General features: G+C 35.8%; 1 protein-coding gene and 1 pseudogene across 5 annotated transcripts; one reads left to right on the top strand and one right to left on the bottom strand.

Annotated features, from left to right (window-relative positions):
• Nucleotides 1-61,770: 61,770 nt before the first annotated feature.
• Nucleotides 61,771-63,396, bottom strand: LOC140522874 (ornithine decarboxylase pseudogene; annotated as a pseudogene).
• Nucleotides 63,397-65,299: 1,903 nt separating this feature from the next.
• Nucleotides 65,300-136,328, top strand: MAP3K7 (mitogen-activated protein kinase kinase kinase 7). Of its 5 annotated transcripts, none has more exons than XM_072642839.1 (17): nucleotides 65,300-65,599; nucleotides 86,169-86,279; nucleotides 87,048-87,113; nucleotides 88,530-88,575; nucleotides 89,561-89,699; nucleotides 95,059-95,183; nucleotides 95,987-96,115; nucleotides 100,089-100,219; nucleotides 102,416-102,497; nucleotides 103,235-103,365; nucleotides 104,023-104,152; nucleotides 105,761-105,841; nucleotides 117,085-117,149; nucleotides 124,990-125,095; nucleotides 132,007-132,068; nucleotides 132,787-132,902; nucleotides 135,434-136,328. In XM_072642839.1, the coding sequence occupies exons 1-17, from the start codon at nucleotides 65,480-65,482 to the stop codon at nucleotides 135,612-135,614; spliced, it is 1,821 nt and encodes a 606-aa protein (XP_072498940.1). In that variant the 5' UTR covers nucleotides 65,300-65,479; the 3' UTR covers nucleotides 135,615-136,328. The 5 variants fall into 5 exon arrangements, with proteins under 5 accessions (XP_072498940.1, XP_072498939.1, XP_072498942.1 ...); XM_072642838.1 differs by having other exon boundaries at nucleotides 117,082-117,149; XM_072642841.1 differs by lacking the exon at nucleotides 105,761-105,841.
• The last annotated feature ends 7,851 nt before the right edge of the window (nucleotides 136,329-144,179 follow it).

Raw genomic sequence — 144,179 nt, 5'->3', positions numbered from 1 at the left:
TAGCATGACAAAATAACTTCAGCCACTTTGCAGAATATAATGAAGGTGTAGATCACTGTGCTCTGGCTTTCAAAAACCCAAAGCATAAGACTTCCAAAGACAAGAAATAACACACATTAAATGGTGCTTTCTCTCTATTATACATCTGGAAACATCATAAAAGACACTCACATTTGCTCCTTCCCTTATAGACCTTTTGAAACAATCAGAAATTTGTAGGCTACTTAAAGGAGTTTTTAAAAAATTCTTCCAACCTCAGGACGGTGGTAGAATAATGATAATGCCTGAAATTTGTATATCGCTTTAATGTTTTCCAAGCACTTTATATACGTTGTCTCACTGACTCTTTACAGTAATCCTGTTGCTTTTAGCCCTTTATGCTCAAAGAGGTCCAAAACAACACCATGATGCCAATGTACAATGTCCTGTGTGTCCAGCTGTGGGTGATCATATCAATACATGCTCAGAAAGCTCTCCCACAGGTCAGGCACAAATGGTTCATGTGAGCATTTGGGAGGGAGATGTCTCTAAATTTGTGTTTCTCATGTTTCTTTTGAGCTAATCCAATTCTGCTTTGCTCATAGAACACAGTGCCTTTTTTGATGAGGGCACATCATGCTAGACCATCCTCTACTAGTGTCTTCTCTATCTCACAATCTATTCCAAAGTTCTTTAGAGAGACCTTAAAAATATCCTTGTATTGCTTCTTCTGACAACCATGTAAGCATCTGCCTTGTGTTAGTTCCCCATAAAATAATATTTTAGGCAAATGTATGTTTGGCATTTGAACAACAGGGTCATCGCATCAGAGTTGCGCTCTGCAACAGAGTTTGAAAGTTTGGCAGCTCAACTCAAAAAAGGGCATATACAGCTGTCTGTTATATTATCTTGCCAGGTGATCTTCAGAATCTTCCTAAGACAATTTAAATGGAAGTGGTTCAATTTTCTAGCATGGTAGTACTAGACTCTCCAAGTTTCACAGGCACAGAACAATGAGGTCAGCACAGTGGCTCTGTGGACCTTCAGTTTGGTTGTCAGTCGAATACCTCTTCTCTCCAGCTTGGAGTCTCCTGAATGTTGAGCTAGCTCTGGCAATATGTGTATCCACCTCATCATCTATGTATATATCCCTGGAAAATATATTGCCAAAGTAAGTGAACTTATCCACAACATTCACAATTTCTCCATTTGCTGTATCCAATGGTTCCACAGACAAATGGTGTGGTGTGGCTGGTGGAGAACCTGTTTTATTGCTGTTAATTGTGAAGCCAAAATTAGCACAAACAGCAGAAAATCAGCCTATACTTTGCTGCATCTCAGCCTCAGAAGTTGGACGGAGTGCACAATCATCTGCAAATAGAAAGTCACACACCAACTCTCCCTCTACTTTAATCTCAGTTTGCAGCCATTTCAAGATAAATAATTTAACTGTTAGAGCAGTAGTTGACCTTGATGCCATTTTCATCCTCCTTTGAAGGTATCTGAAAATATAACTGAAAACAACATGCTAAAAAGTATGGGAGCAAACAAGCAGCTCTGTTTTATTTCATTGGTGACTGGGAAATGTGACAGCATTGTCCATTATCCAGAATCCATGCAAGCATTCCATCATAAAACTAGCATACAATACTGGTGAACTTACCTGGGCAACCAAATTTTGGGCATGATTTTTCACAGTTCCTCATGACTGACAGTGTCAAAGGTCAGATCAACAAATGTGTACAGACCTCTGTTATGCTTCTGGCCTTTCTCCTGGAGTTGTCAAGAATCAAACACCATATCAACCACTCCTTGGCCCTTTATGAAGCCATACTTGCTCTTCAATAGATGGCTATCTTCCAGGTGAAGGATCAATGAATTAAGGAGAACTCTGGTAAGTGTCTTGTTAGCAAAGAGTAAGACAGAGATGACACTATGGTTGTCACAGAACAAACTATTTCCTTTTCTGTATTATATAGATGGACAATAGAGGCATCCCTCATCTCCTGGGGAGATCTTTTTGACCCTCTCTTGCCATATAAGCCAGAAGATTTCCATCAGCTTTTGTATGATCAGTAGACCCCCCTGCCTTTGTAGATCTCCATTGTAATGGAATCAGCATCAGATGCTTTGGTACATAAGAGGAGCCTGTCATTCAAAACTTCTTCTTCAGTTTGAAATTCAACTAGAGAAGGATTGACTTCAACCTAAAATAAAAAGTCAATGACTTCATTATTGGTTGATGATGGTCTGTTGAAAACAATATGGAAATGTTCAGGCCATCTCTCCAGGATAATGTCTTTATCACTGGTCAGCGTGGCTCCGTCAGTGCTGAGTAGTTGAGATGTAGCAAAGATCTTTGGGCCATAAAGAGCCTTCAAAGCATCATAAAAACACTTTGGATTGTTACTATCAATGTAAAACTGAATTTCATCTGTCTTGTTATTGAGCCAAGATTCTTTCATCTCTCTAAGGTTAGTTTGCTGTGTGTTCATCCTTCATTGCCGAAGAAGACCATGCCATCAGAGAAATAATGGCATGACTTGCACTTGACTTTGTTTTCTGAGTGAGGGAGGATTGTGCAGGTCACCAGCCTCACTTCTCCTCCAGATCCATCTGAATCCAGTGACAAGATATTCATCAGGATGACTGGTGATGACCCAGGATGAGGCAATTGGGGTTAAGTGACTTGCCCAAGGTCACCCAGCTAGTGAGTGTCAAGTGTATGAGGTGAGATTTGGGTAGATGATTCTTGCTTTTCATCCTAGATCCACTGACTTCTGGAATATGATATTCCAAGCCCTTTGATCCCTTAATGTAGAAGCTGCTAGACTTGTGTTATCCTGATTGTATTTCCACAATACTCAAATTGTTTCTTTCTAGCTGCTTGCAATATTTTCTCCTTGACCTGGGAACTCTGGAATTTGGCTACAATATTCCTAGAAGTTTCTCTTTTTGGATCTCTTTCAGGAGGTGATCAGTTGATTCTTTCAATATTTATTTTGCACTCTGGTACTAGAATATCAGAGCAGTTTTTCCTGATAATTTCATGAAAGATGATGTCTAGGCTCTTTCTTTGATCATGGCTTTCAGGTAGTCCCATAATTTTTAAATTGTCTCTCCTGGATCTATTTTCCAGATCAGTTCTTTTTCCAACGAGATATTTCACATTATCTTCCATTTTTTCATTCTTTTGGTTTTATTTTGCAATTTCTTGGTTTCTCATAAAGTCATTAGCTTCCATCTGTTCCATTCTAATTTTTAAAGAACTATTTTCTTCAGTGAGCTTTTGAACCTCCTTTTCCATTTGGCTAATTCTGCTTTTTAAAGCATTCTTCTCCTCATTGGCTTTTTGGCCCTCTTTTGCCAATTGAGTTAAGCTGTTTTTAAAGGTGTTATTTTCTACAGCATTGTTTTGAGTCTCCTTTAGCAAGCTGTTGACTCACTTTTCATTATTTTCATTCTCATTTCTATTCCCAATTTTTCCTCCACCTCTCTTATTTGATTTTCAAAATCATTTTTGAGTTCTTCCATGGCCTAGGACCATTGCATATTTATTTTAGATGCAGAAGCCTTGACTTTAATGTCTTCCACTGATGGTAAACATTGTTCTTCCTCATCTGAAAGGATGGGAGAGACTACCTGTTCACCAAGAAAGTAACCTTCTGTAGTCTTACTTTTTTTCCCTTTTTGGGCATTTTTCCAACCAGTTACTTGACTTTTGGGTCCTTTGTCACGAATAGGGTATATTCTGGGGACCTGTCAGATCTCAACTCCTCCAAGGTAGCACAATCAAGGGAGAGGAGTTTACTCCCTGGCCTGGCTTGCAGTTGAGATTCAACAATAGAAGCTGGCTGCTGCCTTCCACATCCACCTCCACTGCAACCACTGCTTGCTGCTGCTGCTGCTGCTGCCACCACCGCCACTTGGGGCCAGAGCTAACAGAGGACCCTGCCCCCTTGTCACGGAGGTGAAAAAGCTCTCTCATTGACCTTTGAAATGTCTTTGTCACCTGTGGGTTGAGGGATCTTTGAACCTATGCTGCTGCTGGGGATTCCACCCCCGAGGTCTACTCTGGTCTTGCTCCTCCCTGGTGCCACACAGCCAAGGCTGGGCTATGCTCTGCTCTGCATGCAGTGCAACAGACCTTTCCTGTCAGCCTTCCAGGTCACCCTGGGCTGGAAATCTCCTCCACTCCGTCATTCTGTGACTTCTGCTGCTCTAGGATTTGTTGAGAGTTTTTCTTTACAGGTGTTTTATGGGCTGTGGGGGAAGAGCTAGAGTATGTGTGTCTTTCTACTCCACCATCTTGGCTCCACCCCTTCCCTATCACTTCCATCAAATCAGTCTTGATGTTTGTAAGTGTTCTGGACCAGATGAGTAAATGTGATGTTGTTCACCAAATCTCTGAAAGATGCTCACTCCTTTTCTGCTCCACTGCTATCAACAGTGCGTTGGTTCAGCTTTCCCTCCAAATCACTAACAAACTGTTCACACATGGTAAAGAGCTCTAATCTGTTGACATTTAGCCTACTGGAGTGACTGCTTTTCTTGAATGGAATACTTAACTTGGAAAGGATAAATGTATGATTGGTCCAGCATTCTGTGCCACATATCACCTTTGTCACTCTCACATCCTGTCTGTCTCTTCTTCTTACAATGGCATATTCCATTAAATGCCAATGTTTGCTGCAAGTGTATGTCCATGAAATTCTACTGCTGTTTCCAACACCATTCCTCCCATAGACTCCTGCCGTGTCTGATAATCTGCACCTACTCTGGCATTAGTCACCCAGAATCACAAGCTTATCTCTTTTTCACATTGATGATGAAGGTCTCCATGTCTTCTAAAATTTTTCTTGAACCCCATCAGTATTTGTCATGGTGGGAACATATACCCTGATGATGGCAGAATGGCAGTTTCCTGAAAGTGGCAATCACCTGTTATTTACTCCTTTTGGGAGGCATACATAGATTGGAAAACCTATGCCAGATTCTTGGTGCTCCTCATCTCTATTGCCACTCCAGAAAAATGTGTATTCACCTCTAACTTCAGTAATCTGGCCTTCATTTGCCAGCTTTGTTTCATTCAGGGTTGATGTTTGGATTCAGTACTCACTGAATTCTTTCACAACAAGAAGTCTGTCTTTCAGGTCTACTTGATTTCTTATTGTCCATGAGCACATGTACTCAGTTGTTAGTGGATACATCTTCACAAAAGTTTTTGTAAATGTTTTTGTGATTTTGACTGCAGGGTAGGATGCTTACCTGCCCCAGTAAGCAGGCCAGAATTAGATAAATCAAACATTTGGGGGGATACCTTTTCTAGCCCCTTCCTTATACCAGGAGGTGAACAGTGCGATGCTCAGACAGCTCAGACAGGGCTACCAAATCCCACTGCTGCTTAAGTCCAGAAATGAGACAGTCCTGTGGTCTGGGCTGCATTTGTGCACTGTTGTGACTACAGTTCTCAGTGCATCCACACCTGCTATTTCATCAATAGTCCATCACCGTAGGACTTGGAAGTATATAAAATAGTAACACAGAAAAATAATAAAATAGTAAAATAACTGAATAGTAAAATAATAAAGTTTTAAAAATTATTGAATGGTAAAATAACAAAATAATGAATTAGCAAAATGGTATGGATGCTGCCTTTTGAATCTCACGTAAATTGGATTTCAGTGAGGCAGAGTTGTGTGAAGTCGTCAGCCTCATTCTCTCTTCCAAAGTCATCAGAAGCCAGTGGTAAGACAAAACTCAATACAACTAGAGATAGTTTTGGATGCAGTGGTTGATGTCTAATCAAGCTCTAAGTGCTCCACAGTGCCTCCTTCCACCACCTTCATGGTCCATTGAAATAAAACATTCACATCCTCCTTAACCACTAGGGAATTCTTCCTGTGCTTGAGGTAGAGAGCTCTCAGCTCCTGACAGGTTTGAGGCCCGTTGGTTACTCTCAACCTGGTTTAGCCTGTCTGCTGAGAAGATTTACCAAGGTGTGGACACTGCACATGCTACAGCTTCTTGGAGCCACAGGTGAGAGCTGGGTCACAGGTAGATACTGACAGAATTCAAGCAGAGCTGCCCCCAGCCCCAGTGTTCTAACTTCCTTATAGGCCCTACTGAATAGCAGGCATGTCCTGATTTGACCACACAATCTGGCTTTAACCACATCACAGACCTCCAAACTCTAAACCACTGCTCCCAGATTCAGTATAGCCACTGGCTCTAGCTAGCCACTGTCCCTAGACAGCCATTGTCCCCAGACTCAATCTTCTAGTTAGCCCCTGCACCCAGATACAATTCACATATTTCCCACAAAAACAGGTATAGCCATGCACTCAACCACAATCACATCATCCATTCTGACCAGACAGAACCACAACAGCTAGTCAATCAGAAGGCAGCACCACTTGGATACAGAGCGGAATGCTTGACCACCAAACCATAGAGGGGGCCCACCCTAATAGTAGTGTATATGCAGTCCTAATAAAGAACTAACCTTGAGCAAACTTATGATGTAGAAAGGCTTGTTATCATATCATTATCATACATGCATACCCCCTCAAATGGATTTTTCCGTATGCGGTGTGGGTAACCACATGCACAGTTCCCCTGAGGCTGGGACCCCTTACCCCATAACCTAATTCCTTAACAAACCCCTCCTGCCTTTTTAATATTAACCAAATTCCTATATTCTGTGTAAATTTTGATTGTGTAATCAGCATCATATACTCCATGAAGTTGTCTGTCTTACCTTATTGAAGTTGCTAATTCCTCTTAGGATCTTAGCTACTCACTACAGTGTGAAACCTCAAAACTATAATAAATCTTTCTCACTGACTTGGAGTTGGTCTGAGTTTTTGAAATTCTTTAGAGACGTCCTGCCACAACTCAACCTGACCCTCATCAAATACCAAAGGTGGATGAGCAGCCATGAAAAATGCTCAAGAGCACTCCCACTAGAGATACTAGCTCTTCCTTGAACACTCCACACACCTTAAGTAACCCTTTATGATAAGAACCATTATTACAACCATGTAACAGATGAGAAATCTAAGACTGAAAGAAGATTAAATTATTTGCCTAGGGTTACACAGCTTAGAACCTGAGGCATAAATTAACCCAGAACTTCCTCACTCCAGACTCAGAATTCTATCCACTACAGCCTCCTCCAATCCAAAGATCACTAAAGTTTGAACTACCATCCCCTGGGAGTCCATGGAATGACTACAATGGGGCCAGAGCATGACTCCAATAGGTATATGATCAACCAATCGGGGGTGGAAAGATGAGTTGCAGATTGCACACTCTCCAATTGCCAATTGGGACCTTCTCTCCAAGAAAACTATCCCACCCTCTTCAATACTCCCTAACTCTGACCCCTCTCAACATTGACCTTTACTGTGGCCCCTAATAGGCCCTTAAAGGACATTATAAGCAAAGCAAGCCCAAGCACATGCAGTAGCTGCATGAAAAATTCACACCCAGCCACCATTCCATTCCACATTGTCTCCACATACCATCCAGATCACCACAGTTGCAGGAGCTCTCCAGGGCAGTGGTGGTGAATACACTACAATATCAACTCTCTTCCCCTACACACACACACACACACACACACACACACACACACACACACACACACACACACACACACATACACTTAACTTTTGGTGGGAAAGAATAATTAGGATAAAATGACCATACACAAGTCTAACAAGAATACCAAGAACAGATAAAGAAAGAGTTAGGGTTTTTACAGAGCTAAAAATGATAGAAAAAATATAGGAAAAATGATAACTAGGGAAAATGATATGAAAAGAGAATTAACAATTTAGGACAAGTGGTACAAAACCTTTCTAGAGAAAATTACTGCTTGAAAATTAGAATTGATCAAATAGAAGTCAATTACTTTGTGAGATACTAGGAAATAATAAAAATAAAGTCAAAATACTGAAAAAAAGGAGAAAACCTGACCTAGAAAAAAAGATCAAGGGGAGATCATTTTAGAATTACCAAACCATCTGAAAGCCATGAACAAAAAGAGCCTAGGCATCCTATTTCAAGAATCAAAAAAGAAAACTGTCCCAAATCTCTTAGAATGAAGGGCAAAGTAGAAATAGAAAGAATCCACTGACCACTTCCTGAAAGAAATTCTCAAATGAAAATTCCCTGGAACATTAAAATTAAAATCCCAAATTTCCAGATCGAAGAAAAAAATAAACTAACCAAAAAAAAAATGAATTCAAGTACCAATGAGCCACAGTCAGGATCACACATGAGTTAAAAGTTACCAATATAAAAGAAAAGAGAGCTTGGAATGTTTTCCAAAAGATAAGCTATAGACCATTATCCCTAATGGATGAATATTGATCTAAATAAAATATAAGCAAAAAGACTACAGCAATGTATCATAAAGATCATATTCTATGACCAAACCAGGTTCATAACAGAAACATGGGGCTGGTTCAATATTAGGAAAATTATCAACATCATAGACCATATTATTAATAACAAAAAAAAAACACAAAAAATCATGCGATTATTTCAAATAGATGAAGAAAGGGCTTTCAACAAAATACAACAACCATTCCTGTTTAAAAATACATAAGAAAGCATAGAAATAAATGGAACTTTTCTTAAAATGACAAGTCATATCTATCTAAAACCAAGAGTCAGCATTATCTCTAATAGGGATACACTAAAAGCCTTTCCAAAGACATTACAGATAAAGCATTGTCACTACTATTTTTCAATATTGTATTAGAGATGCTAGCTATAGAGATAAGACAAGAAAAAGAAATTAAAGGAATAAGCATAGGCTAAGAGGAAACAAAACTCTTTTGTAGATGATATAATAGTTGCCTTAGAGAGTGAAATAAAAAACTAAAATAATTAATGACTTCAGTAAAGTTTCAGGATAAAAAAAATCCACACAAATGATCAACATTTCTGAATATCACCAAAAAAATGCAGCAAGAAGAGGCAAAAAGAAAAATTCCATTTAAAATAACTACAGACAGTATAAAATGCTTGGAAGTCTACCTGCTAAAACACATATTGTGACCACACAAAGATAGTTATAAAATAATCTTCACAAATAAAGATAGATCTAAGCAATTTGAGAAATATTCATTGTTCATATATGGGCCAACACAATACAACGAAAATGACAATACCACTTAAATTAATTTACCTCTTGAGTGCCATACCAATCAAACCACTAAAGAACTACTTTAGAAAACTAGAAAAAATAATAAAATTGTTCTAAAAGAAGACAAGGTCAAGGGAATTAATGGGGGAGGAGGGAAGTGGTAAGGAAAGGGTACTCGCAGCACTAACTCTCGAACTATACATCACAGCCGTAGCCATCAAAATAATTTGGTACTAGGTAAGAAATAGAGAGTTTAATTGGTGGAACAGATCAGATATACAACATATGAAAGCAAATGAGCATAATAAACTAGTATTTAATAAATCCAAAAATCTTAGCTTTTGGGCTAAGAACTCCTTACTCATCAAAAATAGTTAAGAAAACTGAAAAGTAGCCTGTCAAAACTAGGTATGATCAACATCTCATAATGTATACCAAGATAAGCATCAAATAGGCACATGATTCAGAAATATAGAGTGACATCTAAGCAAATTAGACGACCATGGAAGAAATTATCTGTCAGATCTGGGGGGAGGGGCAGTGAGAGTTCATGATCAAATTAAAGATAGTCAAGTTCACAGTAGGAAAAGCTGAATATTTGGTTAAACAAAATCTAAAAATTTTTGTACAAATACAGCCCAATGCAACTAAAATTAGAAGAGAAGCAGGAAAAAAACAATCTTTGCAACAAGTTTCTCTTTTAAAAAAAAGTTTTATTTCTAAGATGTATAGGAAACTGAGTCAAGTCTATATAAGCCATTCTCCAATTGATAAATGACTAGAGGATATCAATAAACAGCATTCAGAAGAAATCTAATCTATCAAAAATTATGTGGAAGAAATGCTATAAATCACTAATAATTAGAAAAATGCAAATTATACTCTGAGGTACCATCTCACACCCATAAGATTGGAAAAATTAACAAAAAGAAAGAAAGAAAATAGCAAATGTTAGAGGATCTATGAGAAACAGGTAATTTTATGGTACTATTGGTGGAGCTTTGGACTGGTCCAGTTATTCTGGAAATCAGTTCAGGACTATGCCCCAAAAGGTATTAAACTGTATATAACCTTTGACACAGTGTTACTGGTACTAGATCTAACTCCCAAAGGAAAAGTATACTTTGCCCACCATTTGGGGAATAGCTGAATAATTTATGGTATATGAAGTAGATGTTATAGTATTGTAATCGATGAGGAAGAAAGTGATTTCAGATTAAAAGATATATGAGAAGACTTGTATAAACTGATACAAAGTAAAATGAGCAGAACCCAGAAAACAATTTATACAGTAACAATAATATTATAAAAATGATACCAGTTTTGAAAGAAAAGGAACTTTGTTCAAATTAATGACCAATCACAATTCCAAAGTATTTATGTATGATGAAACATGCCATCCACCTCCAGATAAAGAGATGATGAATTCAGTATGCAGATTGAAGTGTATTTTCTTTTCTTTCTTTTATTTTTTGGACATGGCTATTGTGGGAATTTGTTTTGCTTGACTACACATATTGCCAATAAGTTTTGTTTCCATGGGTGGAGGATGGGAGATAAAAAGGAAAATTCAGAAAATGTTTTAAAAATTGAATTTAGTAAATAAATGAATGAAAACTAGGGGATGCGGCTCAGAGTATGAAGGACTTTAAATGCCAAAGAGTAGACTTCATATTTTGTCTTGAAGGTGATATGTAGCCACTGGAGTTTATTGAATGAGAATGTGAAGTGTGACATGTTTGGACCTGTGCTTCAGGAAAATTATCTTGACAGCAAAGTGGAAGAGGTACCAGAGTTAAGAAAGATTTGTGGCAGACAAAACAACCAGCAGACTTGCAATAGTCCAAAAAATTAGGATCTGCACCAGGGCGAACATATTGAGAAGTTGCAAAGATGAAATCAATAAGGTTTAGCAAAAAGCAGAATATAGGGGGTAAGAAAAAAATTAAGATTCAATAACACTGGATTGCAATTCTGAGAGATGGGGAGGATGATGGTGCCCTCAACAATAATAAAGAAATTTGAAAAGAGAAAGAGTTTAAAGGGAGAGATAGTGAGTTTAGTTTTGGACATACTGGGTTTAAGATGTCTACAGGACATCCAGTTTGATATATCTAATAAATAGTTGGAGATGTAAGACTGGAAATCAGCAAAGACGTTGGGAATCAATGGGAGTGGATAAAATAGTGAGATCACTAAATAAAATAGTGTGGAAGGAAAGGATAAGAGAGCCCAGGACAAAGTTCTGGGAGACACTCATGGTAAGTGGGAATGACCTGAGTAAAGATTCATCAAAGGAGACTGAGAAGGAACAATAAGTTAGATAGGAAGAGAATCAGGAGAGACTGAGGGAGGGGGGAGTCTGAAGGAGAAAAGGGTGACCAACAGCATCAAAAGGTGAAGAGGTCAAGCAGAATAAACACTGAGAAAAAGCCATTGGATTTGTCTATTAAGAAATCATTAGTAACTTTGGAGGGAGAAGTTTCTGTTGAATGACAGTCAGAAGTCAGAATGTAGAGAATTAAGAAGGAGTGAGAGAAGAGGAAATGGAGGTACTTATTGTAGACCAGCTTCTCAAGAAGTCTAGCCACTGAAGGCAGGAGAGATAGGGAACAATTGTTAGTTGGGATGACTTGATTAAATAAAGATTTTTTGAGATTGAGGGAAACACAGAATGTTTGTAGACCATGGCAAAGCAGCCAATAGACCGGAGAGATCAAAGATATGCAGAAGTGCCAATAATAGAATGATAATCTGATGGAAAAGATGAGATGGAATGAGATCTCTTCATGTGAGAAAGGAGCAGATAGTGGCAGAAGGCATCTATCTGAGTGATATGAAATGACGGAAAAATAGAAAGCTCTTAGTGATGTCCACAATTTTTTTTCAGGAAAATATGAAGTAAGGTTTTCAGCTGAGAGGGTTTGGAGGAGAATGATGAGAAGCTTGAGGAAGGCTGAAAAAGGTTAGAAGAGCCACTGTGGTGAGTGGAATAGTAAAAGAACTGCCCAGCAGGAGTGTAGATCCAGTCAGAATGATTTTTTCCCCACCTTTGTTTGGCACACGTTTGGAAGCTAAAGTAATGGATGATGGGAATGATTCAAGGCTCACTCTTAAAATGTGAAAGACCCAGTGAAAGACCAAATGCCTTTTTTTCTGAGAACCAGCCTAGCTTACTTAGTACAAGAAAATTCATCACCAATAAGATAGTCAATGAAACAGAAAAATAGAAACTGTCTCTCAGTGTTAAATGGCCACCTTCTACTTCTGTAGTAATGGTGTGCAGGAAAAGGGAAAAAGGATGCAAAGAAAATGATTTTTAGTTGTTTTACAAACTTTACAAACTTAGGCAGATAAAGGAAACTTTTATCATGTACCCAAGAACAAAAAATACAATTTCATGAAGCATTTGATCATCTAATGTTGCAGTACTCATAACTATTTACAAAAAGACCACCACAAAAATAATTTCAACTTGTTCTGGCTCTTCTTCCCTTTTCTACATTTTATTCCCACCGATATTATCCCTCTTTCTCTTCTCATGGCCCTTTGCCTCACCAAAACCAACTCCTCCTCTACATGTACCTTTTCCTCCAGCTGACTGCTCCCCTCACTCACCTTCCCAATTTTCAGTCTCTCCTTTTCTACTGACTCCTTCTTTCCTGCCTAAAAACAGGCTTAGATTGCCCAAACCAAAAATATCTTCACTAAACTCTACCATCTCCTCAAGTTATAATCCTATACTTTTCTTCCCTTTCTCTGCTAAACTCCACTTTTTTTGCCTTTATTTCTTCTCTTTTCACTCCGCAACCCTTTGTAATTTTGCTTCAAACTTCATGACTCAACTGAAACTACTCTCTCCAAAGCTATTAATTTTTCTTAATTGCCAAATCTCATAGTCTTCTCTCAGCTTTCTTTTTTCTTGACCTCTCTCCTACATTTAATACTATTGACTATACTCTCCTCCTGCATACCCTCTCCTACCTGGAGTTTCATGGCATTGCTCTCTCTTGGTTCTCCTAATTGGGTCATCATTCCTCAATCTACTTTGCTGAACTACCATCCATATCACACCCCCTAACTGTGAGTATACTCTAAGGTTTTATCACAGTTCCTCTTTTCTTTTTATATTCTCAGTAACCTCATTGCTTTGCATGAATTTAATTACCATCTCTGTACTAATGACTTTTAGATCCATACATCCAACCCTAGTCTCTATCCTAAGCTCCAGTCTCACATCATCAAATCCCTATTGGGTAGTTCAAAGTGGATGTCCCAAAACATGAAATCTCAAATGCAATATGACTAAAACAGAACTCATAATCTTTCCCCCAAAAAATTTTTCCCTCTTTCAAACTTCCCTACTTCTATTGACATCCTTCTAGTCATACAAGATCATTGCCATGGTGGCATCCTCAATTTCTCATTCTTTTTCACCTATGTATACAAACAGGGCAGCTAGATGGTGCAGTGGATAGAGCACCAGTGCAGGAATCAAGAGGACCTGAGTTCAAATCTCACCTCAGATACTTGACACATACTAGCTGTGTGACCTAGGGCAAGTCACTTAACCCCAATTGCCTCATCCTGGGTCATCTCCAATCATCCTGATGAATACCTGGTCACTAGATTCAGATGACTTTGGAGGAGAAGTGAGATTGGTGACTTGCACAGCCCTTCCTCACTCAAAATAAAGTCAAGTGTAAGTCACGTCATTATTTCTCTGATGGCATGGTATTCTTTGGCAATGAAGGATGAACACACACATGTATACAAACAATTGCCAAGTATTGTTTTTACTGTCTCTACAATATCTCTGATATTTATCACTGTCTCTCAGTTCATACAACCACTACTTCAATTCAGATCTTCATCACTTCTTACCATCCTAGATTATTAAAAGTCTTCTAATTAGCCTCCTTCCTCAAATCTCCATACACCATTCAATTGCCAAAGTGGTTTTCCTAAGACACAAGACTGAGCAAGTCACTCCCCTACTCAAATAACTTTCCAATCATCTTTATTCCCCTTCCTATGTATTACAATACAGTCGAACTGGCCTTTATAAAAATTCTCATACATAACACTCCATCCCATCTCTGTGCTTTTATATTGACTGCCCCTTATCTCTGGAAGGTGGTCCCTCCTTATCTCCAGAATTTAGAATCCTTAGTTCCTTCAAAGTTCAACTAGAATGCCATCAAATACATGAAGTCTTTCCCAATCCCCCCAGTTGTTAACACCCCCCTAAAAAACTACCATGTATCTATTTTGTACATATTTTTATAAGTATATGTTATTACCTGGACCAGATTCCATGCTCTTTAAGCACAGGGACCTTGTCATTTTTGTCTTTGTATCCCCAGAATCTAGCACATAATATACATAATACACAAACATAATTGAGGTTTAATAAATGCTGGTTGATTGGTTTACTTACACAATAGTATTTGATGCAGAAGATGAAGAGGTAAAGAAAGTCTATCTTAAAAATTTAAGACCTTTGAAATCAAATCAACATAATACTTTGACATTCAGTGATTTCAAAGCACAAGTGAAAATAAGTAAAGATCAATTAACTGATCAATAAGAACTGACTATATACCAAATATGTACCATTCAGTTTTCTCCAAAAATACACCAGCTTCATGTGCTCTGTTTTTTTCCCTTAAGCATCTTGACTACAGTAAATCCAAGGTAAAAGCAAATCAGCTTGTATCTCACCTAGCCATATTCTCCAAACTCTGTATGGGCAGAAACATCCTAGTCAATCCCTTGTTCATAGTCTTAAGCCTAAGCACTTTTGTCTCTAAAAAACTAACCCCTACCTTTCTCCACGTCCTCCCAACCACAGTAACAATATCTTTAATGCTTTAACTTTTCTTAGCACTTCATATGTGTTTATATGTGCATATGTGTTTAGCATGGCAGACTTTAAAATGACGGAAAGATCATATACTTTAAGTACTCCTTTCCTATTCAGTGCTGGGCCAAGCATCTTTTGTGGACTATGAGATACAGATATAAAGGTAGCAGCAGACCATGTAGCAACAAGTATGGCTTTGTGTGGAGAAAGGAAGAGATATTCCTACATGCTCCAATGAAAATTAGCTCTTCTTATATTCAGGGGAGAGTTTGTAAAATCTGGGCTCTGAATTTTAACTTACTTTCCTAATTTCAATTTTTGACAGCTGGAGAATGGTGATAGCTTTCTGGGTGATTATTTTTCTCACCATAGGTGACAGTTATATATACTCTATTCATATCCATAAAAACCTATGATAAAAATAATATAGCAAAACTTGAACACTATGCTTTCTCCATATAAATGCATTTTATAGTGAATAAAAATAATACTGAAAAGTCCAAATTTCATGTTTTCTCTATGTAAACATATTTTTATGATGAATTGAAAGCCTAAAAATATCTTGAATCTCCTATTCATTTTATCTCCTTGTTTTTCTGAATTCAATATTTGAAAATATCTGTGATTTCATTAGTGTGATACTCCCTGAACCACTGTAGATCTGGTCCCCATCTTCTCCATTATGCCTCAAAAAAAAATCCCTTCTTAAAGTTCAATGTTGTTTCAAGTATAAATACTTAATTCTTAATTCCTGTGTCTTATCCCATTATAGCTCCAGGGTTCAACTCTGTTGCCTTTGGGAACTGTATATATGCTAATATAATTCTCTTCAATTTGGCTTGAATTGTCCATTCCGATAAGCTTTTATTTTTTATAAAGACAAGTTGAAGACTTGAGAAGTAATATATTCTATTTTTCTAACCAGGCTCAATTTGGGACCTATTAAAGTTGATAATGGGTCCTTTAGATGAGGGAAGGAATCAATTCTGAGCAGGATGGTTGAGATAAACAATATTTATATGAAATTGAAACTAAACAAGAGTCTATTTTGTCAGTTTTAATAAACTTAGAGATTCTTTAATATTCTATTAAAATAACTTTTATCACATTGCATCTATTGAATATTCTTTATATTGATGAATAAGCTATGGCTGAATATTTGAAGACTACGAAGACTTATTCTCATTTGGATTGATCAAGAGCTTTTTAATATAACTTTAAAATGGGATTTTCCTTTGGGCATTTCCTTAGTTGAGCTGTCTATTCCATTCTGAATGATGGAGATATGACTTTATATCTGGGAAATAGGGACAAGTAGCTTTAGGAAGCTGGAATTTTATCAAGAGAATCAGAAGAGAGGTTTTATGGAAATGTGGAGAAATCTGTGCTGAAATTCTAAAAGTAAGCTGACAGATAAAGATAACCATAACCAAAGATTACTGCCACCCTCTACAATGTTGGTCATTCCTTCCCTAGGTTTCCTAAACAGAGCCAGGAGGAAGAGTCAACATTACCCTGGTTTCCTACTTCCACTTCTAGACCTTCTCTCTACCTGTACTTTTCAACAACTGCTCCTTTAAGTTCACAGTATCCAGCTTTATCACCTCATCCTTATTGCTGTCATCTTTAACTTTCAGGTCACTTTTCTTCCTTTCCCAATGAATTGATTTCATTGCTCACAGTCTCTGGCTCCACCTCAACCCTTGCATTTACCCTTGGTGACTCTAATATTCACAGTTGATTCTTTGAATTGCTTACTTCCCCAATTAATCAATCTTGATTCTTGTTTTCCAGAAATTCTGTTTTGACACTATCTTGACCACCAATACGAATGATAAGAGCATAGACTTCACCAACGCAAAACTGTTCTACAGTCAAGATCTTGAAATCTGAAATTCCCCATATTGATCACAATCATCTGTTCTTCCATTTATCCTACTTCATCACAACTTTTATACCTATTCTTTATCTTCATTGAGACTGCAGTCTCTCAATTATTTCTTGTACTCCCAGTCTACCAGCTATGCTTGGGCCTCTCTTTCCTTCAGTCTTCAAGTCTCAGCTAATCAGTTTGACAAGGTATTGCCTCCTACCCTTTTCCCTTCACACACTAATCCTCAAACTTGTATCAGCCTCACTGTTTTCCTTTTCCTCTCCTATTCCTGAGCTGGAGAACAATGTTTGAGGAAATCAAAAAATTATATAAACTCAGTCCACTACAAATTCATATTAGCTCATGTCATTAGGACCTTCATAGCTATCTGGCAATCCTTTTAAATATCTTTAATTCTGCTGCCTTCTCTCAGTAGAAAATCTCTCCTTCTAATGAGGCCATCCCTCATGACTTCCCTTATCATTCTTTCATTCCTAAACATATTTACCCATTCTCTCTTTTTATTCAAGTTTAGAGGACTAGGTGAGGCTTCTCCATGCCAAGGCTAAACTTTCTACTTATATCCTAAATCTTATCCTATAATCTCCTTCCAGAAATACCCAATCAAACATTCACTCAATCCCCTTTTAATCATTATCTATTCTTTCCTGCTGCCTACAAATATGCTTAGGTCTTCCTTAGCTTAAAAACAAAATGAAACAAGAACTTTCTCCTTAATTTAGCAAACCTTTTAAAGCTGCTGTCATATATAGCAACAGACCTTTGCTGAGGAGTGGAGATGCTAACTCTCACTAAGGGACCATGACAGTGGAGTCATAATGGTACTCAGTTCATATCTAAGAGTGATTGGCTTCTGAAGAAAGCAGTTAGACTCTTTCTTGTTATCTCTTGCTCTTCATACCCCAGATCCAGAACCCCAAGAAAGTTTACTTAAAGGATCTATTTTGCTTGTTGTCTACAACTTCCTTTAAGGGAACTACAAAGTACTCAATGTACAATGTAAATCAGGCATAGGGAAGCTATTTATTATGTCCACACACAAAAAAAATGCTTAAAACTCAAAAATCTCATAGGAATGGATTGACAAAGATTTAAGTGATGCATAAATCCTGTGGTACTCTCCTGGGAGATTGATACTTAAAACATCAAAACATGAAAAAAATTTATGGAATTGCTAAACGATCACTACACCTTCACCTTGACTCTACTACTATCAAGTCAGGCCTTAACTTGTACCCCTCTGCCTTTCAGTGGTCATCCCTTCTGAGAAGGATGTTGTTACAGAAAATTTCCCTATAGCCACTTGGCTCCAAATGACACCTCTAAAATTCATGAAGTTGCCTCTAAGGCTGGAAATGTCTGTGTCAGTGATACTGTTTGGTTCTTTATACTCAGGGAAAGAAACACAAAGAGGAAACTGCCAAGTTCTTAAGATCTTGTCTCAGGATCATTTAGCTGTCACATATTCAGACTGCTGGGGTAGAAGTGGAGGAAAAGTACACTTTCCTTCCTCCAAGTCCCAGAGAGAGCTCCAAGTTGTATGTGTGTGTGTGTGTGTGTGTGTGTGTGTGTATCTACATATAGATATAGATATAGATAGATAGATAGATAGATAGATAGATAGATAGATAGATATACATAGAGAGAGAATAAAAATAAAAGCTATCTGCACCCTTAAAGTCTATTGATTAACCTAGATATAAAGAGAGATTTTACAAGAAAATTAGAACATGGAACATATTACTTATCAGACTTATAGATAGGTGAACAATTTATGAATAAACAAGAGATAACAAAATTAGGTGCAAAGTGGACAGTTTTGGTTACATTAAATTAAAAAGGTTTTGTACAAATAAAACAAATGTAGCCAAGATGAGAATGAAAGCAGAAAATGGGGGGGGGGTGGCATTTTATACATAGTTTATCAGATAAAGTTCTCGTAACTATAGTATATAAAGAACTTTGCCAAATCTGTAAAAATATGAGTCATTCCCCAATTAATAAATGGCCCAAAGCACATGAACAGGTGGTTTTCCAATGAAATCAAAGCAATTTATAGTCATATAAAAATGTTCTAAATCATTATTGATAAGAGAGATGCAAATTAAAACAACCTTGACATATCATTTTACATCTACTAGATTGTCTAAAATGATAGGATGGGAAAATGACAAATGTTGAAAAGATGTGGAAAAATTGGAACATTAATTCATTGTTGGTAGAACTGTAAAATGATCCAAATCATTTTGGAGAGCAATCTGGAATTATGGTCAAAGAGTAATTAAACTACCTATATCCTTTGACCCATCAATACTACTATTTGGTTGATTTTCAAAGATGATTTAGGGAAAAAGGAAAAGGATCCATATGTTCTAAAATGTTTATAGTAGCTCTCCTTGTGGTGGCAAATAACTGGAAATTGCAGGGATGTCCATCAATCAGGAAATGGCTGAACAACTTGTGGTATGTGATTGTGATGGAGTACTACTGTGCTATAAGAAATGATGAGTTCAATTGTTTTAGAAAACATGGAAAAATTTTCATGAAATAAAGAGCAAAATGAGCAGAACCAAGAGAACGTTATATAGAGTAAGAGCAGTATTGCTTTAAGAAGAACTTTTGAGCAAATAACTTATTTTTATTATTATAAATACCAAATCAACTATAAAAATATATGAAGAAAGACACTATCTTCATCCAGAGAAAGAATTCATAAATGGAAGTAAATATAGAATAATTTTACAAACACACATACACACATATACACATGCACATATATATCTATTTGTGTCTAATGTTAGCTATGTCTAGGATGAGATGGGGAGGAAAAAAAGAAATTTACATCATAATTTTGTTGTATAGTTAAAAAGAACAACAAATTGAGAATAGCAGATTTGCAGTTTGTGTACAGTCATCTTTTTATTGTACCAGATTATGGAAATACTTGCTTTATTCCATAAATTTAAAATAAAATTTAAAAAATAAATTTAAAAATGTCTATTGATTGGGTAGCTCTTCTGGACTCAGTTTCAATCCTCTTTGATATAGCCCTTCTTCCTGATATTATTACAGGATCCAAGACATTACTGCATCATTCCAAAGTACTTCAACACTGAGCACCTATGTCCCAAGAAGTAGGTCAGAAAACTCAGGTCAAATCCACAAATGCCAGATATACAAGTCTACACAGGCTCATCCCCAAATATGCTCATCCCAACACAGCTTCCTCATAACTCATAGTAGTTGATAATTTGATAAGTACCTCCTCCTGGGTATTCTCTTCCCTTGGCTTCTGTGACACTGCTCTCTTCTGGTGCTTTTCCTGTTTGTCTGACTACTCCTTCTCAGCATCCTCCATTGGTCAGTAGCCTTCAGTCTTCCATGTGGATGTCCTACTACACTCTATCTCATTTTCTCCCTATACTTGGTGATCTCCCTTGTTGATCTTATCTACATCATTTCTTTAAGTGGCACCAGCAATATCCATCTAGTAACCCAAGATCCTCATTCCCACAAGTTTTATTGTTTCTATTTCAACAATATTTCTCACAGTTCTCCCCTATTCATACCACCCTAATTGAGGTCCTCATCACTTCTCATCTAAACTATCATAATAAGCTACCTAACTGGTATCTTTGACTCCAATCACTACCATCTCCAATCCATCCTTCAAACAGCTGTCCCCATCCCCAAACTAACAACACTTGATATTTATATAGCACTTAACAAGATTTACAAAGTATTTTGCATATATTACTAAATTCAATAAACATTTAATAAGTGACTGCCTGTTCAAGGCACTGTTACACATATTATCTAATTTGAGTCTAACAAAAATTCATGAGATAGATCCTACAAGTTTCCTTGCTTTGCAAACAAGGAAGTGAAGGCTTCTTAAATTAGTTAGATAACTTTCATTATGATATCCAATGCTTATCATTTACATTCTGTTCTTTGTTATTGTTCAGTGATTTCAGTCATTTCTGACTCTTTATGACTCCATTGGGGTTTTCTTAGCAAAGATACTGGAGTAGTTTGTCCTTTGAGGAAACTGAGACAAAGAGAGGTGACTTGCCCAGGGTTACACAACAAGTATCTGAGGCTGGATGTGAACACGGATTTTACTGACTCCATGCTCAACATTTTGTGTACTGTATCATCTAGCTATACCATTTTGCTATGACTGTTCTATAATATTCAAATATTAGATTTTCTAGTAGAAGAATCCCATATAGGCATTTTATCCTTTGTCTAGGATCTAACCATCAGTAGTTCATTTAGCTTACTAAGCAGAGCTGCTCTAAGTGAATTTTCCATGAGCAAAGCAAAACTATGGCAATGGAAAGGTAAAGTACAACATTTGAAAAGACCAATCAGATGTTACAACAGCCTCCAAGAAGCTAGTTTTACAACAGGCTGTTGGAGTCATGCAGAGATCACTGGCCTGTATGATGCCCAGCCTAGAAATCCAATTCAAAGCTGTACCTACAGAAATTAGAACACTTGGTCAGCCAGAAAGGAACTGAAGTTGAAAATCACACAAAAGACCATCAGCTAGGGCTCAAGAGAGGACCTAACCTTAAAATGCTTGGTAAATACAATTCTTGTCACATTACTATAGCTTTTCAGTATCTCATGGGAAGACTTCAGTATTATGTAATTCCTTTTTTGTGAAAACAGACCGTCTCAGAGAGGTTAATTGAATTGCCTGTAGTCACATAAGTAATAAAGGTGAGCAGAAGTTTTGAAACCTTGGTATCTAAATGCTGTTAGTTCAACATGCTTTCTGACATCTCTCTCTAAAACAAAGGTCTGACCATATTGCTTCCCTGTCCAAAATCATCCTCCATATAAAACATAAACCCTTAGCCTGGGTTTTAAGGTCTTCCACAATCAAACTCTAATCTTTCACATTATACCACTTTATATATTCTGTTTCAGGCAACTTTACTACTGGTTGTTCCCTGATCTCAAAAGAATAATTTAGTGCACCTCAGTATTTTTATAAACGATGACCCTTAGCCAGAAGACACTCCTTCCTCATTCGCTGCATTCAGAATCCTTATCTTCCTTCGGATTTCAATCTAGTTGCTACCTCTTCCACGAAATCTTCCCTAATCCCTGAAACTGAAAATGTTCTTTTCCTCCTCAAATTTCCTTTCAGAATTTTGCCTGGATTCTCACCTTTTCCCTATCACAAACTATATTATATTATACTTACCCACATGCATGTCATATCACTTTACTTCAGTAGAAAAATTACAGGAATTATTTCATTTTGTGTCTTCTCTCCATCATATAGTAGAAGGCTTTGTTGCATAGCCAAAGTTGCCAAGAATACACCTCTTCTATAAAAAAGACTCACTTATAATTTACTTTTAAAGTGTTTAGCAAGCATTTGTTAAATCACATTTTTAAGCAATAGGGAAATAATCACCATTCCTTTATGGATAGTGAGAGCGCATTCATCTTTGTACATTTGATAGCTGTATCTCTGAATATGAAGCACAGAAAATATGACCTAAGAATTAAAAATACTCAAAAGCACCTGTGATCTCATCAGTGTGGATGCTCCCTCCAACTATGCAGGTTGTGACCCGTCCATGCCTGCCTAGTCATTGTCATACTTTTTCATTCCTCCCCTAAGTTCTTCATAGAGGCAACTCAACACTCTGTAGTCTTTCATTTTCTTCTGAAATCAAAAAGGAACCAATGAAGATCATAGGTTGACTTGTACAGTCTTGGTTTTTAATGATATATTTCCTCAATAGTCTCCCTTGCTCTAGATCTTTTTGGTATTTCTTACTTACTAAGGGATGTAACCTGTTCACATGCACTTTACATATTTCCATTGTCCTCTGAGTGATATTCATTTTTTATACTTTGGAAACAATAGTGTTCCATGACTTATAACCATACAATAACACCAGTAGAAATATTGTTAACAAAAATGGTGGGTCTGTGTTTTTCAGAAAAGCACTGGGTCATTGTAGAGTATTAAATCCCTTAAAAATATACTACAGTTGAATCTTACTTTACTGAGAAGATGAATTCCTGAAAAGTTTACATATTGGTAAATCACATTTTATTTTTCCATTAGCTTCCATTAAAGAATAGGAAGTCCACTAATACAACAAAATAGAAATAAGATATTTTTAAATCATTTAGTAATACAGCAAAGTTATAAGTTATTTAAAGAAAACCTAATTTTCCAATAAAATATTAATAGTTCAAAATATCAAGTATCTCTAATTTCATTAGTGATTTCATCCTGCTGCCAAACTAATTGTTGTGAAAGACAGATTAGACCATGTGACCCCTCTCCCTCAATTAACTCCAATGGTTTTCTATTACTTCTGGGATCAAGTATAAACTCCTATGTTTAACTTTTAAAGCCCTTCACAACCTGGCCCCAATCTATCATTTTAGCTTCTTTAGACCTTCCTCGCCTCTGTCATTTTTTGATATAACCAAACAAACCTTCTCTTTCTTCCTTATATAATATGCTCCATCTCTCCATTTATTGTCTTTGTACAAATAATTGTATTGCTCTCTTATCCCCAAAAATTGATTGGGGATTTATTTATTAAGAATCTGCTTCAACTCAGAAATTATGCTAGGCCCTGGAGGTACAAGTACAAAGAAATTAAACTAAATAAATAAATAAAAACCTATCTGTGAGAGGTTTAAAGTCCAATTGGGAAGGCAACAAATACATATTAAGTACAGCAAAAATCTAAAATGAATAAATGCAAATAATTAGAAATTAATTAAAAATGAGGTAGTTTGGGAGGGAAGTCACTTGTAGTTAGAAGAATCAGGAAAGGCTTCCTACCAGGATAAGCTGCTCAAGTTGCATCTTAAAGAAATAGAGAGATTCTATGAAGTGGAGGTAAGAAGAGGGTAAATTCTATAAATTCTAGACAAAGGTACACAGAGTGTAGCTGGAAAACAGTGTCTAAGGAAATTAAGTCAAGTCAACAAGCATTTATTAAGCACTTAACATGTACCAGGAATTGAGTTAAGCACTGAAACAATGAAAAGCAAAAAGTAGCCCCTCCTCTCACAGTTTAATGGGAAGATACTATGCAAACAACTGTGAACAAACAAGATATATGCAAGGTAAAGTGGAGATAATCACAAAGGTAAGGCACTAGCATTAAGGAAGATAGGGAAAAGCCTCTTAGACAAGGTAGGATTTTACCTGAGATTTGAAGGAAGCCAAGAAAGGCAGGAGAGGGAGTTAAGGAGGGAGAGAATTCCAGGCAGGGGGAATAGCTAGTAAAAAATGCAGTCAAGAGAGGGAGTTTCTCATTTGAGAAAGTGCCAGGAGGCCAGTGTCGTGGATCCCAGAATATTTTGGGGTGATTAAAATATAGGAATACTGGAAAAGAAGAAAGGTATTCTATTTAATAGCTATTAAAGCTGAAAGCAAGACTGTCAGCCAAGAAAGGGGGCAGGAGGAGGTGTAGAGGGACTTAAAAAGGGAAGGTGCAAACCTTAGTTTTTGTGGAAACAAAGATAGGCAATCAATAAAGAAGAAATAAAAAGATTTGCTTGTTGCAATGAGGATCCAATAGAAATCAGATAGCAAGCATTTGTTATGTACTTAGCACATCTTTTTTCTTTAGTTTTTGAAGGAAGGAAAGAAATAAACATTTATTTAACAATCTCTACATGCCAGGTACTATGCTATGTGCTTTACAAATATTATCTCAATTTATTTATTTTTATATGTACTTACAATCTTTCCTTCCCACTGCAGGCCCTATTGAACAAAAACAAAACAAAAAACTTCATCATAAACACGTATAGGCTAGCAAAACAAATTTCCCACATTGTCCATGCCTGAAAATGTCTCTGTCTCCATCTCTGTCTCCTTCTTTCTCTGTCTCTGTCTGTCTCTATCTCTGTCTCTCTGTCTTTCTCTGTCTCTTTTCCCCACCTCTTCCTTACTAAAGCACATGGAATGTTTTATTTTTACTCATCTAAACTTGTGCAATACCATTCATTGATAAGAATTCTAAAGTCTTTCAAAAGTTTTCTCTCTTTTGTTGATAAATTATTTTCTGCTTACTTTATTCTGCATCAGTTTGAAATCTTCTCAATTTCCTCAACAATTGTACCTTTCACTATTTCTTATAGCACAATAATATTTCATTGCATTCATATACCATAATTTGTTTAGTCATTCCTCAACAGGAAGATGTCTATTTAAGTTTCAAATTTTGAGATGCCATGAAAAGAACTGTAATAAATAGTTGTGTACATATAGGTCCTTTTTCTTTTCCTTTGATGTCATGGGGGTCTACTTATAGTAGTGGCATAGCTAAGTTGAAGGGTATGCACAGTTTAGTAACTTTGGACATAGTTCCAAATTGCTTTTCAGAATGACTGGACTAATTCACAAATCCACCACAGTACACTAGTGTCCATGTTTTTCTAGAGTCTCTCTAACATTTGTCATTTTCCTCTTCTTATAATCTTTGCCAGTCTGGTGGTTTTGAGGCAGAATCTTAGAGTTCCTTTACTTTGCATTTCTCTAACTTATTAATGACTGTGTGCTCTTTTTTCCCCTTAGGGATTTCTTCTTTTGAAAATCATCTACTAATATCCTTTAATATATCTATCCATTTAGCTACATCTTAGTTTATAAATTTAAATCAATTATGTATATATCCTGGATGAGATTTTTATCAGAGAAACTTGCTAAAATTTTCCCCCTTTTTGCCTGTTTCCCTTTTAATTTAGCTGCCATTGGTTTGTTTGTGCAAAACTTTTAAAATTTTATATAATTCAAAATTGTCCATTTAATCTTGTTTGTTGCTCTCTATTTAATCACAAACTGTTCCTCTATCCTTAAGTCTGAAAGATAAGTTCTTTCTTGATTCTCTAATTTGTTTATATTTGGGTTGTGTATCCACTTACAGCTCATCTGGGTACATGATATGATGTACTTGTCTAAAACTAATTCCTGACAGACTTCTGTTCAATAATCTCAGTAATTTTTATCAAATAGTGAGTCCTTCTCCCAGTAACTGGATTTTGGGTTTAGCATATACTACTCGGCTGTGTTTATTTACTTCCATATATTATATAAATAATTTGTTCCACCAATTGACCTTTCTACTTTTTTTAACCAGTATCAAATTATTTTAATGATTGTTAACTGATTTTCTGATATCAATAGATCCCTTTTCTTCCCACTTTTTAAAAATTAACATACTTGAAATTCTTAACCTTTTGTTTTAGATTTATAAAATATTCCTTTGGGAGTTTTATTGATACAGTACTATATGAGTAAATTAATTTAGGTGGTAGTGTCATTTTTGTTTTATTGCATCAATTAATCCATGAGCAATTAATGTTTCCCTAGTTATTTAGATCTCTTTATTTCTACAAAAATTATTTTGTAGATTCACATAATTCTTGCTGCATCTTGAGAGATATACTTCCAAATATTTTTAAGTTTCTATAATTGTTTATAATAGGATTTCTCTTTCTAGATCTTCTTATTGGGTATTGTTGATAACATATGATTTATGTAGATATAAATCATAGCTTGCTAATTTGCTGAACTTATTGTTTCGATTGATTTTTAGTTTACTTTTTAAAGTTTTTTATGTAAATCATATCATTTGCAAGAACCAATAGTTCTAGTTCTTCTTTACATGTTTTTACTCCTTCAATTTCTACTTCTTGTTTTACTTCACTATAACTGGTGATTCTAGCACTATGTTAAATAGTAATAGTGATAATGAGCATATTTGTTTTAACCCCTGGTTTTATTAGTAAGGTTATGAACTTTGTCTATTACATATAATCTTTGCTTTTAGATTTAAATATGGCATTTACTATACCAAAGAAAAATCTATATGTTCCTGTACTTTCTAGAGGTTTTAATAAAAAGGCACTGATTTTGTCAAATTATTAGAAATAACTTAGATAATATTAAAAACTAATTTTTCTTTGAATATTTGATATAATTCACTTGCAGACCCTCCTCGGTTTTCTTCTTTTAAAAAAAATTGTATGGATAACTATTTTATTTTATTAGCTGTTTATTTTTTTTAAATGCAGCCCCTAGTTTTTTTTAGAAATTCAATGGATGTTTTGGTTTCAATTTTATCAATCTTTCTTCATTTTCAAAATTTCTACATTTTTACTCAGTTGAGAACTTGTTATTTGTTATCATTCCAGGTTGCATTTTTATTATATACCCTATTCACTGATTTTTATTTTTTTATTTAACAACAGCTTTCTAGAAATACAAACTTTACCCTAAGAAATGATTTGGTACATTTTGTTATTACCATTTTATTTGATGAAAGTTTCTATTATTTCTATAACTTATTTTTTAACCTACCAGTTCTTCAAAATGTTATTTAGTCTCCAATTACTTTTTGATTCTTTCTTTAAGGGCCTTTTATCAAATACATATTATCCCATGGAGATCAATAAATATGTTTAACATTTCTGTCTTTCTACATTTTTTGGATAAGTCATTATGCCCTAGTACATAATCAGTTCTTGTAACAGTACCATATACAGCTAAGGTGTATGTAATTTCTTCATATTCTCCTTCAGAAATCATGAGAGATGTATTGTTTCTATTTTTTCTAAAGTTCTATTTTTGTTCTTAGCTTCTTTCTTATTTATCTCTTGATTAGATTTGTCTAAGTCTGAAAAGAGTACATTACATTCCCCAATTAATATTGTTGTATTGTTTATTTCTCCTTCTTTCTCTCATTTAACTTTTCCTTTCGGTATTTAGATGATTTGTTATTAAGTATTGATATGTTAAGTATTCATATTGATGCTGGAAAAAATTCATCATCTATGATGCCCTTAAGAATAATATAATTTCCCTGCCTATCTCTTTTAATCATATGTATATAGATATGTATCTATATAGATATAGATATGTATACCACAACCTTATCTAAATCATAATGACTACCTCTCCTTTTTAAAATTCAAGCTGAAGCATACTAGCTTTTGTTCCAGATATTTATTTGAATTCTATATGAATTTTCATATTTCAAACATGTTTCTTGTAAATAATGTATTGCCAAATTATGTTTTCTAATCCATTCTGTTAATCCTGTTCCATCTTGAGAGTGAGTTCATTTCAGTCAGAGTTTTAATTATTAAATGTGCACTTCTCTTCATCTTGTCATCTTGAACCATTTCCCCCAGCCTCCAGTCTTTTACAGAATAAAAGGTGTCAAAAAAGAGAGTTTGACAGTGATATTGAGATTTTTTAATCAAATCGTTTTTTTCTTGTTGCTACAGCTCTTCTCTTTCCCTTAATTTACATATATTCCCAAGTGTTTATTATTTCTTTCTCATTTTTTAAATCCCTTCTTCTCTTTCTCCCTCCAGCATTTGAGGATTTTTTGCTTATGACTATTCCCTTACCTATACTCCATTCCTTTTTAGACCCCTCACTCCCCCTCCTTTGCCTCTTTACTCTCCTTTTTTCCTTTTGAGTTTATTGTATTTTAATGCCAAATATTTGTGGGTAGTTAACTGTGTTTAATCTTCCTTTACCTGTTTCAGGTGAAAGTGAGGTTTATGGAATACCCATACTCCCCACCCCTTTTTCTATGATACTCTTCATCTTGTGTATCTCTATTGTGTTTCATTCCCTTCGTCCTCCTTTTCTCCCCAGTATAGTCCCATTCATGGGATTTTAATTTTCTCAAAATGACTTCAAAACACAAGAAAACACTCCATGGACCATCTGTCATACTTACCTTTATTTACAATTTTAAATATATTAAGGTTCTAATGAGCCATTTCTTATCCCACTGTTAACACATAAATCCCCCATATTCCTTTCAGGGTAAATAAAATATGTATACCTTTCTACGTTTCTCTTGACACCTACATTTTCACTTCAAAATGTCTATTCACTTCAGGTGTTTTCATCAAGAATGTTTAGACATCCTCTATTCCATGAAATGTCCTTTTCCTCTTGGGATTATACTTGGCTTTACTGGATGAGTTATTCTCTTTTGTAAGCCCCACATAGGGTATTTGTGGTGGATATGTTCCTTTACTTATGTCATCTTCCCACTATCCCCCTCTTCTGCTCCTATTTGCAAACTGCTGAAAGTAGCTATAGAACATCTACAATTGTGTTGACTGGGTGCGATGCAAGGTTGAGCTTTAGCAAGAGGAGTAGTGATAAGACAAGGAGTCAAGGGATTCAAGAACAAAAGACAGTGTAGATTTGAAATTGCTACTGAGTTACAAAATATTTTACCAGAAGCTACATTTTTTTGGTGCTAGATACACACAGGATATGGGACTTTTATATTCATTCTGTAGCTCAAAACATATCTCAAGGTTTATATTTAAATTATAACTTGTTCTTTTTACATGCATTCATCTAATGTGACATACTTCAATTTGACCACTATTTATTAAACATCTACTATATGTAAGGCTAAACCCTAAGGACAAAATATTGTGCCTTTAAAAAGTTTACATTCTGCTGAGGCAAGAATACAACTTATACACAAATTAAAATACACAAGGTAATTTGGGGAGGAGGGGACTAACTGTGGCTGAGCCTTGAATGAAGATAACATAAGTCTCAGGAATCTCGAAATTATCACAGTAGTCAAGTCATAACATAATCTATTACATAGATTAAATATATTCATAGATCAAACTATGTCCTCTGAAATATAACTATCTATAGTAAGAACCTTTTATGATTTGTCTATACAGAGATTAGTAGACCTCTCTCCAATCATCAACATTGTAAAAAAATTATTCATTTAACAGTTCTAATAAAGGATAAGTCATTTAATATTCATTTACTGACCTATGCTTAGGCTTAAGCAGATTCTTTGCACATCAGCATAGCAGAAGTTATTAAAATAATCATTTTTGTCATTCAAGAAACTTAGATACAAAACATCCAAAGATTTTCCCAAGTAAGAATGGAAATTCCAAAGGAAGCAGTGTTGCATAGTGGGTAGAGTCTACCTTGGAGTCAGGAATACTTGGATTTAAGTCCTACCTCTTAGACATACCGGTTGTGTGATCCAAAGTAAATCATTTGACCTCTCAATGTACCTGGAAAACTTTAACACTAAAACTTGTAGAATAGTTGTAAGACAGTTATTGCATTGATATAAGGAGTTCCCTGGAATAATGAAATCACAGGACAGAACAAAAACCTAATCATAAAACATTATTTCAGAAGATTTTTTTTCCTATTATTTTCCCTCAAATTTCCTAAAGCCTGTGGAAATAATTTTAAAATCCTGTTACCTTTTCACTACCATGTGGCAAAGTTGAAACGTGACACAATTAAACTAGTTAATAATTTTTGTTAAATTAATTACAATCCCAACAGAAGCTTAGTAGAACTTGTCATTAATATCTTAATCTTTACAGCACCAATTTACCTCCATGGAGTACTTGGTATTTCCAGAAATGGCTTCTAAATACAGAGCTTCTATTTACTTAATGAAGCTTTGCACTTAGCCTAGCTCTGTGGGGTGCTGAAGAATTCAGCGGAAGATGAGAATCAGGTTACTTAGGAATACAGACACTACACATAGTTTATTCTGATTACAACTTCTGCAAAATGGAGTGACTTGTTTACTGAAATAATGAACAGTAGATGGCATCAATTTAGGGGCAACATTTTCATTTGTGTTTCCCTGAGGCTATGTGAAATGAAACACCCTTATTTATTTCCATAAAAGGAGCATTTTAGTTTCAGGTTTTTCCTTTGGATAAGATCATTCAAGAACATCTGATAATTTTATTCTATGTTTGAAGCGAAAACATAGAATCATGTTTAGTAAATGTTTTTTAAACAATGAAGCGTACTGTCTTTTTATATGATTAAATTTATGATTTCAAAAGCTGAAGGACAGGCAAAGCAGTTTAGATTTTCATCTAATTCTCTGGGGAAAATATCCATTTATTTCTACTCTTTTTATACATTACTTGGCTATTCTATTAAAATAGTAGTAACTTCCACAAATCTATCATTTTGTATTACTCTTACCTAATTATATTATTTTTATTGCTTTCTTACATTGTAACCTCCTTGAGGGCTGAGACTATTTCAATCCTTATCTTTGCATCCCCAGACCTGAGCACATTGCTTTGTGTATAATAGATATTGAACTGTCATTGCCATTTGAAAACATCATATATTGTAATGGGAAATAATGTGGGTGACAATATATAAAATATTACCTCAATACTGGAGGAACTGAACCATAACAATCTTTAAATTCCTACTATGAATGAAACCAGAGGAAAGAAGTTGTAGTTAAATAGAAGGATGATCCACAAGTACTCTTTAGAGAAGTAAATCATTTAATTGGCAGTCACCACATTTTCTAAAATAATAAGAAACATCACTTCATGAGACATTTGATAATCTTATACTATACTGATCATGATAAATATCTGAAAAGGACAATGAAAATAATTGTAGTTTATGTGCTATTACCTGTTGAAGAAGATGAGACAGTAATTCTATGGAAAACTCAACAAAAGTCTGCAAATTAAATCAGTATGTTCTTTGATACTTCTTGATTTCAATGCAAATATAAGAATAGGTCAGGATGGCACAAAATAGGTTGGAAATATAAGTCAGGAATAAGGAATAAAAGAGTCCAAAAACTTCTAGAATACATAAAGGTCTCGTGTTAGTCAACAAATACTTCATTAAGCACTTACTATATGTGAGTCATTGTGCTAAATTCCTGGAACATAAATACAAACAGAAAAACAGTCCCTGCCTTCATGGAGCATAAGAAAGGAAGCAAAAGAGGAGGGGGACTAAGATAAAAAGGGCATTCAGCTTGGTAGAGGAAGTCGAGAATATAGCCTACAGAGGAATGAGAAAGGACTGTTCTGGGTGCCCTCCTTAAATGGAGGGTTTGGGGAATAGCCATTCAATCAGATGGAAAGGCTCAAATTCTAATCAAATTAATCAATTTAAATAAACTTAAATAAATTCTAATCAAATTCTAAGTTCAAATTCTAATTTGTGAATTTCAGGGCTAGAGTAAGCTTCCAGGTTTCTGGAGCATCATAGAGAAATTCTGGAGTGCAGCTTATAAAGTAATGTGTCCAAATCATGAATACTTTGAAAAAATCATCCATATGCACTAAGCATAGCAAGAACCAAATTACATCATATAAGATTGTTAATTGTATTTTATTTGGTAAGAAATAGATTATTTGTGATATGGGAGTCACTCCTAAATCAGCTGTTTGTGTCAGACTACAGACTTCTTAGAGCAAATACAAAACTATAAGAAAGACTTTAAAGGGAAGCGGGGGGAAATATGTCATGCAATTAAAACATCTCAATGGCAGCCCAAACTAACACCTTACATCTTCTATCTTACAAACAAATACAAATTCATTCATAAGATCTTATGAAAAAAGATAATAGAAGATTATAAACAATCTTGCCTCATAAAACATAGAGAAGCAGTGAAAGGTGAAGCCAGTTTAAAGAAACCTTGGCAAGAGGACTAAATAAGTAAAGTTATCTTCAGGGCATTTACAGGTGAAAAGTAAAGGATAGAAAAATAACTTAAGATTTTCATAATAAACTGTACCATCAAGAATAATAGAAGCACCACACTTGGACTTGAATATCACAGTCTTATAGGAGAGGTAGAAATGGCACTAAAGGGAACAAAAATGAGGAAAGCTGCCTAATTGGACCAAATGTATATAGCCTTTTCTGGAGGTAACACAATTCTGTGGGTATTGAGACATCAATCCATAAAATATCTGAAGGAAGAAAGTTACTCAAGACATGGGGTGATTAATCGTAATTTTTTGAAGACAATCCAGGTATATTTCCTCTTCTTATTTAATACTGGATTCAATTCATTGCTCCCTTTTACTATCTGTCCCAGATACATTTACTGATGAAAAAGCTCTATAGGTTGTCCATCCAATGCCATGTCATAAAATAAACAATACAAATTCATCATTTATTTGTTGTTTCCTGTGTAAATGGTCCAGGCTAACTCTTGAGATTGTTTATAGAACTCTTCTAATCGACTATGCAATGTTCTGAGGCTTTATTCAACCAATAAGATGTCATCTATAAACAAGATTACTTGTAGGATCTTACCTTTCATGGTGAATACTTCTTCAATTGATATTTTGCACTGGATTTCTTCTATCAGAGTGGTCAACACCTTTAGAAAGCATAGATCTCCTTGTTTTGTGCCTCATCTGACATTTACAATCAGTTGATTATTGAATAACATTATATCTGTTATTATATCATTCAAAATTGAATGATTTTATTTATGAGATACCTTGATGTAAAAAAAAGCCTTTAAAGTATTATTTTGCTACACTGAATCAAAAACTTTTAACACTCAATAAGCATGGTAGAATCTTGTATTCTCTACATGTTTCAGCAAATTATGTAAAGATAAATATGTGATCTATTGTGGAAAATCAATCAGTCAACAGGTATTTATTAAGCTCCTACCAATGGCCAGGCACTGAAGACACAAAATCAAAAATTAAACAGTCTCTTTTCTCATTGAGCTTACAATCCATTGAGAAAGAAAATAAGTACATATATACATATGTGTGAAATACATGTAAAACCTTTTTGTTCTTTACTTATGTCCTCATTTGAAGATTCTATAGATTTACATATAAATGATTCTTACAAAGAATTTATAAAGATGCAAAAGCAAACAGAGTCTGATAATTGTTGATATTTTCTTCTTTTTATATAAATAAAATTTAAAGATTTTGTCTTGAGTCACTGAAAACTGGGGGACGTTCAGATTTTCTTCTTTCTTTTTGTGGTTGTGCTTTGGCACTGCATTTTTGGACTTCTAAACAAAGTAAGTTGAACCAAGAAGACAATTTTTATGATGACTACAATAATGTAAAGGAAAACAACGTTGAAAAATTTCAGAACCCTAACCAATGTAGTGACCAGTCATGACTAGAGAACTAATGATGAAGCATGCTTCCTGCCTCTTATCATATTGGACTATAAATGAAGAGGAAGAAATACATTTCAGATATGGCCAATGTGTTGATTCACTTTGCTTAACTCTACTTGTTACAAGGAAGGGCTCTACAGGAACATAGATAGTCCTTGGAAAATCAAAATGATGTAAATCCTTTATGTATCTATCGCTTTATAGATAAAATTGTCTTGTCTGCTGGATAAGAAATCTATTGTATAGAAAAAAGATTTCTGCAGATCTGAAGAGTAGGGGGAAGATATGGGGAAGGGTTTGTAGGCTGTGAATCAAAGAGTACTAATTAATCATGCACTTAACTCTGTTTTCAGCAAAGTTCCTTCCTTATTATCCCCTAAAGTTCAGTTTATATCCTACCATGTAATCTAAGCAAGTCTGCCACTAACAAATATCTTTCTACTGATTAAACCACTCAGAATAGCTGTAATTCTGTATCCTATTCATTGAGGATTGAGGATTCTCAAAGTCAAGGGCTGAAAGTAAGGGGTCCTTATATTTCATACAGCCATGCTTTTGTCTTCTGCTGCTTAAACCATTTTAAGAAATGATCATCCTTTGTTAGGCAACCACAGAGTGTGAAAAACTACAATGAGGTGTTTCTTGCATTCAAATAGAACTCTCTAAAATATATGGGAGCTAGAGGGGTGATGAGCCAAATGGAAAAATACATGAAAAAGTCATAAATGCACATAATTCAAATAAGACATGTAATGAGCTTTACAAATTATTACATAAAAGTGAATAATTATTAATATTAGATGATTTTGATTTTATTGACAATATCCAAAGGATCCAGATAGTCTGGAGCAAGTCAGATTTAGACCTTCTCTCCATGGTTGGATCAATATGTTGACCTTGACCACATCGATGTCATATAGCTCTTTTAAAACCTTCTTGATCTTGGATCTTTGGTCTTGCTATCCACAGTGTCAAGGGTGTTGCTGTCCTCTATCTTCTCTATAGCTGACTTAGTGGTCAAAGGAAATGATGATCATATATAATCAAGGGAAATCAACAAGTGTTTATTGAATGCCTACTCCTCAGGGCACTTTTCTGAGGATACTTTTGAAGTCAAAGTGTCTTGTGCCACTGGAAACTAGGAAACATAATAATTTTCTTCTTTTTTGTGACCAAGGATACCTTTTGGAACTTCCTTCTAAGTCTTTGATTTGGCTTCTCTCTTAGGAGGTATATCTTCCTTCTTTACTTTTAATATCTTGGGTGGAGTGGGGAGTAAAAAGCTTTATTTTTTTTAAATCTTGTGAGCCCAAGTGTTTATAATGCCACCCTTGGGAAATTTCTATATGCTAATGGCTGAATACAACAAAATAAAGAATTAAGATTACATTTAATGATACCCTAAAATCAAAATATGGCATGAAATAGCATTGAAAAAAATGCATGATCAGAAAAGGAGGTGAGTTGATTATATCAAAGTAATGGATGACTGATAACCATAATGTTCCACTTATATCCATGAAATGGAAAAATTCTTAAAAGAAAGCCTCCAGCATGTTTGGTATAATCTTCTCTAAGGGAATCATAGAAAGATATGGACAATATTTTGGGTTGTATCCTCCACTGATGAATCCTCCCATGTTGACAAGATCATGGATGTGTTAAACATTGACATGAAAAAGAATTTGCAATTAGATCTTTTTGCATATTTTTGTTGCCTTTTAAAACTTCTGTAGCCATATAGAAAATATCACACTCATTGGTTTGAGTAAAATGTAGGTGGTGATGGTTGGGATGCTTTTTAAAACAAAATTACTTTATAAATAAGTCTAGAAAAATGGAGAACTTAAAGCATTTTTTGAAAAATCAGCTGGAATATAGTCCATAGGACATTTTTACAACACATGTAAAATTCAATATATCACATTTTTAGAAGGCAAAAAAGATGTAGGAAAGTTCTAGAGAAAAGCAACTATGTTAACTTGGAAGTGAGGGGTGAAGTTGAAGTAGAGGGTGGGGAGAGAACCAACATGGTGCTCCATTACAACAGCCACCATTGTCTAAGGCCACTACGGGTAATGAAAGTATGTCAAACTGGTAAAAAAAAATAAGAATGAGCATTAATTAGGAAACACTGTCCATGATTTCTACTATATGAATCCTAACCAATCAAATTCCCAAGCCTTTAAAACCAGATAAAAGGTGAGACTTGGTGATAACCACAAAAAGCAAGGGTTTGTTTCCCTTTACAAAAGTATACCAAAAGTTTTAATGTGCAGTTTTAAGCAATTAAAGCTATTGCAGGTATAAAACTGCACTAAGATTTGTGGGATACCCTGTATACACAAGGATAATCCAAATTCAAATTATAACTCCTATCAAAAATCACTGCTGTGAATGATGTATTGGTGCACTATTAGCTCCTCTTTACAAATATGGGAACTAATGGAATATGGAAGACTCATCGTAAACCCAAGAGGAAAAACAGAAACAATCATGTTCTAAACTCTTACTATATCATCTTGAACCCCAAGTATGCATTAGGCAAGACATCAAGCATAACCATCTATTTAGAGAGTATTAGATATTAAGTATTTGGGAATCAAAACAAATCACTTTTCTAAATTCTACAATTATCTCTCCAAACCTGCTATGAAAAGGAAGCTAAAAACATGTGATCAAAGACAGTGAAATAAATCAAGTAGTGTTTCCTTTGTGTGAACAGACTCACTCACAAAATGTCAAAAAAGTAATCACAATCCTAGAGGCATTCTGTGTGTCAACAAACTATCAGCACTCCCAGATATTTTGGCAATAGAAAAAGACCTGTGGGGGTGAAGTCAAGATGGCAAAGTAGAAAGATGCACCTATTCTAGCTCTTCCTCCACTGCCCATAAAATACCTGTAAAAAATGACTCTAAACAAATTCTAGAGCAGCAGAAGCCATAAATGACAGAGTGAAAAATATTTTCAGCCCAAGGTAGCCTGGAAGGTCAACAAGAAAGGTCTATCACCTCCTGAAAGATATTCAAAAAGAGAAACTCCTAGTAATATTGTAGACAAATTCCACAGTTCCCAGGTCAAGGAGAAAATATTGCAAGCAGTTAGAAAGGAATAATTCGAGTATTGTGGAAATACAATCATGGTAACACAAGATCTAGCAGCTTCTACCTTAAGAGATCAATGGGCTTGGAATATGATATTCCAGAAGTCAGTAGGATTAAAACCAAGAATCACCTACCCAGCAAAACTGAGTATAATACTTCAAGGGGAAAATGGTCATTCAATGATATAGAGAGCTTTCAAGCATTCTTGATGAGAAGACCAGAATTGAATGGAAAATATGACTTTCAAACACAAGAATCAAGAGAAGTATGAAAAGGTATACAGGAAAGAAAAATCATAAGGGATTTACTAAAGTTGAACTGTTTACACTCCTATATGGAAAGATAATATTTGTAACTCTTGAAACTTTTCTCAGTATTTGGGTAGTTGGAGGGATTATTACACACACATACACACACACACACACACACAAGTACATACATACATACATATATATGTGTGTGTATGTATATATATATATACATACACACACAGAGAGCACAGAGTGAATTAAATAGGAAGGGATGATATCTAAAAAAATAAAATTAAGGGGTAAGAGAAGAATATATTGGGAGGAGAAAGGGAGAAATGGAATGGAGCAAATTATCTCTCATAAAAGAGGCAGGAAAAAGCTTTTTCAATGGAGGGGAAAAGGGGGGAGGTGAGAGGGAAAAATTGAAGCTTATGCACTTCATATTTGGCTTAAGGAAGAAATAACAACTCAATTTGGTATGAAAATCTATCTTACACTACAGGAAAATAGGAGAGAAGGGAGTAAGTGGGGGTGGGGAGGATGATTGAAGGGAGGGCAAATGGGATGAGGGAGCAATTAGAAGGAAACACTTTTGGGGAGGGACAAGGTCAAAAGGGAGAACAGAATAAATGGGGGGCAGGATAGGATGGAGGGAAATATAGTTAGTCTTACACAATATGACTATTATGGAAGTCGTTTGCAAAACTATACACGTATGGCCTATATTGAATTGCTTGCCTTCTCAGTGGGGATGGGTGGGGAGGGAGGAAGGGAGAGAAGTTGGAACTCAAAGTTTTAGGAACAAATGTTGAGAACTGTTTTTGCATACAACTGGGAAATAAGAAATACAGGTTAATGGGGTGTAGAAATTTATCTTGCCCTACAAGACAAGAAAGAAAATGGGGATAAGGGAAGGAAGGGGTGTGATAAAAGGGAGGGCAGATTGGGGGAAGGGATAATCAGAATGCATGACGTTTTGGGTGGGGGAGGGGAGAGATGGGGAGAAAATTTGTAACTTAAAATTCTGTGGAAATGAATGTCGAAAGCTAAAAATAAATAAATAAACATTAAAAAAAGAAAAGAGAAAAAGACCCACACTACACTCACCATTGTGGAAAAAGGGTTTAAAGTGATAAGTACTTGCTGCTAAGCACTTTCCTGTGCATTATATATACACAAGGTGAATATAATACACCAGAATAAGGAGAAACAGCAATAGCTTAGAGAGAAACTTCACTACAGTACAATAATGAAAAAAATGATGCTTTTCAATAAAATACTGCATCTTGCCAATATAGAAATAACAGTAAATAGGTTATAAGCCTTGCTTAGTCTCACAAATGCTCTTTCTAGCATAACAAAGCATGTTATACTAGAACTTCACTTCAATGATATTCTTACCATACATTTCAGGAATTATTTTAAAAACAAGTTTGTCTTCTAATAAGATCTTTTGGTTTTTTGGTAACTAAATTTTCTGAGGTAGCATCCAATTATACTCTATGATAGTGTCATAATGAAGGTATAGCCCATTTACAAAAATAGTAGCATCAAAGATTTACACCTAAAGGGGAACTTAAAGGATGAGTCTAGCACCTTCATTTTACAGAAGAGGAAACTGAGGCACAGAAAGGTTAAGTGGAGTCAGAGTGGTAGTAAGCATCTGAAATGGAATTTGAACCTGGATCTTTCTGACTCAAGCTCTAGTAACCTAGGCACTACCCTATTCTACTTGTTTGGTATTCAAAAAATAGCCATGTGTTATATGCCAGATCATGAGAATAGCTCTTCTAGTCCCAACAAAGAAAGAAACTTCCCCAGGTGCTCAGCAAAAGCATTTCTCAGGAAAATAATATAGAAGAGGACACTCTCCCACCACCACCATCACTACCGCTTTTGTTTTTACTTTGTAACCCAGGATTCAAACTAATTTCTATAACAAATATGATCAACATTGTTGTCAAATTGCATATAAGTATGTCAATTTTTATGTCTACTGAAAATTACTGCAATGCTGCGTCTAACTCATTATCCATCAGCTTTCTATCCAAGATATACAACTATATATCATAGCCTGAACAACAGATGTTCTATATCCACTCATATTTTCCCTTCTAGATGCTAAAGCTGACCTCATTTAGTGGTAATATCATTAAAGAAGCAGGGGAATAGCCTAGGTGTTTACCAGACTAGAGCATTCTGGTGTCTAGAAGGGATATTGAAATCTTGTGTTATCCCTCAACATAAGAAATTGCCATGTCCTTCCATTTTGTAAATAGGTCATTAGTGTGCTTGCTGGAGTCATTTCTCAGGTTTTTGGCTTCCTCGTTATGTTTACCTTATACTAGTTAAATTTCTGTAGGTTCTATCACTCATGGAATTATAGAATATTATTGCCCCAGAGGAGATAGAATCTAAACTGTACCTGGACAAGGATCCTCTTCATGATGTACTCAGCAAGTGGTCTTCTGGCCCTTCTTTGAAGAACACTTCTGAAAAAGAACAAATTATTTCTAAGGTACTCGTACTATTGGATAGCTCTAATTCTTTAAAAGTTCATCTAAATTTTCCTCTCTACAACTTCCCTTCATTCAAGAAGTACTTATTAAGCATCTACAATGTGCCTACCCTATGCTAGATGCTGGGTATACAAAGAATAAAACAATCCCTACTTTTGAGGTGCTTACATCCTGATTGTGTTCTCTGGAGAACAAGGTCAACACCTCTTTCGTATGTAAACTCTATAAATACTTGAAGGTAGCTATTATTTTTCTCAAGTTCTTTCAGTCAGTCAGTCAGCAAATTTTGATTTAAGCACTTAACTATTGCGAGGTACTGTGCTAAGCTCTGGGAATAGACATAAATTTAAAAAAAAAAAAAAAAAAAAAGGAAGACATTCCTTCCCTCAAGGAGCTTACAAACTAATGGAGGATAGACAATCTAGAGGAGTGTGCCTGAGAAATGAATAGATGGCTGCTCTGGGCACCCTGCTTAAATGGAGACTGTGAAAGAAGTTCTTCACCCTCCACTCAAAAGAAAGGGCTTGATTCCTTGGATCAGTCCTTATATGGCCTGATTTCCAGGCTATTCAATATCCTGCTTGCTTTCCTCTGAACCCTTTCCAGTTTGCCAACATCTTTCCATATATAGCAATTAGTAAATGGACATAGTAATTCAAATGTGGTCTGATGCAGAAGTACCATGAAACTGTTTCCTCCCCTTTTCTGTACACCATGCTTCTATTAATGCAGTTTAAGTTTGTGTTATCTTTTTTTTACTGCTTCTTCATACTGTTGATGTGTATTGACCTTGCCATCTACTCAAACTTCTCATTTTTTTCATATGCCTTGCCACCTAACCATGTCTCCTGAATCTTGTATAGCTCATTTTAATCATCTTATTAATTCATTTTATTAATTTTAATAATTGTATTAATCTTACTTATTTTATTCATCTTATTAAACGTTCTTGTCTATCAAATCTTTGTTTTGATGTCATCTATCCTTAGCTATACCTCCTAACTTTACATCATCAATGGATTTGATAATCATATGAAATAACTGTCTTTAAAAGTAATAGAGAAATATGTTAAATTTTTTAATCTTAGATCACTACATGAACATAGAACTCATAGTCATTCTGGTATTAGGATACAGTGATGACAACCAGTGTCTTTTCCTTTATTCTCATTTTTGGACATCAATGTTTTTTTTTAAACAAGTTCAGTTAGAATTATTTTAAATAGACCACAGATTTATGCTGGAAAGAACCTTAAAGATCATCTAGTCCAAACCTCCATTTTACATTTGAAGACACTGAAAGACTAACTTTCCCAAGGTCACACAAGTAGTGACAGAGCAAAGGTTTAAACGTAGTTATCCTGACTACAAATCTAGCCCTCTTTCCACTATGCTAGGTCTATCCTTGGTATGTTTGTCTCATCTTTATTTTTTCTTCTAGTTTGATGGTGATCTTTTTGCCTTTATCTTAATAAGCTGATAGTGGATCTGTTCCTAGACAACTGGTTTTACCACAATTTGTTGAAAATGGGAAAAAAGAAAGGAAATGTGATTAAATATAGTAGAAATTCTTTAAGATTAAGGATTGGGTGAATGTCTTAATAACATCATAATATTTCCACGTGCCAAATAAAGAATTGAGAAGATTATCCAAGTATTTTTATGACTCACAAAAAAATTTATCTAATTTCCTTAGATAATTCAAGCAAAAAAAAAAACATTTTAAGTTTGTGTATAATTCAAATCAATTTTTTTAATTAGTCACATGAAATACCTTAATTTTCCACTCTGCACATGCAAACACAGCTTAAGTAGGAAAAGTAGGAAAGCAGAACCTATGAATTCTTTCTTCCTGGAGATCCTAAAGAACAAGCAGATTTCATTAGTTTGGAATGACTGAGAAAATCACAAGAAGGCAAGAATAAGCTCTCTAGAGGCACATTCTAGTCTTATTCTTCTTTCAGTCTAATTTAATTATTTGAACTGATTAATTAGAATTTAAGTGAACCAAATTAATATCCCATATACACCATCTTGTATAAAATAATTTCCAAAAAAATACTCTTCCTATTTTCTCCCTTAAGTTGGGAAGGGAGGTGAAAAAGGAATTTTAATTTCTTACTTTTATGTCCCATTAAGTTTTGTTATGTTTTATAATGTACTAAGAATAAATAGCAAATTAAATCATTACTTTTTTTGTAGGTAACATTCAAAATTCACATTTATTTTTACGAAAAAAAAGTAATATGCTTTGTAGAGGGTTTCTTAGCTTTCTTAAATAGTGAAACCATTACCTCCTAGGAAAAACTGATTTGACCAGTCTTTTGAATATTTAATCCCTTATTTATTAAATAAATTAGCTATGTACATTTCTTTCTGCAGAAAACTATAGAATTATTACCAAAATTCATAGGCAGTGTAATAGTATGTAAATAGCTAAGACCATTCCAGAAATTACATGTACTTCACAGCATATAATCTGTATTTTACTTTTTCAATTATATCCTCTATTGTGAATCAGAATGATAGAGCTGGAAAGGACATTCTAGACCACCCTACTCTTATTATGGATTAAAAAGTTGAAGCAACATGACATGGTCAGAAAAGTACTGAACTGAGACTCAGAGGAACTAGTTCTAATCCTGATTCTACCACTTGATAATGTTAGACAAATTACTTAGATTCTCTGAGTCTCAGTTTCTCAAATGTAAAATGTCCAGGGGGTTGGTGGGGTGGAGAGGGTGAGGAGAGAATCAATGACCTCTGAGATTTCTTCCAGCTCTAAATCTATGATCCTATGAAGCTCAAATATGTTGTGACCTTCCAAGGGTCACAAGCTACTTTAGTTAATGGTCAAATCAATATATGTATATTTACTAATTGCTATTACAGTTCTCTTTTCACCATACTACACCATTTATCAATTGTTTCTTATTTATTTGTCTTGATTCATCAAATAAATTATAAATATTACAGAAGAGTCTAACTTCTTTTATGTTCAAGGCCTTTAATACAATACTATCCAGTATGTACAATGCTAGTGCAGTATGTACAATAGGCATTTAATGCTTGAGTGATTTATAGTGACCTGAAAAGCATGGCAGAAGAAATGACATATAGTCATATAGAAATGACAAATAATCATATAGAAATCAAGCATTTGAGTGATGGTGATAAATATTAATGTTAGAGGCTAAAATTCCATTCTCTAATCTCAATCTCTTATCCTTTCATCTCTCTTTCTGCTATATTCCTGAACCAATTCTGTGTTCCCACTTCAATGTAGTAAGGGAGTGTAGTATAGTAGACAGGTCACTGGACCTCAATCAGGATTTCTTGGGTTCAAATCCTGGCTCAGACAATAACTATGTGACTATGATGTAAGTTAGAGTAATATCTTAACTCCTTCCTTCCATGCAAGTTGGGCTTGTTTTTCCTTGAAAGGTATTGAGACTTTCTTTGAGACTTAGTTGGCTCAAGGGACTGATATGATATTGAAATTTTACATATACTACTCTATTTCATTAAGGCTTAATCAAGTACTATTCTCTCTCACTATACAAGTTCAAATTCCTTCAGCCTACAACTTTAGTTCCCTAGCTCACTTTTAGGAGAAGTTTACTGAAGATAAAGGTCAAACATATTCCATGGAGTGCTGAAGTCGGATATTCCAGTTGTTACTATTGTCTTAGGCTATGCAAAATGCCCCTTCTCTGATTCTAGCCAATTGTAATTCAATAACACACATATTGCTACAGATTGTATCACTTTCTTTGCCCTTTCAAGGTTCTTCTTTTATGTCTATAAAAGAATTGCCTTGACTGTAGGGGAAAGGAGAGAGATCTTTTGCAACTGAGGAGCTCTGGGTCCCATTTATTACCAATTTCTAGCTTTGTTAATAAGTGGATTGTTCTTGGAACTTTGTTGCCCCGGTTACTCCTATTCAGTTGGAACTGTTGGCAAGCCACCCAGGAGGCCAAATTATGAGATTCCCAGCCCCAGAATGCCCTCTCCAAAGAACCCTTAAGACACTTGTTACCAAGGAACTTCTTCCCTGAGGTTGGCCTTTTTTATGGCCTCAATCCTAATTCATCCGAGCTAAAGTAAATCCCAAAGGAATAATTTCACCAGTAGGATTCGAGGTTTTTTCACAGGAAAAATAGTATTCTCTGCCACAACAGTGTGAATCTTTTCCTTAGGAATAAACTGGCCACCTGTCCTGGCACTAAAATTGGCAGCAAATTGTCCCAACACTATCCTGAGCATGGTGCTGTGATAGCAGTCCTGATAGCAAGGGCTACTAATAAGAATGCCATGGACTGCCAGGAGGGACTCCCTGTTAGGGTCCCCTGGGCTTCATTTAGACTCATAAGCCAAGGACCATGTCAGTGACTATGCTCCCAAAGGCAGCCATATCTACTTGTCTAGGTTAATTGAGCCATAGCAGAAAGCAAGGGCCAAGGTACTCAGTCAAACCATGTGACTCCTAGGACAGGGACCCCCAGGAAAAAATTAGAGCGGAAAAAGAATTACTTCTCTTACATATAAGAGAAACCCAGTGTGAGTAGACCAATCTCTCCTGCAGGTGGGAAAATCCCTGTGGCACCTTACATAGAGAAGGAAATTGACAGTAAGGTTTTGAAATTCATTCCTTAAAAGAAAAAAAAGTATGCACACCAACTTTTGACTAAATTTTTAAGTAAGAAAATAAATCTTCAAAAGAAGAAGTGAGGTTTGAAGCAAAATTTGTAATAGTAATTTCCTCTTTTGGATTCTAGAGACATAATTCAAGAATGAATTCTGAAAAATTTCAAAAATATTGTTGCTTAGATTCAATTTTATACATCACAGAAGGGGAATCTCCACATTCCTGAAAAGTTCCAGTGGGGGGCAACTTGCCCTGTGGAACAATGGGGTCTGGCAGTGCTCCAAGGGAAATCCCTTGTTAAAATTATTGATATATGTTGGAACTAAGGAAAACTCCCAGTTCAATCAGAAATTACAAATAACAAAACAGCACAGAATTAAACAGTGTGCAATTTGATTTAGGGTTGCCAAAGACCAAAAGTAAGATTAGCTATTGAACTTCATTCATCCTAAATAAACTATTGGGAGTGCTGGGCAGCCCATTGTGCCCACCACTGCTCCTTAAAGGGCCCATCTTTCCATCCCACTTTATTGACTTCTCTTCTATTGACTTTTTCTTACTCTTCTTCTACTAGGGTAGAAGATCAAATTCTTTAAAAAAAAGGGGGGGGGAGGGGACAGCCTACTGGCATCCTTCCTCTTCAGGTAAGATTTAGATATACCAAGATTAGGTCTACTTAATCCTAAGGAAAATCCTAGGCTGAAAACTCAAATAATATTGGTTACTACCTAAATAACTCTGGCTCCTTTTCAAACCTTGCTAGAAATCACAGGGATTTTTTTTTTAATTGTCATACAAAGGGGAAGTAGAGTTCCAGAATTAATCAGTTGGCAATTCAAAATTTATCTGTTGCTTTAAATTGCAAACTGCTTCAGATTTGTGCTTAGCAACCCGCCTATTGTTCATTCTTTTTGACCGTGAAAGAAGAGAAGCTCATCTAATCAGAGGGGTATTTGAAAGTAAATAAGATTTAATTCAGAAGCTTTCCTACAAATTTCCATGTTTTGGTTTAGAGGTTTTTGTAACTGCTAGAAACATTAGCAGGTCTTATAGCTAAAAATTAGGAGCAAACTAAAAGTTAATTTAAATGATTCAAAAAGGGTGTTAAGAAATCTGTAAATAATTCAGTGAAATACTATTCTGTGGTCTGAATGTTTTTATAAATGTTAAAATCTCTTAGTAAGTTTTGAGGTACCACTCTGTTTAACAACAAAGTGAGAATAAAAACTCTGTCAAAAGTACATAGATTTCATATCACTCTTTCGAAGACAGTGACATTTAATACAAGGGAAGTAGGAGAAATTTATTACTCTTATCTGTTACTTAGAAACTTCCTCAAGAAGGTTGCCACAGAGCATCTTAAAGGTAGATAAAATTTAATTTGGAAAAATGTTTATGCTATCTCTTAGTTGGACAAACTAGAGAAAAGTCAAAAGAATCATATATCATAATTATTAGATATCGTGTAATAAAATCTAGTGGAGGAAAATTAGTCTTATAAAAACTTCTGAGATATAATTATTAAGAAATTAAATGGAACAAAGTAAGAGAGATGTTAAATCAGATTGTGAAAGAAGCAAGTCAGGTACAGTTTGAAGGGCTTAGTTCAATGGAAGGATACATTAGAAGTATTCTCTAGTTTGGTACAAATAATTTTGTTAAAGACCTTTATAAAATTTGTAGTTTAATAAAGAGCTCTAAGTTTAATAAATGTTTTCCTGTCCATGTGCCCTACCTTATTTGTTTAGGGTGAGACCAAGTCTGATTGGTTAGAAAATTTTTAAAAAGAATTTAATTTCTCAAGTGATTTAAAAAGAAAAAAGAAGCATTTATAAAAGGTGACAATACTACCACAAATCTTTAAAAATAAGCTAATAGATAACTATGGGCCCTCAAACTTGAAATATGACCCTTGACAAAATTAAAGTTTTTTAGGAAAATCAAGGTTTTGTATTATTGAATTGTTAACATTAGTGACTAATTTCTTTTAGTCACTAAGTTTGAAATTTGAGAACAAATTAAATTATGTGAAGTTGTTTACAGTGAGATGTGCTTTTTATTGAGCAAATTAAAACTTAATAAAGGAATAATAAAAGCACCTATCTCTCAGGGTGGGGGATGGGGATCACATACTTCTAAATTACTTGACATAGTGTGTGGCACATGGTAGGTACTATATAAATGTCAACTATTGTTTCTTCTATCAAATGTAATTACACTGGGTTTTTGAATGAGATTACTGTGTGACATCAAATTGTTAGATTTGGAAATGTATTCAAATGCATTGCTGTTATTTGACTTGGGGGAAAAAGTTTGCTCCAGAATATTTTTATGTTGTTGTTAGACTTTTAAATTTTTCTTGTATTTTTAACATCATTGAATTAGAAATCCTATTGAGTTATGAATGCAGTTGATAAAGATGTGTTTAAAATGTTAGTTTTTTATGTGAGTGTATTTTGCTGAAGGAATCTGTTAAGCCCCTTGGGACTCACTGTTTGGGTGAGATCATAAGATCCTGCCAGCTCTGCTGACTGCATATTGTAAAATTCTGAAAATAATGTAGTTTGAGAAACTAGAACTAACTCCTGGAAAAAAAAACAGGAAACTCACTCTTTATTGTATTTACACATGAAAGACTGTGCATTAGGAACTTGCTAGTTTACTTATAATATTATTATATTAATAATAAATATAACAAATTTCATCTGAATTATTTGGCTATCATTTATGAAAATTATGAAATGTAATGTTAATAATAACAATAAATAATATGTACTAAAATTATATCTTTGAGTCAACTTAGATCTTAGAGTCAAAGATTTCAATTTTGCTTTAGGAGTGAAAAGTCAATACCAATTGACAGCTTCATATAATCAATATCCTTTTAAGAGTTTTGAGTCAACCATCAGGTAATGATGTAGGATAATTGAAATGTTCTTGCTGCTCTTTATTGTAGGCCATTGTCAGATCATGAGAGAAATAATTACAACCAAGCCCTAAGCTGTAATTAGTGAAGCTTTGCTATTTGAGGTAAAAATCTCATGGGACTATAATTTGATATTGGTATCTGAGTTTGATTTCAGGTATGTTTGTCTTGGGTCCCATTAAGCTAAAAATCATTCAAGGGAAATGCTAAATGCTGCCCAAAGGAAGTGCAGTCAAAAAACTGCTATAAATGGATGTCTGTCCCTAGGAAAAGTTGAGGGGACAACCTTTTAAAGATGAAGGTAGGATCCTCTTGACTCAGTTCCCCATTGTGCTGTGTTTTCCTTTTGGACAGGACATTTTTCCCATCTGATTAATTCTGAGACTTGCTTGAATATCCGGTGAATACTGTGGAATTTTACTATTGGCTGTGAACTATGGCTCTTGCCTGTAATCAAACAAAGCTAAGGGAAGTTTTTTTTTCCTCTGTTATAACTACTTCCCTCCTTTTTCCTTCCATATCAATTTTCTATAATCAAGGTAAGTGAACAATAGAAACTTCACAATGCTAAATCTATTGCTTAATAGATTAATATAAAAGATCATAATTGAAGTCAAATAATATTAGGTACCTCATTATTTCAGTGATATAAAAACAATATCCTCTTAAGGGGGGAATTAAACAAGGATTATTAGAAAATATTGTCTTGATTAGTAAAAGTTTGTCAAGAGGCTTTTAAATTTCCCAAGAAAGTTTTCTAATTAAAGAGAATAGCAAATTTTGAGAAAGCAACAGGATAAAACAATTCGGAAAAATTGTTTCTGATTGAGATATACAGGCTTTGAGTATGCTATGTAATAAGTTCTCAAAATTGGATCAAGAATTACATATATTTTATTGTCAAGCAAATTATGGGTTCCTAATTTGATGGTGCTTCTTATAGCCCTGTTTGAGAAAATGTACAAAATTGTCCTTAGCCATGTTACTGTACTATATTGAGTTTTGCTACTACCAGATTTTAGCAAAAGCAAGTGATTGGGGACCAGAAAATAAGATCTACTGGAAGAAGCCCTAAGAATGACATCTACTCCAAGACATTCAAGGGAAGATATATCCAGAGACTAGACTACAACAAAAGTCATCTGAAATTCAAAGTGATGATTAAATGGACATTGAGAGTGGGATATTAAGATGCAAAATAATGATGTCAAATAATGATCATTATTGCATTCCTTCAGGGGTTTTTATGCTTATGCTTATTGAGTTTCTGAAAAATTAATGCTTCTGTCTTTGAAATATCCAATGCTATCTCCTCCATCCAGGCAGAAGTTAATTCTCTAACAGAAACAGTTCTGCAAAACTGTTGGAGATTAGATATTCTTTCTCCTGCTCATGGAGGGACTTATACTCTTAATAATCAATCCTGTTATTCTGACATTAACAAGTCAGGTGAAACTGTTACAAATACTCATGAGCTCCAACAAATCTTGAATGAAACTCACCAAATTGTAACAGAAATCTGTGGTTCAGCCAACTCATGATTGGATCCCTCCTCCTTGTTCTCTTGGATATATTCCTGGCTAGGAGGAGGCATATTAGCTACTCTAGTTAAAAACACTCTCTTTGCTTTAGGTCTCATAATTGTTTTCTGGCTGTGTATTAACTGTTGAACTACTTGCAATACCAAGATTTTCTTAAAATTAATTACTTATGATTACTACTACTAAGTGGCTTTTGTAAATATAGATTTAATTCAACTCTTTTGATTCTGTAATTGTCACTTTACCTTTCAAATGGAATAATACAAAGTTCATTAGACAATGATGATTTTTATCCTCATTTATACCTTGGATGATTACTTATATGTGGTCCTTTGAAAAGGCACACTTCTTCAAAGAATCAAAGCGGGTGGAGGGTTGTGATAATGAAATTTTACATATACTACTCTATTTCATTAAGGCTTAATCAAGTTACTATTTTCCTTAATTATGTGAGTTTAAACTGCTTAAGCCTTCAACTTTAGTTCCTTATTTCACTCTTGTAAGTCATCTACCACTCACTTTTAGGAGAAGTTTACTTAAGATAAAGGTCAAACATATTCCAGCAAGTGCTAATGTAAGATATTCCAAGAAATTTAAGTTGTTGCTGCTGTCCTGGGGTGTGCAAAATCCCCACCTTTTGATTATAGCCAATTATAATTCCATAACACCCACATTGCTACAGACTGTGTCACTTTGCCCTTTTGAGATTCCCATTTTATGACTATAAAAGAACTGCCTTGATAGTCAGGAGATGGGGTCCTTATTGCAGAGCCTTGGACCCTATTTATTATTGCCAATTGATAGCTGTGTTAATAAGTTGATGGTGCTTAGAACTCAGTTTCTCTTATTCACAGATTTCAATTGACACTGAAAGGTCAGACTGTTAATGACACTGTCTCATTACTGGAGTTCAAGGCAGCTAAGAAGAGTTCTAGGGGCTCAGTTGCTTTGTCAGTGGTTGAAAATCATTCGATTGTTATGGTTAAGTCAACTTTTTTTGTTTACCATTGAACAACTTACAAGTATTTCATTTTGTCCCAACACTGAACCTGAATTAACAGGATGCTGGCATGAATCCATCTCTAACCCCTGGGCAAGTCACATAACTTCTCTGTTCTTTACTTTTCCCTACATCTGTGAAAAGATGGTAGGACTTAATGGCCTCTAAGGTCTCTTCTGTCTCTAATTCTATGTTCTATCAATTCTCTATTCTCTCTCTTTCTCTACTCTTCCAAGCTCATCATTTTTGGTGTGATCTATCTACTTTCCCTTCAAAGCCCAGTCCCTCCATGTAACCATTTCACTTGTATACTGAACTCTATCCTTGACTGAAACCACCTGGGGAAGTTTATGATCAAGTTCACATGATATGATAGCATTGCTATGGTAATCAAACATACATAGTTTATGCCCCCTCTAGGCTACTGCACCTCACTGCCACAGCATTCTTCACATCCCTGCTCCCCTTTTTCTATTAAGGTTATGCTTTTGGAAATATTTGGGAAAATCAGCTAATCCAAACCTCAGACTAAAGCAGTAAAGGTTTTTCTTTTCTCCACCATATCTTATGCTTCTGGTTTGTCCTTCTTTTACAAATAAGAAAGGGAAAAAAAGATCTAAGTGTTTTTCCATCACTCTTGTGAAGATGAGAGCAGATGAGAGCACTGTTTCTCTCCCTTTTGCCTCATTCCCCTACTGCTTTCTATCTGAGATTACCTTCCATGTGTAGTGACTATATCTTGTAGGCACATAGGTATTTATATACTGTTTCCCTCATTAGAATATGGGCTCCTTGAGGACAAGAATTGATATATCTTTCTTTGTTTTCCATAATTTAGCACAGAGCTTGGCCCACAGTAAGTGCTTAATAACTTTTTGTTGATTGAATGACTCTGATTCCTACCTCCAGCCCAGTCTTAGTGGAGAAAAATAGTCTTTCATCTCTGACAGGGGGAATCCCTCCTCTTCTTGTTATTACTAACTATGCATTAAGTGATACAAATGATAGCTATAACATATTAAGTAGCCTAGTTCTTTTGTGGGTCAACATCTTTATCACAAGTTAATGTCTAAAGTAGAAAACAAGTAATTGGGAAAAGAACAAAATTTCCAAACCTCAGCTGACTGTCAAAGAGCCTAGTGAGGTCAAATGAAATTAAGGAGTGAATAGTACACAAGGATATTCAGCTTCTCCCTGGAGTGGGAAAAAGTGAGGAGAGGCACCTTCTGTTGTTCCTCCTAGAATCAGTTTTCATAAGCGATGCAGATTCAATCCAGTCACAGTTCATTCTTAGAATGTCTCCCTCATTCCCTGACCCAAATCATCTCTCTGCTCACACTGGCACAATCTCTTACAATTCTGTATTTTGCTATCATCCACAAAAGTACCATCCCTATATTTAAGAATTCTGAAACCCCATTATTCAGTAATAATCTGTTGGGTGTTTACCTCTCCCTCTGCCTTTCCTTACAAAACTCTACTTTGTCTACACCATACCCTCCAAACCCTTTATTTCTCAATTCTCTCCTAGGTCATCTGCCCTGCACTAACCACTCTCTCCCCTTCTCCCATCTTGAGCCCTTTGTGAACCAATTCAACTCTACATGGTCATCCTCTCTTGAATCCCTAGGCCCCTTATCATATCATCAATCATACCCAGCTAAGCCTCACTCTTGGGTCATTCCCACCATTTGCTGCCTTTGTTCTTATACACATATAGTTGAAGGAAAGTGAAGAAAATCACTCAACTATTCTTACTGGCTCCACCACAAATTTATGTTTCACAGCCTCAACTGGGCCCTCACTGCTGCTAGACAATTCTACTGCATTTCCCTTATCACCTCACTATCCCATTATCCACCATGGTTCTTCCAAAACTTTTGATCCCTCCTCAAACCTCCTATACCTAAACCTTCCCATAATCTCTCAACTGAGAACCTTATCTAACATTTTTAAAAAGAAAAAAAAGTCATTTGCTATGAGCTCCCCTTCTCTTCCTCACTTTTTGTCACTCAGATGTTTTCTGTCACTATCTCCTCCTTTACCCCGTCTCACATAATGAAGTGGCCTTATTTGTTACCAAGGTTGATTCCTCTACTTGTTCAAGTGATCATATTCCATCCCATCCCCTGCAAAAGATTGTCCACTTACTTATCCCCACTCTTTCACTTATTTTCAGCCTCTCCTTGTCTACTGGCTCATTCCCTACCTCCTACAAACATTCCCATGTCGTCCTCATCCTGGAAAAGCTCTCAGTTGCTCCTTCCATCCCTGCTATCTTTCTATATTTCTTCTGCCATTTGTAGCTAAACTACTTGAAAAGGGTCAGCAATAGATGCCTCCACTTTCCTCTCACTCTCTTCTTAACCCCTTGCAATCTGACTTCCAACTTTCTAATTCCACCAAGACTGCTTTCTACAAAGTTACTAATGATTTCTTGGTTGCCATATCAGATGGTCTTTTCTCTACTCTCCTTCTTCTTGACCTCCCTAAAGTCATTGATAACTGTTGATCACTCTCTCTTCCTTAATATTCTCTTCCCTCTAAGTTTTCAAGACACCACTCTCTCCTGGTTTTCCTCCTATTTATCTGATCACTTCTCTGTCTCTTTTGCTGGATACTCTTCCAAATTATGCCCTTTAACTTCCAGATCACATCCTCTAAGCAAAGGTGTCCCTCAGGGTTCTGTCTTGGGACCTCTTCTCTTCTCACTCTATACTACTTCACTCGATGACCACATCAACTCCCATGGATTTAATTACCATCCCAGTGCTAATATTTCTCAGATCTATGTATCTTGCCACATTCTCTCTGCTAACCTCCAATCTCACCTCTCCAGCTCTATTTCAGACATCTCAAACTGGATTTTGAGTAGACATCTTGAACTTAAAATGTCCAAGACTGAACGAATTCTTTTTTCCCACTAAATTCTACCCTTAACCCTCTTTTCCTTATTTGTAGAGAGCAACACCACCTTTCCAGTTTCTCAGGCTCACAATGTAGGCATTGTCCTCAAATTCTTACTATCTCTCACCACCACCCCACATATCCAATCTGTGGTCAAGGCCTATCAATGTCACCTTTATAACATCTCCTGAATATACCCCATTCTTTCCTCTGACACTGTCCCTAATCTATTACAGGCTCTCATCACATTATGCCTTGATTACTGCAGTATCCCACTAGCAGGTCAGCCTACCTCAATTCTCTTTTCCTTCTAATCCATCCGCCATTCAACCACAAAAGTGATTTTCTTAAAGTGCAGGAGCATTTGTGAGATGATTTACAAGTAACCATTATGTTTTCTTTACCTATGGGACAGTCTCTAAATGACTTCCAGATTTCCCCATGCAATCTTACTTCCTACTATAATTTTATACTGGCTACTTATAAATTTACTATATTAATTAAAAGAGTATAGAGTGGTGGACCAGAACAAGATACAATTTTAACACAACTTGGAATGTTTTAAGGTGATAAGATCAATGGTACAACCATCTCTGTGTAACTGACATGGAGTGGAAGAGTACATCATGGGAAATAAGAAACTAGAAGAACTGGGAAGTTAGGTTGTTTGAGGGATTATCGATATGTATATTGAAGTAACCTACTATGAAGTATAACTATGTGTGACCATGTCACACACACACACACAAACACACACACACACACACACACACACACACACACACACACACACACACTTGATAACCCCTAGAATCTCCCTTTTGCCTCCAGGATGAAATATAAAATGTTCTATTTGGTATTCAAAGTCCTTCATAACCTAGTCCCCTCCTACTTTTCCAATCTTCTTACATCTCCCCAAAATGTATTCTTTAATCTAGTGACACTAAACTTCTGGCCCTACTAGAAACAAGAAACTCCACCTCTCTGTTCCAGGTATTTTCTCTGTCTCTGTCCCATGTGTGGAATGTTCTCCATCCTCTCCTACACCTCTCTGGCTTCCTTTAAGTACCAACTAAAATCTCTTCTTTTACTAGAAGCCTTCCTTAACCTCTCTTAAATCTAGTGTCTCCCTTTCATTAATTATTTCCTATTTATCCTATATATAGCTTGCTTTATATGTATTTGTTTGCATGTTCTCTCGTTTAGGTAAGCTTCTTGAGGGCAGTGGCTGTCTTTGCCTCCTTTTGTATCCCTAGTACTTAGCAGACTGCCTGGCACATAGTAATCAGGGCAACTAAGTGGTGAAGTGGAAAGATCACAGGACCAGGACAACCTTAGTTCAAATATGACCTCAGATACTTATTGGCTGTGTGACCCTGGGCAAGCCACTTAACCATGTTTATCTCAGTTTTCTCCTCTGTAAAATGAGCTGGAGAAGGAAATGGCAAACTATTTCAGTATCTTTGCCAAGAAAATCCCAAATGGTATCACATCATGGAATACGATTGAAAAATAACATGGGAGCCACTTAATAAATACTTATTCATTTTCTGATTGATTCTAGTGATTCCTTCTACTGTGTCCTAGAAGCCTCCTCCTCTTTTCCTTTGCACAAATATTTTTCCAGTTAAAGGTCTGGTATTGAACTCAGAACCTAGGAATTCTGAGTAAACTTCTGTATCAGCAAGTACCCTAGCACACTCAAGATGGCCTGCCAGCACAGGTTCTTTGATCTGCTTTATAAAGACAGCTTCAAAGGGGTTAACAATCCTTCTTTAATTAAACATATATAAGTCATTCACTGGCTCAAGGGAAAAGTTAACAACCTGAATGTGGAGAAAATACAAGCAGAGAAATTAGCACAAAAATTTAACAGACAAAATTCTTACTCTCTGAACAAAGTAATATAACCACCTACATACACCACCAGAAGGGATAGCACAGACCTCTGAGTAGTCAGTAGTCTTAACAAATGGCTACTCAGAGTCCTGTCCAAGGAATAAAAAGGTGCTTCTCATAAGCAAACCCCCAAAGCAAAATGCCAACTTCCCACTATATATAACAAAGATTTGGCTCCTGATTGACTCAGAGTCAGTAAGCATGAATGATGATGTGACTCATATAGCTGTGAACTATCAGGGTTCAAAGGAGATCAATCCTTCAGATGTTTTCAATAAGCCTGGGAAACTGAACTCCAAAAAGAAAACAACAAAAATCCCACTTTACTTGCTCTTACAACTTCCTAGTCTACAAGTTAGTCCTCTCCTCTAAGTCTTTCAAATCACTTCTCCTTGGGGAGTAGAACCAAAGATATGTTACACTTAAATTCCTTACCCCTTTGTCCTAACACCATTCACCCTGCCAAATCCCACTCATGGGATATCCCTAAGAAAGCGACATTGGAAGTTCTATTTTCACTTTTTTTTTCAATTTCATTTTGTATGTAAAGTGAATTTTAGTGTAAGGTGGATTGTAGTGTGTGTAAAGAGAATTTTTGTTATTATTTCTTAGAGTTCAGTTTCCCAGGATCCATAGGCATAACAATCTCCTGTTCCAAGGTACCAGATATGAGTTCCAGCAGTTATGGTTCAAAACATCTCTATCACTCTTGTGCAGTTATATAATGGTAAATAATGTAAACATCCACTGCGACTACACAGTGAGATACAGGGATAAGGTGATGTAAACTTGTGAGGCTATTGCTGGCAATATGCCTTCTTTGTCTGATGCCCTATAAAGCAGGTGATCACCAGTCGGTGAATGAGCAACCCTTAGGGTTGGATGTACAAATGCTGTGTGTACCTCAACTGGCCCCCATTGAGGGTGGGCTGGGGAGAACTTAACATTGAACACACAAGCTGGAATGCTGTGTGTGCCTTGATAGGCCACCATCAAGGTTTGGGAGTAATCTGTGTTTGCCTCAACTGGCCCCCATTGAAGCTTGAGGGGATATAAGGGAAGCACAAGTCGTGCCTGTCTCAACTGACCCCATCAAGATGTAGGGGTAGTTGCCCCCGCTTCTTGCCAGCCCCTGCAAGAAGGGTGATTAGGGAATGCTGTAAGAGTTTGCACTCTCATTATCAGCAACCTCTATTGAGAAAACTAGACCAGAATAAAGTAAGATTATGTGTCTTTCCTGTCTGACCAAATCAAGAGTGAACATGTGCTAACAGCCCTCCTGTGTGCTGTCTCACACATATATTTATGACTCTAAAAGACACTAGAGGTCCCTAGTCCAATTCTTCATTTTACGTATGTTGAAACTGAGGACCAAAAAAGTTAAGTGACTTGCCCAGTTACCCAGTAAGTAGCTGAACCAGGTTTCAAATCCTGGTACTCTGATCCCCATCTCCAGCACTCTTTCTACTGCTGCATGCTACCACCTGAGAAGAATATAAATGATGAAGGACATCCTAAATTCTTTCCTTAAAGTGATCAGCTCACCAGCACACTATAGTGCCATGTCTAGAAAGCAAAATCTTCAAAAAGGATCAGAAAACTTGATACATGATAGAAATGTTGAACAGAAAACATTTAATTTGGAATATCTTTGTGAATGATTAATTAGACATTTGCAATAGCATCATTGGTCAGCTGGTACCTGTTATCTACCAATCCATAGGACACTGTCTTTTTTCTTCAATGAGTTCAGTGTATGGCTCTGCATTTCAATGTCTTTCTCTCTTCCCCCACTCCTGCCCTCATACTAGCTTATTTCAATATAAATATTGATAATTCCTCAAACAACCTAACTTCGCAGTTCCTCTATTTACTCATTTCCAATGACATACTTTTCTACTTTATATCAGTTACACAGAGATGGGGGGCAGCTAGGTGGTACAGTGGACAGAGCACCAGGGCAGAAGTCAAGAGGACCTGAGTTTAAATCTTACCTCAGACACTTGACACTCACTAGCTGTGTGATCTTGGGCAAGTCACTTAACCCCAACTGCCTCATCCTGGGTCATCTCCAGTCATCCTGATGAATATCTGGTCACTGGATTCAGATGGCTCTGGAGGAGAAGTGAGGCTGGTGACCTGCACAGCCCTCCCTCACTCAGAACAAAGTCAAGTGCAAGTCATGTCATTGTTTCTCTGATGGCATGGTATTCTTCCACAACAAAGGATGAACATAACAACAACACAGAGATGGTTGTACCATTGATCTTGTCATTACCTACATGTGTTCCAAGTTGTGTTACAATTGTATCTTGTTCTGGTCCCCCATCCCATACCCTTCTAGTTGGTATAGTAAATTTGTAAGTAGCCAATATAAAATAACAATAGCAGGAACTAAGATTGCAAGGGGGAACCTGGAAGTCATTTACATACTGTCCCATAGGTAAAGAGAATGTAATGGTTACTTGCAAATTGTCTCACAAATTAAGTAAAAACCACATACTAAGACTATGTACTAAATCAAGGAAAGCCAGCTAGGTCTTTCTGGAAGGACCTGTTGGTCCTACTAACTGCAACATGGTCTGTAAGTCTCAGATAAACTCCAGACATCTGTAGTAAGACAGCAGAACACCAAATGCTGCTGATAACTTTGAGTTTGAGTTAACTTCATATGTTAATGAAGTGCCCAAGGTGGCACAGGTAAGAGTTAGCCTGTCCCCCACCAAAACCCTATAAAAATGAGACCCTAAACTCCTTTCCCTCAACACTCTTCCATCTCTTAAGAGTTTAAGCTGCTCAAATGCTGCCACCCTTTCAGCTGAGAACCTTAGCTCACACTTCACTGAAAAAAAATTATATCATGTTCAAAGTGCTCCCTTTCTCTCATTTCACATTCAAATGCCTTCCCTTACTATCTCCTCCTTTACCCCTATCTCACACAAAAAGGTAGCCCCTACCTTTGACAAAGTTAACTTCTCTGTATGTATCCTTGGTCCTATTCTATCCCTTCTTCTCCAGCAGCTTGCCCCTCTATCAACACCTACATCTCATTTATCTTCAGTCTTTCTAATGGATACTTACCTGCTACCTAACAAACATGATCATGTCTTTACCCCTTCTTAAAAAAAAACATTCTCTTGATTCATTCATCTCTGCTAGCCATTGCCCTTTATCATTGCTAAACTCCTTTAGAAAGCTTTCTACCATTATAACTCCACCTCCTCTCCTCTCACTCCTAAACTCTCTATAGCTTGATTTCTGACCTCATCATTCAGCTGAAATTTCTCTCTCCAAGATACCAATGATCTCATAATAAATAATAAATGAAATAATGAAATTATTTCAATGTACTTTTATTTTAAAACAGGTGACAAGGGGAGGAGCCAAGATGGCAGAGTAGAAAGACACACATATGCTAGCTCCGAAACCCACAGCCCATAAAATACCTGTAAAGAAGAACTCCCAACAAATTTGGGAGCAGCAGAAGCCACAGAACAATGGAGTGGAGGAGATTTCTGTTCCAGAGAGCCCTGAAAACCTGAAGCAAAAGGTCCCTTGCGCACCAGACCCAGAGCAGAGCCCAGCTCTGCCTTGGCTTCGCAGCACCGAGAGGAGCAGATCCGAGCAGGCTTCAGGGACGGAATCTCCAGCATACAGGTCCCTCCACCCACAGGTGCTGAAGGTCGGTGAGAGGGTCTCTTTGGCTGGTCGAGAGGGGAGTGGGGTGTCCCCATAACTCAGGCCCCCTCGGGAGGCAGCAGCAGAGGCAGCAGGGGATAGGGGCTCCCAAAGCAGGCAGGAGCTTGGATCCATTGTTGAAGGTCTCCAAATAAACCCCCTGAGGGAACTGTGGCAGCCCTGCCTCCACCTGAGCACCTGGACTTAATCTCACACTGAATAGCAGCCCTGTCCCTACCCAAAGCCCTGAGGCTGGGAAGCAGCATTTGAATCCCAGACCCCAAGTGCTGGCTGGGCGGATCTGGAGGCAAGGTGGGTGTGGAGAGGACACTCAGAAGTCAAGTGACTGGCTGGGAAAATGCCCAGAAAAGGGAAAAGAAATAAGACCATAGAAGGCTACTTTCCTGGTGAACAGGTATCTTCTCCCTTCCTTTCCGATGAGGAAGAACAATGCTTATCATCAGGGAAAGACACAGAAGTCAAGGCTTCTGTATCCCAAACATCCAGAATAAATATTCCATGGGCTCAGGCCATGGAAGAGCTCAAGAAGGATTTTGAAAATCAAGTTAGAGAGGTGGAGGAAAAACTGGGAAGAGAAATGAGAGAGATTCAAGAAAAGCATGAAAAGGAGGTCAATACCTTGCTAAAGGAAACCCCAAAAATTGCTGAAGAAAATAACACCTTGAAAAATAGGCTAACTCAATTGGAAAAAGAGGTTCAAAAAGCCAATAAGGAGAAGAATGCTTTCAAAAGCAGAATCAGCCAAATGGAAAAGGAGGTTCAAAAGCTCACTGAAGAAAATAGTTCTTTCAAAATTAGAATGGAGCAGATGGAGGCTAATGACTTTATGAGAAACCAAGAAATCACAAAATAAAGCCAAAAGAATGAAAAAATGGAAGGTAATGTGAAATATCTCATTGGAAAAACAACTGACCTGGAAAATAGATCCAGGAGAGACAATTTAAAAATTATGGGACTGCCTGAAAGCCATGATCAAAAAAAGAGCCTAGACATCATCTGTCATGAAATTATCAAGGAAAACTGCCCTGAGATTCTAGAACCAGAGGGCAAAATAAGTATCCAGGGAATCCACCGATCACCGCCTGAAAGAGATCCAAAAAGAGAAACTCCTAGGAACATTGTGGCCAAATTCCAGAGTTCCCTGGTCAAGGAGAAAATATTGCAAGCAGCTAGAAAGAAACAATTCAAGTATTGTGGAAATACAATCAGGATAACACAAGATCTAGCAGCTTCTACATTAAGGGATCGAAGGGCGTGGAATAGGATATTCCAGAAGTCATAGGAACAAGACTAAAACCAAGAATCACCTAGCCAGCAAAACTAAGTATAATACTTCAGGGGAAAAAATGGTCTTTCAATGAAATCAACGACTTTCAAGCATTCTTGATGAAAAGACCAGAGCTGAAAAGAAAATTTGACTTTCAAACACAAGAATGAAGAGAAGCATGAAAAGGTAAACAGCAAAGAGAAGTCATAAGGGACTTATAAAAGTTGAACTGTTTACATTCCTACATGGAAAGACAATATTTGTAACTCTTGAAACTTTTCAGTATCTGGGTAGCTGGTGGGATTACATACACACACACACACACACACACACACACACACACGTGCGCGCACGCACGCACACACAGAGACAGAGAGCACAGAGTGAATGGAATAGGATGGGATCATATCTTTAAAAAATGAAATTAAGTGGTGAGAGAGAAATATATTGGGAGGAGAAAGGGAGAAATGGAATGGGGCAAATTATCTCTCATAAAAGAGGCAGGCAAAAGACTTTTTAGTGGAGGGAAAAAGAGGGGAGGTGAGAGAAAAACATGAAGTTTACTCTCATCACACTTGAATCAAGGAAGGAACAAAATACACACTCATTTTGGTATGAAAACCTATCTTACAATACAGGAAAGTGGGGGAGAAGGGGATAAGCAGGGTGGGGGGGATGATGAAAGGGAGGGCAATGGGAGGAGGGAGCAATCTGAAGTCAACACTTTTGGGGAGGGACAGGATCAAAAGAGAGAATAGAAGCAATGGGGGGCAGGATAGGATGGAGGGAAATATAGTTAGTCTTACACAACACGACTATTATGGAAGTCATTTTCAAAACTACACAGATATGGCCTATATTGAATTGCTTGCCTTCCCAAAGAGAATGGGTGGGGAGGGAGGGATGAAGAGAAGTTGGAACTCAAAGTTATAGGAACAGCTGTCGAGTACTGTTCTTGCTACTAGGAAATAAGAAATACAGGTAATGGGGTACAGAAAGTTATCTGGCCCTACAGGACAAAAGAGAAGATGGGGACAAGGGAAGGGAGGGATGATAGAAGAGAGGGCAAATTGGTGATAGGGGCAATCAGAATGCTTGGTGTTTGGGGGTGGAGGGAGGGGACAAATGGGGAGAAAATTTGGAACTCAAAATTTTGTGAAAATGAATGCTAAAAGTTAAATAAATAAATTTTAAAAAATAAAAAATAAAAATAAAACAGGTGACAACACTAAATTCAATCCCATCCTGACATTGTACAAGCTACAAATGCTTGCTTAGCAGCTGAGAGGCAATCTTTAAAAGCATATTTGAAAAGTGAATAAAAATCCATATAAAACAAATATTCAAATAGTTTCCATAGGAGCACAGATAAGTATGATCCCATCTGTTAGTCTTCCATATTGTTGCATTCGTGCCTACCTCATTCTTAAAAAACATTTAAAAACTCAAGCAGGAATTAAGTTAATGATTACCCCCAAATGCTCTAATTCAAGCTAAACTTGCAATTAATGGCTACAAAGAACATCTATACAATAACACTATCTGAAGTGGAGGTTATTGAGTGATGTTCCATTCTACCTTCCCAAGCACAAGACACTATCAAAGTGTTGATGTCCTGGTCCTCTACTTCTGTTAGAAACCTTGGTTCTTGGAGAACAGAATGAAGCAGACTGTTTTCTCTTGTGTTATGTTTTGTTTTGATTTTTCTCATGGTTTCTCCCATTCGTTTTGTGTGTTTGTCCTTCATCACTGAAGAAGACCATGCCATCAGAGAAATAATGACATGACTTGCACTTGACTTTGTTTTGAGTGAGAGAGGGCTGTGTACGTCACCAGCCTCACTTTTCCTCCAGAGCCATCTGAATCCAGTGACCAGATATTCATCAGGATGACTGGAGACCCAGGATGAGGTAGTTGGGGTAAGTGACTTGCCCAAGGTCACACAGCTAGTGAGTGTCAAGTATCTGAGGTAAGATTTGAACTCAGGTCCTCCTGACTCCTGCACTGGTGCTCTATCCACTGCACCACCTAGCTGCCCTCCCATTCATTTTAATTCTTCTATGGAACATCACCAATGTGAAAATGTATTTAATAGGAATGTATGTGTATTGCATGCCGTCTTGGGGAGGGAGAGGGGAGGAAATCTAAGATGTGGTGATTGTAGAAAACTGAAAACAAATAAATTTTTTTAAAAAAGAAAAAAAGAAACCTTGGTTCTTCCTTCATTGTATGTATTGCCATGCTGTCCCAGATATCAGATAACAGATAGTGCATCACTGGAATCCATTTAAGCAGCATCGACAGTATAGGAGCCCATGTTTTCAAACAGCATCTAGTCTCCTACATGCATTTCTGGTAAATTGCCACATTCAGCAATTCGATCAAGGCCATCACATGTTGGTCCCCATATGCTAGAAGAGTAATACTTCTCATCTAGTTTGGGTCTCTTCTGTAGAATAGGTTTAACATCAAACAGGATGCAATTAAATGGTCCATAGAATCCATCACTGGCATAGTACGTAAAGGTTTGATCATTTGCCTCATCTTCATCATCAGAACCTGTTTCTTTAATACAAGTTTTTTTGGCAATGCGGTTAACTCCAAGAATGAAAGCTAATGCAACACAGTATCTGCCTGGTTCAACTATGATTCTCACTCAAGAGTCAGAAAGAAAATACTTGTCCAATGCTGGACTGGTTATATTTGAGATCTCTTCACACTTAAGCTTTACATCCTCAGAACCAGGAAAACCACCACCAATAACAAGAAGAAACATGTTGAAACCAAATTCTACCCCCATGTCTAAGATCATCAGTGATCAGAAACTGGTTGGACAAAGGTTTCTGGATCAGTACAACCACTTCCCGTGTGAAAACTAACTACAATAACATCAATATTCAGTTCCTTTGCCCAAGTATAGTGACCCTATATTTTCTAAGGACTAAACAAGTATAACACAAGCCCCTAGCTGATCCTATCAAAATGGGAAGGCTTTGAATAAGAATTGAGTAAGGTCTGTGTTTGTCCAAGGACTGCCTTAGCTAAATGTGTTATGAAAGCACCTAGTATACCAATGTTATACAGTATGATCAAATGTATCAGATTAAACATCGTAATATACCAAGTATTCAAATTTTTGTGATTTTAGATCTTAGCAGGAACCCAAGACAGTATCTAGTCCAACTCTTTAAACTTCCTTTTACATAGGATGAACCTGAAACAGAAGTTAAGTGACTTGTCCAAGGTTACATGAGAAATGTCACAGTTTACATTTAAACCCAAATCATCTGACACAAAATCCAAAACTCTTTCCAGTACCCAAAGCTATTTCCAGTTCTAACGCAGATATTTGCAGGCTGTGTGACCCTGGGCAAGTTATTTAAGCCTCTCTGTGCCCCAGTTTTCTTAATTGTGAAATTTAAGGAAATAACTACTTGTTGTACCTGCCTCATATATAGGACAGTAAGGCAAGGGTTTGATTATGCCTGGGGAAGTAGGTCAGATCTCAATTGCTTTCCCAGCAAATATGCAAAGGAATTAAGATCCTCTAATTTGTACGGCGCAGAGAACAATCTGTGACTTCTTTACTGATGTCCCAAAGGCATCTTGAACTCCACATATCCAAACCAGAATTCATTATCTTTACCCCCATACTTCACCCAGTATGCCAGATTCATAACCTTAGTGTCATCCTTTACTCCACACTCACTCACCTATTTAATGTTACCAAATCTTGGTTTTTGCCATACATCTCTCCTGTGTATCTCCTGCTCTTCATTCACATATAGCCACCACCCTAGTCTAAGCTGTCATCACCTGCCTGTATTATTATTATAACCTCCTTATTAGTCTCCCTCTACCTGTCTTATTTCTTACCACCCAAATTCATACTCCACTCATTTGCCAAAATGATCTTCCTAAAGTAAAAGTCTGTCATGTCACTCCCCCTCAATAAATTCTAGGGGCTTTCTATTAGCTCCAAGATTAAATATAAAGTCCTTTTTGGGAGTGGGAGGGGGAGCGGTGTTGGGGGGGGGCAGCTAAAGCTTTTCACAACCTGGTTCCTTTCCTACTCTTCCAATCTGTCTAACCTCCTCCACATTTTAAATCCTACTATACCAGCCTACTGGCTGTTCTTCATATCTGCGCTTTATATCTGAAGGCCCTCCACACCTTTGCCTCTTAGAATGTCCAGCTTCTTTCAAGTATCAATTTAATTGCCCCTTCCGATCATTCCTGGCGGTCTTGGCTGCCAGATCTTTCTCTTCTTTTACCCTCCAATTTAATGCTGATTTGTGTTGTGTGTACCTTTTGATTGACATGTCTCCTTATTAGAAAGTAAGCTCTAGGGCAGGGAATTTTTGTTTACTTTGTATCCCCAGCTCTTAGCACAATGCCTGACACCTAGTAAGCCTAGTAATAAACGAGATTTATATATAGCTTCCTAAGTGCCGAGTGCTTTCCAATTATTCTCATTTGATCCTCAATACAACCCTGCGAGGTAGGTGCTATTATTATCTCCATCTTACACATGAGAAAACTGGGGCAAACAGGTTAAATCTATGGTCTACAGTTGAGTTTGAGGTTAGATCTGAACTCTGGTTTTCTTCTCTACAGGGCAGCTAGGTAGTGCAGTGGGACAGAGCACCAGGACTGCAGTCAGGACCTGAGTTCAAATATGCATCCTCAGACGCTTACCAACTGTGTGACCCTGGGCAAGTCACCTAAACCTTCTTTGCCACGGCTTCCCCATCTGTAAAATGAGCAGAAGAAAATGGCAAGCCACTCCAGTACCCCTGCCAAGAAAACCCCAAATGGGGTCGGAAATGACTGAACACCTGGGTTCTCTCGGGACAGAATCACTCAGTATGGTTAAGACTTGGGGAGTATTCTAGCTGGCAGTGACGGAGCCTGAAGCCCCCCGGCACTACTCCCATTATTGACTCCCTGGGCACAGAAGCCCTGGCATAGGCTCACTGCCACCGGGCAGATGGTCAATAAATATTGCCAGCCGGTTTAACTTCTGTCACAGGTCATTAAACGGAGGAAACGCATTCCGGGCTCCCAGGAGCCGCAGCTCCAGTTACGGTGGAAGGTCAGGGCGGGACACGAAGTTTACGGGGAGGAGTCCCGCAGTTCCACGCAGCGCGGAGGGAAGATCCCTCTCTCCCCGACCTCGGCTTCCTTCCCTCGCCGCTGCCCCCTACCCACACAGGGTGCTCAAGGGGCGGGGCTCAGAATTTTCTTCCCAAACTAGGGAGAGAAATAGAGCGGTGGTCACTTCCACTCGGGATAGTCGGGTTCCCGAACCAAGGCAGGCTTTCCCGCTTCACCCGAGTAAACGCGTCCCGATCGCTTCTCCGCAGAGGTGCCAGTCAAGAGCAAAGCAGACGTTCGCGCTTTAGGTTCTGATTGGCACCCAGATCTCGCGGGATCTCCCTCCTAGAGAGGAGGGTCTGCACCCACCCCCGCTACGGCGCTCTCGGGAGGTGCAGGCTAGAAGGCCCGGCTCCCTCCGCTCCTTAGTCTTCTTTTATTGCTCCCAGGATACAGCGCGCCGGGACCGCAGGGCAAAGTCCTGCAGACCCGCGGCTGTCCCTTCTTCCGGTTTCCGAGCGGAACCGGAAGATTAGGAGGCGGGTCCTCCCCTCCCCGACCGGAAAGGGCAGTCGAGCCCGAGCCGGGACACGGCCTCGGCCGCTATCCCCACCACGGCTCCCCGGGCCCCCGGGTCCCCGGACTGTCGGTGTCCGGGCTGAAGGTCGGTCCGGACGACGGAGGACGCAGCCCTCCGGACTGTCGGGGCGGCCTCTCCCCGGCTGCCGAGAGGGATCATGTCTACTGCCTCAGCTGCCTCCTCCTCCTCCTCCTCTTCGGCGGGTGACATGATCGAGACCCCCTCGCAGGTCCTCCACTTCGAAGAGATCGACTACAAGGAGATCGAGGTGGAAGAGGTGGGTGCCGAGCCTTTGTCCCTTCCTGCCCGCCCTAGACGAGCCTTCGTGGGCCTGAGGCTGGAGCTGCCGCAGAGGGGCCGGGGAGGTGCGGGGTGGGAGAGCCTGCCCTTTTCCGTTCGCTGCAGAAGTTTGGCCACAGTACTTCATTGCTTTACGTCGAGATGCCGGGAATAGCAGGCTCCGTAACAGGCTTTCCAGAACAAGACTTAGTTTCCCTCTTTGTCAACAATACTCTCGAGGAACGTGGTGGGACAGTTCCCCATTCCGCTGCTCCCCCAGCCCCAATTCTAATACAGATCCAGTTAAAGCTTAGTGCTGTATCCACAAAGCAGTGGTGACCAGTTAGGTCCTATGCTTTCGAGCTGAAAGGGACCTTGAGATTATCTAGTCCTACCTTTTCACTTTACAGACGCAGAAACTGAGGCCCAGAGGAAGGTTCGGTGACTTTTCCAGAGTCATACTGGTAGTGAAGTAGCGGTGCTGGCCGGAGTTTGCACCAGACTCTCCTTTGACTCCAAATTTGAGAGGATAGGCTGGAAGTCAGCTGTTAGTTAGGATGCTAGGTTTTCGAGATGGAAGGGTGAGCTTTAAAGCTCATTTCATTTAATTATTTTATGAATTACTAAATTCATAAATTTTAGTATTTTTAATATTTTATGAATTACTTATTTCATGAATTACTGAAAAAGGGAAAGCCTGAGCAAAGAGGGTTGCGCTATGAACTGAGGAGACAAATGATAGGGGATAATGCAGAGGTAGAGTCAACGCGGTTCGGGTTGTTGGTTTCCTTCGAAAAGAAAGAATAAAAAATGAATGAGGTTACTAGCAGAATGGTGATGCTTTTGATAGAAAACTTCGAGTTAGGGGAAAAGAGATTGGGAGTTGGGGTTTTTAACTACATTTTGTTAGAAAGTAAACTTTTAAATTAGCTCTCTACATTTATAATGCTTACATATTATTTGACTGCAAAGTGATTTCATCTTTCTGAGCCTCTTTCCTGCTCTGCACACTAAGAGTGGTCAAACTACCAAAATTCTAAAGTCCCTCTAATTAGGTTCTTTGATCTTATAAAAATTGTGTTGACAACACTTCATAAAGGAATCAGTTGTGTAGAGTGAGGTTTAGTTCTCTTAAATCAAACTGATTCTTGAATGTGAATATGTAAAGGAAACATAAAATGGGATTGCTAAAATTAAAGATTAAGATGGTTTTCATACATGGTTCACATTAATGATCAGGTATATTATGCAGTCTATAGAGTGCCATAAACATCACAAAGTTATGCAGAGATGCCGCATAATCCAAATTTGATCTAGAATTTTAAAAAAAGTTGATTGTAAGTTATTGTTAGAAAACCTGAATCCTTCCTTAATCACAGTTCTACTTCACTTTTTCCTTCTGGAGTGTAATAAAGTTAATTCATTAGTTTTTGTCTATCTAGGTGATAGAAGTGTGATTGAGATTATAACATATGTTAAATAAATGCTATTTAGAAGTAAGATCAGGTACACATTTTGCCTACCTATCTGCATTGGTTAAAAATTTTTTTCCTTGCCAGGAGTTCCTCAAAGTACTGAAATTGTTGGTTCAGACCAAAACGACAAATTGTGTATAAAAAAATATTAAAAGACAAATTTCTGAAAAGTTTTAAGGAAATTGACATTAGCAGTTAACTAAACAGTTTGAATATTTTACACATTTATTGGGTACTCTTTTAAGAGTACTCACTCTAAAGTTAGAGGTCCTACCCAGGCTTCAAGTCCTTTTTCTACCTCTCTAGTTTTAAGCCAAGTCGATTAACCTCCTTGAACCTCAGTTTCTTCATCTAGAGAATAAGTGTGTTGAACCAGATGGCCTTTAAAGTCCACTTACAGCTCTAAATATATGATCATATGATCTCCTGTATTAGAGGCATTTTAAAGAACCACATCTTAAGCTGACATGTTTCCAGTCCTTAAAGTACATATTCAGCTTTTAAACTTTACAGTACTTATTCTATAATGGCAATTACTGATAGTATAACAAAGTATATTTTATTATATATGGAAGAATTTTTTTTCTCCATTTTATATGTGTGTGAATAACTTAGTGGAGATACTATACTATATGAGGTCATATAGACAAGAAAAGAATCTTATTTTGTGAATAAAACATAAGAAAAATATTTTATAATTCATATTGATTATGAAAACCCAGAGAACCCTTAAGAAGAAATAGTATGGTTCCATTGTTATTTGAAAGGAATTTCTTTTTTGAAATAAAAGTCAGTCTTTTTTTATGTCATTGAGAGATAAATTTTGAGATCAAAATTTGTGTCATATATAAAAATTGTATTTTTTCCTTTAAAAATTTATGCCAGTGAACTTCTGTGTCTATGGATCAAGGTTTGTGTAAAAATTATAGTATGTAAGTTAGCAGAGCTGGGATTTGCACCCAGATCTTATGATTCTAAATCTTTTATTCTGTCCTTACCACAGAATTTGTGATTAGGCCTCCATAGAAAAGGGAGAAATTCATAGACTAATTCACAAGAGTTATTCAATTCCTACTTTGTGTGCAAAAGACTATATTAGAATTATAAGACATAGCTTCTCTTGATTAAGAGGTCTGGTTCAGGAAATAAAACACATAAGTGGGAAAAGTTGTTGGAGCTATGCAGAACAAAGCCTCACAAAATCTTGGGAGTTGGAAGAGACAAGAGATCATCTACTCCAACTCATAATTGAGTAGGAATTCCCTCTACCACACTCCTAACCAATGAATGACCCCAATCTCTGCATGAAAGACTCTTTGGAAACTTCAAGTGAATACCTGTCACCTGAGGCAGTCAGTGTCAGTCCTAAAAGTTTTTAAGTCCTTAGAAAGCTATCATTCTTTTCCTATGATCTCCTTATCTCAGTGATCAACTGCTAGTGAATATAATAAAAACCAAATGTTTTTGTGTTGACTGGGTTCCTCATCACAATTTGTCAAAGATTACATGCGTGGAGTTTTGAATTAGATTTTGAAGAAAGTGTAGAAAGTGATGAAGGAGAATATGAAGGACATTGCAATTTCAGATAAAAGTAGAAATTGAACAGGCCTGCTAAGAAAACAGTAGAAAGATGAATTAGCTAGAACAGAAGCAGGAATTATAGTAAAGAGAAATAAGATCATTTCTGAGACTGTGCCAGATATTGGAGAACCTTCAATAATTTAGAATTTCAGATATGGGTTTTGATACTTTAGTATCAAAGGTGCCATATTTTAGTATTGAGTGAATTTATAAATAAATACATCTCTACCTTGTATATTCTTTAAAGAGTTTAGTTTCTGAACCACAGTGACCTTATTTAAAGTGGTTTCAACTTATAAAGCAGCTCTAGAATGTGGATCCCAAAGACAGCATGTCAAAGTTACATTATACAAATTCTGGCACTATTATATCTGTATTATTTTAATGCTTCTATAAAAAGAAGCTAGAATGAATGGTACATTTCTTTTCAGAGAGGTGAGTAGGTGGAGAAATTACAGACTAAAGTTGTGGGGGGTTTGGTTTGGTTTTGTTATATATTCTGTAGTTTGTTACGAATATGGTCAACTACAATAACAAAATTAAGTTTACAACTCAGAGAGGTTTTAAATTGGTAGCTTTTAATTTCATGTGGGATTATAGGTAGTCTTGGATCTCAAGAGTAACGTTAATTTGGTTCTTTTGAGAAGTTATGAAATGGTTATGAAAAAGTAACCCCTCTCAAAAAAACATGTTTACATAATATCCATTTAGTCTAAAGAGATTACATAGGTTTGTCTCTGTAGTAAGTTAAATACTGCATATAATAATATATGAATCAGAGGTCTTATGTATAATAGTGAAATATATAATTATAGATTTCTATTGAAAAATTCAAAGATTAGTACAATCAAAGTTTCATATTTGTAATATCTAGGCTGTCTTGTCAGCAGATGGCAGTTCCACTCTGCCTTATGTTTATTAATAGATTTTGAAGTTCTGAAATAGTTGGAGGCCCCTAGTCTTGAACTAATAAGTGTAAGATCTTTGCTGCTGGTCCTTGTCCCAAATTTCTAGCCATAGAGATAGATAGTCAAATAGCCAACAGGTCCATTCATATACTCTCCAAAACTGAACCAAAGAAAATTAAGAACTCTGGTCACTAACTGCCAAGTGTGTATTGCTTTTCTGTAATTAAGAAGTACTTAACAAGCAATGACAAATATCAGGTCATAGTCTTTGAAATTTCTACTTAAAAATAAGATGGTATCTTTCAAAAAATTATTTCTCAAACTTGGAATGCTTTTTACACTAGAGAGAGTAAATTTACTTCAGATTTTGCATTGTGTGCCTTTCAGTTCATGCTAGTATCTACACAGAACATTGTACCTTCTGACCATCTATAATACTGACTGTTGTAGGGTTGTTGGGTTTTTTGTTTATTTGTTTTGGCATGTGTAATTAAAATAATTTAAGAAATTAATTTATCCAAGAAGAAGGGATACTTTGGGGGAAGGTAACTACGTTTTCAGATTTTTGTAGAAGAGATGGTTACTGAATATTCAAACTAAGTATTTGAGAATTGGAGGGAGGTCACATTAGCTATAATTCTGTAATTTTTTTATTACTTATTTTTTAAAGTTTGTATTAAAGAAAAACAGACTTTCTAGATACTTGGTAAAAGTAATGTGTGTCAGGTGTACTCAGTTCTTTTATTTAAGTAAGTTATGAAATTCAAAATTCTTTTTTTGACACAAATTCATACTTGTGCTGGAAAATAATCATTTACCCCTTGGCAAGATTTTTGATGTTTTCCTGAATTGTCAATAAAGTCTCAGTTTGACATTTTAAGGCATTCTGTTCTATCAGCCTACCACATTAGAAATAAGAACCACTATGGTCATTTGGTTTTAATATTTGGCTGGATCGTGTACAGGATTAATGCAGACTGTCTACAATGTCTTTTGTAAGTCCCTTAGTCTAAAAATGTTAATTCCTGTTGTAATCTCCCCTGCCCCCTTTGCTATCTGAAATACTTTCCTAGAAGCACTTAATTATTTAAAAATTCTCCTAGCACTAATCCAGCATCCTTTACTAGATTGTATGTTTCATAAATCTATGTTACTATTTGAATTCATTCTAGTCCTGACTTAATGCTTTTGTAATCATGGATTCACATCACTTCACCTCTGTGAGCCTCAGTTTCATTATTTATAAAAGGGAGAATAACAGTACTTGCATTGCTGTCTTACAGGACAATTGTGAACAAAGTATCTATGCCAGTGTTTTTTGGTGGTTTTCAGTTGATACCAAAACAATTCAAACTAGTGATGACAGTTTTTTTTCTTCAGCTGCTTTTCCACTCCCCCAACCAAATCTCACTTAAGAACTATTCCCTAAAGTTGCCTTGTATCCAGCCATACCTCCTACCCTAGCTATAATAGATATATCCATAGATGCTCAGGCTTTGGAAGTGCCATATTTAGAGACAAACTTGGAACAAAAAAAAAAGTAGTAGACCACTAGCTTTTACCCCACTCTAGCTTTATTTTTCTGCTTAAGTTGAAGTTGCTTCAAAGAGTTCTATCATTAGGAAAAGGCAAATAACTTGGGAACAAGAGTAGAGCCTCATGAATGCCTATTCTCATCTTCTGCTAAGCTAGAGACAGCCTCAACCAAGTTGCCAAGTAATTTTTAAGAAGAATCACTTAATCTCATTTTCCTAGGAATATTTTCATATCACAAAATCTGAGTTGGAAAAAACCTTAGAGAACATCTAGAACAACCTATGCCTACAGAAATTTACTTTGCAGCATCCTTGACAAATGCTCATCTATAGTCATTCTGTCTGTTAACATCTGCCCACTGCTCCTAGTTCTGGCTTCTGGGGCCAAGCAGACCAAGTCCCCAGTCCTCAGATACTTGAAAACTACTGCCATGTCCATGCCTTCTCCAGGATGAACATCCCCATTTCTTTCAATTGACTCTCATACTTTGTAACACCCTGGACTTTTACCAGACTAATGGATACCTACTCAATGTACTGTTTTGTCAGTGTCTTCTTTAAAATTTGATACCCAGAATTTAATGCAGTCACTTTCCCTGTTGTAAACACTTTGCCTTTTTTATTAAATAGCACATCATTTACTAGTTGTGAGACCAACCATGTAGTACTCAACTGAGCTTGCAGATTTATAAAAACCCCAGGTTTTCTTTTTAAAAAACAACTTTTATTGATACTTTTTGGTTTTATATCATGGTTATATGTAGATATATAACTATCTTCCCCTGAAGTTGAGTACTCCTTTCTTAACAAAGAAAAATAGTTCAGCAAAAAAATGGATATATGTAATAACACATACAACATTCTGTTCTCATAATCTCCAGGGGGGTTTTTTTGCCCAAAATTCCACATCTGGGCAGGGACTGTTTTTCTTATTTCTTTATAATTCAGCACTTATTGTTGTGTTCCACACACACTAAGTGCTTAATAAGGCAACTGGATGGCAGGGTAGATAGAGTATTTGAGGTGCAATCAGGAATTCACATCCTGCTCCAGCGTTTACTAACAGTGTGACCCTGGGCAAGTCACTTAACCTGACTGCCTCAGTTTCCTTGTCTATAAAATGGATAGCACCAGCCTCATAGGCTTGTTGTTAGAATGAAATGAGTTATGTATAAAGTGCTTTGCAAACCCTAAAGTTATATACATATATGTGTTTTTGTATGAATTTAAATATGTATGTATATACAAACATATATTAGCTGTATTAACATTTATTTGTTGATTGATCTAGCTACGTATTCAAAACTAACTAAGGAAACTGTGTGAGACCATTTCCTTATGCTTTTGGGGAGGCATATTAGAATAGTGAAAAGAATGATATTTGGAATTAGAAGATTGGATTAAACACTTTGTAAGCTTTATATAAACATTATTTGTTAATATCTGCAGGACTGTAAGCTCCATGTAGAACTGGACTTTACATCTCTTTCTGCACCTAGCACACTATGTACAAAAAAGCTACTTAAAAAATTTTTGAGGCAATCAGGATTATTAAGTGACTTGCCCAGGGTCACACAGCTAGTAAGTGTCTGAAACTGTCTCTGAACTCAGGTTCTCTTGATTATAGGGCTGGTGCTTTATCCACTGTGTCACCTAGCTGCCCTGCTACTTAATAATTTGTTGAATTTCAGTGATAAGGAATCAGCTACTTCCTGAGGTACTGTAGTGTAATAGTTCAATCAATATTTTAGTAATGAAGTGACAACCAGTTGTGACTATATAACTTAAGCAGCATATTCATAGAACATCTTCAAGAACAAGTTAAAATCTGACAGTCTGTTGAAACAAGCAGAAATAGAAGAATGGTGTGAGTATGGAGTGCATTTATATGAAAGTTTTCTGTGAAAATCAAGTTACTAGTAAATGAAAAGTTACACAATACAAACACAAGAATTTCAGCATTTATTTAGCACATACTCTTACCTGGTACTGTCCTGGGCAAGGAGTGTACAAAAACAAAGTGAAAAACAGCCCTTCCCCTTAAGTAGCTTATATTGTACTGGGTACAACAGCTTGACCAGGACCTCATGTGCAAGTGTATCTGTAATAATCAAATAGGAGGAACAGAAGAAGCTAATAATATGCCTGAATTTATCAGAATACTGATAAATTAGAACATCTGCAAAAGGAAATGGAGTTCTCTGAGAATCCTACCATATATGCACAATAAAAGCTCCCATTTTCTCTGTGAAATTACCAGTTTGGGGCATTCCCAGAGTAGCCCCTGTGTAATAACAATCTAAAAATGGGTATTTGCTTGTACACAAATGTCCACAGTTGTGTGTGTGTGCGCGCGTGCATGCACGCATGAGTACATGATGAATGAAACATCTTGTTCAATAAATTCTCACTTAGTTAATAAAACTTTGAAAATCTGAATTCTTTATCCATTAGTGTTTGTAGTTACTTTGGGAGTAGGGGGAAGGAGAAGAAGATTGCTCATTTCACAATTGCTGATGAATTCAGAAAAGAAATACACACATACACATATATACATACATATATACACAGAGAGAGAGAGACCAAGACAGAGAGAGAAAGAAAAGCATGTGCATGGCACTGTGCTGGATACTGAAGAAGATAGATACAAAGGTAAATAAGACAAAGTCTCTTCACTCAAGGATCATCAGTGGGTTATAGATTTAAATCTGGAAAGGACTTTAAAGACCATCTGATCCAGTCCCCTCAATCCATCATAAAGTATGAGTACCAGACCCTGCACAAGGCAATGGAGAGAGAAAGACAAAAATGAAAGAGTTGTTTCCTTAAGGAGATTGTATTCTATTGAGGAAGACAGTCTATACATATGTGGGTATAAAAAAGACAATTTGGGGGAAGATATAGGGGAGAGGTAAGAGATAAAAGGGAGATTCAGGCTTTGAACCCAGATCTTCTGATTGTCAAATTAATGCCCTTTCCATGACACTACATCACCTCCTTTAGTGGCAGATGTTAGTAACCAAACTTGACATTTAAATTTATTTGCATTAGCCAATTAGCGGTCTTAGAAAATTCCCATTACATTAATTTTTGTCAAAATTTATGTCTTTATTCCAGACTTTTCATTGTAGATATATTTATTCATTTATGAATATAAATACTTCCTGGGGGACAAAATAACAACTAGGGCTTTTTCTTGACTCCCAAATTTTCCTGTTCTAATCAACACTTTGGTGGCACTGTGGCACTTAATTGCTTTTTCAGGAAGTCTTTATGATTTTACCTCACTCAAAAAGTAGCAGTTGCATATAAAATGTAGCCACTGACCCAGTTGTCTTAATTTATTTTTTTTTTTTGTGCATGTGACTTAAATTTTCAGAAATTCATAAAATCTGCCTTTTGGCGTACACATACACACATATGCAGTAAGACTTAAACGAATAAGGCAGATAAACTGTTCTTTAAAGGACCTATTATTATAATTGCTTATACTAATAATTTACTATCTCAGATTTGGTGAAAGATGAAAATGACCAAAGAGCTAATTACATTAATCATAGTCAAATATATTTTCTTTGACAAAATATTTTAAGTCCCGTTAATTGGTGCCTTTTTGATGGACTCTTACCAGCTCCTAACTATAGAGGGAGGGGGAAATAATAATTCCTGATTTTATTAGAGTACCCACTTCAAAATCTCACCCACAAACCCTGCAAGTATTTAAAATCAAATTCAGTTGCATAATATATATGATTTGGCTGATGTGACAAGTTCCTGTAGCAGCCCAAATAGTAACCCCTCCATGCCCTAACAGAAAGACTTGATAAATTTTTTCAAAAAAAAAAAAATAATATTCAATCATTTAATGATAAGCCTCTACAGATTTATCTAGACTTGTCTTCAGAAGGTATACTCAAAGCCCTTCCAACTTAGTAGAATCTAGCAGAATTTGCATTATCTCTGGCATAAACTTTAAGAACTCAGGCTCACTGCTATACCATGATGAAGTATTGGAATAGAATATATATGATTTTTTTGGTGTGGCTCTTGTTGTTAAAAAAGATTATCTCAGTGATTTAGTGTAGACTCTGGGTTGAAATAGTTTATTATATATTTAATATACTTATTTTATTAAATATGTTATATATATATATTTAAAATACTTTATTCCTTTTAATATCCTCTTTTCTAATTATTAAAAAGATTATAATTCTTTATTTAATGTCAATCTAATTTGTTCTTCAGCAAACATTTTGTGAGGTGGATACAAAAGAAGGATCCATAGAAAAGAATTAGTTACTGTTATTACAGTTACTAGTTACAGCTATTATGTAGCCACCATTTGAGGGAAACGTGTAGCAAAGAAGGTGATCTTTTCCCTTGAGAAATATTTCCAGGAACTTTAGGGGAACCAGATGTGCCACCTAAACTAAGGAGGGAATAAAAGCAAGTGTGTGATAACATGGTCCACAAGATATGAATTTGTAGAAATAAGAGTGTGACTGAAATAACAGTAAGGATAATTAGGGAAGGCCTCTTACAAAAGGTAAGGCTCTTCCTTGCCTGTAGATCCATGATCCAGCAGAGAAGGGCATTTTCATAGGGGAGATCGGTTTTGAGAAACAGCAAGAAGATAAGAATAAAAGGCTCTTGGAAGACAGAGGAAACAGTCTAGCTGGGAAACAGCTAGAGATTAGGGAGAGGAATGTTGTTGGGGGAGGAGTAGAGGGTTGGTTAGTTGATGAAGGACTGAATGCTTGGTTGAAGAATTTAGATGTGATCCAATAGACAGGAGCCACTGTATATTCTTGAAAGAGAGAATGATGTCATTCAGCAATTTATGAAAGATGATCCTAGAGTTATATGCTAAATGAACTGAAGGAAAGAAAATGGCGAAAAGAAGACCAGCAAAATCACTTATTTCTTAGATAATATCTTATTTTAGGTCCATTTAGAAATAGAATTGTTAGTTTGGATTTTATATGACTTAAATTTTGTGTTATTGATCACAATGTGAGCTCTATCAGCTGACATGTTTTGTAGATAAACTGGCATAACAGGTTAAACTCAGATTACAAAATTCCCTCATTATACAGATTTTTAAAAAAATGTTTAAAGACAAAATCCTATCTATCAAAATTCAGGTTGATTTTTTCCTTATCAAATTGAAAGCTGTTCTTCTAGCAAAATATTTGACTTTAAGATCTGAAAACTGGAATTTTCTCTAGTGATAAACTCTTTGCCCCCTCTATGTAGTCTGGTACACAGGACAGAAGTCGTAGTACTTTTAAACTTTCTATGACTGTACTGTGAACATTAGTGTCTTGAAAAACGCCATCATCCTTGGGATAAAATAAATCAACCTTTTTGCTTACATACTTTAATGGCTCCGTGATTTCATCTATATTGGCCACTATATTGCTGTGACTTATCAATGACTTCCCTTTCCTCCACCTCATAGACCATACCCCCATAACAAAGAAGTACAGTTAAGTAAAATAAATCAATATGTAGAACATATCTGACATTATAATATTGTGTTTTTCACCTGTAGTCCACTGTTACTCTGCTGAGAGGAAGGAGTCATTCTTCTCTGAAGTCACATAATTGGTGCTCCATTGATCAGTGTACTGATATCTCTCAATGTAATTTTCCTTCATGATATTATGGTTACTCTGTAAATTGTTGTCATTCTGCTTGCTTTGCATGTGTTTCTTCATAAGCCACCATTTGTTTAGCTATCCTCCAGTTGATTAGCACCCACTTTGCTTCCAGTTCAGAGATGCTGCTGTAAATATTTTTGTATGTAACTTTTGTATGTAACTAAATTAATATTTAGTCTCTTCACCGGATCAAAGGGTATAAAAAGTTGAAGTAACTCCTCTGGTATAATTCCTAATTGTTTTCCAGAAGCGTTGGACCAGTTTATAAATCCACCAGCTGTGCTTTATTGTACCTGTCTTCCCATAGACCCTTTAACATTTGCTATTTTCATACCTGATAATTGTGAGGTAAAGTGTCAGTTGTCTTCATTCATCTTCTTATTCTCAGTGATTTGAAGCATTCTTTCATATTGTTAAGAGTTTTCATTTCTCTTTTTCAAAACTGATTTCATATCCTTTGCTATTGGAGAGTGGCTCTTATTTTATGTTAATAGCTCTTTATTGAAATAATGTATCATTAAAATCTAATACTTTCTTTTACAAACATAAGTTATATACAAGATAGAGTAAAATTTGAAGAACTATAAATATCTGGGCACAAATTCAGTTCCTTGTTAATCTTAAACTATTTTCAGGTATTGTTTGACTGGTTTTCTTTTGTACTTAGGAAAACTTTTGATACCCTTGGTGTTTCCTATTGAGACCTTTATTACCTACTTTTAACTATCAGTTTACAGTTTTTTTGGGGGGGAAATCTAATTGTCTTCTGACCCTTTTTTATCTAAGATTGTCCTACACTACTGTCTAACCTAAATCTCCTTCTGTGTTGGATGAAATGATTTGGCAACACCAAAACCTCCAGTGTGCCATCTTATGATTAAACAGAAGGAGGGGGGAATCATATTCAGATTGATTCATTGTAATTATCTCTTTCAGTCAGGAAGAACTTACTTGACATCTATACTACTGTTGTTTCTCCCTCTTTATCAAACAGTTTTCATTTAATGCAGCTAGCTAATTTCCAGGTTTCTCTTCTAGTTTGTACTGCCTGGCCTTTTTGCCATACAAGTAACTCGTTTATAATTATGAATAGCTCTTATCCATGTACATATGAACACATTTGTATACTGTGTATAACTTTAAGTATTATCTAGATTTTTTTTTTTACATCAGTGTTTGAATTTAATTGCTGTTTTCTGTTGAGTTTTCTCTCTCTACTATTGTATGCTTGACATTCATTAGGATTAAGCATCACATCTTCTAAAGCACATATGCCTGTAAAGGAAATGTATATTTTGTGTGTGTGTATGTGTGTGTGTGTGTGTGTGTGTGTGTGTGTGTGTGTATGAATGATAGTATTTAATTTTAAAACTAAAAAGCTGGTGATCTAGAAATCTTTTATACAAATATCCTTAGATACTTTTACCAGACAGCTTGATTGTGATGTTCCTCCCACATTTTTCCAAAATAGCAATTGGATTGGTAGCTTTTAAAAATTAAAATAGCTACAGAAACATCCGGGAAATTAGTCTGTTTTAGAAACATTTTACCTGATACTACCTAAATAGGCCAAAGACTTCTCAATTCAAGAATAAATGTGATTCTCCTAAGTCATGAAGATCTTTTCCATGTGCACTTGTTTCTAGCTATCATATCACATGGCTATTGGAGACTTTTTCATAGAACCACAGAATTTCACATTTGGGAGGAACCCCAGTGCCAGTTAGTCCCACCTGTACTCAAAGAACAGTCTCCACTGTGACACACAAGAAAACTGTTCATTATTTGCTTGATGACCCCCAATGACCCACTATTTCCCAAAGCAGTCCCTTCCGTTTTTGAATAGCTTTAGTTGTTAAGAAGTGTTTCCCTATAGCAGGCCCAAATTTACCTCTGTTTTACTGAACTCATTGCTCCCACTTCTGTCCTTTGGGGCCAAGCAGGACAAATAATAACCCCTCCTTAGCAGTGAGGTGGCACAGTGTAAGCACTGGGCTCTGTCCCCAAAAACTGAATTCAAATCTGGTCTCAGATATTAGCTGTGTGATCCTGAAAAAAAGTCATTTAACTTCTGTTTGCTTCAGTTTCCTCAACTGTAAAAAGGAGGAAAATATATCATCAGTTTCTCAGAGTTGTGAAAATTGAACAAGATAATATTTGTGAAGTTCTTGGCACAGTGCCTAGTATATAGTGGGCAGTTACAAAGTGCTTGTTTTCTTCCATACTTCTTTCTAAGTAATTGATAAAACTGTTAAACAGTATAGAACAAAGTACAGATCTGTACTTCTCGCATTCTCTACAACCTTTAACCATCACTTGCATCAGTTTAGCAGTCATATCCAACAGTTCTTTCAGTACCCAGTTCATATATGCCAGGTTATTTTATTTCATCAAAGGTTTCTAAGTGCTCACTTACTGCTTCACTTATCTTAAGGATCAACTCCTGGTTAGTCATCTTTGTTCTGTCTTCCTAGTGCAAAGGGCATTGTCCTTGTCAGAGAACAGAAGTGTAACCATTGTTTGTATCTTTTCAAACAGAAAATAAATATACATCTAAGGGGGAAGGGAGATTAGAGATCATTCTGGCCAACCCCCTCCTGTTGCAAAGGAGGAAATTGAGGACCTAGAAAGGTTATGTGACTTACTTGAGGTCCCACGAGTAAGTGGCACAGCTGGGGTTTAAATTTGAGTTCTGGGATTCAGGCCTTCTTTCCAAAGCATGAACTCATTCCTCAGAAATCATTGGTTTTCTTTGAGGAAAGATTCCTCATGTGATTTTATTGTTATACCTATCATAACTACATATGTCTAGGAATTCTACAGTATTCAAGTATTTAGGGTGGTGGGCATTTGCTTTCTTCCTTAGAGAAATTAAAAATGTTTATATTATAGAGATAGTTTCTACCACCCCAGTGCTTACTTCCCTTTATGGATTTGCTTGTATTTTTATTCTTAACCCTCAACACAGTGTATAGTGTAGAGTATATTAAAAAAAAATTTCATTCATTCTTCTAAACTTCCTCCTTATTATTCCCACTGCCACTACCCTTTTTCATAAAATCATAGCTCTGGATCTGGAATGAAACTTTAGAGACTTTCTAGTCCAGCCTCCTCATTTTATGTATTGAGGAAGTCAAGGCCTGTAAAAAGGCTAAGTGACATCCAGAGTCAGATAAGAAGGGGCAGATACACCCAAATTTTCTGATTCTAAATCCAGAATTTTTCACCCTCACTTGTTGATGTATAGCTTGTCATTTATCCTAATCAAGATTGTTGATTGATTTATTTTGTGCATCAGACATTATTGAGCCATTCAATTACATCTAATTCTTCGTGACTCCATGGACCATAGCATTGCAGTACTTGTCCTTGGGGTTTTCTTGGCAAGGATACTGGAGTGATTTGCCATTTCTTCCTCCAGTGGACTAAGGCAAACAGGTTAAGTGACTTGTCCAGGGCCCAGCTTGTATGTGAGGCTGCATTACATCTCAGGTCTACCTGACTTAAAGCCCTGTGCTCTAACCACTGAACCACTTAGCTGCCTTGTATCAGACATTTATCACCTTCAAAGTGAACCTTACTGTCTAGTAGTAGAGATTAAACAATATGAAAACCATAATGCTTGACATGATATGATATAACATGTACATACATTAGTGAGTTATTAAATAAAAATTTCTATGCCAATCTAAATGGTTAAGATATCAAGGATGACTCTGTAGAGGCGGTAACATGGAGAGAAATAGATTCAGACCCTATGACCATTTATTTCTCTCCTTTGAAGCCCAACTCAAATGTTACCTCCTCCACATAGCCTTCCCTGATATCTTAACAACTTGGATATTTGCCTCTGTATGAGTCTTATCATTACTTGTTAATTATAATCTTCTTGAAGCCAAAGATGATGTCTTAATTATTTTGTAGCTGGGGTGGGGTACTTAATAAGTATGGGAAATACCAAATGTAGGATGATGGCTTATATCATCCATTTTATTTTGATTTTTAATTGTTTTCATTAGATCAGTTTTTCTGATATCTCTCATATGCTTCTTCCCATAAAGGGATTCATTCATTCAGAAGAGGTTTTTAAACTTTGTTGTATCATAGAGACACCCTGTAAGCCTTCAACTGTCCAGTGAAGCCTATGGACCTTTTCCTAGAATAATATTTTAAATGTATAAAATAAAATACATAGGATTACAAAGAAGGACAATTCTGTTGAAACACAGTTATCAAAATATTTTTCAAGTTCATGGACCCCAGCTTAAGAACATCTGAGTTCTAAAAGAAAGAAATTAAGTAGAAACACTTGAAAGTTTTATATTAACCTTCAAAATAAAACTGCAAAATGTGTACATCTATAAGAATTTTTTATTCATCTGCCTGTCCCCTAGGCAGATAAATTTGATAATTAAATTAAAGATGAATTTATTTCCAGCAAAACTTTTGGTTCTTTATAAAACAAATTCCTAACCTTCAATGACAAACTGGACTCAACTTTCAGTTGTGCTAATATAAGAAAGTATTATTCAGGAGGAGCAGGAATTGTTTGCTTGACTATGGAGTACCTTTTATTTTTTCAGTTTGTTTTAAATAGATGTTTCTAATTTTTAAGTTAAACAATTTCATTGCTCCCTATTTCTGTTAAGGGTACCACTATCTTTCTGGTCCCCCAGATTGAAAATCTCAGTCATCTTTAATACCTTTCTTTCCTCTACTCTTTTTTCAGTAATCATGTCCTGAAAATTTTGCCTTTAAAATATCTCATATTGAAATGCTAATTAAAACAACTCTGTGGTACCATCTCATACCTATCAGATTGGTAAATGTGACAAAAAAGGAAAATGGTGACTGTTGGAGGGAATGTGGGAACACTGGGACACTAAGGCACTGTAGGTGGAGCTGTGCGCTGATCCAGCCATTCTGAAGAGTAATTTGGAACTATTTCCAAAGGTATATGAAACTTTTGATCCAGCAATACTACTGCTAGGTCTGTATCCCAAAGACGTGTGTGTGTGTGTGTGTGTGTGTGTGTGTGTATATACATATACATGTATATAAAGAAAACAGGAGAAAGAATCTCTTTTTTTAAACAAATAAGCCTATTTGTACAAATAGATCTGTTTGTACAAAAACATTTATAGCAGCTCTTTTTGTGATAACTGAGAATTGGAAATTGAAGGGATGCCCATCAATTGGAGAATGACTAAACAACCTGTGGTATATGATTGTGATGGAATATTATTGTGCTGTAAGAAATGACAGGCAGGATGATTTCAGAAAAATCTGGAAAGACTTAACATGAGCTGATGCAAAGTGAACAGAACCAGGAGAACGTTGTACACAGTAACAGCAAGAACTGTGAATGATTTAGCTATTCCCTGAAATATATGGTCTAAGACAATCTTATGGGACTTTCTCTCCACAGAGAAAGAACCAGTATTGTTTGAATATAGACTGAAGTATGCTATTTTTCGCTTTCTTTTATTTGAGTCATCTTGTACAAAATGACTAATATGAAAATGTTTTACATGATTGCAAATGTATAACCTATTGCTTACCATATCAGGGAGGGAGGGAAAGATAGAATTTGGAACTCGAATTGTTTCAGCACATAATTGGGAAAAAATAAAATATCTTTAAAAATAACATATCTCATTCATCTCCTTCCGTTTCATACATGGTGTCCATGACCAAGGAGGTGATCACTCCTTTATACTCTGTGTTGGTCATACCACATCTGGTGCTTTAAATTTAGCTCTAGCTAGCTCATTTTAAGATGAACCTTTAAGGTGAAAAGCATTCAAAGGAGGGCATCCATGGTACATGAACTCGGGATATTTATTTTGCCTATTAACAAAAAACATAATAGCTATCTTCCAGTCTTTGAAGGGCTATAGGAAAAGGGGGTTAAATTTGTTCTTAGTCCCAGATGGAAGAATTAGGAACAAGGGAAATGGAATTGGCAGAGGCTGATTTATAATTGATTTAGAGAAAAACTTTCTAACAAAACTGCTTTCGCTCTCACTGCATTCTCTCTCCCTGGAAGACTTAGGCAAAACCTGGATGACTACTTCTCTATTTTGATATAGAGCAAGGGTTTTGAAACTGAAGTCTTCAAATAGTTTTCAGGGTTGGTGTCCATGAAATTAGATGATAAAAATGCATTTATTTTCACTAACCTTTTACTGAAATTTAGCATTTCCTTCGATGGTATATTAAAAAAAAAAATTCTGAGAAGAGTTCCCTAGGTTTCACCACACTGGCGGAGAAGTACATGACACAGAAAAGTTAAGAACTCCTGTTATAGAGAAATTCTCTTCAAATATGGTCTGGACCCCTTCCAATTCAGATTTTGTGATGTATTTATTCAAAGTATTATCACCTCATGCTTACTCTCACAACCTACTATATTAAACTTTCGAAAGCTCCATTATTATCATGTCATTCTTTAGTTCAAAACCTTCAATAACACCCCATGTGAGGTAGCACAATGGATATAGTAATAGGTTTGGAGTCAGGGAGACCTGAGTTCTAATTTGACCTCATATACTTAGTTGCTACATGACTTCCTCATTTCCCTCATTGTAAAATGGTTATAATATAAGATCAACCTCCTAGGGTTGTTGAGAGGATCAAATGCGTTAATATTTGTAAAGCACTTAGCCCAGTGCCTGGCTCATGATAAGTTATATATAAAGTGTGTGTGTATAGTATATATATGCAAGGTATTATTGCCTAGAGGATAAAATGCAAACTCCTTAGTCTGGCATTCAGTATCCTATTAAATAGCTCCGCCTACTTCTCCAGCCTTTTCTACCTTTACTCCCATATTGAAATCCTCTACTCCAGCTAAATGTGTCTATCTACTTATTCTCTTCTGAACAGGTTTTTTGTGCACTCCTTCCTCTTCCCAGACTATCCTTTAAGATTGTTCTCAAAATTCTATCCTTTCCAGGAAGCCTAACTCAGCCTACTCTGATCTAATTTTCCTTTAACAAATAACATTTATTGTTCCTATCAATTATATTTAAGATAATTATTAATTTAAATTCATAATAACTAACATTTAAATTAATGCTTTTTCTTTCTCACAAGTTTCCTATGAGGTATCATTGTTCAAGTTTTTCAGAGAAAGACTGAAACTCAGAGAATTTTAATGACTAGGCCAAGTTCATATAGCTAAGTTTCAAAGTTTAGTGAGGGCCCTTTCTGTTGTACTATATGGTCACCTCTTTTTGTCATTTATTGTCTTGTACTGTTCATTAACTTTTCATGAATTTATATCTTTTCTCCTAAATTAGACTATAATTTAAGCTTCTTAAAGGAAGAGATTGTACATAAATAGGTAGTCCCTGATTTTAATGAAATAGGATGAAAATCGTATGAATGGTTTCTCAGTAGTTTTGCATCAAAAACCTTCACTTATTTGTCCACTAGATGGCACATAAGCATCAATAAGGAGAAATGATGACTAAGAATACTTTCTGCTGTCTAGCATTTATTAGAGACAGGTGAATGTCTCTGAGTGAGCAGATTGAGAAATGAAATCTAGGTGTTTCTAGCCTATGTTAAATGAACAGATTGATAAAATATACATTGATAAGTTAAAAAAAAATACTGTTTCTTTGTCCCTATATAGGCCAACTTGCATTGGGTGATAGCAATAAATGTCGATTGATGTTTAATATGAATTGATAATAAATGTTGGGTAAATAAAGTCTCTCCTTGGAGTCAGGAAGCCCTGGGATCAAACCTTTAAGCTATTAAGGCAGGTCACCTAACTTCTTTGTGTCTTGAGTAACTCTAAGATTATAAATCACAGGTGAGTTACCAGTATATCTACTTGGAGAGAGTTTCCATATCACATGTTTGGACCCAAAACAGCTAGAAATTCAGAAGTATAGTATCAGAAGAAAAGTATTACTATAAGACATATTAATAGATTTAAAAAAAATACCAGAAGTTCCAGAAAATATAATATGTGTGTAGGCGTCTTTTTGCAAAGAGAAGAGAGGTACCCTAATCTGTGTTCTAGAAGTAAATGGAAAAGAAAGAGTTGGGGGATTATGTGAAGGGAGAAGGCCTACCTGGAAGGTTCAGAGATCTGAAGGAAGCCAATGATGGTGGGCCTGCAGTCTCTTATTCTCTCCCCTGAGCAATTTTTAGCAATAAGTCTCTGGTAGCCATGGCAACCTAGCCCAACTCAGCTTACCCTCTCCCCAACCCCCAGAGCAATAGAAAATCCAAAGGAGATCTTCCCTTCTGACTTTTTTCCACATTTACCAGTGACTTTTTTCTTTTTTTTAAATAGCATGCTTCAGACAGTATTCAGTTAATATCAATTCTTTCCTTTGAGACAGATAGTATGCTTCATCATTAGTCCTTTGGGATTGTCTTGAATCGTTGTTTGGCCATTCCCCAGTTGATGGGCATCCCTTCAATTTCCAGTTCTTAGCCACCACAAAAAGATTGCTGTAAATATTTTTGTACAAATAGGTCCTTTTCCCCTTTTTTGGATGCTCGTAACCATTTAGGAAACTGAATTGGGTTAACTTCAGGACTACCCAATAGTGGTTGCAGAGGTTTTCCTTAATATACCCTCTCCTCACAACTCATCTTCCCTAAGTGAAAGTCTTTCATTCTCTGACTTACCCTGGTTTATATTGACTGAACTATAGTGCAAGCTTTCAACAAATACAAAATCCAGTGCTAGTTTTTTTACCAGTTTTATGAGGAATCCAGGATTAGAGAACAGAAGACAATCTGTGTAACCTAGGGAATGGAAAAGGAGAGAAAACACAAATAGGAACCCAAGAATACCAAAGACGAATGACATCTCATATTTTCACACTCAGTTCTGTCTGTTATCAGTTTAGAAAACTCTTAAGGAGTGTCTGTTCAATGCAAAGTATTAGGCAGATGTAGAAATAGACATTGACAGCTCATCAGGAAAACTGTCGTCAGATCATGCCACTACAGTGTTGTTTATAAGGTGATTTTGTTTTTGTTTTAGTAAGCCAACTTCATTAGAAAGGAGAGATTTAAAAAATTTTTAAATATCTAATATTTTTCTTAATTGTATTTACCAAAGCAACTTTTCTCTTTCATTTTTCTTCCCCTTTATGTCATTTCTCAATCTTGTCCAATCTAGTTCCTTCCACCATTTTCTCATTCTAATTTTATAAGTGCTTTCACAGCATGTTTGTTCCAACTGTAAGATTCTTGAAGACGGACTACATCTCCATTTGATTCTATACCTATTCATCTTTTTTTTTTTAATTGGTTGCAATGCTATACATTCAAATGCAAATTATCTCTAAAAACATTTAAACTGCTGACTTTCAGTTTGGCATAGAGTAAATTTTTTGAATCTTGCCTGATTATAATATTTTTGAATCCTAGGTTGTTGGAAGAGGAGCCTTTGGAGTAGTATGCAAGGCTAAGTGGAGAGCAAAAGATGTGGCCATTAAACAAATAGAAAGTGAATCTGAGAGAAAAGCTTTTATTGTAGAGGTAAGTAACCCAGTTTGTTGTATCTTGAGAAAATATCTTCTGCTACTATAATTCTTTATCATATAGATGGTAAAGTAGTTGTGTCAGTAAAATGGCTATTTTATTTTACATTTTTTATTTTTACAAGAAATTCCTTTAGACATCTGAACATCAGGTGGTTAAAATATTGGAAATGTCATTATAAATACTTTTCCTTATTTGTCTTCTTGAATATAACAAATTGACCACATTGATGAAATTACTTGGCTATCTCAAAATTAATAGCATTACCTTGTTACTTGAGCAGATAGAAATTACTTTGTCTCCTATTAACCTGACTGGAGCTGGGGAATGTTAATATATTATGGTAAATTATTTGTAATTTTTTCCTTTAATTCAAAGCATATTCTTTGGAGAGTGAAAATTTTAAATTTTCTTCGTCAGAGAGAAAATAATATTTAACTCTAATTTTATTCATAAAAGTCATAAAGGAATCCCTGGAATTCAGTAACTGTGAAAAGATATATGAAAATTGTTTTTGCATTTTAAACTGGTATATAGGCAAAGTTTCATATGCTGTTACCATGCTGAAAGAAATACGGTATAATAGCTATAAAATCTATTTCTTATCACTTTTTTTATCTTAACAACTGGGAAATAGTTGACTTGTGCCTTTAAAATGTCTATATTTTGATAGCTTATTATCATTTGTACTTTGGTTAGCCATAATTTTTAAATATCTGCATTAAAGATTAATACTTTTTTAAAGGGTTACTTAATTTGTTCCAGCTTCGGCAACTGTCTCGTGTAAACCATCCAAATATTGTGAAGTTATATGGAGCCTGTTTAAATCCAGTAAGTTTATAACTTTCTCAGTGCATATGTTGTCTGTAAACAGTGATATACAAGTTGTGTTGGGGTTTGAAGTTTACAAAGTATTTTAGCTTCTATCATCCTAATACATATGTTCATGGAAAATTTTCTCACTCTCCATTTTTTGAAAAATAAGTTTTTTTTATTCTTTTATTTTTGCATCACTGTCATATCTGATGATTCTCTTCTTCCATTTCTCCCCATCCCCCAACATCAGACATTCCCTCATAACAATGAAAAACTACCAACTGATGCTTTGATCATTTCTGCATATGCAGCATTGTGCCTCTTCTACCTGTCTGCTAAGAGGAGTGAGACATTTTTTATCTGTTCCTTTAGACCAACTTTGGTCTTTATAATTACCGCATTTCTTTTGAAACGGTTTTTTAAAATATTGTAATATTTGATAGTTTATGCTTAAAAATCAAATCATTTCCAGCTAATATTTGGAAAGAATGCAGATATGAGTTGTTAAGTAAGAAACTGAATCTTTATGTGAATGTATATACAAACTGAAGTTGAAATACAGTTATTATCTTCAAACTTTAAAATAAATCAATAGTTTACTTAAAACAGTTTTGTTCTGTCATGCAGATTTCACATTTGTCTTTTCATCATCCATGAATATGGTAAATGCATATGTTTCTTGTTCTAATCTTAGCCAGAAACACATGTCATTTCTCTCCTATAAAATTAGGACATGTTTTTCTACTGCCTTAAAACTTTTTCATCATTGGATTTTATTTGATTTTTTCCCCTTAAACTAGGACACACTATTTTAGGTTACTATTTCATTAGGTTTACTAATTCCCCTATCCTGCCCAGTAGGATGTTAGCCTCTTCAGGGCAGGGAATGTTTTGTTTTTGCCTTTGAATCCTTAGCATCTAGAGTAGTTCCTGGAATCTAGCACTTAAAAAAATGTTTTTTTTTTCATTGAGCTGAATATCCCATTGAAAAAATAACTGATGAGTTTGTATTTTTCTTCACCATATTAAGTTAACTTCAGAGTAATTCCAATCAGTAAACATTTATTAAGGTCCTGTGGTGTGCCAGAGCACTGGAGATGCAAAGACAAACAATGAAATGACAGCTTTCTGATGGAGCCTCTACTCTTTTCAGAGGTTAGCCATTCCTAAGGTTCTTTATTTGGACCCAGTACAATTCAGATGATGCTTATTGTGGCTTTACTTTTGGTGTGGTGATGTTTTTGGTAACCTCAGGAAACCTGTGTTTAAATTTTTAATTCTGCCAGAAACTAATAGTGACCTTAGGCAAGTTAATTCATCCATTCTCTCTCCCAGTTTCCTCTCCATCTGTGAGGTTGATTAGAATAAATGCATCTCTTAAATAAAGTCTCTTAACTTTGGGAGGCCTCCTTTTTGTGTTTCTCCCTTTAGGTATGCCTTGTAATGGAATATGCTGAAGGAGGCTCTTTATACAATGGTGAGTGTCATTTCAACAGGAAATACAGTCTTTCTTTAAGAAATAAATTCTTATACAAAATGAAAAAACTTTTATTTATAACTGTAAATTTTTAATATGTAAAGTACTTTGAAGGCAATTCAGTAATGTTATCATCAGGATATTAAAGGTGGTCATTTCTAAAAACTCATAAAAACAATTGGAATTTGTCATATTTTTTAAAAAAATACAGGTAAAATCTAAGTGTTATATAAGAAAGAATAAGTGATCATGAAATTATTACAATCTGCAAATTTATCAGTTCTTTTTTTTCCTTTTGGTTGGGATTCCTTTCATAATTTACAAGTCACTGAATAGAGTAAACTCCTAGTTTTTAACTGTTTTAATATGTTCAGCTTTCTGCTTCATTCTTTTTTTAAATCTCTTTTGTACCCTTTCAGATTTGAGCCTTTTCATTTCACATCTCTACCTGTCTTACCAATAACTGAAGTATTAATTTTTCTTCCTTTCTTTAAAAAAGAAAATTATGGAAACCTAGCTATTTCACATAATATTCTAGCCATAAAAACTATTTCTTCATTAGTTTTGGCTTCTCTTTTGTGCTAGAATTTGAGGTACAGTCAAATTAGTCTCATTTTTTTAATCCTCTGTGAAATATTGGTGTGTATTTGTATGTACACCTATGATAATATACATAGAAAGGGAATATGATAATGTCTTAATTACATTTAAGTAAATCACATTTGATATGAACATTATTGTATCATTGGTAATTTATATGTAAATTATCTGCTTAAAATTAGCCATTTTAAATCAGTCCTTTTGAATGAGAAGAAAAATTAAAAGAGAATTCATGAGGGTATTTGTGGAAGAGTAAGCTGACACTGAGATTCCCTGGTGGTAGTGGTGGTGATAGTAGTGGCAGCAATGGCAGTGATTAACTCTGTTTGTATAGCAATATACAATAAAGTTCTTTTTAGTGTATACCTTTTTTTTTTTTTTTCAGTGCTGCATGGTGCTGAGCCCTTGCCATACTACACTGCTGCCCACGCAATGAGCTGGTGCCTACAGTGTTCCCAGGGAGTGGCCTATCTTCACAGTATGCAACCAAAAGCTCTAATTCATAGGGATTTAAAACCACCCAAGTAGGTTCTTATTTCATGATCTCTTGTAAGAAAGTTGATTATAATATAAACATATTTTAAAATGTCATTTATAATATTCTTTTTATCTGATAAAGCAGTATAATATGGTGGAAAGAGCACTTGTATCCAAAAGAGTTCTGTTAAGGGCGCACTCTAAAACTATTGTGTGATTATGAGCAAGTCACTGGAGCTCAACTTCCTAATCTATAAAATGGATAATAATGTTTGTATCATCTATGTAACAAAGTTTTGGGGAGAAAAGTGCTTTGTAAACCACCTTCCTCCTCCCTCACTTCTTCCCCCCGCCCTCCCTGTGGTTTCCTGAGGAAGCATCTGATCACATCACCAGTGTACTCAATAAACTCCCATGTTTCCATATTACCTCCAGGATCATATGTACACTCTTATTTTGACTTGTAAAGCTCTTTATCACCTGGCCCCTTGTGTTTCCACTCTTCTTGTATATTGCTTACCATGTACCCTGTTACCCATATGTATATTGCTCTCCTACTACACCCCAATTCTTGTTTCAGTACCTTTGCACTGGTTGTCTCCATAGCTGGAATGTTTTCTTTCCTCACATCTGCCTCTTAGAATCCATGGCTTCCTTCAAGACCAGCCCAAGCTCCACCTTCTTGAAGCCTTTCCTGATAATCCACTTTCCTCTACTTGCCCTCACTCCCCTAGCCAGAATGCTAGTACACTCCTTCCCCAAATCACTTTGGATTCATTTGGTTTATGTTATACATATACACACACATATATACATACATACACATACACATACACACACACACACACACACACACACACACACACACACACACACTTCTATCTTACTCATATTGTCTCCCTCAGTGGAATATAAACTTCTTGAAGGCAAAGACTTTGATTCTTGTATTTGTATCCCCGGTGTTGGGCAGCTGGATGGTACAGTAGGTAGAACACTGGGCCTGGAGTCAGGAAGACCTGCATTTAAATCCAGACCCAGACACTACCAGTGTGACCTTTGGGCAAATCATTTAACCCTATTTGCCTCAGTTTCCTCATCTCTGAAATGAATTGGAGGAAATGGCAAACCACCCCATAACCCTTGCCAAGAAAACCTCAAATGTGGTTATGGAGAGTCAGATGTGATGGATACAACTGAATATTAACAAAAATCCCCATTGCTTAATATAGTGCTTGGCACAAAGTGGACACTTAATAAATTTTTATTGTATGATACCAACATAGATCAGAACCTGCTCTGCAACTTAAGTGTTTTAAACCTTAGTGTTATATTAATGTCAGTTATTATGATCCTAATTGTTATTATTTTAGTTCATTGGCCTATAAAAATATTCTACCCTTTAGCCTCACTGAATCTAATTTTATGTCTAGAGGACGCAATACTTAGTGTCTACTCATTAACTTTCAAATTTGCTCTATATATAAAGGAATGAATTGAATTCCTAGTAGATCTGGGTTAGAATTGTATTATATTTTAATTTGCACCTTGGAAATTGATAATTATTTCAGAAGTATTAATATCTTGGGAGGATGTTTGTTTTTTATAGGCAGTCAGTGGGGGAGGTGGGGACTTTGCTAAGCTTATCTATCTTCTTTTATAGCCTTACCACCATAATCCCACACAGTTAGATCTAGTATACAGTGGCATTTTTCTGTAAATAAGGGAATTTGGAAAAAAGTCACAAATATGTGCTCACTTTGTTCAGATTTTTTTAGTCACATATTTAAACCATTATTCTTTTTAAATTTTCCTAGTTGTCACTTTCCTGACTAGTATAAAGATTCTTCTATATAGGGTCTTCTTGAATAGCGACCTTGGCAGGAAGATCACTCTTTTTGCTAGGCTGCCTGCTTCTACTCTCAGGCCTAGGCTGAATTCTCTTTCTTTATGTTTACAAAAGTCTTTGGAAGAACAGGGCCTTTCTGTCACTTAGGGTGACTTCACCTGTCTCACCACCTTGTCCTTTGGTATGAATTCTCTAACCACTCTTCAAATGAGAACATCATACATAGGTGGACTGTTAGAGGAGTGAGCATCTGGGAGCTTTTATTTTTAAATTTCCTAGATCCAAAATATGTATTGTACCTTCTTGGCTTTCTTCTCCCAGTACTGGATTGGCTTTTTGTTTGTTTGTTTCTGTGTCTTCATTTTGTCCATTTTAAGGACTTTTTGGCAGTCTTTTTCATTTAAGGACCTACACCATGCTAGTTACTGGGCATACAAAATAGCCCATGCCCTCAAAACCCTTATATTCTTTTTGGGGAGAAACAAGATGAACGAGGAAAAATTATATAATTTAAAATAATTTGAGATGGGGAGTGGACACTAAAAACTAGAATCGGGATAGAATTCTTTTAGAGAAGTGGCAGTTGAGTTGAAGATTTCTTGCAGAAATATGGGGGTTCCATGGGAAAGAACTGAAGGGAGACAGATTTATCACTGGTAGCAGAGTCAGTTTGCTACTTACTTTGTGTGACCTTAGGCAAGTTGTTTTACTTTATTGCATAGAGATATAAGTCAAATATACATTCATGCACACAGATATATAAGCCAAACTATACTTGTACATATATGCAAATAAACTGTATACTTTTCTCATTTATAAAATGAGAGAGTGGACTAAATCATTGGTGTCAAATTAATGTAGAAATGGATCCCTGTGGGCCACATATTGATCTAAGAAAACCACAAATTAATATTATAGGTGTTTTATTGTATTTTTATTTTTTTGTTAATCATTTCCCAATTGTGCTTTCATCTGATTACAACCCCATTCAGGAGTGTTGGGGACCTGCCCCAAGTTTTAGGCCTCTGGACTAGATTATCTCTTCAAACCATTCCATGTTCCAACTCTTCAATTCCATATCTTTGTCTTGTGAGCAGATCTCCAAAGTTGTTAATATATGTCTGTTCATACCTTCATCATATCTTCTGGAGTGTCTTGGCTTTTATGCAACTTTCCATGGGCTTATCTAAATGTATCCCAATGTAATGATCTTTCCATTTATGAATTCTTGTGTATATTTTCATAATAAAGATCTTATTTTCTTGATCTTAAAACCATGTTTTGAGGTATCTCAGCTTTACTTCTGAATTTTGGGGGTCATATTTTGTGACTGTCATACATCTGTGATCCATATTTTTTTTCTTATGATATTATCTTTATTTTTGAGTTTTCAGTGTTTTTAACTGTAACTCACTTGTGCTGTGCATAATAACCCTTATGAAATCACTGATGATTAATTTTTTCAATTCAGCTGTGCTTAACTTTATATGTATATGACCTTAGATATGCCATTTTTCTTAGAATCTAGGGCCATATATGTGCGTGCCAACTCATTTTACATATGAATATGTATATGTACGTGCATATGCATATATGATATAAATAAATATAAGCCAACTATACCATAAATCAACAAATATGAATATTTCTAACACCCAGAGGTCAAGAATTAGTTATTCAAATAGTGCCCAGAAGAACTTCATGTATGATAACATTTCCAATAAAGACTACTTTGAATATATGTCCTATGTTTATAAATAATATTGATGTAAAAATAAATTCTGAGGAAGGAAACTAATTTTAGCATTTCTGACAATCCATTAGCTGAATTAATAGCCCAGACACAGATCTTTTGGCAGTTTCACGTCTACATCTAGTGAACTGATACCCAGAGTTGGCAACATAGGTATGGGCATGCTGATCCAACATTTGATATGCGTGGCTACTTGTTTATCAAGCTGTCAGTTAAATTTAACTGTAAATTTTAATTGATCTGCCTAATCAAAATTAAGGTATATTATTTTGTTTGAGAAGTTAGTTAAAATTGGTAAATAAAGGAAGTTTTCTGTTATGTTCTTAACAAAGTCTAAACTGCTGTGCAAAGACAGATTTTACTACCAATTCATTTTTCTCTTAATTGGCAGAATCAGAGAATTGTTTCTAGATGAGGAAATGTTGTTTGACAGTGATAGTTCTGGCAGTATAACAGTTGTGAAGCCCAGAGTCTAAAGGTCAGAGATTTACTCAGTTGGCAGTTCATTTGATAATTTTAACCATAGTTAGTTTAGAAACTTTTTTCTTTTCTTTTTATCCTCTTTTGTAAAATGGAAATAGTTAGTTGTAGCCATCTTAACTTTGACATTTACTTAATAATTTATTCAAAAAGAGTCCTTTTACTGATTCTTAAGTCAAATTAAATAAATGCTTCTTTCCTTTGATATACAGGAACTAGATAGAAAAAAATCAGTGGCTTTCAGCATGACAGAAAGTTGTTCAGATTTAATCTGAAATTTTCGTAAGAAAAAGCTGGTGCCATAGAAACTTAGGACACTTTGATTTTGCCTCCTCAGTTACAGTTGTGTTAATTCACACTGATCTATACTTAAAATTTGGAAAACTTAAGTGGTGATAAGAAAAATAGTACAAACATTTTAACTTTATTTGACTGAAATATTTTATCACAGATGGAGAGTGTCATCAATGGCTATCAAACCCCTTGTCTAATATTGATTTAAAGGTGGTTTGTGGTTTTGTAATGTACAGTTTACTTCTAGTCTACAGTTGCAAGTGAAAAGAAGCACTTTACATTTAAATGTTTTTATTGTTTTAGGATACTTGGAGTTTTCATTAGTGTCATAATCCACAACATAAATTCCATGGTTTTTCTAATTTTTGACTAGACTCAGTCTTCTCTGTTAATGAGACCTCCAAAAATGAGATAGAGAGTATTGCTTGCACAGAAGAACATAGATAATGATGCTGTTGACTCTCTGCTCTCAGCTTTTCTTCTAGCTTATTACAGAGGTAGGTAATCTGTGGTCTTCTAGTTCCTTGGGTGTGACCTTTTTGACTGAGTACAAATTTTACAGAACAAATCTTTTTGTTAAGGGGAGTTGTTCTGTAGAGTATGGATTCAGTCAAAGGGCTGCACTTGAATACCTAGAAAACCACATGTGGCCTCAAGGCTTTAAGTTCCCCACCCCTTGGCTTATTACCTCCTTTATTTACTGGAAGTCTTAAAAATAACTAATTTTATTTATTTATTTATTATTTGTTTATGCCAGATAGATACAGTCAGTAATCATATTGTGAGAAAGGTAATGAGAGAATGATTTAGAGGAAGTATGGGGTCTGGGAATTCTACTGAATAGAGATAAGATGCAAATAAGTTAATTTTTGTTCTTCTTGTATTATCTTTTAATAAAGTTCCAACATCATAGAAATAAAATGATTATAATTCTACAGAAATTAAAAAGTAAAGTTTTTTTAATTCCAGCAATGACATTTGTTTTCCATTTCAAACTACATTATTGGTCTTAAAACAGTTGTTGTTTTAACAGCTTGCTGCTGGTTGCCGGGGGGACAGTTCTGAAAATCTGTGATTTTGGTACTGCCTGTGACATTCAGACACACATGACCAACAACAAGGGAAGTGCTGCTTGGATGGCACCTGAAGTTTTTGAAGGTAAAATAATGCTAGTTTGTGATGACCTAATTCTTCTATTAGATCAAAAAAATAATTTTTTTTTAAGTTCAAAAGTCATTTATGTGTTCTTAACAGTAAGATAGGTATAAATCTCAACTGTAAATACAGTCTTAGGTTCTAAATCCCCAAATCAAGGTTTGCATCCTTTAAATCTTCACTGGACATTTAAGTGTAGCCTTAAGAAATTGATATTATTACTAAAAATTTGAGTGTGTTTTACAGAGCATTCAGAGTAGTTGGGCTACAGTGTGTTTGAGAAGACCTCAAATGGCAATGCTGGACTGAGTTCAAGGCCATGCTTACATTGCCTTTAATTTTCTATTACATTTCCATTTGCTTCAGATTCCAAGTGATAATGACCAGTTTTGTACAGTTTGGGAATTTCATAAATTTTATACTGTGTTTCTGTTGTGCAAAGTACTATTTTGAATGAAATAAATTACAGTGAAGACTTCTTTTTTTTTTTTTTTACCATAAACATTAATCCATTAGGAAATAAAAATTTATAACTAGGTTAATTCCCATTCAGTGCTTGACCTAAAACTGCATTTCCCTATTTAATTTGACTACATAATACTTTAATGATATTTAGTATACTTTAAAAGAAGAATCATTTTAGTAGCCTGAAAAAATTAAGGAACCCCAATAAAGAATGATTTCTCAGTCCCTGCATATTATGTTGTAGAATTCGCAGATAATTTAAAACTTTTTAAAAAGAAGTCATTTTACTTAAATGTTGTGGAGAAAAGACTTTAGATTATGCTAATTACCTTTTTTTCCAGGTAGCAATTACAGTGAAAAATGTGATGTCTTCAGTTGGGGTATTATCCTTTGGGAAGTGATAACCCGTCGGAAACCTTTTGATGAGATTGGTGGTCCAGCTTTCCGCATAATGTGGGCTGTTCATAATGGTGAGTGGAAGGGAAAAAAGTGTGTGTGTGTGTGTATGTGTGTGTGTGTGTGTGTGTGTGTGTGTGCGTGTGCACGTGCACACATGTGTGCATTAATGTGTATTAATGTATTTGTAATTCTGTGTGAAAAATAGTTATCCTTTTTCCCCTATAAGAGTTTTCAATATTTGCTGCAAAGTAATTATCTCATTTTAACAGATTCCTTGAGAGATCTGAACAAATATTTCTCAAAAGAATTAAGAAATTTGAAAAAATTGCAAACTATTAAGTTATATGAAAGATTTCTCCAAAAACTAATAATAAAAGAAATGTGAATCAGTATAACTCTAGGTTTCACTTCACACATCTAGGAATGTGATAAAGTAGACAAGAGATAGAATTAGTCAGTGTTGGAATGTTTGTGAGAAGAAAAACACATTAATTGATGGAACTGTGAGTTATTGCCACCATTTTAGAAAGCAATTTGGAGTTATGCAAGTAAAGTGACTAAAATGTCCTTGCTCTTTTGTTAAGGTAAGCTCAGTTCTCACGTGAATGGTCTCGGGTCAGGTAAAGGTGAGGGCTTCTTGAAACCACCAGGCTCTCACGAGGCCCCCCCAGAGAACAGCTGGGAATTGAGGAGTGAGACACGAGTTATCTCATTTTCCACCTCTTCTCAGTGGAAACTTGCTGGGGAGTGCATCCCACCCTTGAGATTGGTCCGTGGTCTGAGCACACCTTTTGTTAATTGGCTAAGGGGCTGAGAGCATGCGGTCCACGAGCGAACTATGCAGCTGGGAGAGCTTAAATGGGGACAGGAAAGCCTGAGGAGGAGGGTTGTTTTTCCTTTCTCCTCAGGAAGGAGAAGGAGGCTCCCAAGGGGAGAACTCGCCCTGCATGCTGACATGTAGCTTGTATCCGGAATAAAGCCTACACCTCTGTTTGACTCTGGAGGTCTCTTCTCTCATATGTTTATCCAGCTGATCACCAAAGACCTGGGATAGGTAAGAGGACCCAGCAGCCCACAGCATTAGGCTGGACACTCTTTGACCTAGAGATAACATTACTAGGCATATACTCCAAGAAGGCATTAATACTTTTAAGTCACCACATATAGGAAAATACTTATAACAGCACTTTTTGTTTTGTCCAAAAATTGAAAACAAAAGTAGATACCCATCAATTGAGGAACGGATAAGCAAATTGTGGTATATGAATTTGATAGAAGATGGGCATATTTTAAGAAACCACAAATGTGACAAATTCAGAGGAACATGGAAAGACTTAAATGAAACTGATACATCATGAAATAAACAGATCTAAGAAAACAGTGTCCACAAAGAGTACAGTGTATTTGGAAAAAACAATAAGAAGACACTTGAAAATTTTTCAAAGTTACAAAAAACAAACATGACCCCAAGAAGAGATACCTTCCCCTCTGCTCCTTTTTAGAGATGGGAGGTGTATTGCATAAAAAGATTTTCTGAATTTTTTTCAATGTATTGATCAGAGCTGCTGATTGTTTTTTCTCTTTTTTGTTTTTCCTTTCTTTTAAAAATATATTTTTAAAAAATTGTTTTCTGTGCGATAGCTCTAAGAATGAGTTAGGAGGGAGAATACAAGGAGAAATTTGTACATTGTAAAAAGCAAGAGCTAAGAAAAGATTATTTTTAGAAAAAAAAAAATCCTTTCCCCCCGATTGATAAATGGTCAAAGAGTATCAAGAGGCAGTTTTCAGAGAAAGAAATTAAAGTTATCTACAGTCATAAAAAGTACTCTAAGTCACTATTGATTAGAGAGATGCAAATCAAAACAATTCTGAGTTACCACAACACACTTATCAGATTGACTAACATGACAAAACAGGAAAATGATAAATCTTGGAGAAGATGTGGGAAAGTTGGAACATTCGTTGTTGGTGGAGCTGTGAGCTGATCCAACCATTCTGGAGAGCAGATTGGAAGTATGCCCAAAGGGCTATAAAAATGTTCATACCCTGGGAAAAGGACCCACATGTATAGCAGCTCTTTTTGTGGTGACCAGGAACTGGAAATGGAGAGATGCCCATCAATTGGAGAATCACTGAACAAGTTGTGGTATATGAATGTTATGGAATACTATTGTGCTCTAAGAAATGATGAATAGGTGGACTTCAGAAAAACCTGGAAAGACTTAGATGAACTGATGCCGAGTGAAGTGAGCAGAGCCAGTAGAACACTGTACCTAGTAACAGCCACAGTCTGCAATGACTGATTTTGATAAACTTAGCCCTTCTCACCAATGTAAAGATCTGAAACAACTCCAAAGGACTCACGATGGAAAAGCCATCCACATCCAGAGAAAGAACTATGGAGTCACAATGCAGAGGGAAGCAGACTATCGGTTGTTTTGTTTTCTTTCTCATGATTTCTTCCATTCATTGTATTTTTTCTGTGCAACATAACTAATGTGAAAATGTGTTTAATAGGAATGTATGTGTAGAGCTTACATCAGATTGCATGCCGTTGTGGGGAGGGAAGGGGAGAAAATTTAAAACTTATGGAAATGAATGTTGAAAACTAAAAATAAATAAATTAATAATTTGAAAAAAGATAAATCTTCTGGGAACAAAATTTTCTAATATACAGTCATTTTGAGCACCAAGAAGTTGGAGGCTGTTCTTGTCTGTTAGGTTTTCAGTAAATTTCATAAAAATAAAGTCCATTCGAAAGAAGACATTATTTTAGAAATAAATGAAGGATGCTAACCTGCCTACCCACTAAATTACATATACCACAGATGCTGGCTGATAGGCTCAGAAATTCTTTTTATTTCCTCACAGTCACTTAATTGGGATTTCTCTCCAGCAAGCAAAATGAATTGTTTTTTGACCTCCCCAACCCACAATTCTATCCCTGCTTCTCTTTTTTCCCAGGGCAGTTTACTTGGCAGAAGAATTGGCTATATCAGGGTCAAATCCCATTACCTTTCTCTGACTCCTCCTTCCCCGTCACTGCGAAGTTCCCTTCTCCCCCCATCTCACCTAACTGGATAACTGATCTAGACCTGGAGGGGATCTCATCTCATTTCACAGATGAGAAAAATGAGGCTCAGAGAGAGTAAATGACTTGCCCAAGGTTACATGAATAGTAGCTAGCTAGCATCAGAGGAAGGTGCTTTGACTCCAGAACCTCCTCCTTCAGTCTCCATCAGTAAGACTCATATTGTATTTCTCACATGAAATTCCAGGATAACTTAATCCTGGTTTACCTGTAAAATAAATACAGATGAGTCTTCAGTCTTTTTAGAAACAATGACTCATCATTAACACCTATTAGTGACTTTGTTTTTTCTAAGACAGTTCAAGTCGGGGAGAAAAGAAAAAAGCAGATATGACATAGATGGGCAGCATCTTCTTTCCTATCTGTTACTTCATTTGTTTCTAGCAGTAAAAAATCTGGATAACTACCCAAATTTTGCGTGCTTCTGTGGCTGCTTTTCATTCTCCAGTGGCAGAAGAAGGAAAGAAACCCTTATTGGAAACAATAGACAATGACAGGAGACTTGATCATACCCTGTCACTGTTAGAAGAAAAGAGAGTAACAAGGGAGCCAGCCTTGTCCCTATATATCTCTTGCCTCCACTCCTTGGACCACTGTGCCTCCACCCTCACCCCTACCCCACTTCCTACTAGCCATTCTGTCTGAAGTCAAAACAGTGAAGGGGATAGTAGTACCCAGCATTATGAATTGGAATTTTAGATGTATTTTCCCATAAAATGGTCATACATCATGGTTAGAGTTCAAGATATTTGAAATATAAAATTATACATACATCAGGAATCAAACCACCATTTAAAATGTTACTTTTAAACGTTCAGAGTTGGAACCAATCTACAAATTTTTGGAAGACATTCATAGTTAAGTTGGAAATTGCTTGTACCTACAAAGAATTGACCCCATCCTTAGTATAAATAAACTAAATGTTTATATTTTGTCTCTGATTTTCATCATAGGTACTCGACCTCCTCTGATCAAAAATTTGCCTAAGCCTATTGAAAGCCTAATGACTAGGTGTTGGTCAAAGGATCCTTCACAACGACCTTCCATGGAGGAAATTGTGAAAATAATGACTCACTTGATGCGGGTATAACTCTTCTTTGAGGGGTGTTTCAGTTTTGAGGTTTGGGAAGGTTTTACTTTACATGGGATTGCAGTTAATTTCTTAAATTTAAGGGAGTTGTAGATTATTGCTTACTTGATTAAGAATTGGGAGACCCAAGGTCTGTTTTGGGCTTTTTAATGATGTTGAACAAGTCATTTTATGGGCTCCAGTTTCCTCATCTTGATATGAAAGAGTTGTATTAAGAAGACTCTGAGACCCCTCTAATTCTAATTTTCTATGATTCTTATGTGTCCTTGACAATGAAAGTTATTTTTAGTATTTTATTTTATTTTGAGCAGTTAGTCCTCTTCATACAAGAAATGGAGATTTATATTCTTGATGAAGATTTCTTTCTATTAAGTACTTTCATTTGGAAATACATTTACTAGATAGTTCCTATGTGGTTTTGGGTAGGATTTTTGAGTACCATTTTACTTGAAGCTGTGGGACACTTTCTAATGATGGCGAAATTATTCACTTAAAAATTTTTCAGTCAGACTTACAGCAGCATCATTATAGACTTTACACTTGAAAGGAGCTTAATTCCTTCCATCAGGCTTATTCCCCTGACATAAAAATTCATAGTTTTAAAGACATCAGTATCATGATGCACATGCAGTGGCTAAAATGATAGACTTGGAATCAGGACACCTTGGTTTGAATTCTGTCTTGTAAACACTTCTGTAGCCATGACAGAGTCACCCTTAAATCCCTTAAAGCTTCCATTTCCTCATTTGTAAAATGAGGGAAATAAAGCACATACTGTCTCTGTTACAGTTTGTTGAGGAAAGTATCTTACAACTCTGAAATCACCATCTAACTGTACATTTTTATTGTTTTTTTTATAATCACCAATTCTTTGTTAGCCATTTTGGTGCCTTGCATAAGTAATTTACCATGACCTTCATTTTAAAAATATCATATTTATGTTAAAGTACCTGAATTCTTAGGAGTGATTTCTAAATTGTGAAAATCTAATAAACCATTTGAAAATATACTTAGACAAGGTTTAGTTCCAAGGACTTAAGACTGACTGTAGTTGTGTCTCAATAGTTTTGAAACAAGCATCATTTGAATTATTTCAGCCAAAATAAATAGACATTCTTGTGAAGATAATTAAAGTAAATATTTGATGCGACTGATTCATCTAATCTGAGTACAAATTCTGTATATACAGAATCAAAAGGTGTGATCCTTATCCTCAAGAAGCTTAATGCTCATGGATTTTCGTGGATTTGTGTCAAATGAATGTCTTGGTTAGTTTGACAAAATGTTTTTTTCCTACTCATTTTTCTTTTTAGTCTGTATGCTCTAAACTAATAGTATAGAATGTTTACATACATAGAAGTAACTAGTGGTTAGCCTGATGAAAATGATCATGCTAAGTCTATTGGTATGTAAAATATTATTTCTGAGAGTGAGCGAGATTACATAGTTCTCAGTGTTCGTCTTTAATTGCTTAGCTATAGCAATTATTTCGGCATTTGGCTGTCATTGATGCGAGTATACTTTAATAAGTCTTGTTTTAAATTTCCTCTTAAAATTTTTGTTAGCTCTATAGCGGGCTCTGTTATCTCGTTGGTGTGGGTACTAACTCCACTGATGTAAATCAAACCTTTTTACACCTTCTCTTTACTGTGGTTATTGTAGATGTCTTTAGTAACTACTCTATCCAACATGCAAAAGTCCTGGCTGTGATTTTCTTAATATTTCCAGGGTATCAGTAAACCCTTATTAGTGCCAAGATAGACAGCTTATTTCAAGGAAAAAGAACATTTTAATCTAATTTAAGAAAAATTTATAATGAATATATTCTTAGTGCTGTGGTTATAAGAATTGTTATAATCTATCTGTGGGTCAAAAGAAATTATTTATCTTTCTGTGTTAGAGTATGTCTCAGTTCTTTTGAATTGCTGAATATTTGGTACTTGTATTTACTATGATATCATCCATGTTAAGATATAGACTAGATATATGTAAAATGATGAATGTCTAAATCCCAGCTCTGACTCAGTTTTTTGTTTTAGGAGAATCTGGTATTGAATTTGCTACAGTGAAATAATCAAGGTGCTTTCTGCCTAGTGGACACATAATAATTGGTTGTTAAGTGAATGAATTGTAGCAACATTTGACTTGTATCTCCAGTCATGTTAAATTGTAATATATGGTTTTATACAGTACTTCCCAGGAGCAGACGAACCATTACAATATCCTTGTCAGTATTCAGATGAAGGACAAAGTAACTCTGCCACAAGCACAGGTATGTAGAGAAGTTAAAATAGTAATAACTTGATTTTTTTCCTCTAAATCTATGAAATTGTCATCAGCAAGCAAAAGAAAGATATCTAGATTACCATTTATTTTTCTTCATTTCATGTAATTGAATTCAGTTTTAGTTTCCAGGTGTGTCAGTCTGTGTCACAGTATCCAGACTAAAAAGGTATTGTAGATCATAAAAAACTGCTAAGAAGTCTGAATTCTCACGTGATTATTTGTAATGGGTTGAATATCACACTGATGTTGGCTTTTTTCTTTTATTCTTTTTTTTTTGCATATAAGAGGAAAAGGCTAAACGGTGAATGCATAGTTGAAAAGCTGAAGTTTAGTCAAGTGTTTCTTATGAAGGTTCCCAAATCTTGCATTATAATAAATGATGATGGTAGCTATATTTTGTGGTCATCAAAAAAAAGTATAAACCTAACAAAAACTGTGACATTTCCTAGAGTTGGGGGATGGAGTGTCTTGTTCAAGGAATAGCAAGGAGGCCAGGGACGCCAAATTGCAAAGTACATGGGGAGACATTAGAAGGGTTAAGGTGTAAGAAGACTGAAGAAGTTGGAGCGGGGAGGGACAGGTTGTGAAGGCCTTTGAATGCCAAAGCATTGTATATTTGGTACACCACGACATCAATATATTGCTTTGATGTTGCCACAGCTTTCCTTACAGCATTATATATTATTTTAAATTAAGCTTTTATAAACATTTTTGCCTTCATAGGTTCATTCATGGACATCACTTCTACAAATACCAGTAACAAGAGTGACACTAATATGGAACAGATTCCAGCAACAAATGATACCATTAAGCGCTTAGAATCAAAATTGTTGAAAAATCAAGCCAAACAACAGGTTGGTTGAGTGAGAAATTTTAATCCCATGTTGTCCATAGTATAATCATTTTTATGTAAACAGAACTGATTCATTTTTGAGAATGTTTTATCTTCTGTGCATATTTTCTGCCCCTATTGTTTTGTGCAGTATCCATTATTTTCCACAGTTCTCTGTGAAGCAGGTAGATCAGCCTGAATAGATCTAGTTATAAAATTAATTTTTCCTCAAACCTACTCTTCACCATTCTGTTATTCTCCCTTTAATGAATATTGTCTTTTCCATCTTGTGTGGCATCTTTCTTGCCAGGAGCCAGCAAAATCTATTATTAAAGGAAACAATAACAAACCTGCTTTTAATGGTATTAATATTTGGTTTTATTACTGCAGTTATTCATTTGAAATTATTTCAACAATTAATTCTATTCGTATGCTATATGGCATTTTTAGCAGTGGTCAGTTAACAAATGGAGGACAACTATCTCCCAGAAGTATAGGGACTGCCCTCATGAATATTGCCAGTGTCTTAAAATTTTCCAATCTTCCATGATTTTCTGGAGGAGATAATATTGAAAAAGGCCCCAGTCAGCACCCCTTCTCTCTCCATATTGCCTCCTGAAGGAAGCTGTCATAAATTTTCAAAGCATCAATTATTTAAATAGTTCTAAAATTTTAACAGAGTGATTCTGGGCGTTTAAGCTTGGGAGCATCTCGAGGGAGCAGCGTGGAAAGCTTGCCACCATCATCTGAAGGCAAGAGGATGAGTGCTGACATGTCTGAAATAGAAGCAAGAATAGCTGCGACCACAGGTAAAAAAGGAAATGCAGGTATCTGAGGTGGAGAGCAATAGCAAGTATTTTATCATGTGAGGAAGTTTTCAAATATACTTAATTATCTGTTATATTTTTGTTGTGAAAATGGTTTGTGTTTTCTTAGTAATAGGTGTCTGGTGGTGGTTTTTGGTGTTGTGGTTATTTTCCTTTTTGTCTTAACAAAACAAAATAGAAGTTGAGTTGACTGTATACTTTCTAAATTTTTAGCAGTTCATTTAAGGATATATTTGTTACAAACTGTTAAAAAATTATTAAAGATTAATTTGGAGATAAACATGTTCCTGCAAGGTCAAAGGAGAGAATGAAAATACTATCATTTATTTTAAAGCATTGTTCATATCAAACAAAGCCTTTATCAAGCTTAACTCAGCTCATATTTAAACTGAAAAAAACTATTGGAAGAAACCAAAATTCTTGCCAAACAAAGATTGTCATATCTCTGCCAGTAGATTGTAAGTGATGTGATTTATGTAGGTTATTTCCTACTGAATGACAAAATATTTTGTTTTACGTTTGGCAGAAAGCTGTGTTCTGAAGCCCAAAATTTGATAGTCCTCCCTGCCTGCTGTTCCCCATATGAGCATGGATAATTGAGTTAGCAGTGGTTATTTTTCATTTGGAGAAGTGCTCAGTTTTTTATTGAATTCTTAAAGAAAACAGTTTTATTTATACTGATATGGTTTTGTCTTTTCACATTCTTAAAATATGTCATTATGAAAGATAGCGAATCAGAAATTAAAGGCACATACATATTTAGCATAATGAAGTTAATGAAGTCTGTACCTTTTTACTAGCCAAGTTTTCAGTTACTTTCATTTGTTCTCCCTAGGAAAAAGTATCCTGGACTCTATAATGCTGGGAGGGGAGGGGATGGTTCTGGAACCACTTACTTAGGATGTGGCAAGAATGCTTTGTCTTTGAGGTGAATTGCAATTAAGTATGTGCTTTTGAAACTATTACAAATCTAGTCATATATGCTTTAATATGAGATCCACTTTTACCTAAGAACACGTTTGCATGGTTACTGAAAGGTTAGAAATAATTTGTCTTTATGGTTTTCAGCTATATTTAGTTTTACTCTACAGGACCTATGGGCATGTTAAGGAAAAGAACAGCATCCGATTTTTATTTATGTATACATATATATATTTGTGTATATACACACACACACATATTTTCATATTGTGTAAGTAGAATACTATTGATAACTCCCTCTTTTACTGTTCCCTTAGCATTCTAGTATCTCATATAATGCTAAATAGGCAGGGTTTCCCATAGACACTTTTAGGAATATCCCTCCTCATTGCCATGCAGCTTTGTCCATCTTTGTGTTTGTCTGTTTTGTTTTTATCTTGGCTTAATTCAAACTAATGTGTCTGAAGGTGTTGTATTGGATATTTGTGGTTCGCTTTTAATCTCTGCTTTTCTTTTGTAAGCATGGATGAAAAGTTAGATATTTCTGCATGTTTTTTTGCATGGTGTTAACATAACCATAGTAAAAGTATTCTGTTTTTGTAGTTAGTCATTCTGTATGTTACTATTTGTAGTGGTTTGCATGTGTATTGTATATGTGTGTTTTTGCAGCCTGTTCCAAGCCTAAACGGGGCCATCGTAAAACTGCTTCATTTGGCAACATTCTGGATGTCCCTGAGATCGTCATATCAGGTATCACAGACCACCTGAGTTGATCTAATAACTAAGAAGCTGGAATAATGACCCACCATATTAAAATAAATAAATAAAAATAAATACTTCTTGCTCCAATTTTTAGAGACCATGCAAATAACTGTTTAAAGGAAAAGATGCATTGCATGAAATAATCATGCTGGCTAACAGAAATATTATCAGAGAGTTGGACTTGAAAAATGGCTCATATTTCAAAATATAATGGAAAAAGCCAACATTTTCCAGGATGGCAGAGCATGACTGCTGGAGTTGATAGAAATCCTCTCATCTTGAAATTGGATAAGTGTTTGCTAAATTAGAAAGATCTCTGCCTTCTACTTAGTACCTGACAGAAAGAGGCAATGACTTTTAATTCTCCCACTCCCAGTTCCTAGGTTCTCTTCTTCAGCATATTTCTTTTGCCCTCAATACCAGCCTAACATCCTGCCTCTTTCTGTAGGTAGCAGGTGAAATATGGAGTTCATAGGGGGAAAAGGATTTCATAATTGCCATTTTGCTTCATTTAGAAAGCAAAAACAATGTAGAATTCCAAAATATGCTATTTTGCTGGATATGTTACTAAAGAAGAATCTTACATACCAAGAAGATAGTTCTGATTCTTTAATATTTTCAGGATCATTATTTAAGTCACAATAGTTTGTGAATTTTTGCACCTAATCCACATGTACAGTCTTAGATTGATTTTTATTTTATTATTGTATTTTATCATTTGTTAGATGACTCTAAAAGAGGGTAGTCAGTGAAAGCAACTCGTTTCACTTTTACTATATATGAGTTGCCTATCCCTCTCCCAACCCCTGATCTTGAGGAGATTATTTGCAGGAATTTTTTCCCCTTTGCATCATTTCTTTCCTTGGGGACTGTTTTCTTTGTCTGAATCAAAAGGAGCTTCTCTCTGGACTTAGTCCAAGCAATTGGTTGAAAAGAATGACCCTGTTGGTCAAAAGTAAAAGAAATTGCTTAAGTGTTTGAACAGGGGAAATTTATTAAACACAGTTTGTTTATACCGAGGGACTGAAATCTAAACAGATGCTCTAAAATTTGTTTTACTCCATTGCTACTTCCATGGCAATATACAGTTTTGCATTCCTATCTACAATTTACATTTGTTTTAAAGCTACTTATTTGAGTGTCATTTGCATAAAAAAAAAAAACTTGATAGCAAGATGAGATGTTAAACGTTGGTTTAACATCTTGGTTTTTGAAGTTTTAAAGTAATCTAACTTTGGCGTAGAGATTTTTTCCAACCATAATAGCTCTTAAGTTTAAGAAATAAACTTGTAAGACACCTACACTCCACTTACTGCAAATTTTACCTTTCTTTCATGGCACTGAAAGCTGACTAAAAAAAGTCATTATCCAGAAAGCTCTGATTCCCTTGAATGTTTAGAGGAATCAGGAAAGTAGTAAGATAGCCAGTCCTATAGTTGGACACTAAAAATTCTACACAAAAAGTGAATTTAGACTGAAAGAAAAAACTTAATGATGATTCATGCTATATAAAGATTGATTGAAGAATCTAAGAAAACTTAACATGGGAAAGAGAAGACTTAGGAGTGACAGAATAGCTGTTTTCCATAGCTGTCATGGAAAAGGAATTAGACATGTTCTGCTCTGCCCCAGATCTGGGAGCAGTTAGCTGAGTGCAGGTTACTAAAAAGAAAATTTAGGTTCGATAAAAGGAAACACTCTAACCTTAATAGTCAAAGCTATACAAAAGTAACAGTTGGGTGACCAGTTATTTGGTTTGTTGTAAGGGGCATTCTGATTTAGAGATAGTTTGGACTTGATGACTGAGGACTCTTCTGACTCAGATTCTGTGTGATTCTGTAAATGTGAGGGAAAAATTACCTATAATCTACCCAGTAGTGTTAATGATATTGAGCATGTGGCTTTTTGCATGGCTATGCTTTGTATGGTCAGTGTTGTGCTTGGAAATACTTCACCTCCATTATAAATTCAGATGTAGCTATCCATTTAAACCATAAAAGAATCTGATCTCTTACAATTTTAATTTACATTGTTATTTTTGAATTGGAAATAATTGATTTTTTCATCAATTGATGGAGCTATAAATTCATGAAATGGCTGTTTCATTCAACAGTTTATTTTTGCCATTTTTTCCAATTAAATCTTTAGTGCCAATAAGTGAATTTTTTCTTTTTGACAAAAAGAAACAACTTCCAGGATTTAGAGTAGCTTTTTGGGAAAAAGACATATATATTAAGTCCTCTAATATTTTATAGAAAGATTAGTATCAAAACACAACCCATCCTCTGGGAATGGGCCAAATTCCCTTAATAATAATGAAGGTAGAGAGTACTTAAAGTCTAGTGATCCTTAATTCCATAGAATTTACTAAGTTATAGTGTGGGGCTTTTTTTTTAATTAATGTATTTCCCAGTTATATGGCACAGCCAAAGAAAACACTTTTTGATGTTTTAAAAATGAAATTTAGAAACATAGGAACCTGAATGAGAATTCATACACACACATATTTTTCCATTAAGCTTAAAGTAGTCCCAGTATTGTCTGAAATAATGTTTCCAAAATTAATATTTTTCCTTTGGCACAAAGTAGTATGTAGAATGAAATACAATCCTTGCAATCATGGGTGATCATAATTAGCTTATTTTTATTAAAGATAGGCTGCTTTTTTATTTATGAAATCTGTGAGCCTTTTTAAAGTTTTACACTTCTTAAATTCTTAAAATTTCTACATGGAGTCCCCAAAAGTCAAAGACTGACTCTAAAGATCTTAGCCACTTTTTGCAGTAACTAAATAATTAATCTTAGAATGTAGCAGCATGATGAAACAAATGTATAAGAGCCTGATAGTCTTACTTTTCTGTCTTTCTTTAATGTCCTCTGTCTATAAGATACCTATTAGCAAATAAATTGCATTGTTCAGAGTTTAAGGCCCCCCACTATTTTTATTTCCAATCTAGTCACTCAGCAAAAGTGACCTATTTATAGGGGCAAGAGTAAGCTAACCACTTAGATTTAAATAAGCTTGAGAAAATCAGCCTCAGATCTGTACAAAAGCATTTTGCATAATCATGCTCTAGCCTGGTTAAACCAGAGAATATGCTTTTAGCATCTGTATTTAGTTAATGTATATATTCTCTCCACTGGTGCAAATTGTAGCACTTTTATTCCTTAGTAGTCATTTTCACAAATTGCTATAGACAGCCTTTTAAGGTGACCTTTCTGAATTTACTTATGTTGGTCTTTGGATGACAGATATTCTATTACTAGACTCATACCCCAAGAGACTTTCCACCTTAGTTGAACCTTCTATAGCTTATATTTCATTGATAGTCTTCAAGAACTCAATCATTTCTACAGCACAGTGGGATAGAAAGTTAATGGAGGAACATACATCAATGCTACATACTAATAATGTACTCAACAGCCCCTTATATGGGTTCTGAATTGTATCTCCTCACAGTATCACATATTAGCATAATATTATTGGGAAACTTGAATAACAGGAGTATCAGTGCTTTTGCCTCTGCTTCATCTGGACGACTGTTGATTAGGAAGATTCTTTTCCCCTCAGTTCTCCAGGGAGAACTATTTGATTCAAAGACTGGTGTTAAATAATTTATTGTCTATCATTACTGTATAATTACTCTTTCAGTACTAAAAATTAATTTCTCAGCCCTTCTTGACATGACCATTTTACCCTACTTGGACTTATTTTGACTGTCAACGTAGCTGATTTTGTTTGATGATCCATATAATTAAGATTTGGTAATTAAGGAAATTTGGGTAGAACAAAGTATTATCATGGAGCATTTTGTTCAGGATTCTTTTGGGAAAGTTTTCCTCATAGCTATGTACCACGAAATAATCAATACGCAGAAACAACCTTACTCACTCCTTGCCTTGGAAAATAGCAAACAGTCAAAAAGACATTGGTATGGTATAAAGACAGCAGACCTGAAAATCAGTTGATACCGTTCAAAAACTTATTAGAGAGTTCCCCATTAGACAAGTTTGGTGCTGAGGTTTATAGGATATGCTTGTCCATGATATATCTCTTGCAGAAAGGAGAAAAGAAGAAGGTCATTGCACACATGAGGGATAGCTAGTGAGAATGCAGGGAAGGTCTTTTGTGAAGAACAGCAAGAAGGCCAGTGTCACTTGACTGCTGAGCGCAGTGGAGGAGAGTATGATAGAAGGCTAGAGAGACAGGAAGAGTCCCAAGCTAGGAAGAGTTTCAAAAACCAAACAGAAGATTTTCTCTTTGTTCCACAAAGAAAAAGTTTAACCTCCAAATCTTGTTTTTATTAAGTTTTTTTTTCAATGAACTAAAATCAATTTTCCCTCCCTCCCATCAGTCTTTACCATTGAAAAACAAAACCTTTATAATATATGCATATTTAGGCAAAATGTATCTCATTCTGCATCCTGAGTCTGTTACCTCTTTGTCAGGAAGTAGATAACATGCTTAACATCATCAGTCCTCTGGAATCATGATTGTTCTTTGAATTAGAGTTCTTATGCTTCTTTTTTCAGTGTTGTTTTTACATAAATTGCTCTCCTGGTTCTGCTCACTTTAGTCTGCATCAGTTCATATAAATCTTCTCACATGCCTCTGAAGCCATTCCCCTCCTCAATTCTTTTGACCCAGTAGTATTACCTAACAGTTGTTGTTCACCCTCTTGGTTTCCAGTTCTTTGCTGCTACAAAAAGAACTTATATAAATATTTTGTACTTTTCCTTTGGGGGGGGGGAGCATCTTTAGGGTATAAGCCTACTAGTCGTATCACTGCATCAAAGGTTATGCACAATTTAGTAAATCTGTAGATTTCATTCCAAATTGCTTTCCAGAATGACTGTACCAATTCATAGTTTCACAAAGAGATATCAATGTAATGGTTTTCCCTCTAACATTTGGGGATTTTTTGTAAAGTTTATCAGTCTGATAGGTGGGAGGTTGTATTACTAGTGATTTGGTACATTTTTTTAATATGACTATTGATCATTTGGATTTCTTCCTTAGGAAACGGCCTATCATTTAACTATTTACCATTTGGGAAATGGCTTATATGTCTTGGAAATGAGGCCCTTCCTTATATGAGTAAAACTTGCTGCAGAGGTTTTATTCCCAGTTGTCTCTTTCCATTCTAATTTTAGTTACATTTGTCTTCTTTATGCAAAAACATGTACAAAATATGATTCTATCCTGTCCATAATATGAAGGAAAATTCTTTATTGCCCCCAAGTTAGTCCATTCCTTTAAAATTCTTCATCCTCTTTCTCCAATAAAGTACTGTTTCCCAAAATAATAGCTTATATAGCAACAGAATCAAGACAAAATTATTCCATTACTATTCAATTTAATACCTTATTCCATTCAGAAAACAAAAGCAACTTAGAGCTAATGCATTTATCGAAGTATCATTAGCTTTTAATTCAGTAGATGGGAACTTATTTGTGAGTCATATTGTACACCTTTGCCCTAGAATAGGAATGAGACAGTGCAGTGAGCAATCCACAGCAAAAGAAACATCAAACATGTCATCTTTAACATAGCTAAAATCACCACTGGAATATGCAGTCCTACTTGTTTTCATCTTGTATAAAAGGTCCCTCCACATAGCTTATTGCTGCCTCCATAAGTTTGGGGTTGTCGTTGTTTGTCCCTCATTTTCAAAAGGACCAGTGACATCACAGGGTGATTTCTTGGCTTGAGCTTGAATTGGATTTAAGTGAGGCAGAGCTGGACAAAGTCATCAGCCTCACTCCCTCTTCCTGAGTCATCATAATCCAGTGGCTAAACAAAAGTCAAGATGACTGACAATGACCTGGGATGCAGTGGATGACCTTGGCATTTTTGATAGCTGACCAAGCTGTAAGTGCTCTGCTGTGCTTGCTTCAGCTGCTTTGGAACAAATTGTTCTCATCCTCCCATACCTCCAGGGAAAATCTTCACGTGACTTAAGATAACATCCCCCTAAATGACAGGCAGGTTTAAGGCCTGTCAGTTACCCGTAACCTGGTTTGGCCCATCTGCCAAGATGATTTGCCAGGTTGTGCCTGCTGTACATGCTACAGTTTCTTGGAGCCACAGGTGGGAGTTGGGTGAATCAGCTGGACACCAAAGGTGGATGAGTATCCCTGAAAAGGGCTTGGCAAGTCCTCAGAGGTGCTAGTCCTATACATCCCATGTTTCCCAAGTTAGGGATAGATAGAACCTGATTATCTTAAGAAGAGGGGAAGACATGTCTTATCTGAAAGTTCTCAGTTAAGTATTCAGACTTCTTGACTTTGTTTTATTTTTATTTATTGAACTTTTTGTGAGATAGCAAATTTGGGATTTTTCTTAGAGATATATTTTCTTGAGTGTTTTCCAGCCATCAAAGCTTAGGAACTTGAGAGTTGTAATCTCCATGTCTGAGTTAAAGTATATTGTTTAATCCGTTTTTTTATTGAACTGCTTTAAGGTTTTATGACTATTTTAGTCTTCTTGAGTTAGAATTACAAAACTTGGAGATCTTTGTTTACTCAGTTATCTTCTGATTTGTGTGCCATTTTCTATTTCTTTTTTATAACTATTTTGTTGCCCATACCAAATATTCTTTTCTAAGTGACAGTACTTTTTGTTGCCTTAGTTGAAAACATGTTAATAATGAAGTAGAGATTATAGTTGTGAAATAATATTAGTCACAGTAAGAACTGATCCATTGTATCATATCTGCATTATATAATGTTGGGGGATTTTGTTGAGAGAATGAGGGTGACGAAGGAGGAAAGGATTGAGTGGTTTATGATTTTAAAGAGTTCAGAATTTAAGGATTTGGAATGACTTGGCCTTCATTCCACAAACAAGCAACAGGAAGCTAGCCACTTTAAAATATCTATTGTTAAGTAGAAACTGTGTTCAGGTGGACAGTAATGAAACAGGAATGAGTTTAGCTTAACCACTGAGAAACCCAGAATGTTGTTTATGGTTTCTTATGTACTAGACAAGCATAGGCTTGACCAAGCTATTTAGCCCTGTCTTGAATTATATAGTACTGGTTATCTCTTAACAAAGACTAACCAGGAATTCACAGTGCATTTTTAGATTGATAGGAAAAAGGTGGTGGTGTGTTGTTTTTTTTTTTAGCAAAACCAATTGTTACCTCCCAAAGATTTGTTTAAGATGCACGAGTCTTCAGCTATCCATACTATTCTAGTAATAACATTAATTGCCCAGAATTTGTACTCAGATTGATTTCTGTCTTTGGAAAATGTAGCTATTTTTGCAGGGAATTTTATACTTAAACGGTTCTGTTAATGTTATTGTAAGGTCCTGACATTCATACCTCAGGGTTGCATTATTAACTTAATCTAAGACAATCTGTCCCCTCCTCTTTCACTCCTAGCCACTTTTTATAAGCACTTGAAAATTCTCTATCAGTTGTATAGATGAAGGGCTTTTAAGTGCTTTAGTTTAAAAATAAAAAAGAAGTGCAGCAGCACTTTGTCATCTCTTTTCTAATTTCTGAGCCTAAAATAATTGAGTAAAAATCCTGAAGTGATTTAATGTTCTAATGAGTAATATGCTCAACATCTTGTTCTCAGAGAAGTGATAAAATAAATTGTAGATTTCAGTCAGATTGATAACAGGAACCTTTTTGTAAGGTGTTTTGCCTAACTGCTTCCTGTTATCTCTTTTTAAAGTATAGCTTTCCAGGATTTTGAAGAGGTTCTTTAAATTATAGCTGTCTTTATGCATATAAAATGCTTTCAAAACTTAATAATTAGACAACAGGATAGTGTATGTTTTTACATTTTAAATATTAAATTCCATAGTAAGTAAAGGTACACGCCCTCATCTTGTTTAAATTGACAAACCTGGTGCAAAAGAAGGAATGGTTCTGATTTTTTAAATGATATTCAGGATTCTGTTTTTGTTTGCAGTAGAATAGAATCCTACAGTCACTAATGTCTGTTTTTGTAATGATACTTGGAGATGGGGCCAAATGCTTTGTCATTTAGGGAATATTTTGTAGAAAATGCTGCTAATGGAAAAATATGGAAAATTCTGTAAATGCTGCAGGGGGAGATGGTAAGATCTTTAAGATGAAGTTTAGGGGGAGTTTATAAACTAGTTGATAGGAAAGTCTGTGTAAAGTATCTTTAACATTAACAAGGAACTAGAATGTTACCTGGATGATTGCTAGAACATCAAAAGTAAACCTTACTTGATCTTCATTTCTTTCTGCTTCCTAGAGGTTTTATCACAGTTTGAGTACAAGGTAAAGGAGAGCCTAATGGTATTGACCTTAAACTGGACCTCCTGGAAAGCAGTCCTCCACAGGGGGAGTTTTGAGGAAGGGAACAAGAATGTATTGAGCTCTACTGTGTGCCAAGCACTATGCTAAGTGCTTTACATATATCATATCATTGATCTTTCTAAAGTCCATTAGAAGGCAAAGGTCCAAAGTGATACCTTCCTCTAAAAACAGGTTACTTTTATCTGTATTAACACAAAAACTGTCTAAGCACCAAATGGGTATCTGAAGATGCACACAAATTGAAATGTCTAATTCTGAATAATAAGTGATGTAACAGAGCAGTATGAAATGCTGTTAGCATGTGAAGAAAGGTATCCTGAGAGTCTCATCCCAAAGCAGAAATCTGAATAGTCAAAGCGGAGAATGCAAAATCAAGAGCAGAGAGCATCCTATATATTAAAGCAGGTATAGGGAAGCCATTTGAAAGAAAGGTATGGAGTATGAGTGGCAGAAGAGGAAGAGAGGAAAGAAAGTGTTTTGGAAAAGTTTAAAATTATTACCTAGAAAGGTGGGGGAAAGAGGCCTTACTGAGCCAAGAGTACAAGGAATCTGAAACAGCGGTTTTTCAGGTACTTCTGATTCCAATTCCTGAAGCACTGGTCCTTGTAAAGCCTCCTTGTTCATTTTCAACAGCCCAAAGATAAATCAGCTGATTTCAAAAGCCATCTCTTTCTATATGACATTACTGCCCAGAGAATTGGATTCAATGATGTGAGACAGATAGGTCATGAAAATATTTTCCACACCTATCATTTCAGACCATATACTTGGTCTGTCTACTTGGTTTTAAAGTAAAATGTTCTTTGTGATTAACTAAGAAAGCTCTGTTCAGTGGTGACTTCAAAACTAGCCATGGTATTCATATCATTACTGGAGTTATTTATATCATCATTAGAGTTAGTTGATCAGGAACCCATCTACCTCATTCTGCTAGGTTTCTGCTCATTCTTTTACAGTACTTAGTGTAATGTGCATTTAAGGGAACCATACAAAAATGTAAAATTAGTGAGTTGCCAAATTAGTATTCTATAGGGTAAAAAAAATTAGAATCAATCAAAATTTCCTAGGAACAGACCCAGTAATTTTCATTTGAGATAACAGGAGATGGATTATTTTACATTCATATTTCCAAATTATGGCTTAAAGCTTAATATTGGAGCAACAAGTATTTGTTGATTGCAATCCTTTTTTGCTTTGTGTGAACTATTTGCCAGATGGTTTCTGCCATGGTTATGCTAATTGAAATGCATCACCCAGTACTGCTTGCTTTGGCTCTTCCTACTAGCTTGAAAATTCCTCATTTAAAGGCATTCAGTCTTTGACTCTCAGTTCTGCTTCCCCCTATTCCTTCCCCCCCCCCCATCTGAATATTTTAGTTTGTTTTTGTTTTTATTGCAATGATGATCTAATGGTTTGGGGACACATATACTAGGTTCCTTAGATTCACAAATGTTGCTGATGTGAAATGAGAATCCCAGACACTTTTATGAGCCTATTTTATCCAAGCTAATTTTAGAATTGGGTTGTTGAATGAAATGTGTCCAAAATTGTTTTTAGTCATGGACGATATCATTTATGTCCCCAAGAAACATTGAATGGACAGTATTATCATTAATACCATTGTATACTAAGTTTCATCACTAAATACTTTCTTAGAACTAGGTTTTCACATTAAAAAAGCTGAATGCTTTGGGATCTTTGAATGAAAATGCAGATTAATGTAAAGATACTTCTCTTAAGAGTACAGATAAGAATTCAGCTCCATACCACTAGGATTTGAGTTGTCATTTTTAGTTAAATATATTCATGCACAAAAGCATTATTATTCTTAGAGGTTCATTTATATTTGTGTCATATAAGTACTTTGTGATGCTGAGAGCAAGAAGTATATTGAATTATGCCACCAATTAGAGCCTAAGTTGGGGAGATCAGTGTGATGTGTAGGTTACAAAGCACTGAGTATGAATGGTATGTGCTCAGAGGGTTGCAAGTGCTAGAATGAATGTTTCTGAGTGCTGCCCACTAGTAGGAAAGTTACGTAATGCAGCTTTCAAAGTCAAAAGAATGTAGAGCATCGTGTCAGCTGTTACTCAGAGCATTTTGGTGTTTCCTTTTGGACAGCTGATCTCTCATCTTAGGAGATACTATATAAACAATCCTATTCCTAAAAAAAAGTACGTAGTGAAATTATTGCTTAATCCATTCAGTTTTTAAAGGTGTATTTTTCTTTCATCAATTGATAGGATTTTTGATTGCATAACTTTAAAAATCACAGGTTTTTATTTGATAAAGAAAGGGACAGTAGTTGTTGGGCCATATAGGAAAATGAGGGGAAGTTTTTGTTTACAACTAGACAGTTTAAATGTTGTATTCAGTTCAAATTTGTTAAGCACCTACTGTGTGCTGGGTCTTGAATTCTAATTAAAGTTAATATTGAACTAAATATTTGGTTTTAGATATTTCTTAATGTAAGCAAGCAAGATGAGCAAGTGGGGCTTGAAAAAAACAACAAAAAAGACTACAGGTTAAAGCTAGTAGTGTCTTACAGCATGCTTAGCTGTCTTGCATAACGTAAGGTCCTTGAAATAGATGCCGTCATCAGCCCCAGCCCCCAAGCATTAATCCTATTTAAACACATGACAGAAGATGGTGGAAGAGAGAGTAGCAGCTATTCATGTGGTAGGAGTGGTTATTGTGTTAGGGTATACTTTCTGTTGCAGGCCAGCATTTTTTGAGTTAAAACATTGCAGCTGTCTCTTCTCCTTTCCTCTTCTTTTTCTCTCTCCCTTTTTCTTCCTCTGCACCCAAACTGTCATACTTTTTTTTCCACTTTGTTTCTCTCTTTGGATTTATCTAAAGTCAAACTTCCTGCTGTACTCTTGTTTTATTTCTAAATAGATGTGAGTTTTATTTTTTTTTCTCCAGCAGGCAACGGACAGCCAAGGCGTAGATCCATTCAAGACTTGAGTGTTACTGGAACAGAACCCAGTCAGGTAAGACAATTCTTAAGTTCTCTGTCTTTGAAGAATAATAAATGGGAGAAGACTCAAGGATTTTTCTAATCCATTTTGCACAGTTTGTGTTACTTCTTTGACCTGACACTGTGACCAAGTTCTTTTGATCCTGAACTTTAATGCATAGAAAAAAGCTGGAGTTGCAGCATACTTTGACTTGAAGAATATCTTAGGAAGACAGGTACATTAAAGTCCAAGTAAACGCAGAAAAGAAAATAAGTCAAGCTTTATATTTGAAGTATGTTTTTAGTGTTTTACAGCAACTACTAGAGCAGTTTCACTCATAATCTTGATATATATTATTGTTATTTAATAAATTCACTGTCACTCTGTAAGTTGAACCATTGATACTCTTCCTATCTTGTAGCTCAAACAGATTTTGACATTCTGGGAAATCATTGGCATGCCTGGAAGATTCTACATGTTTAATATGGCATCACTTATCAAAACTATATATACATACATGTATGTATAGTTGTAATCCTAAAAAGATTACTTTAAAAACTGAGCACTCTTTAAATTCCTTTATCCAGGTTATGATTTTTATTCTTCATTAATTTTAATGATGTAATTTCATTAATTCACCTTTTCTTCTGTGTTACTACCTAATTACTGTACTTTGCTAGCTGACCCAGGAAGTTGTATTGTTTATGTTGTAATCTCAGCTAAAATAAAGATTCAACTTATTTGACCCAGCTACCTATATATAATTGGAGTTACTTCATGTATATATGAATGGCTCAAAATTTCTGACTTTTTTTCCTTATTTATATTAACTTATTACTCTGCATGTAATTTCATGCCATATTCTGTAGAAATAGTACACTTTGGTCATGGTAGCTTTTTAATTAATTTTTTATTTTGATTAGGCTGATTGTATTCATATAAAATACATCAGAAGTATTAGAAATTCCACTTTACAATCCTAATTTAAAATTCATGTAAATTATTCTTAAGTATTGACTGCCATATGCAACAGAAGCATTTATTTATTGTAAAATATTTTAGTGCCTTTTATTCTAAGATGGTAGTCAATTACTGTTTTCAATTTTATAATGCACTTTAAATGTTGAAGGTACCTTACAATCATTATTGAAGATCTCAGAGCCTCACAACTCACTTAGGTTATGTAAATAATAGGTATACTTAACCTCCATTTTATAACCAGGAAGATTTTTTAAACAGCCTCTAAACTGTTAAGATTGCAAATTTTTTGTCCTTGCTGAAAAAAAAACTTGTTTTTAAAATCACTGTGGTCTACAACAAGATTGCCCAAGATATTTATAATGTGATTTTTTTTCATGTTTTTGGTGAATTTAAAATTTTGTTTCCACATACTTAGCCATTTTGTTCATTGTTAATTTTTTTTATTTTAATGAATCTCAGCTTTCAACTTTCTCCTATTTTCCCATCTCAAATACCACATTTATTAATTACTCACAATTAGTAGCAAATAGTTGGACATCTGGCATCTGCTCGACTTCCTAGAGGCTTGATGATCTCATGCTTTGAAACTTTCTTTACTACTGTCATTGATATCCCAATTATGATCCTCCTTCTAGCCAAGAGTTACTCCTTGTACTAAGAATGTGATGCTTCCTTTCATTCATTTCACAAGGGACTATAATTCTTTTCTTTACAGTAAAGAGTAATGGCATTGCTTTGAATTAGTGCTCTTCTTTCAGCCTTATTAATTTTCCCACTAGTATGTTCTGTGCTAGGGAACATTATGATTGCTTTCTCATTCCTTGATTTTTAATACCTTCAAGTGTGAAGGCATAATATAGCCAAGCCAGAATATATAGAGTGGAAAGTCTATCTTGTTGAGTTGTCATAAACTACTATAAAATTTTCTGTATTTTATTCAGACAAGATGAGCTATTTAAAGTAGGTTGTAGAAACCCCATAACTATAGATTACCTGGGGTGTGTTTTGTAAGTAGACTTTAAGCTGTTCATTTTATAATATAAGCACTAAATATCCTTTCTTCTGCATAATTTTATGTCAAATGAGATTCAAGAAAAATATTCTGGATCCTTATATAGATTATATAAGGGCATTCTGGTGTAGTGGACATAATTGCTAGATATGGAGTTTGAAAAACCCAGATTCAAAACCCATCTCTGATATTTGCTAGCTGTGAGAGAATTCACAAGTCATTTAAGCTATGTTAAGCCTCGGACAACTCTCTGGAACTTATGTCTTCCAAGTTATACGTGATTTGGAACATCAGAAAAGCTGAAAGACATTCCCTCACCCATAGCATCAGAGATCCTTGACTTTTGGACATAGGTAATATTATTATTAAAGAAAAATATCGTATCTTCACAGTATAATTCTTTAGAACCTATTAGACTCCTAGTACTTAGCAACATAGGACTTAGTGATGCAATTCCTATTATCCACAGAGCAGAGAGAAGAAGATGGCTCATTATAATTATCAAAGGAGGGAAATCTGATACAATTAAATTCAGCAAACATTTATTAAGCAACTACATACAAGGCATTATTCTGGGATAACTAATACTGTCTTTTTGTGATAATGGAAATGGAATTTGTCTAATATTCTGTTTCTAGTTTAACCAGTAATATGAGGTATGACTTTAATAAAACCGTTTTTATATAACCTATATTTCTGAAAACTAAAATGTTATCTCAATAACTCTTTCATGTGGAGTAAGAGATGTAGAAAACCCTTATATAAAAATATCCTCAATATGTATAAATAAGGAGTTGATTGAGTCTTCAAAATTCACATTAAAATATTTTTATATTATTTTGATTTATTCAGTATTTGTTGAACATTGTTACAAGCCTGGCATATAGGTAATGTTAACGTTTAGGGACTAAGAGAAATACATGAATCTATCTTCCCACCAAAAAACAATATATATATTTTGGGGGTCGGGGGGTTGGGGAGATAAAAATCATGTAAACAAAATAATTAGAAAACAAGTACAAGATAATAAATAAGATACCCAAAATATCTAATTCTCTTTTAGTGTCCATTAGAACCTTGGCTTCTGACATAAAGTCTCTAGGCTCTTCTAGTCTGCTCCTATTAAAAATTTAGATATTTTTCCAAAGAGATGCATTTTAGTTGTATCATGGACCAAATAAACATAAACAATCTTTTGCAGTCATTCCCCTCACTAATGACAGTGGGAATTGTTTTCTGTCAATCTAGGAATAATCTTTTTGAGCTTTGAAATTGCATTCACGGAGGAAATAAGTTCTATTATCACCTTTTTAATAAGAATACTATAACAAGGTATTGGGGGCATGGACATGATCTTCCAACAACTGTAAATTTACAGGAAGCCAGCTTACTCCACACAGAGGTGAGAGACAACTGCTATAATTTTTTTTTTAAGGTAGTAAATATAACTTTAGGAAAAACAAACTTACTACCTCCACACCCCTTGTGGAATGGTGTTATGATTTTCCAGGGGTCCATTTTTCAGTGAAAATACAGTTGTTTGCTCGGTGGTTTTATTGTTATTGTCAGAGAGCAGTCATCCAACTCTTTCAACATTAGGAGAGGAACTCAAGGTCCTGTCACCTGTGTAGTACTTCTTAGTCTTTAGGGAAGCTTAGAAAACTAGTGGTTCTCTCTCACTGTGTGGAATGTCAAATGAGTACCTGCCTTTTGTAAAGTGAAGAGAAAAAGAAGAGAAGAGGAATAGGCTGAAATCATGGAAGATCCATTATAAATAGCATCTCCTGCTAGTTACGTGTATCCTACCACACCACCAAGTTCATCCTTTGTATCTTGCTCCCTGAATCTATAGCCCTTGTTTTTTCCTTTTCTTGATAAGCAGCTGTCCTAGAAATTTCTCTCCAAGATCTTCCCCTATCCCCTTACCCCTCACAATTCTCCCCAATTTTACCACTTTCCTAATAACTACATTGCTCTGTGACATAAACTGTACACTTCACATTGGTCCAAATATACTGCTGGACCCAATGGGTCCAAAAATTGGCTTCTTTTTTGAGGGGAAGGGGATGTAGCCACTGAAAACCAACACTAATTATAGACCATTTTCAGATCTATACAAGGCAGCTTTACTGTGGGGGCACAGTATAGAATGTTGCCTATATTTAGTCTTTGCATACTTACACATGTACATAGTTTCCTCTCATAGAATGAAGGCTCCTTGAGAGCAGGGATTGTTCTGTTTTGTTTTATTATCTCTGTATCTCCAGCAGCTAGCAGAGTACCTGACATATAGTTGATGATTAATAAATACTTGTTGATCAGTTGATTCATGTAAGTCAGTGTCACAGATAACATTTAAAGTACACTAGATTTTATTGATGTCTGGCACCAAGGACAGCTACATTATAGGTTTTCCTTGTTATACAAAGAAACACATATCTTTTATTGTTTATGAATAATTCTATTCAGTTATTTTCAGTCCTGTCCAACTTTTTATAACTCCATTTGAAGTTTTCTTGGCAAAGATACTGCAGTAGTTTGCCATTCCCTTCTTTAGCTCATTTTACAAATAAGGAAACTGAGACAAACAGAGTTAAGTGACTTGCCCAGGGTCACACAGCTAGTAAGTATCTGAGGCCAGATCTGAACTAAGAGAGATGAGTCTTCCTGACTCCAGGTTTAGGTCTCCATACACTGTTCCACCTAGCTGCACCTGAATAATTGTGTGCTGTAGTTTATTGTTTTATATTTAAAACACATGCAAAAATGAGTGAGAGCAATTTTAAGCTCTCCAGCATTCTGAGATACAATGAGAATTGGTTCAGGTGATTTCATTTTTTTTTTTAAAGAAGTTGTTATATCTCTTCTATTCTGTTCCTGTTCTGCTGTGAAATAAGAAAATTACATAAGAATAGTAAGTTTTCATACTTTCCAGGGTATTTGCCATTGGAGGAAGCTACACGGTAAAATCAGGGTTACTTTTGAGGTTAACATACACTGACTCTTTGATCCTGGGCAGGTCCCTTAAGGTCCCAGGGTCCACAAACAACTCAACTGAAATGTAGAGGAGGGACAAACCTGCATTGGTGGAGAAAATTCCTTGTTGAAGACACAGAATGCTTTAGTTGTAATGTGTAAGTTTATATGAATAAATTACCTGTGTTGCTTTTTCCCCAAAATGGACAAAGTATGACCATGTCATCCAGATTCCAAAATTTTACTGTTTGGTTGACTTGTAATAAAACTGGTATAGTTTTTCTCACTTCCCCCACCACATTATGTGTGATTGGAATGTTCATTGAGTAATCACTTATTGAGCAGCCCAGGAAATCAATATTTAGTGTTATTTTTTTTGCTTGTATACCATTGCATCACAGGAGATACCCATGAGTAGATTCAGAGAATTACAGCTGAAAGGAAATTTAGAGATCATCTTATCCTAACTTGGATGCTACTAGGTGGCACAGTAGACAGAGCACTGGGCCTAGAGTCAGGAGGAACCGAATTCAAATCCAGATTTACATAAATTTACTAGCTATGTGAACTTGAGTAGGTCATTATTTGCCTCAGTTTCCTCCAGTGTATAATGGGGATAGTAATAGCACCTACGTCTCTGGATTTTAAGGATCAAATGCAATAGTGTTTATAAAACAGCACAATACCTGGCACATAGTATGCATTGTATAAATACTAACTATTTTTATTTAGTAAAACCACTCTATTTTACAGATGAGAAAATTGAGGCTTAGAGATGTTAAATTTATTTCAGAAGGTTGCGCATTTCACAAATAGCCAAGCTACTTGAAAAGTCAGCCTAAATATGGAAGCACTAAGCAAAATTTAGTAACTTTTGAAAAATATGTTCCCACTTTTAAAAGTGAGACATAGAAATCAAAAGTCATCTTCCACGTCCTTTAAATAACTCCTGATTCTTTTTATACACCTAGAGATTTGATCTTGGGAAAAGGTACTCTGCTCGATGTCTGCCTGTGCTAAGTACTTCTGCAATTTAACTTTGGTTTAATATTTTTTTGCCACCCTAAACTCCTGTGTAGTATTTCTGTTCTCTGTTAAACACTTGTTGCATTCATTCCCTATAGTAAATCAGATTATCTACCTTATGCGTCAAGTACTCATTTTTTAAATGTTTTAGATGCTTTATAACCTTTTTGAACTATTTTAAATGCTTTGAAGTCTTTGATGTTATGAAAACCACTGATATTTTTCAGTTATTTCCTTTCTTCATTTAAAAAGATCCAAATTTAAGCACACACCAGCTGGATTTTTCAAATTAAAGATTAAACAGATTTCAAATTTATCATTTATAGTACTTGCCTTTCACTTATTTTTAAAATGTAGAAGTTACTGTTCTGAGTTTTGATCTAATTGAAGTTTACTGTTATTTTTCATATAACTCATTAAAGCAGCATTGTGTTATTCATTGAGTAATGTATCTTTTCAATTATACAGAATCATTTGGCAATTTATGGATTGGGGTTTAACTTGTTATAACCTTTCCTGTGGTTTTAAATTAGTAAAGACAAAATTGGGAACTGGTGACAAAAATATCAGCTTCATTCCCTGGTTTCATAGATGTAGGAACTCTAAAGGAGAACAACTGTGTGAGTAATTTGAAAGAGACAGCTCTTGAGGCAGATGAGAGGTTGAAAAAAATTCTTAAGTAGGAATATATATTTTCAAAATGGCCTTAAACTTCAGAAGTGCGATGATTTATGTTAAGTATTGAATGGTAGGATTACTAGCCTTACTAGGCTTGATCACATTTTAAGAGTTCTCTACATCTTCATCCATTTTTTTTTTCCATTGTAATGTTTTCTGAACCTCTTTGTGGGTTTTTTCCCCTTTATTTTGATGAAGCTTACTATCTTATACATTTCACTCATTATCATGGGCCACAAATATTTATTCCTATATTTTTCTCCTCTTTAAAAATCCTGTAGTGTAAATTAGGCTGATTCTCAGTACTTTGGAGCAGTTGCCTGATTTCCCTTAAGTAGAACACTGAAAATAGTACTAGATAGATAGACAGACAGAGAGGCAGACAGACAGACAGATAGATAGGTAGGTAGGTAGGTAGGTGTTAGCATCTGCTGGAAAAGATCAATTATAATTGAATCAATACAACATTCCCTATTAATCACTAAGACCTTCAATAATTTTTTTTTTTTTAAAAAGCTTAGCAGGACTTAGAATCTATTTCAGAATACCTAAACTTGACTTATTTGGAACACTGTTTCAGAGAGGGGTGCCAGAGTAGGAGATGCTACCAGAAATAACTGAATATCTTGGTTTCTTTTTTATTAATTCAAGGTAATATGGTACACTGGTAAGAGCAGGGGTAGGGAGTAGGGGCTCCTGGGTTCTGGTTCTTGCTCTGCCATGCATTCATTACCTTTGTGACTTTGGTCAAATCCATTAACCTGTCAGGCCTCAGTTTTCTCATTTTTAAAATAAGTGATTTGGACCTTTAAAGTCCCTTCCAGTTCTAAATCTGTAGTGCTGTGCGCCTGAGGTAAAACATCGATGACATGCTACTGCATCACAGGTTCTGTGAATAAGTATGCTTTTCTGTTTTAGATTTGCCAGTCTGTTGACTTTTGTGGTGGACCAAAAACCTTATAAATTTCATTTTATTATATTTTCATTTCACCCATCTGGATACTTTTTTGTTTCGATCTATTTTAAACTATTTCACTTGCACACATCAAGCAAAAAAAGAAAAAAAATTATTTTTCATTAGCACTTGTATAACTCAGTATTCAGTCATACTTCTTTATAAAAGTGATTTTACCTGGAATTGCTATGGTATCCTTTTTTCAGAATCAGGGTAATTTTTATTTTTTGTTTCTTCATATACAGGTGAGTAGTAGGTCATCCAGTCCTAGTGTGAGAATGATCACTACCTCAGGACCAACTTCTGAAAAGCCAACAAGGAGCCATCCCTGGACCCCTGATGATTCCACAGGTGACTTGTTGCTTATTTCTCATTTTTAATAGGGTTTATGTAAGGGAGGGCCTCTGTTTTTCATTTATATTCAGTTAATGCTATCAGTCATTTCTTTCATACCTACTCTGTGCCAGGTACTTTGCTAAGAAATGGGGATACAAAAAGAGTCAAATGATAGTCCCTGTCCTCACAGAGCTTACAGTCTAACAAGCAAACACATATTTATCAAAATTAACAGGAAGTAAATGAGAGAGGGGAGACATTAGAATTAAGTGGGGTTAGGAAAGGCTTCCTGTAGAAGTTGGGATTTTAATTGGAATTTAAAGGAAGACAGTAGCACAGATGAGCTGGGAAAGCATTCCAGGACTGGGGGCCCAGAGCCAAGAGATGGAGTGCCTTATTTGTCAGATGGCAAGGAGGCTGGTATCACTGGATCAAAGAGTACATGGCAGGGAGTCAGGTGTAAGAAGACTAGAAATGTGGGAGCTAGTTTATAAAGGGCTTTTAATACCAAGTAGAGCAATTTGTATTTGATCCTGGAGGCAAAAGGGAGCCTCCAGGGTAGTAGGGGATATGATATGATTTGACCTGTGCTTTAGGAAAATCACTATGGTGGCTGCACAGAGGGTGAATTAGAGTGGGGAGAGATGAGACAGGCAGACTCACTAGCAGACTATTGCAGTAGTCCAAGCTTGAGGTGATGAGGGCCTTCACTGGGGTGGCAGAGGCACAGGAAAGAAGGAGGTATATTTGAGAGGTGTTTCAAGGATGAAACCAATAGGCCTGGATTGGATATGGGGGTGAGAGATAGTGAGGGGTGGAGGATCATTCCTAGGTTGTAAGCCTGAAAGAGGTTGGTGTTGCCCTCTGAAATAATAGTGAAGGTATGAGAAAGGGAGAGTTTTAGAGGGAAAGATGAATGTCAGTTAATAGAATTTTTACAAAGGCAAGATAATATTTAAATTGTTCAGCCAGCAGTTTCATATACCTCAGCAGTAGGTTAAAGGGAAAACTGGATTTATGAACACAGGCTTGTTCTGTATTTTTATTTTCCTAAGTTTGGGTATTTTTCCTGATATGAGGCATATAATTTGAGAAAGAGGTGTTGGGTAGTGGTTGGGTGTTTTTTTTGTTTTTGTAATTGGATTTGGTTTGGTTTCCAGTAAAAGAAATACCATTCAGATTAATATGTGTGTGTGGTTTTTCCTTTCTCATCACTCTTCTGCTTGATGGCACTAGAGAACCAGGATAGTTTAACTAGCTACTTTATATGGTAAATTAATATAGTATGGGGGAGGAAATCATCTTGACCTTTACCTGCAAGGCTATTAAATTAAATGGTGTCTTGGATAGAATGCTGAAGTTGGAGTCAGGAAGACTTATATTCAAATCCTGCCACTGATACTTACCGGGCTGTATAACTGTAGGAAAGTCCCTTAACCTCTGAGCCTGTTTCTCTTATCTGTAAAGAGAGGGTGTTGGCCTTTAAAGTACCTTCCAGTTCAGTTAAAGTTCATCCAGTTCAGGATGGTTGCAATCCTACAGTGTAACCAAAAAAAAAAAATCCCGTCACTTCCCTTTCATGGTCAAGAATCTTGAAGCCTTTCCAATCCAAAGGAGGTAACTAATTTAATACGGTGTGAGATATATATTTTACAAAATTTACTCCTTATAGGCTACAGGAAGTCCTGTCCTATAGCGAACATATTCACAAATATAGGCTTTAAAATCAGCATGTCACATTGGATTTCAGAATGATGAAGTAGCTTCATTAAAAAAACAACTCTAAAATCTTATCACAGCCACAATTGTGGCCTAAGGCAAAGAAGACACGTTTTAGCATGCTCTGGTGTGTCGTTATCAGCATCCTCTTAAGGGAAGAACAGTAATAAGAATCTGAATGTCCCTTCACCACGGAGTTCTGTACAGTTTTCAAAACACTTGGATGTACACTGGTAGCTGTCATGTCTAGTAAGGAAACACCAGCAGCTGAAGTGGCACATAGCGGGAATCCTACCTGAGGTGGAATTCCATCTGCCACTTTCTTCTATCTGGATGACCTCAGGCAGGCCCCTCTCCCTCTTTAAGCCTCAGTTTCCTCACCTTTAAAATGAAAGGATTAAACCGCATGACCATCACTTGCAGCCTGAAATCTGTGGGCATAAGTGTCCTTAGAGAAGTTAGACCATTTGAAAATTTATGCAAGACTTAGCGTATTTTTTGTAAGTGATAAATGGGAATTTGCAAGTCACAAGCACATTCCCATTCATCTTTACAGAAGTAAACCACTATCTATATATGGTAATAGATATTTGGCATGCTTTAGTTATGTTTATAATTTAGTTAAAACTGAACTGGGCCACCTCTCTTCCCATGTGTGTCATGTAGGATAGTACTATATTTAGTAGTGGGCGTGTTCACTGGTTTTAGTTACTTTAAATTTAGTGGTACTTCTTCAATCCTAGCACAGCCCAAGATGGTCCAATACATTTACCACTAACTACATGTGCCAAATATATCACCAACCTATGGCAAAGTGATGCTCCGTCAACCTCCAGCAATGGTAGAAAAACTAGAAAGCGTGGTTTTCACGTGGTAAAATAGATGTGTGCATTCGAAAATTCTAGTTCTTCCTGCTTGGTTCCTCAGACCTCAGATAAAGAGGGCTTTTCCCTTTACTATCAGTATATATTTCTCTTATAAGAGCCAAGACCTAGGAGCAGGTAAATTAAGGCTCTGCATAGAATTCAACACATAATACCTCATAAATTTTAATAGAACTTTTTATAAAGACTTGTTTTACATACCAGAAAATACCACTCAGTAACACACACAAAGTTATGTGACGTAAGTTATATTTAATACAGTTGAGTTTCAGAAGTTACCCCAATGGAAGGCAGAAAATCTGCAATTTTCAGTCCTTGTCCAGAGCTTACAAATTTTTTGTCCTGCAGCACTGACCTTTGCTCCCAGTTTTGACATCCAACTTAACCTTGTCTCCCTTCCCATCCTGAACCAACACTCAACTTGACAAGCATGTGGCAGATCACAAAACTTATATTAAAGTGTTAGAATTCTACTGGACAAAAGTAACCTCGCTCTTATTTTTTTTTCTATTTTATGTCTTTTTTGCCCGTCCACTCTTGCCCATGGTATCAAGATAACCGATGGTAATCAAAAATCTAACTTAGGTCAGAAAAAATTAAATTTCGGTAGTATCAGTTACATTGCCATTGTCTTGTTGATATTTTATAATCGTGCTATTACAACCTTTTTTTGGTCAGTATTGTCAAACAATAAGTAAATATTGTAAAATCTTATGAATTCAGAATGCTAACTTGGAATTTGTAATTGTTCACAGTGTTAAAGTTTGCCTCTATAAAGACAGGGCTTATATGCCAAATTAATTGTATAAATAAGATGGTACATCAGGAATAGGGAAACCTTTTTTTTTTAATTGAGGGACATTGACTTCAGGGAAAATGGCAAGTCACAGAAGTAAAAAATTTACTAGGTTATTTTTACAAATGAGAAACATTTGCTTTTCCATTTAAGAAGGGGGAACATACAACTCTTTGATAAATGCAGCAACTAAAGAACCCTCATTAGGTTGGAGAGAGTAGAAGAAAGAAAGTGAGAAAGAGATACACAAAAAAAGAGTGGAAGACATTTCTGATATTGAGATGAAAAGACATAAAGAAAAATATGTTCATCACTCCCTTAGGCATTTTAGTTAACGCAGAAGTACAAAACATAATCCCTAAGTTAAAATGCATTTGGGGGGACCAAGAGTATGGTATGATGATGTACAATTAGGTGTTAATGCTATAACATAGACTGTAAGTGCTAGGATTCAGAGAAAGGGAAGTATCAGTGAAAGCTAAAGGAGAACTAAAGTAACAGCACAGAGATAAAAATGATAGGTTTCGTTTAAGTACTTACTATCTGCAGAGCCCTGTGTCATATATGTACTGAAAGAGATGTTAGGTTTAAGGAGCTGTAGTACACAATATGATATGAAAAATACATTAGTAGCCAAACAAGTTGTTCCCTGAGGTCTGAGTGAAATGAGAGACCAGGATTTAGGGAAGGCCTTCATACTTGAAAGTCAGGAGGGAGTGAGATCCAGGTTGTGGGTTGCAGAATTTGTGGTAGTGAGGAGGAAGGATGCCTCTTCTCTTGCCACAGGAAAGAATGAATGTGAAGAGCCTGAGGTTTGGGGAATGGAGAAGAGCTGAGGAAGTTTATATTAGACTGTGCCAGCATTCTCAGTGAACAGCTTTGATTGCTGCTGTAAATATGGAAGGTGAAGACTTGGGAGGGGTTTGAGGGCAGCAGGAGGTGGGAAGTTCAAAATAACGGGTAGGGAGTCAGATAAAGATAGAAAGGTTCCCACTGGAGTTTATGTACCAGTAAGTTTTTAAGTCAGCCTCATTTCTGGACTTAATTTCTCCAGGGAAGCTCAGAAAGCCCTGAACAAAAGCACAAACCAAAATGTACAAGGAGGGTAACCCAGAGAAGAAGTTTTTCACATCAGCATGACATGTGATTTTGTGGTTGTAGCCACTAAAACGTTAAATTATTTGGTAATGTGATCATGGCGAGGCATGGAGGTGATTAAAGCCAAGTAGGAATGATAAAATGAAAGAGAGAGTGAAGGGATCCCAGAAGGCATGGTAAGCAGTAGATTGTGTGCCTAAGGGAATGGTCAAGGTGTCAGGATAAGATGAGAGTGAAATTTAAAAGTTCAGACCCTGCAAAGTGGAATAATTCACCTAGTGAGTGATGTCTAATGTTTGACCAAGCCAGTTTCACCAAAATGAGGTAAGAAAGGTTGTTAATATTGAAAAGATTGAAAAATGTTGTGATTGGAGGGATCATGATATGAATACTACAGTCCCTGAGGATGGCAATGAATGGATGGGAAAGGAAAACCTTAAGCCAGCTACTAAAATCATTGAGAGAATTGGTAGGGTGACTTGGAGGTAGGCAGATTACAAAATCAAAGGTGAGGAGAAAGACTGAGGAAGAGAGCCTGGTAGAGTAGAGGGTACAAGTTGGAGAGTGAGTAATAAATTAAATTGACTATGTATGTAGAGCAGAACCAGATCACAAACAGTTTCAAAAGGCAGACAGGAATTTAGACTTGCTGAAGTAGGCAGTTCATGGAATAATGTAACTACTATTGGGATAGTTTGTTAGGGATTGGGATAAGAATTGAACCAGTGATTTCAGTAGTATTGGGAATCCCAAGTGAGAAAATATCCCTCTACCAGTGCCGGTGGGCAACTCAGAGTCTAAATTGCCCAAAGCAGAGGTATTCAGACTCTCTTCTCTATGATGTCCACAAAACTTCCAGTGCTCCCAGAAACAGACTAAAATGTAATCAGGGAGTATTTAAAAATATAACAATGTTCATTTGTGGTTTTCTAAATCAATATGTGGTCAGCAGAGATCCATTTTCTCTTTGAGTTTGATATCGCTGACCTAGAGCACTGGGTATCAAATGACTTGCACAGGGTCACACAGCCAGACTGGGTCAGAAGCTTACAGCCACTGTGTCTTTCTGACTGGTTGTTGTATTACTGAAAACTAAACATGTTTTGCTTGTACAACTGTAGGCGTAATTGAAATACTTCTTGCCCAACAGGAAGGCAAATCAGCCAGTTGAAACTGAGCTCTAAGTCTCAAGTTCCCCATGCCTGGGCTAAATATGTTAAGTAGATATTCAAAACAACTGTTTGGTTCAAGTACTAAAGCATTTTAGAAACACATACTAATTATTCATATCTTTTTATTAAAGCAACTTTCTTGGAGACCGCTTAGCTCATTTCTACAGACTGGGGTGTACATAAAAGGAATAAAATGCCTTTTTTTTAAAAGGACTTAATAAATTTAGGCCAATTCAGACAGGCTTTCTTTACCTTCAGTTTCCCTTCTCCTACCCTTATTTTTCCCTGCTTCCCCCAGCTTAGTCTGATTTTGGTAGTTTTTTTCCTTATTTGCTAAAATCTTTTTTAAAAATATAAATTTTTGTGTTTATTATAAACTTAAACATCAAAAACATAAATATTTCAATATACAAAGAACAAAAAAGTGGATTTCATATGAAACCTGTAAAAGGATTTATCACACTAAAGAACTCTTAGGGTACTAGAGAGGCAAGATGGAACACAGTAGGAAGCAGCAAACCAGGTCACTGAGCCATGAACCTGTCTGTGTAGATTGAATACTGTGTCTCAACGGGCTTTGTCTTCATTTCTAGCATTCCTTGGGTAGTACTAATCAGTAAAGTACTTTCAGCCCACCATTTTGTCCTCTGGTAACAACTAAGGAAGAATAATGGGAAATGCATTCAAAATTTCTAATGTACATTCTAACTGTTGTAGCAGAACTGACTGGAGGATTAATACAGCCAAATTAGCCTGTTAGTTCACTGTGTAAGGCCCAGCCATAAGACTGATATAAAGAGGAAGTGAGGGGAGACAGGATTTGGCTAGGTAGGACTTGTTTGGACCAGAGTTTAAAGCATCCAGTTGTCAAGTCTCTGCCAAAAGGGAGACTCTTTGATTAAAAAAAATTGTGTTTCATTTTGTGAAGTTCATTCTTGTGAGTTGTTTCATTTTGGTGTGATGGTCCCAGGCTGTTTTAATAGTGTTGTAGTTGTCAGCCAACTTAATGCTAAGGTATCAGGGCATGGTTTTAAGAAAAACATCTGATAAATCTCCATCTCCTGTTACTTAGCATTTATACCAGCACTTTATTGGCCATTCTGTAATGGCCGGGTGTTTTTATTTATAATCATTTTGGATAATTATTATTACATTACTTCATGTGGAACATTATAAAATGCTAAACACACTTCTCAGTTTCTTTATGTAATTATCTCTGTCATAAAGTTTTTAAAAATGTGAATGCTTGAATTCTAGATACTAATGGATCAGATAACTCCATCCCAATGGCCTACCTTACACTGGATCACCAACTGCAGGTAACATGTTTCCTTGCTGAATACTCTTTAACTTTAACTCAATACTTTTACTAAAAACAAAATTCTCTTTAGAAATGACAACTGTTCTCTTTAAAGATGACAGCTGGCCTGTTTTTGCTTTTGAATAAAGTTACAGCAAATTACTTTTTTCATTTGAGTGATCAAATGAGAAATGTTTAGATTGATATGTTCTTACATTTCATTATTCATTTTAAGGGACTGTTATATCTTTATTCACAACTCTTTAACATACCATTTTTATTCTTTAAGATCAGAACATTAAACATAGCAGTTATGTGAGTTACTTCTTTATTATTTGACATACTGCAATCCATTTTGATGTTAATGGTGGCTGAATATATAAATAATAACAAGGTTCAGTGCCTCTGCATGTGATTATGTGAGCTATAAACATCTTTTGGTATAATACAAATAATTTGGCAACCTGAAATTTAATACCCTTAGCTAAGAGAGCTTTAGTCATGGTTCTATGTAACAAAGAAAGCGTTAAAACAGCAAGTGTAAATTTAAGTTCTGAGTTAACCCTGGCAGGAGTACCCTGAGATTTTCCAGGACATGGTTTAGCACTTATTTTTAAAAGCTCACTGGTTTGTGCAACCTGGTACTGGATAAATATATTACAGTCACAGTCCAACTAGCTAGATTAGATAATGAGATTTCATTTGATTATGTTTTAACATGTCTGATTTATTTTCAGCCACTAGCACCGTGCCCAAACTCCAAAGAATCCATGGCTGTGTTTGAGCAGCATTGTAAAATGGCCCAAGAATATATGAAAGTTCAAACAGAAATAGCATTACTTTTGCAGAGAAAGTAAGTAAACTCTTCATCAACCCTGTCAATTTTCATGCAGTAGAAATTTTTAAAGTATGTTGAAAGTTTAGGGTAATATTTTTTGCAAAAATGAAGATTAACATGTCTTCAGAATTAATAACTGTGTTCCTAACCTCAGTCCCTCACTGATACTCCTATTCCAAAGTTTAGATTGACTGCTGAGTACTTGCAGGGGTTATTGTATCTCTGAATGAGCCCTTTGGATTGCTCATACATACATACATATGAATACATACACATACATACATACACACACACACACACACACAACATTTTAGTACTAAAGGAGATGGATCCATGCTAGTACAACTCTTGTTTCCTCCACTTAAAACTTTTAAAGGTAAAATGCTACTGAATGACTTAATCACACAAAAAGGTTTTCTCATGTAAGTAAACTATTTCTAGTGACTCATACTTATTATTTTATTATTAGTAGTAGGATGATGATGATTTTTAGGACCAGATTTGCGATTTTATTGCATTAGAAAACCCCTAGGGAGGAAATTGCTTCTTCTAATGCAGATCAGTATCTGCACTGTGATTTTATAGTTTTAGAAGAATGCATAGGGCAGTGCTGTCAAAAGAGTGACCTATACATAAAGATCCCTGAGAGTGCACATTGACTTAGAAAATTATTAACATTGTCTATGTTTTGTTATCTTTTTTATTTTGTTAAATATTTCCCAGTTATATTTTAATCTGGTTTGGGTCTCTTCTCAAGAGTGTTGTGGGCTCTATGTTGGACCCCTCTGGCCTATGGTTCTCAGAAGTTAAATGACTTCCCCAGATAGCACAGCCTGTGTGAGTCATAGGCAAGATTTTTTAACACAGGTGTTCCTGACTCCATAATCATTATCTCTATACACTATGCTGCAGTGCCTCTAATTAATTCTATTATTTTAGAAGTGTAATATTCACAAAAATGTTTTATTAAAAAAACAACCCTCCAACGTACATTTGGGAAAGTCATATTATTCTGAAATTACAACATGCCCATAAGTATACTTGTTCAACTCAAATCAAGTTCAATTCTTACATTCTTTTTATTTTGTACTTTTATTCCATTTTAGACATTTCTGAAATTGTACTCCTTTTAGTCTTTAACTTGACCCTCAGGAAATGCATATTTATCATGACCAAATTAAGTGCTGATGGTGGTCACTAAAATAAAATCCCAGAAGAAGAAATATTATCTGAAGAAATATGCTAATAGTGTTGTCTCAATTTTAGTGTAGGAATGAACTGAAAATTGAAGGATACTATCGCAATGAAGCGAAGTAACTTGTTACGAGTTACTTGTTATAACTTTTTATTTTGAAGATTGGGCCGCTCTGAATTTGATAAATTGTTATTTATTACCCACTGGCATACTAAACTGGTGTAGTTGTTATAGGAAAAATATTTGAACAAAGTATTGCCAACTAAAGGTGGGACTTAGATACAAGGTGAACCATTCTAGAAATTTTAATTCAAGATAATGAAACTGTTGGCACTTGTGATGTTTTTTGTTGACACTTTTAAGTTACCAAATTAAGCAAATTTTTCATGCAAAGGGAAACATTGAGAAAAATTCTCAACAAGGAAGGCAAGATATTTTACCAGGTTTAAATACTTGATATTTTCATTTTACATTCTTTTTTAAAAAACTTATTTTATCTGAGAATTTTATAGTAATTGTTTTCCCCACCAAGTCCATTTTTGACATACTCATTTTATAAGTTAACACTAAAGTTCCTCAGTTTTAGAAAGATTTCCATAAGTACAAGCTCCCGAGGCTCAGGCTCTGTCAAGGTCTATGATTAGGTCTTTTCTGAAAATATATACAGAATCAAGTAATATAATCCAAATGTGTTATTATGGGGAGGCTTACATGTAATAATCCAAAGTATGCCCAGTGTTTCCAGCAAAGTAGCATATTCTAAAACAGGAAAGGGATTTATGTTAGATAGCATCTATTCCAATTAAATGGCTGTCACTGTCTTATCTACATCTTTGGCTGAGCTGCACATAGTTAAATATGATCGTGACTTCATAGTATGAATATCGAAGTAGAGTTTATATGATAAAACCAAGCACCCTATTCTCCTTACCCCCTTTCCCCAGCCAGTCTTTCCCCGTCTGGATAAAAAGGACATAGGAAGTAGTAAGGTGGATCAGATACGATATTCTGATTTTTGTTACCGCTTTAGTTTGTTGTGCCTTACTTTCATCATCTCTAAATCCTGTAATTGTAAGAGCGTAGTTATTTAAGAAAGATCATGTTATCTATGTAGTTATATTGGAATTATGAAATGATACAATAATTTTAGAAGATACTTTCTGTCCCACTACATTATGATTATGTTATCTGAACAGTCTGCTTGACATACGTAATGATGGGCCAGAATTAAAATTTTAATTGCTTGAACTACCAGTTAGCAACAAATACTATATAAATTCTTTCATAATTAACATTTCATTCATTATTAACATTTCATAATTAACATTTTATTATGTGTTATAATTTTTAGGCAAGAACTAGTAGCAGAACTGGACCAGGATGAAAAAGACCAGCAGAATACATCTCGTCTGGTTCAAGAACATAAAAAGCTTTTAGATGAAAACAAAAGTCTTTCCACATACTACCAGCAATGTAAAAAACAATTAGAGGTCATCAGGAGTCAACAGCAAAAGCGACAAGGCACTTCATGATTCCCTGGGACCTTGGATTTGAAAATCATGCACAGAAAGACTCTTTTTTGATGGGGGAGGGGAACATTAATACTTATAATTCATGAGTGTTGGCGTCTTGATGTGTTCTGAATGCCTACTCCCTGTATTTGCTGCATTTGTTACATCATTTATTCTTCTGGTGGACATGCAGTTCAACAGTCCTATTGAATAACATGGGATATCCATGACTTGAATAAGCAGCAGAACTTAGCATTAAGGCAGATACAGTGAACCATGACTGTGCATGCATGCTTATTGTGTCAAGGCTAGCCTGACGGAAAGAGGAAGTGGGTTAAAATGGCTGCTATATGCAAGAGCTTCTTGGTTTTAGTATTAGGATGTTACCTCAGTAAGAACAAAACAAAAACTTGGAGAATAGTTTTGTTCTTGTATCTCATCTCAAGCAAATTCAAAATATCACTTTTAGATGAAAAGAAGCATGTCCCGAATTTAAAGACAAAGTGCTATCCCCAAATAATTGGTGATACGTTGCAGAGACATTTGACCCATAGAGATGATGTAAAATGGAAGGTAATGTGATGCCAACAACCCTGCCTTAGTGATTTCCTTCCATAAGACTTTTGGAGATAAGTAAGCAGCTATTGCTTCATTTTAGAAAAATTGCAGTTTAGCCTTGTATTATTGAACTGCAATTTGATGGCGATACAGTAAATAATATGTCTCTTTTTTAAATGTTTTTAAATAAGTATGATTGTTTGTATGCATGGGTTGAAACCTTAGAACTTCTGTGCCTCTTATATCTCTTAAATGAAACTAAAAGGCTAATGAAAATGATCCATCTTAAATGATCATTCCTTCCACAGTATTATTTGCCTGGTTTTATACTATATATATATATATATATATATATACAAAAAACTGTGGGAAAAAAAGCAGGATTCCTCACAGATGCAATGAGTTGTTCTAACTTGAAAGACTTGGATATGGTAAAGAAAAGGAATCCATTAAATAAGAACTAAAAGCTAGAAAATCGGGAGGGTCAAGTCAGTAAGTAAGACCAAACATCCTCAAGCACTCCGTATTCCAGTGATGTGAGGAATGCCTGCTCCAAGCAAGCCTATCCTAGAGTGAATGCCTGCTACCTGCCTCTTTGCCTGAAGAGAAAAGGAGCCACACTTCATCGGCTAGAAATGGAATGAGAGAGAGAGAGAGAGTGTGTGTGTGTGTGTGTGTGTGTGTGTGTGTGTGTGTGTGTGTGTGTGTGTGTGTGTGTGTGTCCTTCATTGCCCACAATCATGTGGATAGAAATAACTTTAAAGTAGTAATAAAAGATCATGAAGCACTTAGAATTTCTATAGCCTAGTAATATCTTTTCATCTGGCATAAAGTCAGTCCCAATGGCTAAGATGTTATTCTCAAATTTTGAAAGCATTTATATTTTCTGAGGAGAAAATTTTTAAAGTAACAGGTTGCTGTGTTGTCAAAAATGCCAAAAAAGATCATTGAAACTTTTGTGGGGGGTGTTTAGTTCTTTGGCTGTATTTCAGATGAGCATTTAGTCTTAATATTAGAACTGTTGATTAAAATATAAAGTCATAAAGAGGACTTTTTTTTCTTCCATTTTCTCTTCCCACGAAGCTTCATGGTATGTGTTTTTGTGTGTACATGTGTGTTTATGTGCACAGGCATTTGTAAGTGTTTGAGAAAGATAATAGATATTATAAAAATGAAGGATGATTTGTTATTAAAAATTTTCATTTTTAGCTTAAATCTATTATTGGGAAGTCTGGAAGCTAAAAATTTCATTTTTTTTTAAATAAAGGGAGGGTTATCATTCCCAAATAATTTGATTAGCTAGCTGAAACTGATATTGGGATCAACTTAAGGGCACACATATTTATAGCAAAACGTAATTGGCAGAGAAAATAACTGTAGAATTATGAATAGCACAGTTATCCAAAGCATTGCTGCTTTCGTACATCTGTCAATCTACTGAAATGGACTCAGTCCGTGATCAGAGATTTTCATAACATGTTTCAAAGCATGATGCAGAGCAGCATGGATATGAAGGCATGATTTTACCTGCATGGCTAATAATTGCAGATGTCAGATTGTATCTCAGGATATCAACTGATTATTGCTATCACTACCCATATATAAAAGGGGAAATAGAAGTTCTTTAGCTTATGTGAAGGTCATGCTAGTTTGAGGACGTGGTACATAGTTCACACGGCCATCTAGAGCAGTTGCTTCTTTGTTTACAGTCAACTCGTATTTCTTAAGTACTGTAGTTCTATACATTGAGTGAAATTCAGCTTGTTTAGTCCTTATATAGTTTGTATTGCTAGTTTAAAGGTCTGTGTTTATTTTTTGGTTTGTTTTTATTTTTTTTAACAAGGGAGAAAAGTCAGTGACTAATTATCCTTGGTAATGGAGAACAGGGATAGATGGCATGAATCATTTGAATCCCTAGATAATCCTCAAATTTCATGTGAACCAGTTTCTTCAACTTCCTAAACTGAGTTTTATCAAGACGCCAAATTTAATTAATTCTACTTTTTACCTTGCCTTGACCATCATAGATGGGTGGGGTTGAGAAGGAAGGAAAGCAAAAATTCTAGGTGATCTACCAACTAAATGATCAGCCTTTGATTACTACTAAAAGTTGGTTCTACCTATGTAACATTTGCCTACCTTAAAAAGACCTGTGAAGAAAAATATTTTATTTCCTCTGAGATCTATGCAGTAGCAATGACTCTCTTGAGTCAAACATAAGTCAATCACCAGTATTTTCCTTATAGCACCATTAGCATGTTCTGAAGGCTTTTGTTATAGTTGTTTACAAATGTTGTACTTGTCTTTTTTTGTTAAAATATTTTGGCGTGTTGACTTTTTCATGTTACTCTTATGTTCCTAATTAAAGTTATCCCTCCATATATTCATAGAGGTGAAGCATCTGTTTTTTTCTCTTCTTCTCACCCCCTTTTTAAAATTCTGACTTTCACCTCTTTGTTTTCTGCCTTAAAAAGTTGATGAATTTCTGCTTATATCATTCAGAATTTTTATGTAAGATATTGTGTAATGCTAATATTCTCCTGTACTCTATGTGATTCTAACCCCCCCCGAAAATGCTTTTTTTAGATTTATTTTTGTTTGTGATGAAAAATTGAAGATTGTAATTCAAAACTTGTATATAAAATGACAAATGATTTCATATGATATAGGAATGAGCTGTGTGGCTTTCTGCTGCAACAGTGTATTTACCTTACACAAAATCTAATAAAAACTGAAAATTTTCAGTATATTTGTAATACCCCTACACTAACTTATTGTTTAGAGAAGTTCTGTGTTTGGGGGCGGGGATTGGAAGCTATTATTTGTATTACCTTTTCTAGTTCAAGATTGTTTTAAGTCAACAGATTTTATCTTTTTAAAAAACCCTGTGTATGATTTGCTATTTTCTTTGCCTCTGGATAACCATCTTCCTAATAGGAAAACTGCTTTTCTCTGCCATCAGATGCTTCCATCAGACTTTTCAACAAAACCTAATCATAATATCCATCCTATTTTCTCCTGACTTCCCCACTTGCCCGACCCCCCATCATATGCATAACACTTCTTACATTCATAACTGTTTCTTCTCTTTCAACCCCATGCATTCTTGTAAGGCCTCCCATCTTTAGCAAATCCATTCAGAGTGGCCTCTTGGCTATTTGGGATAATGCCAAGTTGGTCTTCAGTCCACTTCAATCAAGCATTTTAGTCTGTTGAACAACTGCACTGTTCAGATCTCTTCAACCTTATACTTTTGCTTTTTTAGGTGAAACTTCTTGTATGTTACATGAGCATGGCACACACACACACACACACACACACACACACACACACCTACCATTACATTGATATATTCACTAGGAATGGCAAGCTTGTGTACCAAATGATGATAAAATACTGTAATTAGGAAACACTAGGGCATCACCTTTTAAGTTTTTACTCAAATAATGTCCTGTGTTTAAAAAAAAGGACAGATTTTAGATTAAATCTTTTTTTAGTATTTATCATCTTAAAGCAATTTAAAAATAATTAGTGTCTCTAAAAGAAGACATTTTTGCCAAAAGACATAGACATGTTTACAAGACCTGCTCCTTCATGTGGAAACTAGGGAAATAGACACTGTATCAATATCTGAGGATATTTAAAATAATTTAGTCCTTGATTCTATAAAACATAGAATCACAGGATATTTTTTTTGAGCATTTCCTTATTGGAAATCATTTTGTTTATCTCTTCATTTTACAGGGGAGGAAACTGTGGTCCAAAGAGATTAGCTATATGATTTTGTGCATTGTCTCTTAATTAACGGCAGACTTGAGACTAGAACCCATGTGTCCTGAGTCCCAATGCAGTATAAATTGTTAATATTTACACAGAATTCTCTGCTTTTGATGTGCTACACAAAGGATAGTTAAACCCAGTCATCTATGGTAAGGTAAGAACACACATCAGTTTTTTGACCAAAGAAATGTAAAGTTAGTGATACAGTGCAAGTTTCCTAGCAGAGAATAATAAATTAATTCAGCAAGCATTTAAGTACCTGTCTGCTCTATCCAGAGTTCCGTGCTAGGCATGGAGTTTACAAAGTTCAAATAAGATAACCCTTGACCTCATGGAGCCTGCAGTCTTGTAGGTGAAAACATAAATTATGATGTATAATATTCATATATATATGTAAAGGTGTATAACATTTGTTGAAGAGTTGCAAAGCGGTATCAAAATGAGTAGGAGGTATTATAAATAATTGTTTATAGGAACTTGGAGCCAGAAGGGATATTTTGAGGTTGCACAACCCCCTCATTCACATTTGAAGAAACAGATCCAGAGAGACTGATTTGTCCAGATTAAACTGGTAGTATCAGCTTATTTGAATCTGTTTTCTGACTCCAAATCCAGCACTCTTATCATGCTCCCTCCTTTTGGTTGAATAGAAAGGATTATTGATCTTTATATGATTGCTTTTTACTAATCGTTTCAACTGGATGTGTCAAATATGCAGCTCAAAGCACTCCCAAGTACAGCCTGAACCAGATTAAAATTTGGGGAAAATTGGGAAATATTTTTTAAAATATAATAAAGCATAATGTTAATATGTGGCTAAGTCATGTGCCTGCAGGGATCTTTATGTGCAGTATTTAGTGGTGTCCATTTCCATTTTTTAATTCCACCCTGCTGTGACTTTAGACACTCTTCTAGATGTAAAAAAGGTACAACATTCATAATTTTTATATTTAATTTATTTTTATATTTTACATTTTTATATATTATTTTACATTTAATTTATATTTAATGAGAGTTACTTCTTTCAAGGACTTATCATAGGACAATCCTTTTGTCTAGCACCAGGACTGAATGAAAGAAATAGCTCTTAACCCCAACCCAGCTTCCTTCAACCCGTGCTACAAGCCAGCATCTGAAGTTTGTTGCCTTTCTGCAGGAATTGAGCTCAGTTTTCCTCATTCACAGCAGAAGGAGCTCCAGTTCCTTTTATCCTGTCTTCCAGCCTGGCCAGCCTCTTCTCAGTCCCTGTACAAACTAGGTGAACTGAGACATAGCTTAACCTTATAGACTTGTGAAAGTATGTCAAGCCTGTCTGATAATGGGCCTTAGCCAGCCAGACAGGACATTCAGATATTTTGTAAGCTACTCTTCAGTTAAGCATATTACAAGATGAGAACTCATTAAACATCAACTGAATCTAATGATGTCTTAAAATTTGCAAGTAAGGAAATGCAGGATAAAGATCCTATAATTTTATGGTTGATGATATTATGATGGCAGAATAGTTGCTTTGAAAGCACCATGAAATTACCAAGTAAATACTGTACACTTGTCTTATAAAGAGCAAGAGAAGTTTACAAGATATAATTGCGCTTTAGACTCCTTGCATGTTCTTAGTTTGGGATTCCTGAGGCATAGTTGTTTAAAATAGTGACCAAGTTCATCCTTGACTTACTGAAACTAAATTAAAATTAGGAGAAAGTGAAACCTGAAGGAAACAGCCATAACCTATTTAGTATAGGACTATGTAGCTGTTTTAATTGATGATAGTCTCCTAATAAAAAGGGTACATCTCTCTCTTCTCTCTCGGTGATCTCAACAATGTCCATGGGTTCAATTGTCTCTATGTAGAGTACTCCCAGACATATGTAGATAGAGATCTATATCCAACCCTATTCTTTCCTGATCCCCACTTTTCACATCAGCAACTCTGTTTTGAAGATTTCCAACTGGATGTTCCCATAAGTGCCCCCTATTAAACATGCCCCAAATAACTTACCTGTCCTTCCAAACTTCCCCACATAGTTTTGTGCCCTCAGTCATCCCTTGACTTCTTATTCTCTCTCATCTCCTATATCCAATCAGTTGCCAAGTTTTGTCAATTCTATCTCTACAACATGTCTAACAATTAACCACTTTACTCGCACAGCTACCTATTCCAGACCTTTGTTTCCATTCACCTAAACTATTTTAAAAGCCATTTAATTGATTTGCCTACCTCAAATAGGCAAATATCCACTCTAGCTTTCACACAACTGCCAATGTAGTATACCTGAAGTATAGTTTGGCCCATGTTACTAACCTACCCAGCAAGGTAGTGCAGTGGATAAAGTGCTGGATCTGGAGCTAGGAATACCAGAGCAAATATGGCCTCAGATACTCGGCTGTGTGAACCTGAGCAAGTCACTTAACCTCTATATATTTCCATTTCCTCATCTGTAATATGACAGCAATAACAACACCTACCTTTCAGGGCTGTGATGATCAAATGAGATCATTAGAAAGGGTTTAGCACAGTGCCTGGTACGTAGTAAGTGCTACATAAGTCATTTAGCTATTATCATCATAATTCGTCCTTGGCTCCCTATTATCCCTTGCACCAAATTCAAATTTCCCCATTTGACATTTAAAGCCCTTCACAATCTGGTGCCCACCTTCCTTCCCAAATTCAAGCCTCATTACTTCATGCTACTGGAAAATCAAACTGACCTACTTGCTCTTCCTGTTTCTCCTAATTCCCCCCACCTGCCCTACCTCCCATCTCCTTTCTCCATGCATTACGCATACATAGGCTATGCCTCAAAAGCACTCATCACCTCAACCTCTTTAAAGTCCTACCTTTCTCCAAAGACCATCTCAAGCCCCTTTTCCTCTGTGAAGCTTTTCATGACCTTTCATCTATTATCATCTTTGTTATATGTTTTGTATTTTCTTATATTGGTACATATTGTTTATTGCCAGGCCTAGAGGCCTGAGGGCTACCCGAGTCTTACCTTACCTGTCCCAGGTCTTCGGTTGGCCAAACCGGATAAACGTATGAGAGAAGAGACTTTCCAGAGTCGAACAAGGGTTAGGCTTTATTCAGGGTCCTGGTTACATGTGCAGGGGGAGCTCTTCCTTAGGAGGGAGAGAGAAATCTCCCAAGGAGGCAAAGATCTTACGGTAAGAGATTGGAAGTAGAAGTGTAAGTGGGGAGAGAGGGGGAGGGGAGAGCGAAGAGAGGAAAAACGGAGCCTTCTGTCCTGTCAGGGCCCCTCCGCACTAAGAACGCCTTCAGGCTTTCCTGACCCTAATTAAGCTCTCCAGCCATGTAGTTTGCACCTGAATACCGTGCCTGTTAGATAACAATAGGTGTGCCCAGATCCAGGACAGTCTCGAGGGTGGGGATGCTCCTCCCATCACGTTTCTCACGGGAAGAGGCGGAAATACACGAGATAGCTCGGTCTCACTCCTCGATTCCCTGGTGTTTCATGGGGGGGCCTCATGAGAACTCTAAGATTTAGAAGTTCCCACCTTTACCCGCCCGAGACTGTCCACATGGAATTGAGCTTCCATCCCCAACAGTTTATATGAAAAGAACACAAGCTTATTAAAGGCAAGGATTGTTGCGGTTTTTTCTGCTTTTTTCCTAGTACTATCTAGGACTGCCTGAGGAGTACCACACACTTAAATATTTGTTGATTAATGAATGAGTGCCTGCTCAATTGCCCCATTTTCCATTCAAACTGACCTACTTGTTCCTGGAACAGTACATCCCATTTCCTACTTCCATAACTTCCCACTGACAGCCTTCCGTAGCTGAAATGTTCTACCTCCATGCATCTCCCCTCATGGAATCCCTCATTCCCTTCAAGGCTTAGCTCAAGTTCCTACAAGAGGACTTTCCTGTTTCCTCCAATTATTAGTGCCCCTCCCGCCCATCCCCATACACACACAATATTTTGTGTATTTTGTATTTAATTTTCTGTTTACACGTTTCTCCCCACCCCTCCCCCCAAAGTGTAAGTTCCTTGAGAGCAGGGACTTTGATTTTTCTCCTTTTATTCCATAACTGAACACAAGTGCCTGACATAGTAGGTTCTCAATAAATGCTTATTGATTCAACTAAGGAAAATATATCAAGTGTAAATGAAACATGGTTCCTTCTATCCAGTAGCTTATAATCCAGTTCTTGATAATAAAAAATCATAGAATTTGAGAGTTGGAAAAGACCTCCACCACCATCTACTCCAACCCATACAAGAAAGA

This window comes from Notamacropus eugenii, chromosome 2 (genome assembly GCF_028372415.1).
Source record: "Notamacropus eugenii isolate mMacEug1 chromosome 2, mMacEug1.pri_v2, whole genome shotgun sequence".
Taxonomy (NCBI): Eukaryota; Metazoa; Chordata; class Mammalia; order Diprotodontia; family Macropodidae; genus Notamacropus; species Notamacropus eugenii.
This window is presented reverse-complemented; position numbering and strand designations above follow the sequence as displayed.

Excerpts from the sequence above, each read along its gene's own strand:
- MAP3K7 (XM_072642838.1), top strand. The coding sequence starts at position 65,480 with ATGTCTACTGCCTCAGCTGCCTCCTCCTCCTCCTCCTCTTCGGCGGGT. Across the intron at positions 88,576-89,560 it reads AGGAGGCTCTTTATACAATG|TGCTGCATGGTGCTGAGCCC; the intron begins GTGAGTGTCATT and ends TTTTTTTTTCAG. Across the intron at positions 125,096-132,006 it reads GACCCCTGATGATTCCACAG|ATACTAATGGATCAGATAAC; the intron begins GTGACTTGTTGC and ends CTTGAATTCTAG.